The sequence below is a fragment of the Musa acuminata genome, chromosome BXJ2-6 (assembly GCF_036884655.1).
Source record: "Musa acuminata AAA Group cultivar baxijiao chromosome BXJ2-6, Cavendish_Baxijiao_AAA, whole genome shotgun sequence".
NCBI classification, from domain to species: Eukaryota; Viridiplantae; Streptophyta; class Magnoliopsida; order Zingiberales; family Musaceae; genus Musa; species Musa acuminata.
In genome coordinates, this window is record NC_088343.1 from 16,482,131 (window position 1) to 16,625,841 (window position 143,711).

Sequence of the window (143,711 nt, forward strand, 5' to 3'; positions counted from 1 at the left end):
GTGACCTACAATAATCATTAAATAATCCTGTATATTCACCAACATTATTTGATCTTATGCATTTCAATTATCTTTCTGTCTCCCTTTTAACTCTAGCATGAAACTCTTTGAAGACATTAATAACTTGATATTTGATTTTCATAGCATAGGCCTAAACTTTTCTGGAAAAGTCATCTATAAAAGTGACAAATAAAGTGTGTCATTGATACCAAGAACATTAATAGATCCACTAAGAGTTTTTATCCTTAAAGGACCACATACATATGTATAAACACGATTTAAGACATGTATTTTTCTAGACAAAGCAGGAATAGAAAATGAAACTTTATATTATTTATCAGTCAAATAATCAATATAAGGGTTCAAATGTATACCTTTGAGGTCCGGCAATACCTCTATCTTGGAAAGAACTTACAGTTCTTTCTCGCTCATATGTCTCGATCGCCTATGCCACAACTCGATGCTGAAGTCTTTCTCTATAACATTTAACTGCCCATTATAAGCTTTAGCTTACAATCTATACAAAGTATGATATTTCTTCCCACTAGCTACAATAAGAGAACCTTTATTGAGCTTCCATTGCCCTTTGTGAAATATATTGAATCTCGAATTTTGATGATGAAATCAATTGATGAATTTACGATCTAATCTGCATTTTGAGTAATGTAAGACTAACTTTGATCATAAAAGGAAAATTAATTAAAGCAAAAAGAATCGGACGTTGGGCTGGAGTGAACATGTTAGAAGATTGGACATTGGTCGGAGGATCAATCGACATGCCGACAGAAGGACTTCGTGCCATAAGTTCAGGTTTCGGGTCGAAGGATCGGACATTCCACCAAATAGATTGGATATTGTGGAGGTCAACATACCGATTAGGTAATACGTCAAAGAAGAGGATGATGCATTGAAGGGTTGAAAGAAGTGTCGAATAAATCAATGACATATTGGATAACATAGAATTCTAATCTTATAATCAGTTGTATCTTAATTAGTCGTAGTTAGGTCATAATTGAGTTATTTTTTTGTGTAACTATATTAACTCAATTAGGGGCCCATTGGGCTTGAGTTGGGATTGTTTTGGGTCAAGTGGAAAGCTCATTCAATGACTTAAGAGGATAGGCGGAACTGCCCATGACCTAGAAAAGTTAATAGCACACTTTTCCAAGCTATCAAGTAGTGGTACCGCTAGATCATATGGTGGTACAACCAGACTAAGTGGTGGTACCACCTAATGTTAGTATTGTAGGCGGTGGTACCACTAGGACCCGGAAAACCCGAGATGAGACCTTTTTTAGCTCTATTTTTGAAGTCATTTGGGGTCTATAAATACCCCAGCTATTCTTACTTGAAAGAGCACGAAATTAAGTAGAAAATGAGGGAAAGTATACTTGAATAAAAGGTATTGAAATCTCTCTAAAGTTAATGAGTCTCTTCTTCCTAGAGTTAGAAGGTTTCTAAAGGAGGAGTAAGGTCTAAAAGAGATATGCTTATAAAGGTTGTCTCCTAAACCTGTGAAAAGGAGAAAGAGTTGTAAGGGTAGTTAATCTTCACCCATTAGAAAGAAGATCGATAATGAAAATCAATGGCCTCGGGTGAAGAAGAATCAGGAGTGGATGTCAGTCACGATGACCGAACCACTATAAAATCGATTTACATTTCCTTCATGCTTTTCATTTATATTACTAATTAATTTACTTATTTACTTACTCACTACGTATACAATTTTTTTCAAGTTAAACATCTTTCTAATACAACTTTATTAAATGAAAGTTTTTTAAACTGATAATTTTATTGAAAGGACTAATTCAACCCCACCTCCCCCGCCCCCGCCCCCCTTTAGTATCGATTTCGGTCATAATAAAATCTACTATTAAAGTCTTCATCATCTAGTCTTTCAACTGAAATTAAATTTAGCTTCAAGTCAACCACATGTCTCACATCCTAAAGTACCAACTTGCAGTCAAGGTTGGTCTTTATATGGATATCACCCATGCCAATGATGTCTATCGTGCTATAGTTTCTCATCTTGACAACACTAAAATTTTCAAGCCTATAAGTAGTAAAAACCTCCCTTCATAGTGTAGCATGATAAGAAGCACTTATATGAATCACCCACTTGAGATCCTGATAAAAAAAAAAAAAATCATCAAAATGAGACAAAATCAAATAATCACCACCTTGTACTATAGTTGTGGTATTATCTTTCGACTCTGTAGACTCTATTTCTTTTTCTTTTTTCTTGTTCTTCTTAAGTTACTTGCATTGATTCTTATAATGCCCTTTCTCACCACAATTGTAGTAAACAATATCTTTTTTTTTTATCTTGACTTACTTCTACCCATGTGTGAATCGCTTCTATCTTTGGATTTTGACATTTCTCTGTTCTTTGAGATAAGTGCCTATGAATCAATCTGAGATATTACTAAATTCTTTCTTTTCAACTCCTCATTCAATAAATTACTTGTTACTGGACTCATGGTGTAACATCCCTCATTTCTGAATTTTCGTATAAGTTTCTAGTTGTAATGTAAGTATCTATTTTAAATTTAATAAAAGAGCCAAAGTATGAATCTGAGAACTTATTCATAAGATTTGGAGGATTTGTTAAAGAAAAAAATCCGAGGACCTATATGTAAACCCTGAGGACCTAATTGTAAATATAATAAATACAAGGACTAAACTGTAAAAGGCACAAAATTACAAATCCCACCGTTTAAGTCTCTCTGCCTTCATTCTTAAGGAACCATAGAAGGCAGCCACGTGGATGAACAGAAAGAAAGAAAGAAGAAGAGGAAGAAAAAAGGGGGAAGAAGAAGAAAAAAAAAATTTGGGGCTTTAAGGTTTTTCCTCAAATCTTCTCATTTAGGGTTATAATTCTCAAAGGCAAGTATTCTAACCCCACCCTACAGAAGTATTAGTCTATGTTCCTATATTGATTCTGAAAGATTTATGCTTAGAATCTGATATTTCTCTCTTTGGACATAAAACCAAGGATCTGAAATTTTTTTGGTAAACTAACCCCTATACATTGTTTCAGCTATAATTTTTAGCACCAATTTTGGATTCAGGCAAAACCTAACTCATTTGAAAGTAGACTCTTATATATTTCTTTTGATACTGATTTTGTAGATTTTAGACACCGAATACTTACCCAAACGTCTATTTCAAATGAGCCTATAGATGCTGCAGAACAGGGATCAAAATTTCTGACCTTTCAATACTAAAATACCTATAAGTCCCTATTGGAAATTTTGATTTGTACCAAACTGATTTTGTTCGAAAGTAGACTTGTAGACCTTTCTTTTGACATATTGATTGAAATATTTGGAATTCAAATGCCTACCCTATTATCTATTGAATTCGACCCTATGAATTATGCAAAACAGTAATTTTGTTTTTGACCTTGTGTTACCAAATCAAAGGTAACTCCTTGTTGGAAACCATGATTCGTACGAAACTTGTTTCAACAGAAAATAGATTGATATATATTTCGACAATAGCCTTCTTGAGAGTATTGGAGCATAATTGACAATCTGAAGTATTTATCCAATGAGCCTCTCGAATTCTGTCAGAAATCGAACTTTGATCGATTTCGTATCTTCTGTTTTTGTTCGTTTGGAAATAGATTTTGTTCAGTTCCCTTCACTCAATTATGGCTTATATTAATGTTTGAATTCTCATTTGCTCTTGTCTATAAATTATTATCATTTATGAACATATTGTGTAATGTTTATGCTATATCACATTGACTTATATAGGCACATGTATAACCCATTGTTTCGCATTTACTTTCGATGTGTGCCTATTCTAGTTTCATTCCTTTGGATATCGAATTCATCTAAACTTCTTATTTGAATTGAGTTGTATGTGATTGCTTGGATTCCATATGTGCCCTTGCTTTCAATTCCTTTCAAATCTGAATATAATTGTGAAAGATTATTGCTTACTTCGAATTGACTCGTAAAGGCACATGTATGTTTTGTTGTTACGCGTGTGCTTCCGATATGTGCTATTCATTGTTCATACTATCCTTTTATACTCTGGTGTTTGTAGGATATTGTGAACTTTCGCCAAAAATGGTGAAGGGAGTTATGCATAGAGCCTGAGATGCTCTGCTGGCCCCTATGACTTCACTCAGACGTGGGTGGATAGAGCTCCCAAACGTGGGAGACCTCCCAGACATGGGAGACTTATGTTTGGTGGTCATTCAGAAATGGATGTACCATATTATGTTATGGTCCCACTTCACCTTCTGTATATTTGATATGATATCCAGAGCTTTGGTTATGTGTTTCTATACATGCTTTGGATAAGAACGATATGAATGCAACGTCAAAGACGACGTTTGAGCTTCTGTTTGGTATTTGTTATTGATATGCTCTGAAATGTTCCATATGCCGTTGATATGCTCCGGAACATTTCATACGCCATTGATAAGCTCTGAAATGTTTCATTCATTATTGATATGCTTCGAAATGTTCCATACGCCGTTGATATGCTCCGGAACATTTCATACATCATTGATATGCTCTGAAATGTTCCATACGCTGTTGATATGCTCCGGAACATTTCATATGCCATTGATAAGCTCCCAAATGTTTCATTTATTATTGATATGCTCCAAAACGTTTCGTTCGTTGCTGATATGCTCCAATTATTCTATGCCCCATCTGTTATGAACCAAATATGTATGATTGAAATGACAATTGTGATTCTGCACCTAATGATATTACGTCTATGAATTCTTATATTCTGCCTTGCATTTTAAAACTTTATCTCTTTGGAAATTGTCCTCTTTTACCATGGATATGTTAGTCACTTGCTGAGCTTTATATGCTCACCTCGTTGCTGTATAGATTTTTCAAGATAGCTTGTTGCTCGCTTAAATGTTAAGATTGGGCTGAGGCAGTGGACGACTAAAGGATTTTGGGCAGATCTTTATTAGTATATATGTTTTTGTTGTATAAGTACACTCTGCATCTAATGAAATATTGACGATGAATCTAAACTTATGGATTTTGTATAAGTTTGAAGGACCTCTCATGTGTAGGATTCTGGAATGTTAAGTTTAATTCATGTAATGATATGAACTTATGGTATACGTTGGTTTTGTGACTGTATAGACTCCCATAATTGTGAATATATGTTGTGGTTATTATTTTGATGAGTTGGGTTCAGATTTTATGAATCATTGAACGATGTGTTGTATGTTTATGAACTGCATAGGGTTTATAAATTTGTATATTATAGAGGTGAAATTTTGATCTGAATGTTTTCTTAGTGACCTCAAATGTGTGTTTGGATCCTGGATGGATTTGTGTTGAAAAAATTTTTAATATCATGGATATTTGAGGGGCGTGACAGAGGTTGTATCAAAGCATGGTTCGAGGATCACTAAAATATTTGATATGTTGAATTGTAAAATATATTGAGATCTAGTGAATTTTAGTGATTGGTGGAAATTTTCTTTGATGCATTTTAGGAATCTAGGATGATAAGGTAATTTGGTCCTCCTATTTTAATTGTTTCTGATTAATTAAGTCGGATGAAAGGGTTGATCGGGGATATCAAATCAGAGTAGCACAGCAAAAGTGGGGTGAACCTAATTTCGTTGGTGGCAGAAAAATGGATGATGCGAATGGAAAAAATATTTGATGTACAAAATTGTTTCAATGATTAAAAGATTTCTTTTGCCACCTTATATTAGAAGTAGAGGCTGATCATTAATGGGAACAATGAAAAGAATTTTTGAAGATCAATGGCAAGAATGACAAGGACAAGTTTACCAATAAAAATATGATTGGAAATGAATCAGAAAGTAATAACAAGAGGGTCAAGACATTTGGATTTGAAATGGGAAGTCACCACAAAAGACTCAATCACGTGTGAATTGCAAGTTAAATTATGAAACAAGTTTGTGTTTTCGGGTGACTGGAGTCTATTTTGCTTGTGGAAAGTTGGATCATAAAATAAAAGACTGCCCTTTGAACAAGAAGAAAGAGTTACTGCCTCATAAATCATCAGCTCATGTTAGAGTGTATGCTATCACTGAATATGATTCTAAAACTTCTGAATCAGTGGTCAAAGGTATTATGCATGTTTATAAAAGAATGTAAATATTTGTTTGACCATGGGTCCTATCTACGATTTGATTCGTAATATTTTGCTTATCACTTGGGCATTCAACCTAGACCACTGCATTATGTGATATATGTAAAATACGATCATTGGAGGTTCTTTGATAACGAACTTGAATTTGGTCCTCTTGCCTGATTTTTATTGGAGAACATGAACTCCTTGTTGATTTGATTCTCCTAGAGATCTAGGGTTTTGATATTATACTTGGCATAGATTGGCTATCTTCTTGTCATGCTAGTATTGATTGCTACACAAAAATAATTACTTTCTGCATACCATATCAGCCTATATTTTACTTTGAGGGCATTAGGTATGATTTGCCTCCTTGCTTGATATCAGCACTTCAAGCTTATCATCTTATACAGAAGGGTTGTTTTTGTTATATGGTGTGTGTAAATGAGCATTCAAATCAGGAAACCCATCTAGATGAAATTTCAGTGGTCAAAGAGTTCCCTAACGTATTCCTAGATGACTTGTCTGGTTTACCTCTAGATAGAGAGGGTGAATTTGTTATTGATCTGGTCCCCAATACAACCCCAATATCTAAGCCTCCCTACAGAATGACACCACTCAAGCTAGAGGAATTAAAGAAGCAACTACAAGAATTATTAGATAAGGGCTTCATACGACCCAGCGTTTCACCGTGGGGTGCTCCGGTATTATTAGTGAAGAAGAAGGATGGAACATTAAGGCTTTGTATTGATTATAGACAGTTGAATCAGGTGACCATCAAAAATAAGTATCCCATACCCAGAATTGATGATTTGTTTGATCAACTGCAAGGTGCACAAGTATTCTCTAAGATTGATCTGAGATCAGGTTACTATCAGTTGAAGATCAAGGAGGAGGATATTCCAAAAATAGCTTTTAGAACTCGATATAGTCACTATGAATTCTTGGTGATGCCTTTTGGTTTGACTAATGCCCCTACAACTTTTATGGAACTAATGAATAGGATATTTCAACCGCTCTTGGATGAATGTGTAATTGTATTCATCGATGACATATTGGTGTATTCAAGGAGTAATCAGGAGCATGAGGAACACTTGAGAAATGTATTGTCCATACTAAGAGAAAAGAAGTTGTATGCAAAGTTCAGCAAATGTGAATTTTGGTTGAATGAAGTTGCTTTCTTAGGCCATGTGATTTCAGGGAAGGGTATATCTGTTGATCCAAAGAAAGTGCAAGCTATAGTTGAATGGGATGTACCAACAAATATAACAGAAGTTAGAAGCTTCTTGGGCATGGCAGGTTATTACAGGAGATTTGTGGAGGGATTTTCTCGAATTGCTCAACCTCTCACCAACCTCACTAAAAAGAATGTGAAATTTGTATGGAATGATGATTGTGAGCAAAGTTTTCAAGAGTTAAAAAGAAGATTGACTAGTGCCCCTATTCTCACTATTCCAAGTGGTAGTGAGGGATCTGTAGTTTATACTAATGCTTCAAGAAAGGGCCTTAGATGTGTTTTGATGTAGGAAGGGAGAGTAATTGCTTATGCTTCTAGGCAACTAAAAGGTTATGAATTGAATTATCCAACTCATGATTTGGAATTGGCAGCAATTATTTTTGCTCTAAAGATTTGGAGACATTATTTGTATGGTCAACAATTTAAAATCTTTACTGATCATAAGAGTTTAAAATATATTTTCACTCAGAAAGAGTTAAACATGAGGCAGCGAAGATGGATAGAACTTCTAAAGGATTATGATTGTGCCATTCGTGATCACCCGGGCAAAGCCAATATTGTAGCTGATGCACTTAGTAGAAAATCTACAAGTTTTATGGCTAGTATGGTCGTGAAGCAATGGAAGTTATTAGAAGAAAATTTTGATTTGAAAGTTTTGAGGAAAGAGCAAGACTCGATGATATTAATGGCCTCCATTCAAGTGCAATCTGATCTTATTCAATAAATTAAGGAAGGACAATTACAAGATCCACATTTAATCTACATGAGGAATAAAGTAGAAAAGGAATTGAAGCCAAAATTTCAAGTTTCAAAGGATGGCCTATTGAGATTTGGGGAGAGAGTATGTGTACCAAATGAACCAGATATCAAGAATCAAATCCTAAAGGAAAGTCATACTTCAAAGTACACCATGCATCCTTGGAGCACTAAGATGTATAGAGATCTTCAAAGTCATTATTGGTGGGAAGGTATGAAGAAGGAAATTGCCATGTATGTTTCAAAAAGTTTGACTTGTCAGCAAATCAAAGTAGTACACCAAAGACCTGGAGGGTTGTTGCAACCTTTAGATATTCCTGAATGGAAATGGGAATGTATTACTATGGATTTTGTTTCAGGACTACCCAGAACCTCTAAAAAGCATGATGCTATTTGGGTTATCATTGATAGGTTAACAAAATCTGCACATTTCCTACTGATTAATATGACTTATTCGCTTGATAGACTTGCAGATTTATATGCCAATGAAATAGTAAGACTTCATGGTATTCCAAAGGAGATTATCTCTGATAGAGACTCCAGATTTCTCTCTAAATTCTAAAGAAGATTACAGGAATCTATGGGCACTAAAGTCAAGTTTAATACTGCATATTATCCTCAGACTGATGGTCAGTCAGAAAGAACAATTCAAACACTTGAGGATTTGCTTAGAGCCTATGTTATGGATTGGAAAGGTGAATGGGATAAAGATATTTCACTTATTGAGTTTACTTATAATAATAATTATCATTCAAGTATTCAGATGGCTCCTTATGAAGCTCTATATGGGCGAAAGTGCATAACACCTATATGTTGGGAGGAAGTTGGTGACAGAAAGTTGTCAACACCGGACAAAGTACAAGAAACTACCAAGAAAATTCAAGTTATAAGGAAAAGGTTAAAAACTGCTCAGAGTCGTCAAAAGAGTTATGCTGACAATAGAAGACGAGATATTGAGTTTGAAATCGGAGATTTTGTATTCTTAAAGGTCTCCCCTTCCAAAGGCATTATAAGGTTTGGGAAGAAAGGAAAGTTAAGCCCAAGATTTATTGGACCTTTTGAGGTTCTTGAGAGGGTTGGTTCTGTCGCTTACAGGATTGCCTTGCCACTAACATTGTGCCATATCCATGATATATTTCATGTTTCGATGATTAGGAAGTATATACCTGATCCTTCTCATATCATTGAGTTTGAGCAGATGGAGATCAATAAAGATTTATCTTATGTGGAAGAGCCCACTCAAATTGTTGATAAGAAGGAAAAGATCCTAAGGAATCGGGTCATCACTCTGGTGCAAGTAATTTGGAGACATCATTCTGGAGAGGAGGAAATGAAAAAGGTCTATCCCCATCTTTTCATCGATAGAGGTATGATAAATTTAGAGGACTAAAATTTTCTTTTAAGGGGGGGAGAGTGTAACATCCCTCATTTCTAAATTTTCGTACAAGTTTCTAGTTGTAATGTAAGTATCTATTTTAAATTTGATAAAAGAGCCAAAGTATGAATCTGAGAACTTATTCATAAGATTTGGAGGATTTGTTAAAAAAAAAAATCTGAGGACATATATATAAACCCTGAGGACCTAATCATAAATATAATAAATATAAGGACTAAACTGCAAAATGTATAAAATTACAAAAGAAAAAAGGGGGAAGAAGAAGAAAAAAAAAATTTGGGGCTTTAAGGTTTCTTGCTCAAATCTTCTCATTTAGGGTTATAATTCTCAAAGGCAAGTGTTCTAACCCCATCCTACAGAAGTATTAGTCTATGTTCCTATATTGATTCTGAAAGATTTATACTTAGAATCTGATATTTCTCTCTTTGGACATAAAACCAAGGATTTGAAATTTTTTTGGGAAACTGACCCCTATACACTTTTTCAGCTATAGTTTTTAGCACCAATTTTGGATTTAGGCAAGACCTAACTCGTTTGAAATTAGACTCTTATATCTTTCTTTTGACACTAATTTTGTAGATTTTGGACACCGAATACTTACCCAAACGTCTGTTTCAAATGAGCCTATAGATGCTGTAGAACAGGGATCAAAATTTCTGACCTTTCGATACTAAAATACCTATAAGTCCCTGTTGAAAATTCTCATTTATACCAAGCTGATTTTGTTCGAAACTAGACTTGTAGACCTTTCTTTTGACATATTATTTGAAATATTTGGAATTCAAATGCCTACCCTATTATCTGTTGAATCCGACCCTATGAATTCTGCAAAACAGTAATTTTGTTTTTGACCTTGTGTTACCAAATCAAAGGTAACTCCTTGTTGGAAATCATGATTCATACAAAACTTGTTTCAATAGAAAATAGATTGATATATCTTTCAACAATAGCCTTCTTGAGAGTATTGGAGCATAATTGACAATCTGAAGTATTTATCCAATGAGCCTCTCGAATTCTGTTAGAAATCGAACTTTGATCGATTTCGTATCTTCTGTTTTCGTTCGTTTGGAAATAGATTTTGTTTAGTTCCCTTCACTCAATTGTGGCTTATATTAATGTTTGAATTCTCATTTGCTCTTGTCTATAAATTATTATCATTTCTGAACATATTGTGTAATGTTTATGCTATATCACATTGACTTATATAGGCACATGTATAACCCATTGTTCCGCATTTGCTTTTGATGTGTGCCTATTCTAGTTTCATTTCTTTGGATATTGAATTCATCTAACCTTCTTATTTGAATTGAGTTGTATATGATTGCTTGGATTCCATATGTGCCCTTGCTTTCAATTCCTTTCAAATCTGAATATAATTGTGAAAGATTATTGCTTACTTCGAATTGACTCGTAAAGGCACATGTATGTTTTGTTGTTCCGCGTGTGTTCTGCGTGTGCTTCCGATATGTGCTATTCATTGTTCATACTATCCTTTTGTACTCTGGTGTTTGTGGGATATTGTGAACCTTCGTCAGAAATGGTGAAGGGAGTTATGCATAGAGCCTGAGATGCTCTGCCGGCCCCTATGACTTCACTTAGACATGGGTGGATGGAGCTCCCAAACGTGGGAGACTTATGTTTGGTGGTCATTCAGAAATGGATGTACCATATTATGTTATGGTGCCACTTCACCTTCTGTATGTTTGATATGATATCCAGAGCTTTGGTTATGTGTTTCTGTACATGCTTTGGATAAGAACGATATGAATGCAACGTCAAAGACGACGTTTGAGCTTCTGTTTGGTATTTGTTATTGATATGCTCCGAAATGTTCCATATGCTGTTGATATGCTCCGGAACATTTCATACGCCATTGATAAGCTCCGAAATGTCTCATTCATTGTTGATATGCTTCGAAATGTTCCATACACCGTTGATATGCTCCGAAACATTTCATACGTCATTGATATGCTCCGAAATGTTCCATACGCCGTTGATATACTCCGAAACATTTCATATGCCATTGATAAGCTCCCAAATGTTTCATTTATTATTGATATGCTCCAAAACGTTTCGTTCGTTGCTGATATGCTCCAATTATTCTATGCCCCATCTGTTATGAACCAAATATGTGTGATTGAAATGACAATTGTGATTCTGCACCTAATGATATTACGTCTATGAATTCTTATATTCTGCCTTGCATTTTGAAACTTTATCTCTTTAGAAATTGTCCTCTTTTACTATGGATATGTTAGTCACTTGTTGAGCTTTATATGCTCACCCCGTTGCTGTATAAATTTTTCAGGATAGCTTGTTCTCGCTTAAATGTTAAGATTGGGCTGAGGCAGTGGAAGGCTAAAGGATTTTGGGCAGATCTTTATTAGTATATATGTTTTTGTTGTATAAGTACACTCTGCATCTAATGAAATGTTGACGATGAATCTAAACTTGTGGATTTTGTATAAGTTTGAAGGACCTCTCATGTATAGGATTCTGGAATGTTAAGTTTAATTCGTGTAATGATATGAACTTATAGTATACGTTGGTTTTGTGACTGTATAGACTCCCATAATTATGAATTTATATTGTGGTTATTATTTTGGTGTGTTGGGTTCAGATTTTATGAATCATTGAACGATGTGTTGTATGTTTATGAACTGCACAGGGTTTATAAATGTGTATATTATAGAGGTGAAATTTTGATCTGAATGTTTTCTTAGTGACCTCAAATGTGTGTTTGGATCCTGGATGGATTTGTGTTGAAAAAATTTTAATATCATGGATATTTGAGGGGCGTGACACATGGTAACAACACCATCTGGCATAGAATTATTGAGGGAAACCAATAGTATCTACTAACTTTCTAGCAATGAACTGAGAAGTAGTAATACCTGCAACTCATCATCAAGCGATATTTTTATAGAGGATAACTGGTTAGTGATACTATGCATTTCATTCAAATGCTCAGTAATAGAAGCACCATCTTTATATTTTAGGTCCATAAGTTTTCTGATTAAGAAAGCTTTGTTGTTAGTTGTTTTTCTTTCATGGATACTTTCCAACTTTTTCCAAAGAGAATATGTAGAACTTTCAATAAAAACATCGTGAAAGACACTGTCATTAAACCACCATCGAATAAACCTGACTATTTTTTTGTCTAACCTTTTTCACTCATTATCTGTCATAGTTGTGAGTTTTGCATTATCCCCTTGCAAAGATCTATACAAATCCTTGCAATATAAAGGCTCTTCCATTTTTTGTTTCCATATCATCCAATTATTTTCGTTCAAGCTAATCATGCGAGAAACACTACCGGCCTCTATGTTCGAACATAAAAAATTAAATGCCACCAAAACACTACTTTAATACAAATTGATGGGATAAAAAAAGAAACTTTGTATACGAATAAATATAAGTAGGCCATAACACAAAGCAGAACTAAATGAAAATCTTAATCAAATAGGATGCCAAGATTTATATGAAAAATTCCTCTAACATGAAGGGTAAAACTCACAGAGTAAGCCAGATAAAATTTACTATAAAAATAATGAATGTATAAATCTCAGAGTCTCTTACCCAAAACCTAAGCAACAATCACAAAAGAATACCTGGAATACAAGGATTATGTCACTATGCATAATATTCAAAATCTCCTCAAGTGATCACAATAAGAATTCACTACAAATCTAATCTAACCTGAGATGAGAACACTGCTTGTATGATTGAGAACATCCTCTGTGTTGTCATTCTCTACTTCCTTCTCCTTTTTCTCTTATTTTTCTACCCTCAACTACCACTATTGCTTCTCTCTTTTTCACAGCCACCGTTGCCTTTTTTTTCTTCCCTAGCCATCACATCTCTTGGTTAAAAGAGCTAAGGTTTAGGTTCAATGAGAGGAGCATTAAGACTAAAGTGGGCTAGGGTTGTTAAGTCTACTATGGGCTATGGGCTGAATAATGGGTCATCTGCCTAACATGCAATTAATACTTTGATCTCAATGAGCATGTTAATCACTATAAATGTTTTTTTTTCGAGTTGAATTATTGTGTTCAAATGAATGTTTTTATTATCCCAAATACTTTAATGCTTATGTCTTTAGTAGATTCATTATAAATAAGAAGAAAATGGAGATATTTTTCTATAACAACCTATGTCAATTTCACTCATACTCCATATATATGATTAAAGTAGGATATCACATTTCAATTTTCATTACTGTTATTGATATAAATACAATGAAAAATAGATAATTTTAAAATTAAAATATGTTAACTTATCAAGCAAAATGATAAGATTTCCTCTGTACATAGTATTTTTGACATTTGTATATAATTATAATATATAACCAAAGAAAAATATAAGTATAACATGTCCAAAATTTATACACACAAAATGCGTATAAGTTATCATCCATATCTGCAATGGCATGAGTTTGCACATGCTCACTTTCCTACTCAATCACCTGAGTGGGGTATTACTATCCTTACATGCAAAATAGAATTTGTAGTAAGTAATCACTCAATAAGTATAAGTCTTTATAGCTTTATTCAAGGGATCATGCATTATATCATGCATACGAAATTTCAAAATCATTAACGTAAGACATTTAATGGTAGATACCTTATCCTATGACTTCTTTAGTAAGTAGAGCCCCACAATATAACATATGCAAAATAAAGAGATAAAATTTTATGTTAAAATAATTTAAAATACTTATATGCACATGTAGGAAACATAATAAATTTATTGACTTATACACTTTATATCATAATATATATATATGTGCACTCTCATACTGCATATCATCATAATATATATATGTGAGCTTCCACATCACACGTCATTATATATATATATATATATATATATATATATATATGTATGTATGTATGTATGTATGTTTATGTGTGTGCGTGCATGCACTCACATTGCATGTCATAGTATATATGTGCATCACACATCATAACATATCCATGCACTCCCATACCGTACGTCATAGAAAATATGTGCACTCCTATACCGTACGTCATTATATATACGTGCACTCTCATACTACATGTTATCATATATGCTTCCATATAATATATTTTCATCATAATTTATATTTTTTTATACTTGTAAAATTTATACATTCATATTTAGCTCATGACGATCATATCATTCAAAACATATTTTTTAAAATATATTATCCATATGATAATTTATATGACAACTATTTTATAGTGAATTAAACCTATACTTATTTGATTGAACTCAAAAATAAAGATGTCAATGAAAGATTATGATCCTTAATGATCGAGTGTGCTAAAAAGTGATACACTTATCAAATTGGAAGCATAGGGTTATGAGATACTTTAATTAAGAATCATACTCTTAAATTGTTGATTTACAATAATTCATAGCAATTATTTATAGGAAAAGTTTGATAAAATTTCTTATAAAATAGTCTATAGTCAATCTAAAAATTCATGTAAATTCCATCATCAATTTTCCAATAATTCTTTCCATAAACAAATGAACTAGTTAATATCAATCAAACAATTATGTAATTCTGCAAAAAAAATTTACTTCACTTCTAGTTGGCTAAACAATTTTGAATGATCATAAAATTCTATAGAAAACTAGGAGACATATAAAACTAAATACACACCAAATTTTAGGTTAAAATGGAATCATTTAGAGGCTAAATTATCCTTATAATTTAATTATTAATACCTATTTTGTTCTACTAAAACTAGGTTGAGACTATTTGAATTTATAAACCTTATATTTTGATGCATAGATATGGTATTTACTCAATTCTAAATATCACAAAACCTTACAAATTATTTTTTAAATATATCAAAAGAACAAATCCTAATCATATCCCTAAGGGGATCAATTCAGCTTGTATAATACCTCTTCTCAAAAAATAGAGGATTCTAAGTACCTTATATTGGGACAATCACAACTTTATATATCAATTTTAGATTAATGTTATAGTAGAGATTTTAGAACCATAAGAGAATCATATATCCAAAAATTAAATATTAATTTAAAGTCTAAGTTACTCAAAATCAGTTGAAAAGAACAACTTATAATTTGTAAAATTAAAACCCTAAGTATAATGAGAATTGAGTTTTTTTTACCTCAATTTTTCTTAGAACTAGGGTTTTTCGGCCTCCATGAGAAAAGTTAAGAGAATGATTGAAGAAAAAAAGAAAGGGTTATGGATTATGAGATTGAAAAAGAGAATGAAGCTAAAATAAGATAAAGGTACTTAAGAGGTTACTTTAAGGTCTAGGGTTCAATCTCATCATGCCTCATTTCAATATTTTTCTTTTACTAATATAATTCTAATGTTATAACAACTTTAATTAAGTTTCTGTGGGGTTGACAAAGATAATATTTTTTGGTCTAAACTCATTCTTCAATCTCATTTATGTATCTCAATATTTAGTATAACACTCATCTTTCATTTGTATCTCTATTTAACTTTTTATTATTCCATCAATGTCTAAATAGCTTATGATCCTCCACATACATAATTAAAATTTAGACTTTCTTACGTTAATCATGGTCAAACTCATTCAAGCCTTGAGATTCACTTAAGGCCAATTAAAATTTCATTGGCACTTCTAGTTACTATATGTATACTAATTATTGTAGCTTAACCTAAGTCCGTTAGCACATTTTGTTTGTTGCACTATACTTAACGTAAATATTAATATTTATACGTGCTCAACCAACATTCTGTGAAACATTGAGAATGATATTTTTAGAAAGTATATATTCTTCAATATTAAAAGTTAAAAACATAACCAGTCATTTATCATATTTATGAAACATAGACATCATAAATTATATATTAAGAAGATAATATATATATATATATATATTATTTGTACTTCTATTGATATACTAATTATAGTTCAATATGTTTAAGACTTGGACACTATATTTTCTCTTCTTATGATACATTATGCTTTATGATATTCATGTCATAACCAAATTTATTATATGTAAAAATAACTTTATTGCTTGATTAATTAGTAAGTAACATACTCGTGCTCAAGCACAAAATATCAACTAATTCCGGAGGCAATCACACCTCCAAATAGTAGAAACCCTAATCCTATTAGCATATTGTGCCATGCATGTTGTAATTATTATTTTTAGTACCTTATGCTTTTGTTGTATACTTGAAGACAATTAACTTGAAGGCATAACCTGTTAGGACTGAAATCAACACTAAGAAGAGGGGGTAAATTAGTGCTTTCGTAAAAGTTATGTCGATTCAAAAATCTCATTCGATAAAATCGTATCAAAAATATGTTTAACTTGAAAGCATTCGTAAGAATATAATGAGCAAATAAAGCAGTTTACAATATGAGAATGAAAAGTAAAACATAAATGCAAATCGAGTACATCGGATTTATAGTGGTTCGGTCATCGTGACCTATGTCCACTCTCGATCCCTCTTCACTCGAGGCCACCGGCTTCCACTACCGATCTTCTTTCCAATGGGCGAAGATCAAATACCCTTACAACTCTTTTTTGCTTTTCATAGATTCATAAGTTAACCTTTACAAGCCACTCACCCCTCTCTGAATCTAAAATCAAAATTTACAGCTATGGGGGAATTCTCAATAATTTACTGCATAGTTTTTACACTATTTTTATTTCAGTTCTTGTCTTAACCGAGCAGGGATGAGTGGGGTATTTACAAGCCCCAATTGGATTCAAATTTGGAGCTAAAACAGTCTCATCTTGGTTTTCGAGATACTAGCGGTGGTACCACCCCTATCAGTCTGACACTAGGCATTACCATCTCCCAGTCTGGCAATACTACCGCCTGACAAAGCCTCAGAGCCTGGGCTCCAACAGTACCACTACTTGATAGCATTAACTATCGATGGTACTATTGCCCAGACCACCTGGGAGGTCGAGCCTCAAGCGATGCCACCGCCAGCCCTAGCAGTGCCATCGCTTGGGCCAGCTAAGGGTCATTGAATGAGCCTTTCTCTTAGTCCAAAACGACCCCAACTCTGGCCTAATGGGCTCCTAATTGAGTTAGCTTGATTACACTTGAAACTAACTCAAGTAGACCTAAACTATTTTGATCTAGATAAATTATTATAAGCATGAATCATATGTTGTCCGACATGTCATTAGTTCATTCAGTGCTTCGTTCGATCTTTCAGTACATCGTCCTCCCATTCGGTATATTGCTCAATCGACATGTTAACCTCCGTAACATCTGATCTCCCATTCCAATGCCTAAACTCATGGCATGAAGTCCTTCTGTTAGTACATCGATCGATCATCTGGCTTAACGTCTAATCTCCTTATATGTTTCACTCCGGCCCATCGTCTGATTCCTCCTACTTTAATCAATTTGCCTTTTCTGATCGAAGTTAGTCATGTGTTACTCAAAACGTAGATTAGATCATAAACTAATTAATTGATTTCATCATTAAAATTTGAGATTCAACAATCTCCCCATTTTTTATGATGATAACCAATTGATGATGGAGTTTAAACTAAACTCCCCCTATCAATGTCATATTGATATAAACTTTGAATTTAGAGTATCATGAGTATTTCATCATTGGATGCATCATGAATATTGAAAGAACTAATTAATCACATTATTGCATGCATCATTCCAAATCATAAATATTTCAAATCATCATGGTATCAAAATATCAAAGTACATTACATCCTACTATGTATTATCATCATAACTCTTCATTATATGCATTATCATAATATCATGAGTATTTCATACATAATTTCATATCATCATCATAACTTTTCTCCCTTTGTTATCAACAAAAAGGAGAAATGTAACTAGCAAGTTATTAAAACAGAATGCAAGCTAGTAAATTAGCAAGTTTTACATCATTTTAGAACATGCAAGCTAGCAAGTTTTTTGAGATGTGCAAGTTAATAATTCTTTACTTCTTAAGATGGGCAAGATATCACTTTTGCTTTTCTTGAGATTGCAAGCTAGCAATTCTTGCTTCTCTTTTGAGATAAGTTTGTAAGTTTTGATTCTTGAGATGTGTAAGCTAGCACTTATCTCTTTTCTTTGCGATGTGAAAGCTAGCAAGACTTTTCTCCCCTTTATTATTGTTAAAAAAAAGGAAAAAAATAATATTGTAATCCTTTTTCCTTTACATCAATTTTTAAATCATGACAAAAAGATAAATTTAAATCAAGAGTGATGAGGTATACAATTCATGAATACAAGGGAATACATAAAACTCAAGTTATAAATCTTAAGAAGTCAAGTGATATATCATAGTTAATTTGGATAAATGTCCTCTTTAATAAACAACCAAAGAATCATATAGAACAAATAATGAATGATCTCGATTCATATAAAAATCTCAAGTTATAATTCCGAGAAATCGAAAGACAAATCACAATTCATTTGGATAATTCTCTTTAATAAAAATGAAAGAATCACAGTGAATGATATAAAAATCTTAAGATCATGGTTTGTTTGCATAATTTTCCTCTTTAGTAAATGATAAAAATAAGAAATCATAGAAGATAAAAAAGATTTTGATTCTCATAAAGATACCTCAAGTCAAGAAATCAAGAGAAAGTTCATGATTCAGTTTGATAAATATCATTCAAATTCAAATCATCAAAATCATTTTAATAGTTTAAGAGATTCATAAAATGACATAAATAGATTCATTAATCTCTTATTGAAAACTCGATAAGATTTTAGGGATAGAGACATTTTCAAGAATAATGCATTCCCTTTTTTTATGTGTTTCAATTTATGTGATTTATTTTATACAAGCATGTTTTTATCTTTTATGCCAAACAAAAATATGTATCATCATTTAAAATCAAAAAATAAGATTTATCATAGGAGTCATCAAGATCAATAAATCATAAATCATAAAGATTATCATTACTTTAAATCATCATGCATCATCAAGCATTTTCAATCAAAATCATTTTATTTATTGTAGTAATACAGTTTTCTTCTTAAGTGAATCTAACTCTTTATACTTAGTGCTAGGAATTAACATGCAATTGTCATGCTTAATTTTTTTAAAAAAAATTCTAAAATCACTAGAAAGAGAAGTATGTTCCCCTTTTATATTTCTTACTAACTAATTTAAAAACAACTTATGAAATATATTTTATATTTCTTACTAACTAATTTAAAAATAACTTATGAAATGCATCAAGTAATTTCATAGTAAGGTAAAAGGGTTTCGATTGAGTCACTTACCTCATTATCGAAAGCCATCAAGGCACAGTTCGCCACCTCTTTTTTATCAATTTACTCCTCATCTTCGGATGCACTTGAATCGTCCCAAGTTACCTTGAGTGCTTTCTTCTTTTTTTATCGCTTATTCTTCACTTGCGGACATTCGTTTTTGAAGTACCTCGGTCGATTACATTCATAACAAGTTGTTTTATTATTTTTAAATTTATTTTTATTTTTAGATTCTTGTTTATGAGCTTCTTTAATTTTATCATGAGGAGTTTAAAGTTATCATCACTTGAGTTTTCGCTCGAGTGATCTTCTTTTATTCTAAATGTCAAATCCTTCTTGTTCTTTGGAAAATTATTCTCATGTTCATCATGTGCCTTGTTTGTCATTTCTATATCATCAATGAATCGATAATTTCTTCTAGTGGATAATTGTTTAAGTCCTTTACCTCTAGTATTGTAGTTACTTTCAGATCCCAACTCTTTCAAATGGATCTTAAAATCTTGTTTACAAGTTCAATATTAGAAAAACATTTGTTAAGAGCTTTTAAACCATTGACGACATCCATAAAATGGGTGTGCATGTCAACAATGGTTTCACTTGGCTTTATTCGAAATAATTCAAAATCATGCATCAAAAATTTTATTTTAGATTCTTTTACTATATTCGTGCCTTCATGTGTTACTTCTAGTGTGTGTCAAATCTCAAGTACAGTTTCACATAAATAAATACGATTAAACTTATTATTGTTCAAAGTATAAAATAAAAGCATTCATAACTATAGCATTCAAAGAAAAAGTCTTCTTCTCCAAATCATTCTTTTCATTCATTGGTTTGGAAGATTTTTGAAAACAACTTTTAATAATATTCCATAAATCAAAATTTATAGAAAGCAAGAAAACTCTCATTCGAGTTTTATAATATGCGTAATCTGTCCCATTGAACATAGGAGGATGAACGATAAAAAGACCCTCTTGATTGTCGGTAAAAATCATTTCTCTTGAGTGTTAAACTAAACAAAAAAAATCTTAGCTCTGATACCAATTGTTTGGACCGAAATCGACACTAAGAGGAGGGGGGGGGGGGGGGGGGGGGTGAATTATTGCTTTCGTAAAAGTTACGTCGATTCAAAAATCTTATTCGATAAAATTATATTGAAAATATGTTTAACTTGAAAACGTTCGTAAAAATGTAATGAGCAAGTAAAGAAGTTTACAATATAAGAATGAAAAACAGAATAGAAATGCAAATCGAGTATACTGGATTTATAGTGGTTCGATCGTTGTGACCTACGTCCACTCCTGATCCCTCTTCACTCGAGGCCACCGGCTTTCACTAATGATCTTCTTTCTAACGGGTGAAAATCAACCACCCTTACAACTTTTTTCTCTTTTTCATAAGTTCAGAAGTTAACTTTTACGAGTCACTCACCTATCTCTTAAACTAAAACCAAAACTTAGAGCTAAAGGGGAATTCTTATTGATTTACTATAGAGTTTTCATAAGTTCAGTTCTTGTCTTAATCGAGTAGAGATAAGTGGGGTATTTATATGCCCTAAATGGATTCAAATTTGAAACCAAAATGATCTCATCTTAGGTTTTTGGGGTGCTGGCGGTACCACCACTAGTGCTTGGCGGTACCACCACTTGTCAGTCTGACACTAGGTGGTACCACCGTCCAGTCTGGTGGTACTACCGCCTGACAAAGCCTTAGAGACTGGACTCTAGTGGTACCACCGCCCAGACCACCTAGGAGGCTGAGCCTCAGGAGGTGTCACCGCTAGCTCTGGCGGTGCTACCGCTTGGGCCAACTAAGGGTCACTGAAAGAGCCTTTCTCTTGGCCCAAAATAGCCCAAACTCCTACCCAATGATCCTCTAATTGAGTTAGCATAATTATACTCGAAACTAACTTAATTAAACCTAAACAACTTTGATCTAGACAAATTATTACAAGTATGAATCCTATGTTGTCTCACATGTCATTGGTTCATCTAGCGCTTCGTCCGATCTTTCGGCACATCGTTCTCTCTTTCGGCATATTACCCAATTGGCATGTTGACCTCCGCAACATTCGATCTCCTTGGCACAATGTCTGATCCTTCGGCCTGATGCCTAAACTCGTGGCATGAAATCCTTCTACTAGTACATTGACCGATCCTTCGGCTCGACGTCCAATCTCCTAACATGTTTCACTCTGACCCAACGTCTGATTCCTCCTGCTTTAATCGATTTACCTTTTCTGATCGAAGTTAGTCTTGCGTCACTCAAAAACGTAAATTAGATCGTAAACTCATCAATTAATTTCATCATCAAAATATGAGATTCAACATAACCAACTTAAATACGCAATTCACTTGAGGTTGATATCTTAAATAAGTTGTTTACTTTGACTTCTAAATATAATCAATTTACGATCGACTTCTAGACATAATCAATTTAAGAATATAAATATCTTAAAAGACAAAGTGACCAATGTGAGGATGTAATTCACTTTAATTGCTTTGAAAGCTGTGATTATTTTGAGGATAAAATTGACTTGAGGATATACTCATTTTGAAGGATATAGTTATTTTAAGGTTGTAACTAGTTTGAGAATATAATCAAAGGATGTGATCAGCTTAAGGGGATGACTATTTTAATGATTCGATGACTAGATAAGGGATAATTACTATTAAGGATAAAAAAAAATACATATATCATGTATCATCTGTTCTTACAAAATACTGTATCGAAAATACATTCCACAAAGCTCTCCGATAGTCAAGAGTTCAGAATTTGTTCAATGAGTTTAGGATGAAAAAACATATATAAATATTATCTTATAATGTTGATTTTCTAATCATCGTTGTTTGCTGAATATTAAGTAGGGTTAATTTTTATGATTTGATCATCTCGATCGATCGGTCCAATTCTCATTGTTTCATCTCCCCCCTCCCTCTCTTACTCCTCCTCAACGACTTATATAAGTATTTTAGCGGTGAAGTGATTAAATGCTTTAATTATTTCAGCCTTCGAAACGTATTAATTGATTTTTGTTTTTATTTTACTTCGTTCGTCGTGAGTATGTTTAGTGATCATTTTGTAGTGTACAGGTTTTAAAATGTGTTGAAAGAAAAAGAAAGGGAAGAAACATTTTGATGGAGTAGCAGTGGCTCCACTAGTCAACTTTATTCTCCTCATGTGAGTCCATTGTTTCCCAACTCAAAAAGATTTCTCCACTTCCAAGCAAAGTGAGTCTTTAACTGGATCACCAAACTTCATCTTTCCATCACATGTCTTTGGGGGCATCCTTTTAGCTGCCAGCCTTCTCTCTTTGCCAACATTTCCTCTTTAATCATGAATTAATTGGTCACATCACTAAGCATTAGACTTTTTCTAAATCAAATTGATAGGATTCATATATATGGGATTTATATTAATATATTTTTCCTTTAGAAAAACTTTATTATATTTGATATTTGATACTCATATCAAATTAAAACAGGAAATTAGATGATGCTTTAATCCTATGTCGAATGCAATTAAAATCAATGTTTACAAGATACTGTCCTAATTTGACGCTGACAATAAGAGGTTTAAGACAGGAGATTGTATAGCCAAAGTGCAGAGTAGTGCCTCACCACTCACCGCCACATCACACGTAGCTAAATTATTTTCTAGAAACACCCCTTGTCAAAATTCATTTTGGCATACACATATATCCCAAGTGCATAGTGGAATTAAAGAGGTAATGAAAGCGTGAGGAGGCAACAACATGTAAGGCCGTGCGCATATATAAAGCATTTATGAGGGGCCTAAATAAAAACTTTCGAGGGTATAAGTTGAAAACGAACTAAGAATGTGCCGAAAAGAATAAATTATTCCCTAAAGTTTCACTCCTCCCGCTCTCTTTCCTCTCGCCGTCGCCGTCTCCGTCTCGTTTCTTCTACTTGGGCAAAAGGCAGGCAACCCTTTTTCTGTGTCTCCCCTCCGTTTCCCACCCCGAAACCTGATCGCCGAGGACCACCGCGGGAGTTCCTCTCCACCCGTTCTCCTCGCGCTCCGTCGCACAAGGTTTGGTTCGAATCCCTCAGTGGTTGCCCCTTCTTCTTTCTTTGTCGATCGTGTTGACTTCGGAAAAGATGTTTGGGGTCAGTGGGATGATCGAATGTTGGTGGATGTTCTTACCGCTCGGCTGGTTAATTGAATTCGTGTTGGGTTGTGATTCTTTCTTTATGTTTTCCTTTTTCATCTTTCTGAAGATGCTGGGTGAGTTGGTTGAGGATTTCGATGTCTTCTTGTCTGTTGAGTTCCCGGAGTCCCTTTTGCTGCTCCTGAAGATTTCCTTTCTACGCTTAGCGGCTTGGTAGCGCTGGAATATTGGAGTTTAGGTTGGTGATTGGGAACACTGAAATAATTGATTTCTTGTCATTTCCGTCATTGGATTTGGTGGTTTATCTTAATAGGCCTTTTTGTTCTTATTACATTTATGGTATTAACATGTCAATGAATGATCCAGGTCGTTTTTTTTTTGGGAAATTTTACCGATTTAGCCTTGCCCCTTGTCCCTAGTCTTTGGATTCTTTCTGATAGCGCTGCTGCATGATCTACTTTCTTTTGTTATTACAGGAGTTTTGAATTTAGATCTACTTAGATATCTTAAAACGTTGATAGTCGTTGCAACGTGTAGTATCCATATGATTAAATTTTGGGTTGATGTGTGCATGATTGACACTCGGGGACCTTGATAGTGGTTTTATCGTATAGCACTGGGACATCTATATTGCATTGTTATGGGCCACGTGAATTTCCCTATCTGTTAAATATGACACTTGTTTTAATGTAATTTACAGCTTAGCAAATTTGATTATTTGGTATCGAGACGATAAAAATCTTGAAATGATATGTCTGCTGTCTTTTTTTCTCATACAGAATCTTTTTGCTGAATGCAAAGATTGGGTGCATGGCTTATTGTTACATGTGTGGATTCTCTCTATGCTAACTGCATAAGTTCATATTTTCTTGTCATCGATAGGATTGTATAAACCTTTTGTTTGTCTATGGCAGTACTCATGAAGAATCAAGAGGCCTTCAAGTCGGGAAATCTGATTTCAGACAATGATTCGTTATTATCAGATTGTAACATTGACGCAGGCAATAGCGTTGACAATGATACATCCTTGCGTGAGGAGCTTCTCCTTGAGGAGATGGAGTCTTATTGGGATGACCTCAACTCCCGTCTTACTGTCTCAAGAATGGTAAGTGACTCTGTCATCAAAGGGATAGTAAATGCAATAGAACTGGAGGCATCTGAGAAAGTTGATACAAAGGAAGCAGAGATATCAGCTTTGAAAAAGAGGTTGCAGTTTTATGAGTCTGTTATGGCTGATGAGAACAGGATAGATGCGACCTCAACAAAGATGTTAGAATCCCAAAGGGAAAAATCAGGCTTGTTTTTTCACTCTTTGGATCAAGATGTGGTGAGCAATTGTGTTCAACATCTCAGTCAATTAAAGGTGGCTGCACAAGATTATCTTAAAAGGCCTAAGAAAGAAACTAGTAATCTAAGGGGTGGCCATCCTTTATTAAAAGCTAAAGTGTGTCCTGTGGATAAGGAGTTCTGCAGCATTCTTGCTCAGAAGTTGAATGTTATAGATGGATCTGCTGATGAACTGGAAGCAGTACTCATGGCAACACAGCAGGAAATTTATGATACATGCTTCTCGTCCGAGTATTTAGTAAATGAGCAATTGTGGGAACACAGGTTTCAACAAGAAGTCATTAGCATTATGGTTCAGAATCTAGTAAGGGAAGATCAAGATGATATTGAAGCAAAGATAAGTAAACAAAAGATTCTTGTAGACACATTTACCAAGAACTGGCAGAAAAACATTAATGATCTCTCCACCATGCACCAAGAGCTTCATGATATTTCTGCATCATTACAGACCTCAGAGTCAGGGTTAGCATTCTCACGTCATAGCCCTGAAGATGCTGTGAAATTGACAACTACTGACACCTCACATTTAAATCATATGACAAAGGCTGAACTGATAACCAATTATATAACTCAAATGGCCAATATGAAGAGACAACATGACTTAGCTTTGCAAGAGAAGACAGAGGAATTGTACATCCTCAAGCGTGAATTCCTTAAGGAAAAGGGATGTAATGCTCTACAATATAGAAGAGACAAGGAAGGTGAACTGTTAAGGAAGAAAATTATTGGGTTTATCTCAATGCTGGATAACATTCTCTTAGAGAATGAAAAATTGTCTGTTGTCCAAAGTCAGCAGAACATGTTACATAATCTGAGTCAGAGGATCGGTGTCCTGCTACTTGAAAACCAGCAGCTAAAATATTTGTTAGTAGAAAAGCGAATGGAAGTCATTCATGTTGCTGCACTGGTTTCAAATGTCATAAACCGATCAGCAAATTGTTCAGAAGTAGAGGAAGACCTCTTGGAGCATCATAAGGAGTTCAAGTCGGATGCAGAAGATAGGATAACAGAAACCATGATCAGAGACAAAATAGAGAAGATTCTTCTAAGAGAATTAGTTGATGAACTTGAAATTGGCATCAAATACTTAGATTTGGAGTGCAAGATGTCACAGGATATCAGTTTCACTTTGTGTAGGGAATATTTAGAAGATGTCGTTTCTAGCATTAATTCCTTTGTCGAGAAACATTACAGAGAGAAGGATTCCTTTACAACATTAGTTGTGGAAAAGGAGATGGCACTATCTTTGCTGATGGAAGAAAACGAGAAGTTGAAGCAGGAAAAAGACTTGCTATTGACATTAATTAATGAAAAAGAGAAATTATTATTTGAGACTGAGGTTAAGGCAATGAAGCAAAAGGAGTACCATGACAATGTGTGCCATGAGCTTAATATGCTGAGAGAACAGCTGGGAAATCAATCACTTCATATTTCAGATTGTAAGAAAGACAATGATTCAATGAAAGAAAAATTGGCTGAGATGTTGAAGCAAGTTCCACAATATGAAGCTGAGTTACGAAAAATAAACCAAAAATATAAAGTTGCATTGGATTCTCTGGAGAAACTAGAAAAACAAAAGAACTTTCTTCATGAACTTGTCGAAGAAAAGCAAATGAAACTAGAATTAGCTGTTGCTAGAGAAGAGGAGCATTCAAAATTTATGACAACTGTACTTAGTTCCATCAAGGAGTTATCAGAAACCATTTTGCAATCTGAATGCAGTTTGACTAACAAGCTTGGAACTCATGAATCAAGGTTATTCCTCTTAATTTAAGATTTTTATTATCAAATTCTACTTAGTGTGAACCTTTTACTAGCTGTAGGTGACATGAAATCAAGTCCTTGTAATATTTGTGCGGTGCCAACTTATGGTTTTCGCTTGGTAGCTTGCGTATCTTTTATCCATTTTTTCAATCATAGAGCAGTGCTAGGCATTCAGACAAATTTTAATCAGTTAGTTAAGTATGTTTCTGAATTAGATTTTTTAACTCTTGGCCAAGATGTGGACAGTAATGGGTATTTCCTTTTTCTGGTGGATTAGTTTATAAATGAATTTAAAGCTTCCATTATACCTTCACTTTATTCATTGCTCAATAAATTTTTTTTTTCTTGCCCATGATACAATTTTGGAAGTTAATTTAACCAAGCTATTCATTGTTTATCATGCATGTATGCTGGATCAGTGACCATAGGACACCATAAATGTTAAAAATAAACATATATTAGGAACGCCCACTGGAACCGGGCATATTGACACCTTCTTAGTTCCCAATTTAACAGGGAGAGAAAGAGACACAGGTACATGTAGCAGAACAATATTTTTAATATATTATGATACATATAGTTTAATGTTGCAAGATGTGAAATTATAGAATGTGTGTTTACAAAACGCCAGTGGAACCAGAAAAAAAACCGCAATAGTATTCTCTTGTTCATTTATTTTGTTATGAGATAGTATTCTTATATGCAGGTAGATTTTTTAAAAAAATCCTACATCAAAGTTGCACATTGTAGAATATCATGTTGAGTTTTAAGATGTGACCTAATCTTGTAGGAAGTATATTTCCCAAGCTCTTGTAGTTTAAGCTTGCTTTTAGCTATTAGCCACTTCTGAAGTTCTATCTTTTCTTTTCTTATATAACTAAATGCAATTTCATGAGCTAAAAAATTAATCCTTCTACGTTTACAGGTTAGAATTTCTTGGCCATCAATTCATTGGCCTTTTTCAACAGGCTAACTACCTTAAGAGAGAGGTTTGTTGGTATAAGCAAGGATTTGAAAGAAGATGTGCTGACCTTCAGAAGGCTGAACATGAGGTATTAACTCAGAGAATTGTCTATATACGTACTTAAAAAATTTGCTTTTCAGTTGTTCATTCATTTTAAGATGATTTATATATGTTTGTATATGATCATTTTGCATCTAAATAATAACATGTTCCTCAATATGGAATTTACTATTTTTTACTGACTTTAAGATTTCTTCTTCTACTAGTTGATACTCTGATTTGAGAAAATATCTGGTGTTCTGAATAATCTTACGGAAATCAATAGTGATAAATCTTGCATTACTGCTTGTGATAAATCTTTTGCAATCTGTTATATTGTTTTGCTTCTATCACAGGTTGATCTGTTAGGTGATGAGGTTGATGTTCTCTTACATCTTCTTGAGAAGATACACGTAGCGCTTGAACATTACTCTCCAGTTTTACAACACTATCCTGGAGTAAGAGAAGTAACCTTACTAAATGTTGCTTTCATTAGTATGATATATCTTCTTGCTTTTTCTGAACAAAGAAAGCTTCAATGCTTAATAATTGACAAATTTTGCAATTTTTTGTAGTAAATACTTTGTTCATATTAGCATAAATGGGAAATGCATCATGTAAGATGGTAGAACATATAAAGCTTGTCTATGCCATGTGGTTGATGTCTTTTGTTTTGTTACTGTATAACAGATTTAGGATTTATATATTTGCACTGCAACCATGATTATATTTTATCAGTTAGTAAAGTTTTAAATATCCTGCTCAGTAATGATATACATATCTCTTTGGAATTGTTGTAATTACCCAGATCATTGGTTTGTTCTTAGACTGCTGCTTTAAGCCTACTTTTAGTTTGGATGCACATTCTTACTATCACTGTGTTTTAGTTTTCCCTTTCTTTCTAGCTAACTTAACTGCTAATCTTACATGTCATCCCATTAAACTAGGCTGTCCGGTCAAGTGTTGCCATTATCAAACTCTACTCTGAGTTGGAACTCAAACTAAAATCTGCTGATCTTATGCGTAATTCAGTTATATGAATGATTGGAAGATATAGATCTATTGTGTGTCGAGCATCTATATATTATTAGGTTGTAGAAGTCTACTGTCACAAAAGCAATTTTCTCTTGCACCAACTTCCCTTAGGAATATGATTAAACATTTATTAACTGTATTTAATGGTGGGTATAATTTTACATGACAAACTCTCTGAAAATGAGATGATGCTTCTACAAGACGTAGCGATGAAGTGGTAAACTTTCATGTGGTCAATGTGATCACCTCAGGGTTGAAGAAGATGACGTTGAGTTTTAACAGTGCAATATACATGTGGGAGGTGACAAATCCTTCAAACTACAGAAATGATCAAGGCAAGGATTGTAGGATAGGACTGTTGTCGTGGTTGCCCTTAGGACCTAGGATAAGGACTGTCAGACTAGTAGTGACCAAAAAATAAAAGGAAAAAGTTCAATAAGAATGAAAAAATCATGTATGTCTAAAATATCAATTCTCTTTAAATTTAAAACAGTAAAATCTTCTATATATTATTTTTGAAAGACCTTTGGCCATAGGATTCCAAAAAACCTTTGCCTCCTTGAACATGAATTCTCTATTGTCTGTCACTACCCACCTCTTCAGTGGCAGACGTCACTGACTCCTAGGGTAGGTGAGATGTGCAAGGCTTAAGCATATGCCTTTAAATTATACATATTTCTTTATACCTACTTGTATATATTATAATCATTGTGGCTTCAGTGCACAGAGGCATGTGACTGAAAGCAGACAGAAGTCAGCTCTACCGCTTGTATCTCCTCTTTTTGCTCCTTTCTCATTTCTCATCTCCTAATGACTATAAGCGGTGCTGTGGTTTAGTTGGTTTCAGCAATAACTAGCAGTGAACTTGTAGCAATATCACCATGCAATAAGTAGGTATGGCCAAAGATATTATCATTATTATTATATGTTGATTTCATTATCAATGGCACAAAGATATTTTTCTGCTTGCATATCAGCCACCCTAAATGCCTAGGATGCAAAAGCATTTAAACTAAGGGTTGTAGGTTTTTTTTTTCTGAAAGAGAGAAATCTATCTATTCATTCATCGAAAAGGGTTGAAGTGGTTGATAATAATTTGGATGCTCTTGAATTAATGTATGATGTATTGTAAAAGAAAAGGATCCAATTGCTAATAATTAGTTTTTATATTCTATGCTTGTAATTATAATCAAATTTAATGCCTACTGTTGGTTTCTATTTAAACAATGTCAATGTACCTATTGACATTTAAAGTCCCTCAAGCATTATATATTTCCTAATTAGTCCCACAGGATATACCCAGAGGATGGTTGTGATGATTTATAGGACTAGAGTCGACTATTAATACTTTGCTCATGTGGTTCTAGGCCTCCAAACTATTGAGTTAGTAAGTCTACTTGAGAGGGTCATGTCACTTGATATAAGAGTGAGCTTCCTAAAACATGTGATGAATGAGCCCAAATAAGAAAGAGGCCCCATAAATGGAGCAAGAGACTCGTGGAGTTATCACTGGATGGTTTACGGGCCTCACGTATCACCTCCAAAAAATTATTTTTGGTTTATGTATCGGACCTTAGTCGTTGAAGGGGATGTCAGCAAACCTTTTGAGTGAGTGTGAATGTGACACTCTAATAGCCCCACATTGAAGTGGGATGATCATTGTGGCGGTTTATAAGGTTAGCTAGGTCCACAATTAACTTGAGCTTGATACAAGAAACCCTTCTAGAACAGTAGATCTTGTTGTCACATCTACTTATATTTCTTAGAGTACAGTGACAAGATAACCGTGTCTTCTCATAGAAATCTCTGTAGGAAATAATTCATTTATGAAGAATAGGTGCTAACTTAAGCAAAGATCTTCTGAGCCAGAAAATGTGAACCCCGAAATGCTGTGTACATGCTACTAGTGTCACTCTTAAGCATCAAATATGACATTGTTATTGTGCAGAATAATGTTTCAGTTTTTGGTTTTTTCATCTGTCTTGTTGATTTGTCTTGCTTCCTATGTCTGCCTAATGTTCGTTTTTGTTGAAAGATTCTTACTTAAAAAAATGAATCTTCTCGAAGTTTTATGTTGCTCTATTCTTCAGGAGTGACTTTGTATAAGATGGCTAAGGTGTCACATCCAAGCTGTCCCAATGAAACATCTATGACATGGCTAACCTTGGTTTTCCATTAATAGAAATGCAGAATTGCTATTCTTCTACATTCAAGCAGTCCCAGTGAAACATTCATGACATGGCTAACCTTGGTTTTCATTAATAGAAACACAGAGTAGCTATTCTTCTCCAATTTGAGAACCATTTTTTCTTTTGTACTTAAAGTGCAATTGTTGGGTGGATCAGAAGATAATGTGACCGGACCAAGATCATTGATAAGTTGGTAACATTTGATGGAATAAGTAGTTCTACCAGGAATAAGTATAACTACCTAGTTTATCTTTGTTCCTAATGGGTGCAGCCTATGTATTCAACCCAGCTTATTCTGTTTCTGGACCGTATGCAGCCTCTAACATAAAACTATTTCTCTTCTATGAAGCACACTTTTGGCATGCATGATATTCCTGAAATTTCGCATCTCTCTAATGTTAACCTTTGACTAATGAGGATATCTTTCTCCTAACAGGTTGTGGAGATTTTGAGATTGATTAAAAGAGAAATTAAAAGCAATACTATTTGATTGACTTGACAATTACCTTACTTTTGTTGGTGAGTATATGATCCTCTTGTATTGTGAATGCATATATAAGATTCTCGTTCAGGGTTTGCAGAGTCAGAATCAGGTTCCTAATTGCTCCTAGGATTTAGAATTTTTCAAAACCTTATTGCTGCATTATCTGCTGCTTCCATGGTTTTAATTGAATTTGGTTATGTTGCTAGATGCTTGCGCCATATGGACTCCGAGCCATTGGAAAAGCTGTAGAAATTTTGACTATGAGTTCTGAAGCCAGTCTACAGTGACTCTTCAGATAAGTGTTTCTGTTTTTGTGACAGCCAGACTTGTTTGTGATGCCGGAATATTCAGAAAGTCCTCCCCGCACCCCCCCCCCCCCCCCCCTACATGTATGACTGATACAAGTTAGAGAGAAAAAAACATCCACACAATAGGAAATTGAGGTTTGGTGGATGATGGAAGAACATTTGATCTTATAGACTTGAAAGCAATAAGAATCTATAACCTGCCTTTTGGTTTGACTTTCGACATCGACTGGGATGTTCTCCTTACATTTTTTCACTCCAGGGAAGAGCCACCCAATTGTTTCACTCCAGGAGATGTTCTGGTGATATAGTGATTTATTAGTACTTGATGATTAAATGAGAGGACGCAAGAAAACACGGGAGCAGCTCGATACCGAGGACCAAAGGACAATGAACATACACAGCATCAGGTTAGTTGACCTTGCTCGATACTTCTAAAAATATCCTATTAAATAGCAGCTCTAGAGGTCACTGTTGTCTTCTTACAATCAATCTGCAGTCTCTCAAGATTAGTTAAACTTCTGCAGAATATTTGTTCTATTTATTTATCTTGTGCATCAAGGGACTTGTTGAACACTAATTAGTAGAAATAGGATAAACCATTTTTGTCTTGCTGAGACATGAAGCTGAATACTAGCCGATGGGTTTCAGGTTGGCTCATCTACCACACAATTGCTGCCTTATTTATTTGCCACATAACTCACCTGCTGTAATTGGGTCTGCTCAATCAGTGATTGACTGCAACTGCTCAATTGCCAAACTCACTCATCACTAAAATGAAGCTATTTTTTTTCTTTTTTTGTGAAAAGAAAAAAAAAGTGTACCGTTAGAAAATTAATCTTTCTGTGTTAGTGTCAAATTTGATGTTGAGTTTGATCTGAGCTGATCTACTTTTGTATAAACATGATATTATCAAATTTGAGAGGATTATGTCTGATGCGAAGGTTTTCTTTTCTATGACTAGGAAAATTTTATGGTACATATTTGATGAGTTGACCGACCGAAACGAGACTGAATTGACTTTCACCACCGAATCTTCTCTTCGATTTATCAATGGATGGATAGATATCAATGAGATTGAACCTTGAACGAGTAATCGCCACAAGGCTCAAGCAACCAATGCCCTATTAAAAGTCTGTGTGCAAGAAAGAGAGAGAGAGAGAGAGAGAGAGAGTAAATGAATGGAAGGAATCCTCCCAGAGAAATAATTTGGCTTTAAGAAGTAGAGGCTATTTGTTCCATAGCATACCCATGCTTTTGTTCCTTAGATGCCATTTGTTCCATCCATTCGAAGAACCTGACACATCTCAGCACTTAAGAATCTTATCAGAGACTTTCAAGTCAAGAAGAACTCACTGCAACTAAAAAGACCGATGGTAAAAGATAACATGGAACACAGTAGCAAGTGTTGTCTTTAGAGGTCCCAACCAAATCAATCTACCAAAACTACTACTAACATTTCCTATATTTCTGGTATAATACTACTCAGACGAGGATCCTGCAGTAGCATATCATCGTGATTGAGAATTATATATATATATATATATATATATATATATATATATATATATATATATATATATATATATATATATATATATATATATATATATATATATCGAAAAATATATGAAATCATGTTATTAGAAACAAGGTTCGTCATATTGTACCGTACCAGCATTTCGACCCGAGCTTGGTACGGTATGGTATTGGTGTACCAGGCGGTACAGTGCTATACTTTTTATACTGTAGTAGTGTAACAGTATAGTACTGTAGCACTGTAGTAATGTAACAGTATAATATTATAGTACTATAGTAGTATCGGGCAATCCACGTATCGATAATCTGTCGGATCGATACACTTCAGTATGACAGACTATGGTTAGAAATTAGTTCAGATAGTACCAGTTTCTCTCTGTATGTGAGTCATCGAGCTAGTTGCACAACAATGGTTGTACCAAGCAGACATAGTATTAACATGAGTGAGTGAGTGAGTGAGTGAGAGAGAGAGAGAGAAGAGAGAGAGAGAGAGATCATGCTTGGCTCCTCGCACGCCACCCACAAGATCCAATCTCCCCATGGACATCGGTCTATGCATGTGGCATACAGGGAGCCAGGCGCAACCCTTTCCACTTTTTCTTCTCTCAAGGGAACACACCACTCTCGTCGAAGAAGTGCAGCAGCCTAAGAAGCCAACCTGTCTTCCTCCTCCAAGAAGTCACAACTTAGAGGATGTAACAAAACCCAGAAAGCTTGTCTTCAGCACCAACACTTTTGAGTAGAGAGAGAAAGAAAAGGTGATAGGATGGTGGGGGTAGCTGATTGACAATTTGTAAGAGTTGTGTTCGCTTCATACAAAATAAACAAGATCTAAAGCATGACAAAGCCTCGAGACCAGCCATTTCCAGGGATATCAACAGGTTTTGCTGCTTAAACTGGTTCTTTCTGTAACTCACGAGAGAGAGAGAGAGAGAGAGAGAGCGTGCTATCATTTCAAGCTTGCAGGGCACATATATAAAGAGATGGCAGCAGTACTTTTGCCATCTCCTGCGAAGAATATATGTATATATATAATCTATATCTCCACATCTGAAAGATTGAACCGAGTTTGTCTTGAGTACCTGGATGAACACGGATTCTCGCAGCCAGAACCAGATCATACTATTAACTGACACACTTGTCACAAAACATAAAGAAGGAAAGAGAAGGTGCTGACACACACCTTATATCAATGTGAATTTGGTGTACCTATGATTCTTGCATACCACAATCGTTTACTGTCCATGCAGTAAGGTGTAGTGGCGGGATTAATCAAGGTGTTGAAACGTTGGATTCGTAGCTCAATAGTGGCAAGGAACTCCTTTTTCTCTCTCTCTCTCTCTCTCTCTCTCTCTCTCTCTCTCTATATATATATATATATATATATATAGTTTCAAATCGGATTTTATTTGCACTAAAAGCCTTTCAAATCGTTTGGTGTGCTTACGAGAGCCAATGTAGAGTATCAATTTGAATTAAAACAAATATTAAGTAGGATTCTTTACGTGGCCCCTTGACATTCAAATCAGATCCCAAAATGGAATAGGAAAAAAGTGAGAATAGAAAGAGTTCAACCTCTATAACCGTGTCCCAGTTCGTCTTTTATATCATATTTCCTTACAATAGGTGAACATTAACGGGGTTGGAGATTATGGGTTTGTCTTTTTTTTTCACTAACTTGAATATCACTCGTTAACTATTAATTGGAGGTGAATATTTCTTTTATCATTTGTCCTCCCACGAAGGTGTATTTAATTGGAGGTGAATATTTTTTTTATCATTTGTCCTCCCTCGAAGGTGTATTTTAGAGGCTCGGGTCTTAAAGCACAGTAGCTTTATTAGCTCAACACGTTGGCCACTAGTATGTTAATTGAGCAATCATGCTTAGTCCGTCAATAGGATTGTTGAGCTCTATCAAGAGGCTCATCAGGTGATTCTTGATGTTTAGCCCAAGCAAGATACGTCGGACGATCCTTGATACTTAGTTCAAGAAGGATGCATCGAATGATCTTCAATGTCCTAACCTAAGAAAAACGTATTGAGCAACCTTCAATGCTTAGCTTGAGGAGGATGCATTAAACAATCTTCGATAGTTAACTCGGAGAGAGCACATCAAACAACCTTCAATGGTTAGTCCGAGAAGGATGTATTGAGCAATCTTTGATGCTTAGCATCATATAATCTTCGATGCTTAGCCCTAGAAGAATGTATTAGACAATCTTCAATACTTAGTTGGAGAATGATGCATCTGACAATCTTCGATGCTTGTGCCGAGCAACCTTCATTGCTTAGCATAAGAAATTAAGTAACCTTTAATGTTTATTCAAAGAAAAAACACGTCAAGCAATCTTTGATATTTAGCTGACACATCAAATACTACTTGATGTTAACCAAGAAGAGAAGAGCACATCGGACAATTTTTATTACTTAGTCTAAGAAAAGTGCATCAAGCAATATTCGATGCTTAGTGCGAGAAGAACGTCAAACAATCTTTAATACTTGGTCAACACATCTAGAAACCTTCAATGCTTACTCCAACAAAAATGCATCCAATAGCTTTTAATGCTTAGTTGAAGAAGGATGTATCAAGCAAGCAATATTTGATGTTTAGTCTAAAAAGAGTGACTCAGAAATATCTTCCAAAGGCATGAAAATATATCCCATCATTTTCTAGGCAGATTTTGTGAGACAACGAGGCCGACATATAATGATGCCCATTAGGATTAATCCACCTCCATTTTCTCATGTAGCAGTTTCCATCTTCCAAAAGTTTTCCATGTGCGCACCATGTCATGTTTTAGGAACCATCTTTTCTTTTCCTATAGGAAAATTGTTCTTCGGCTTCCGGCAATCCAATGAAAACCTTCGACAATGAGTTCCATCCAATAGCATGAAGGTGGAGTGCCCCTCCACGCCTGTCAAAGAGAGCAGTCGTTGAGACATCTGCATAGCACATAAATAAATGCCATTTGGATCCATCAAACATGGCCCCATCTTGATTAGTATACAGATTGGCAGAACAAAGGGGCACAAAACTGTAGCTAAAAATAACTTCTGATAGCTGAGAAGTCAAAAGCATGTTAGCAGCTGTAGAATTGACTTCACTATGGTGGACACTAACCAAAATATATGCTGGTGGTGAGATAAGAAGTCAATACTCGTGTAAAGGCCTCTGCCTGCCTATGGACCTGCTTTCTCTGGTGTCATAGACAAAGACATCATCACATCTTTAGCAGAGAGAAAGACAAACCTTTGTGCATTGGGGGTGGAAAGTTGGTCATTTAGCACCATCGGAAAGCACATAACAGATAACCAAAATAGTATTCACAAGAAATTGGTGTCTTGAAGCAAAACATTGGACTTCAACATATCATTATTGCTACCTGAGAAAAATTGACACAAATGTGATAAAAATTCCATGCATGATACAACGGACGAGTAGATTATTAACGTGAACCAACCCTCCTACAATCATCATCAAGGGAGCTCAACTTGGGCGCAGGCATCAAACCGTACGTCCATATTCCGGCACTACCACTCAGCTCAGCACACAATCAAAAAGCCAAAGAAAAAAAAAACACACACACACAGAGAGTAACCACAAGTGAAAAATGATCTGCCAAAAGGATGACCGACTTCATCGTGAATTGCATCACTAGCAACTTCCAATTTTACTAGGAAAAAACAGATTCTAAATGCAAATTTGGGGAACAGAATTCTCCTCCACCATTGCTTAGAAACGAAAAAGGTAAAATGTACATTCTCATACATCATTTTTTTAGGTAAAAGGTCCCCTTCCATATATATAAATGCACTCCAAGATGGATGTAGAAACATGTAGAAGTGAGACGTGCACAATGCGCTTTACTGGGGGAATCTAATCCTGACCCAAGAGAAAACCCTCTCGAGCATCAGTCATCCAACTACTTGAATAGAAGTTCTTCGTACATCAGTTGGGATGAAACTTTTGAGCGAGCATTGGCAATGTGGCCTTATTAACAGGCCAGTGTAATAAAAGATGTTGCATGAAACTCCTTCAAAATTTCAGTTATCGACAACTTGAGAAGTGTGGGCTCACCCCAGAAGCTTCAACTCTTAGGTTTTTTTGGCAGAGGTGGACCCATGCTGCCTGTTTCAGGTTTCCGTTTAATTCCCAGAAAATGTTCAACCTGCACATAATTCAACATTAGACTTCTCCCCTGGACCTTTAAATTAGACCCAGAAATCTAAGGGCATCACATATGCTGCAGAAGTCAACCTAAGGCAGTGAGCATCAATCCGAATTTCAGAAAATAAAAAAAAGCAAGCAAATGAAGTTGAAAAAAAAAATTCTTGCAAAGTATACTGTTCGGCTAGGAAAGCTATTTAAATCAAATTCATTGAAACTGTACAAAAATACGCTTAAATGACAATGGCTAATGCTAAATGCCATTTTTTGGAAAATACCTTTTTGTCCCCAAGCATGGGTGTCAGGCTCCCCAAATGATCTTTCTCAACAGTAGCGAAACCACTTCTGGGATCACTAGTTTGCCTACATTTCCAGAAAAAAAAAGACATGACATCAGTGACAAGCAATGATCTTAGAAATAATTTTCTGAAAGAAGAAGATAACACCACAATCAAATTTTGACAGTTGTCTAAGCAAGGAAGTTGTTTTCAGGACTCGAACAATGGTCATCAAGATCGAAAAAGACCAACCTTATCATAACACCATGACCCAACCTCTTGTCCTGATATAATAAGCTTTTATTTCTATTGTCCATGCCACAGGGATTCTTAAAATAAAATAGCACAATTATAAATCATCTTCAAACATCAAAATGGAAAACTGCTGCTTCTCACACCACAAAAGCTTGATAAAAAACATATCGCAAAACAAAAACTAAATGAGCTAATGATAATTAAAGAATCAACCTCTCAGATATAGAGAAACATTAGTTAAATCACAAAACGAAAAAACTGCAGTCTGAACCATACTAATAAATTAGAAATTTATAAAATATGGTTGAAGCAATTTTCACCATTTATCTAAAAGTACATGTCAATCCCACATTATCGTAGTTAGACACAAAATTGTCGATATTTTGTCATGAAATTGAGCAAAAAAAAAAGAACCATAATCCATTAGGAAAAGTGAAAATAGATTTATCACTTCTATGTGATTGAACTTTCAAAAATCTTATCCAGATAGACAGGATTTGGTCATCATATGTCGCAATAAGATGGAGAAAACTCAAGATTCAACACACAGAGCAACCAAAAAAAATTTCTAGTGTTGATCTATTAATAAAAGAATAGGTTTTAAAACATAGTTGACATTGTTGTAGAGTCAGGGCAGTGAACATTGATAGTAATGTAGAATATTACACAAACTAAAGCAGTATACAACAGTCGACAGTAGTGCCAAGAGCATCTAAAAAATTTTGCAAAAACAGGTAGAAATTGTGGAAAGAAGGAAAAAGGTAGCAATAAGAGAAGACTGACAAGCATACCCTGGTTTAACATGCCCACTTAGCACCAGATAAGGCGTCTTAAGTTGAGCTTGAGCTTCCCTCATTTTTTCCACTGCTAGCAATGGGGTGTCAGAAGCTTTCATTTGCTTTGTCTTCAAATCCTCCTGATATTGCTTCATCCGCTTCTCCTGCTTCATTTTTCCTGGTCCTTTACCATGAAATTTATGTGACAGCATCCGAAATGCCTCCTTGGGTGTCATCTGCATAAAAATAGAAACAAACATACCTTTACTATCAAGTCATTAGAAAATGGATGTTGACAAAACTGGACATGAAAGGATTTAACAGATACCCATACGAACACTATACTGAAACATAACTGATATAAACAAAAGATTCTACTTGATACATTTGAAATAACTCTTCGCTAGTAACCTTCTACAACAGTGAGATGAATGACATATAAGCACATCAGAAACTAAGAAACTTCTTGCTATTTGCTTACATGTAACTAGCTGCTTATGATAGATGTTAATTTATAACAGAGAAATTAGAGACTCATAAGGATGATTAAAAAGCAAATAACTCTAGAAGTTGTGTAAGGATACACTTACAATGCGACCAAACTCATCAGTCCTCTCAATTCGTATTTCTTTTGTCCCTCCATCATCATAAAGACCAACAAGTTTGCTTTTCTTTTTGTCCATAGTTCTGCCACCCCAATCTACTGTCTCCTTAAGTGCACCACGTTCCTTAAGTAACTTAAGTGCACCTGATAATCCTTTTCCTACAGCAACCTCGTGGATGATCTCATCTGGAGAAACATCATCCTTTTTCTCACTGATGGGATCTTCAGATTTACTGGTTTCTTCCACCTCTGTCCATCCAGTGACATCAACTTTTATTTCTGGTTCAAGGGATTTAGGAGAATCCTCTTCATCCATAAAAACATCTTCTGATTCAGGTTTTTGGGCACCTAAAATATGTAAAACAACATGTGAAAAACAATTAAAAGAGAACATAGATAAACAGGAACAAAAAGATCAGTGGGGATTCAAGATACAGTCATAACTTTGTGGTTTACATTTTAGCAAAAGTGCAAATTCCTTCAACATGTTTACTTCTCCTACAAGTTGCCTTTTTAAGCTGATAAAAACCAAAAGATAAATTAGGATAGCTAATACCACCTTCATTAAGTTGAAGACCTAGTACAAACTCCTCAACTTCTGTAATGACAACTTTTTCTTCTTGTAGCTCTCCTGTAGACTGGCTCTGAGAATTTTCTTGTTCTTTAATAGATGTGGCTAAAAGGGCAACTGCCTGAGGACCAGTAGCACCTGCTTCATCATGTTTTCTATGAGCAAGTTTTCTTGCCTGCTCAAGGGACATCTGTAGATCTTCATAATCTTCACCGAAAACGATATCATCGTCCTCAAAAGATTTCAATCTTAAAGTTTGCTCCTGAAGCATAACTTTAGATGCTTCTTCTGCTTTTTCATATGCTGTTTGGTATGCTTTGCTTCTCCTTTCAGCCTCAATTTTCTCCTTTTCTTCTCTTTCAATCTGCCTTCTCATGTCATTCCTGGAACCAAGATCACTAGCTCCTAATCCAGCAGATCTGGCCTCTGCTTCCATGGCATCCAGATCCAACTTTTCTTTCTTTCTCAAAGATTTCTTTTTCTTTGGCTTCTTGAACCGAAGCATTTCCTCAGCAGTGTAATAATCTGATGAGTTTTTTGCTGAAGAAGTCAGATCTTCATAACTTTTTGGTACAAAACTACCCTCAATCCTTCTGCGCAGCTGAAAATATTAAATAGTTAATCACAAGAATGAAGCTTGTCATATAGGATAACCCACTAGAAAAATATAGCAGAATGGCAAGTGAGTCCATGTATTTTACACAAGACTAACTGTCTACGTAAACCTAAGGCTGGGTAAATACATGCCATACTAATAAAAGTTCGAAGAAAATTTTTGGAGAAAAGCAAGGGTGAAAAAGAAACTTCTGCTAAATTAACAATCTTAAAGGTAGCAACAAGATTAGGCAGAAGTTGCACACCTCTTCAAGTTTCTTCTCTGCTTCACCAGTAAAATGCCCACTTTCATCCAATGCTACTCCCTGAAAATAAAGGAAGGAAAACAATAATAACATAATAATCAATGAAACAGACCAACATATGGCATACATCAACTCTACAACAGATACCTCATCTTCAACAGGATCATCATATTGCGGAAGAATTGTCTTCTGAGATCCCGTTTCATCATTAAACCTACAAACACAAAGAACAAGATGAGAATCAGAGACTTGTGTTCCAAAATAAAAAGTGTTCCAAGAGATTTACTTATCGTCATATAATCCAGTTCTCTTTTTAGCGGCCTTGTAGGCCTCATCTCTCTGTTTCTGCTCCCCAATCTCCACATTTTCAAGCATATCAATCTCTATAGAATAAAAGGCTTAATTAGCTCCGAGTACAAGGTAAGAAAAAATAAAAAAGAGTTATGCCTGCCAACAAGTAATCATTTACCCTCATTGATATCACCATCCTTAAGAATATCTTGATCTTTGAGGGTCAGAACAACTGCCCCACCCTCAATTACTTTATCAAGTCCATGAAGAATTTTAACTCCTGCTAGATCCTCTATTTACACACAATAATTCAGTCAGTAAAAAAGCAATTCTGAACAAAAATTCGATCTGGTTAATTATTGTACTGTCATCTAGTTTATTAGAAAAAGATAGCTTGAATACAAAAGCAGCTAATGCTGTCAACTAAACAGCAAAATCTTGTCAGAGGTAGAAACAGTACTCTGTGTGTGTCCAACTGTTTCATCGTCACCATCTGCTAGCATATTATCCTGAGAGAGAGAGCAGTAAAGCAAAAATTTTATCACAAGTTTCCAAAAGGAGCATTGTGAGAATACTTGAGTATATAGATTTTAACCTGCTCCTCAAAAGCTTTTGAAAGACGCAAAGCTTCCTTTTCAGCATTTTTTCTCTCCTCAAGCCTCCTACTCTTATTAACCCATGATGATATCTCAAAAGCACCATCAGATTTTTTCTTCATTCTTTCTTCTTTTGTCCTGAATGGACAATACCGATATCAGAATATGTATATAAAATTTCAGAGGATAGTTCAGATCAAACAAGCATAAATATTGAACACAAACGGTTAGCAAGAAAAAGTTGTATTGCTTAGAAGTATGTAGGGCTGACAAAAATGAAATAATCAGAAATATAACTAAAAAGGCATATTTAAGAAATTATGACAATATCTAATCCCCAATAATATAGATATTGATTTTAACAACTAATTTTATAAAAAAAAATAAACTCAATGTTCACTTAGCCTAATCAATCTGTGATACAGGAATAATAGCTTGCCCAATTTTTGGATCAAGACACCAATGAGGAAGAGAGATATGTTAAATATGTTGGACTTGTATGCATAGCAGCATACCAACTGAATTCTCAGATGCTGAAACCAAGGAGTGCTGTATCATGTACCAGACCAGTACCAGTCAGTACCAGTGTACAGACACATGGTGCACCAGTACACACCAATGTTTCGCAGACGAATAAGGGAAGGAGAAAAGGACGGCATAGTGGAGAAGCAGGAAGAAAAAGGAAGATGAAGGAAGAAGATAAGGCTGTGGAGGAAGAGGAAGAAAGGAAGAAAGCGAGGCAGTAGAAGAAGAGGAGAAAGAAAAAGAAGAAGATAAAGCGGTGAAAGGGAAGAAAAGAAGAAGAGGAGTAGGAGAAGAAATGGGAGTGAACCATATCAGTCGATGACCTCGAATGATAGTCTTGACAGCAACGGCTTCTCGAGAAGAAGCCTCGCATTCACGAGCCCTCATTACTATTTTAGGTTTTTGTTTTCATTTTAATACCGGATTGAATGACCCCAGTGTTGTTTTAGGTTTCTTTTATATTTTTCACTTCAGATAAAACAAGCATAAATATTGAACATATAAAGGTAAGCAAAACAAATTGTATCATCTACCAGTATCTAGGGCTGACGAGAATGAAATAATTAGAAATTTGACATAAAAGATATATTTAAGAAATTATGATAATGTCTAATCACCAATATAATAGATATTGATTTAAAAAAACTAATTTTATAAACAAAAAACAAACTCAATGTTCATATAGTCCTAATTAATCTGTGACACAGGAATAATAGCTTGCCCAATTTTTGGATCAAGACACCGATGAGGACGAGCTATATATTAAACATGTTGGACCTGTATGCATGTCACCATACCTGAATTCTTAGATGCTGAAACCCAATAAAGAATTAAACAAGGCAAGAAACAAGAAGCTCGCAAGTCAGTCAAGCAGTTAGTGCTTGAATAATGCTACAAGTTTCTCCCCTTCATCTGCCTCAAATCCCGATGCTTGATTTATGCATCAAAATATGATTCGTTGAGTTCAGTCTTATGTTCCTTTCTTATCTCAGTATGTCATACCTCAGACATCACAAACCTCCCCCCATCCTAAGGGCCATGGGATGGTAGCAAGGAGTAACTGAAAGCAGCCGTAAGCTGAGACTGTTGTTTATTTCCCTGGTCAACAAAATATATCCTCCCTTGCTTGCTCGATGTCTGAGGGAAGGCACGCCCACAAGGAGTGACTTTCTGAGTCGGTGTTCCATCCCTTTAGTATGTAACTCCTTTCCTAAATGTTCCATAGTAGGGACTCTTTGGACTTCATTGTCTACAGATCATAGTTCACTCACGTCCTAGATCCTACTCTTGAGTTTTATTCATATCATACAGCCCGGACTTTCCGCATGAGCTAGGAGGGCATGGCTAAAATCTTGATCTTTATCTTTTTCCGGTAGATAGAGTTGATCTTAGGCTTTCACATATGAGCTAGGGCGATGTAGATTTCCTCGACCAAAGACTTGACTGAGGGAAATGGAATAAGCTACCCTGTAGTAGATAGATCGATTGAATGCTTTTGGTCAAGTTTTCAGTCTGGAGATAGAGTGATGCCTGGCATAAGTAATCTATTGGAGCAAAGGCAAGTCCGTCCCCTACATGACCTTCTTTCTCCTGTTGTATGAATGTCTCTTGTCCTCCCCAAATCCCTTCTTTTGATCTGATACAATAATTGACCCCTGAAATTGATAGGTCTAAAACCTCATGAAATTTATAATAGTAATTCCTTGCCCTATAAACTAACATAAATCTTCTCCCACATCTAATGTAGGACTACATAGGGGTGTCACATTTTCCTCACTTGCAGCTTGACCTCATCAAGGCTCATAGTTAATCCAGAATCAAACACAGATATGATGCATGTAAGGCCTAGTCCAGTGGTGACTCCATACCATGGTATGCCTCCGAACCCATCTATAGAGGATTTTGTCTACTATGTCTCTTCCAATACTAGGTTTGTTTTAATATCATTTATTACAATGTAATTCGATAAAACAACTGAGCTATTAACTTATAGGTATAAAACTACATTCCATAATACTTAAGTTCAAGTTAGCAGTAGACCCAACTAATCCTACAAATCCAACTTAAACCCGTTCACATCTAATGTACAACTAGGGTGAGGTGTCATATCGGAACCTCAAATCCAAACCTGGATAAATAGGTGATTCCTCCTTCCATTGTGGTGCTCAGCCAAGCAAGCCAAGTCAGCCCCTGTATCTAATATCTGTGACATGATGACCAAAATTGACATCATTAAAGGGGAGTTACCAGTTTGATCCCTCCAAAATTTTGCCTGATTATTAAGCAAGTATACATATGGATGTATACATACATATGAAGATACATATGTCATTTCCCATTATTAAGCAAGTATACATGTGAATGGGCACATATAGATGAATATACGCATGCCAAAAGTTTAACAAGCATGATACCATTATATGTACATCACACGTCTATAAAAAGACATACATATTAACCAACAAATCTTTGCAAAACCAAATGAATAGAAATGAGGCTTTAAAAACTAAAAGAGAGTTTGTTAGAATCACATATGAACAAAACTTGCAATAACAAGTTAACTATCCTTAATGAAGCTCGATGATGGGAAAGAATCAAGGTAACTACCAAAAAGGGCTTCCTTTTCAAAGAATTAGTAGTTGTGTAGATATATCATAGACATGTACTATCTATAGACGGAATGACATCGTTAAAAAATACTAAAGCAAGACAAAGCCTTATATCATGATTCTTGTTTTACAAATTTTTTAACCCAGAAACGACTAATAAACCGCATAATAAGACTAGGAGGACGTGTAGATAGTTTGAACATGAAACGTCATTTGTTTCATCAAAAAATATAAAAGAGCACAAAAAATGTTATAGTTACCTATACTCGTATGAACAAGCTCATCCAAAATAGAAGAAAAGGTTAAAACATGTACAATTATGGTTGTCTGTGCAAGACCATCTCAGAATTTGCAAACATACTCCTAATTATAAGAGCACTTCAAAATAAAAGAGTATACATCCAGGAAATTTAACAGTGAAATAACAGTCAAAGAAATCAAGAACAACATAGCCAAAATGAATGAACAGAATTCCTTACCTTGCTAACCGCTCCTCAAGCTCTGAGGCCAATAGAGAGTCAGTATGTTTTTCACTCTGCTGATTCTTCAAAGTAGATTTTTCATGACTGTCACTGCCATCTCGTGCTTCTTCTTCCCTTGAATCAAGTCTACCATCCTCGAAATCAGATAGTGTTCTCTCATCCTTTTCGCTTTCTTTAGCTCCAGCTGGCCCCTTCTCTCTGTCCCTTGTTCTTGATCTATCTCGATCAGCTTCCAAGCTTCTATCAATTTCCTTCTGCCTAAAATTCTCCTTAGTCTTCTCCCGTTCCTTATCCCTCACTCTATCCTTTTCTTTCTCCTTCTCTTTTTCTCGATCTTTAGTTTTCTCCCTTTCCCTCTCCCTGTCCTTCACCATGTCGCGGTCCTTCTCTCTTTCCCTATTCTTGTCAGTTCCCTTCTCATGATCTTTCTCCTTTCTTCTTTCTCTTTCTGATTCTCTCTGCACATCTTTCTCATGATCCCTCTCACGGATCTTACTCCTGTCACGATCCCGCTCCTTTCCCCGATCATGTTTTCGGGCCAAATCCCTATCCTTCTCAATCTCACTATCCTTGCCTCGTTCTTTCACTCTACTTATTCCATGATCACTACTTCTGTCATACTCCTGATCATTACTTCGCTCCCTCACCCTATCGTGCTCCCTTCCTCTATCCTTATCCCTGTACTTATCTCGGTCATGTTCCTCCTGACGAAGCCTATCCCTGCTCCTCTCTTTGTCCCGATCTCGGTCCTTGACATGCTCTCTGTCTTTCCCATGCTCCAGTCCTTCTTCTTTCCTTCTGTCCTTGCCACTCTCTGATCTATTCCGATTATCCTTCAAGTCATACCTATCAAAATCTCTCTCTGCGTGCTCCTCATTCTCTTTGTCTTTGGACCTTTCTCTCCCCCTAGACCCATGATCCTTGTCTTCTCGCTTTCCCTTACTTCTGTCCTTGCTTCTGTGCTTTCCTGACTCTCTGGACGTCTCCTTTGCAACATCGTCGATTACCATATCATCACCCAATTCATCTGCATCATCTCTGGATGTTGCTCCAGCGTCCTCATCCCGCTCCACTCCTATCTCGCCCACCTCCAAATCCATCCTTAAGCACTTGACACCTAAAAATAAGAACCCTGTCCGAGAATGCGAAATCGCACCAAAGATTAAATCCTGATGCTGCAAAATGAAACAGGAAGCGGCGTAATTATTATAACTGATCAAAACAGGCCAAACAAACTCATCTAAACCCCCAAAAAGATCCAGATTAAACACAAAATATCGAAAAATGAGTAATACGGAACGCATCAATAGGCGATGAAACAAAATCCTTCGGAAGTCGGGATATGACAAAAACCTAGCAAGGAGACAGGTGAGAGGTTGGAGAATCGCAAAGCTTACCTACCGAATCGGAGAACAAGATCGACCGACGAGAGAGTCGACGAGGCGACAGAGAGGGGAACAACAAAACCCTAAGATGGAACCCACGGAAGCGACGGGAAGAGAGGGCGATCGATCGAAAGCCAGATAAAGAGAAGCTGGAATCGAATCCACAAGCCGGTGGAAACCAGGCTCACGGATCCGAGTCTAAAATACCCGAACCCGATTCGAATTCGGCCCACGACTAAATCCGGCGGCTCCTGTCCAATACAGTACGAAGGAACGAAATCCAACCGTCCATATGCGACGAACGCGGACCTTCAAGGCTCCAATCAGGCCTTCGCACTAATCTCAAAGCGTGACCGGCGAGGTGCTATAAAGGATTGCTGCTGTAGCATTCCAATTCCACCGACTAATAATAATGGTAAATGGTAATAATAATACATATGTGCTGCCTAAATCACCCTAATTATATGTTTCTGGTTATTTGTCTGTTAAATTTTGGGTGTCTAAGCATAAAAAAGCTACATAATGGTATAAATAAATTTTAGTTAATCATTTTTTAAATAATCTTTTTTTTTAATAATCATTTTATAAAAATAAAATAAAGTTGTTTAATGTTTTATGGCTTTTAATAAATTTCAAATGTATCATATAGATATGGAAGGTAGCAAAATATAATACATATTGTAAAGAAGGACTTCATAGGCTTAGTGATGGACATAAATCAAACATCATGTATAAAAATGCCCAAAAAATGATAGTTAGAGGAATACTATTCATATTGTAAGAGTGGACTAATAATGAAAGCAATAGTAAATTGGGTACTGTCATTTGTTTCAGCTCACAATCACATGATTTGAGTGTATGACATCAGCTTTAGACTCATTTATTCTGATATAAAAATTACTTATAATATTTATTATATATGTTATTGGAAATATTTTTAAAAATTTAAAATTTTATAAATATATTCTTGGTAATTATATTAACTATATTTTCATTATGTCCCTTGAAATAATACCTTTTTAGGCTCTATAAATAGATTCCTAAGTAATTTTTATTGAGGTAAATAAAATATGCTTCATTTATTTTTTTCTAGTTATATATTTAATTTTTATTCGATTCATCAAAAGAGACTAGTCAAGTTATTTAATTTTTATACGTTGAGATGAGATTTTTGACTTAAAATAATATTTTTTATCGTCAGATTTTTTAAATTATTATTTTATTTTAATATGATATTTAATGTATTTATTATTTTCAATTAAAAAAATCCATAACCCTATTTTTATCCCAACATATTCGTCACCTTTACTTTCTTTCATATGCTTGTTCGTAGTTACAAAAGAAGATAATTCATATTATTCATCAATAATTTTTTATTTTTTATTTTTAGAAGAAAATTTCTATTGCTTAATGGGTTTGAAGCTGACTGTCATCAAAGGTTTTAAAACAAAAAAAAACTTAGTGCAAAGGACATGAATTCTTCCACAAACAAAAAAATTTACTAGTACTAATGTGAGTGTTCTGATAGCATATAAGAATTTTCCAATAGAATAGAGGATTTCCCTCAACAGAATAAAAAGATTTTCTCGTATAATTGAAGAAATCATATCTACTATTATGTTCAATCAATTAACTACATATTATATAATATCTTAACACATCGATTCAAATTCAAATGAAAGAGTATATATATATATATATATATATATATATATATATATATATATATATATATATATATATATATATATATATATATATATGAATGAATAATCCTCAAGTAAAATTTATTAAGAGAGGTCTCAATGCAATTGGTGTCAATTAAATTCGATGAATCAAAATTTCATGAAAATTACAAAATAATATTAGGTCAACATTCCTCAATAGACATATTAATTAATACATGATTCACAAGAATTTGGTAATAAGATAGAATTTCTAGATATCAGTAAAAGATTTTATGAGAAAGTCTCTATATGCACTAAGAATTATATATGATTCTTATCAATTTAATAGATTTATATTAAATAAATAGTCATAATCGAACAATAAAAATTATAAGAAAGGTTGGAAGCTAATCATAATGTGAAAATCACATTGCATTCATCTAACTAAGCTTTGGAAATTATAACCAAGTAGTTCTACATACCAAATCAATTTCATAAACAATAAAAAGAAGTAATTACACACAATGTTAAGAAAGCTTGGGCCGACAATTTAGCCTGGATCTGTTCCCTCTTATACAATTAACAGATCCTCAGACAAATTTGTAAGCTTTCTTAGAAATAATTAACCTGTTTATAGATTAGATGATAGGGGACAAAATCCTACTTGGATTTTTACTTTCCTTTCTTAGATCCTCTTCTTTCCTTCTTCTCTTTTATGAGGGTGTGTAAAAATGGATTTTTACAGTTTAGTCATTAAAGTTGTGTATTCTGCATAGATCTCTACAACATGACTAAGGCTATTAATGTGGTCATGTGTGGATTCTTTGGAAGTATTATCGATTCGTTGAGCAATCGGTATGAGAATGAAGATGATATATGATGAAAGGCAAGAGCAGGATTGAATGAGTAGCCCAGTTTGGTGTGATTTTAATTATAATATGACAAGTCAACGAAATCGGGCTTTGAATAATGTCGGTCGATGTTCACGCGATCAGATCGGGGAACGAGAAGCCATCATCTTGCTGTACTCGGAAGAGAAGACCGACAGGTATGCAGACCAGGGAAAGCTCGCAGACTCGCCGCCGCTAGAAGACGAATGGTTGCGACGAGGCTAAATCACATTACATCCACTAATTAAGGAGCCACATTTGGGATCTCCAGGTTGCAAGTGGCGTGCTGAGATCTCAGATATTGAAGCTCCGATTCTGATAGAAGATAAGATTTCTCCAACTAGAATATAAGATTTCCCCAACTATATGAGAAAATCTCTCTATTTTGTTGAGGAAAATCTTTCCTCCTATAAATAGGAGAGGAAATATGTTAATATATTCGAGCTAAAACTATTTAATTTCTCATCTTCAATTATTGTTCTTATCTTCTATTATTGTTTTTATCATGGTATCAGAGCAGTGAGAAAAGCGAAGTTTCGCTCTTGCCTTTGGCCAGCGTCGGTGAGAAAAGCGAAGCTTTGCTCTTGCCATTAAGTGTGAAGAAAAGTAAGTTGTCCTTCTCATTTCCATTCCTAACATCTCCATGTGAGCTCAGATGACCAAATTAAAATTAACTCGTGTAGTCAAGCTGAGTCAATTTTAATTTGCGGAGGCAATGTGTTGTTAGTCTTCTTCCAGATCCAAAGCCAGATCCATCGGAAAACAAGGTCGTCTGCCTCGCCTCGAGCAGATCTCCACCAGTTTCTACTGCCATATATACTTGCAAAACGAGCTAGTCTAAGCACCCCAAACCAAACCTACACTTGTTCTACTTGGATCTTGCTCTCCTCTCTTCTCTCTTCTCCAATGGCGGAACTAATAATAGCAGGATGGTTCGTGTCCTCCGTCGTTGCCAAAGTGACGGACATAATCAAATTCTACATCAAGAACCAGATCGAGTACCGGAAGGACAAGAAGTGGAAGCTACATGAGCTGGAGAAACACCTCCGAAAGATTCAGGCGGCCATCTTCGAAGTTGGCAAGAGACGGATCACGAACCCGAGCTTGGAAGCTTGGCTGTGGGACGTCAAGGATGCTGTTTACTCTGTGGAGGACATCATCGATGACTTCCACTACAAGTTGGAGGAGAAGGCCAGAAGCGAGGGCGAGGGCGAGGGCAAGGTCAGTAGAGTTTCATTACTCGCTCAAAAAGTAGGAGCTGAAACTAAAAAATTCTTGAAGGCATTTGCTTTTGCTTCTGAAACAACTTCAAAGTTAAACACCGCTGTCCAGACATCCGCTAAACTAGTTGAAGAAATCAGTATACTCGTTTCGGTAGCACAATTCAGTGTAGTCACTAACAAGCAACATGGAGTAGCCATCCCCGATTGGCGAAGAACAACTTCCCCAACCAAGTCGACCTGCCCGGCCAGGGGTCGGCAACACGACATAGACAGGCTACTGAACATGATAGGTGACGCATCAGGGGACGACAAGTACTCTGTTGTCGCTATTGTAGGACACGGTGGGGTGGGGAAGACACACCTCGCTAGGCTCGTCTATAACATTGTCAAAGAAGAGAAAAGATTTCATATCATGGTGTGGGTGTGTGCATGCAACAATTTTGATGTCAGAAGGCTTTCCATAGAGATGGTGGAATCTGCTGCAATTAAAAGGCCTAGCGATTTGCATACGATCAGTAATTTGGAAGAGATTCAGAACATTCTTGGGGAGGGGCTGATGGGCAAAAGGTTTTTGATTGTTTTGGACGATGCCTGGGAGGAATCCAATACTAACTGGGAGAACCTTTGCGTCCCATTTAATTCTGGAGAAAAGGGAAGCAAGATTGTGGTGACGACCACCAACCAAAACGTCGCAAAGATGATGCGGACCAAAGAAATCATACATCTCGATGGCGTAGAGGGAGAGGCGTGCTGGGAATTAGTCAGAGAACGCGCACTGGGTGATCGAAACCATATTGCCATACCTCACAAGTTGGAGTCCATAGGCAAGAAAATAGCTAAGAAGTTGGGGGGCTCGCCATTAGCAGCGGTGACCGTAGGGCGTGCTTTAGAGTCCAAGTTAGAGGAAGAACACTGGCGGCGAATCTTGCGTAAAAGAATTTGTGAGGTCAAACAAACCGAAGGTGACATTGTGGCGGTGCTGAGATTGAGTTATGAAGACCTACCTGCCCATCTAAAGCAGTGCTATCTTTCTTGCTCGTTGTTCCCAAGGAACCACTGCTTTGAGAAAGATGAGCTGATAAGATTTTGGACGGCCCTAGGCTTCGTTCGGAGGGATGACGAGACCACCATAATGGAGGACATAGGCGAGGAGTTGATCGAAGAGCTGTCGAGCAGATCCTTTTTCGTGAATGCAAAGAGAAGGCACAACAAGTTTGAGCTCCACCCTATCCTGCATGAGTTTGCAGAATGTGTTTGTGATGGTGAGTACTTTAGATTCGAGGGTATCAAATCCAGCAAGCCAATTAGAATCCCGAACAAGGCCAACCATGTTTATGTTGCTGCCGATGATCTCATCGCGGTTACCGAAACTTTTTGCGAGAAGAAAGAGATACGCAGTCTTGTGGTCGCTGGGAGGCTATCGGCCACTCGTAAGGATATCAAGTCAAAATATAATCTATCCCTTGAAATGGTTTTGAAGAGTTTGGAAAGCTTACGTTTGTTAGTGGTTTCTGAACTTGTAAGTGGTTTGCCTGAGGCTATCGGTGAATTGAAACACCTTCGGTACCTGGAGGTGCCTGGAAACGCCATCACGGAGTGGCCCAAGTCATTCTGCAAGCTCTACCATCTGCAGTGGTTGATTCTGAGGATGCATTCCAAGAGTGTTTCGCTGCCAGATGACATGAACAAGCTAAGCAACCTACGTTGTGTAGATGCAGATACCGAAGCAATTGCAGCCCTTCCGTGGATTGGAAATCTAATTTATCTTCAAGAATTAAGGGAGTATCGCATCCAACGCAAAAAGAAAGGATTCGATGTAGGGCAACTGAAGCACATGAATCAGCTCCGCAGACTCTGCATCAGAGGTCTCCAGCATGTAGAGAGCAGGGAACAGGCAGCAGAGGCTGTGTTAGAGGACAAAGAGCACCTTCGCTGGCTGGAACTGTGCTGGAACAATGAAGGGAAACCCATAGCTCCCACTGCATGCAAAGACTCTCTGGAAGGACTCCGACCGCACCCGGATCTTAGAGAGCTGAAGATTAATGGCTACAAGGGTCACCGACATCCGTGTTGGATGGAGAACAAATATTTGCTGGGATTAGAGAGGTTAGAGATGTGGTCTTGCCATCAACTGACATCCCTCCCCCCTCTCGGCGAGCTTCCTTTTCTCAGGGTTCTGCACCTAAGACGTATGGATTCGGTGGAAGAGGTGGGTGCTGAGTTTTATGGCAGCACAGATGCACCATTCCCATCGTTGGAGGAGCTTTGGTTCGATAACTTGAACCAGTGGAAGAAGTGGGACGTGGAGGCGAAGCAACGCCGTGAAGTATTCCCTCGTCTTCGCAACCTCGCCATCGGAAACTGCCGCAGTTTAACAGGACTGATAACCCTCCCTTCATCACTGGACGAGCTTGTTGTTCGATTCTTTGCAGGTGGTGACTCGTTGGATTTGCCCGAGGACGAGGCCTCGACATCAACGTTGATGCTTCACGTCGATAACCTCTCGCTTTTACAGAGATGCCTTCAGGAAGGACACCTTACTTCGCTTCGTCGACTGGAGATTCGCGGCAGCTTTGACCTCGAAGCGTTTGCTCGTGGGCTGGAGGAGCGGCTGGATCACATTTCCTCTCTCCACCACCTGCATCTCACCGGAGTATGCCGCCCACAACACCTTCCTCGTCAACTGGTCACCCTTCTAAGCCTCAAGAGCCTGCACATAGTGGATTGCCCTGAAATAAACATGCTCCCAGAGGGAAGCCTACCTAGCAATCTAGTGGATTTGCAAATCAACGGGTGTCCAAAGCTCGAGCATCGCTACGAGTGGACGACCGGCCCCGAAGGGTGCACAATCCATGCCAAAAAAATTAACGAAGCGTTGCAGTCGAAAACACCTGAAAAGAGCGAGAAGGTATGCAATACCAGATAAGCGCTTCTTCTACACTTGTGTCCTTCGCTTTCGTACGCTTGCTCTTAGTGGTGATAGGAAGATAACCCATGTTGTTTGTCACCAATTTGTGAGCAGGGGAAAAGAACACGATAGGTGCCGCAGGCAAGGTTCCAGGAGTCGAACCTGTCCCGAACAAAAGAAGAGACAAAAGACTTGGTTCTGATCTGTCCAATAATAAGTAAGGGCTTTCCTTTGCACAGGAAGGCTGCTGACATTGTGCTCGTTTCTTTCTTCCTTCCTCCCTTCTCAGTGCAATGTTCGCAAACCTGATAAATGCATGCAGAATTCTTCTTGCAAACACAGCGCAGTTACCGTAGCTCCAAATATTGCCCAGAAGGCTTCCTGGCCAAACTCCCCTCCTTCGTTCTAAGGCTCGATTCATCTCTCGCCGAAACCGGAGGAGTTCTTGATCACTGTGCTATGTTTTCTTTCGGTATACCGATCGATTATGATACTCTTCTCTGTTGAGAAAAATTCTTACTCCTAATCTGTATAAATATGAGAGAGACATGTTAATGTATTCAAACTTCTTCAATAAAACTTCTTCAATAATTATTCTTATATTCTATTCTTTCCAACATGGTATCATGTGAGATGAGCGAGGCTCCACGGTCATCGAAGCTTACCATTCACTACATCCCTTGCCTCTACAAAGCAGAGAAGGGGGGAACTCTTTCCCGTCGGACTCACTTCCCCATCGGACTCCCCTCTCTGTCCGTTGTACGCTGCTATAGCATTACTACTCCTCTGCTGTAACTTTCTTCTCTACTGTAGCTTTCTCCTTTACTGTCGCATCGCTGTAACTTCCTCCTCGGTTACACCTCTGTTGCAGCTTCCTCCTCTATTGCACCTCTACTACAGCTTTCTCTTATGCTGCACTTCTACTGTAGCTTTCTCCTATGTTGCAGCTTCCTCATCTGCTGTAGCTACCTCCTCTGTTGCATATCTACTATAGCTTTCTCTTCTACTATAGTATCGATGCAGCTTCCTCCTCTGCTATAGCATCACTGCAACATCGTTGCAACTTCCTTTTCTGCTATAGCATTGCTATAGCTTTCTTCATTGCTACAGCTTTCTCCTCTACTGTAGTTGTCGCCGTCGCAGCAATAGCAATAACAGCAATGATATGCTCTTGCCCTCCTCAGCTCATAAACTATTTCCTTTGCATCGATCCAAGATTGGTATCCTTGACAGGAGCACCATCTTGTGGGGGCATGAGAGCAGATAAGATTTTTTTAATTATATGAGAAAATTTTTTTACTCTGTTGAGGGAAATCCTCTATTATATTGAGGAAAATTTTCCCTCATAATTTGTATAAATAGGAGATAGACATGTTAATGTATTCAAGCTTCTTTAATAATTCTTCTTACCTTCCATTCTTTCCGATAGAAATTACTTTAAGAGATTCAAGTCGGATAAATCTATGATTATTAATTTAGATTTAAATATTCTCAATCGGTGATTTATTAATGAAATCATAATATGAGAGCTAAATATGATAACTAACACCAAAATGACTCTTTAAAATTAAAAGGTGGAACCAAAAAACTAAAATCAATCAATACAATCACAATTAACTATATCAAATAAAAAAAAAAATCAAATCATAGTCATTGATTAAGACTCTCTTTCTAAAAATGGTTTGAGCATTAAGAAAATGCCAGAAATTAGGAAGTCACCATCGATAATCCTGTAGCTAAAAAGAGAGAGATCCGCAAAATTAGGACCCGATGGAAAAGCACAGATGGAAAGATGAAAAGAGAATGCAACATTACCAGCCCAACAATCACATGCGGCAACATCAATAGTTGCTACTCTTTCCCGCAACAAAGCAAAAAAATAAAGCTGCATAAGTGCGTATTTTTAACGTATGTCATATTATGCCGATCATGCTAATCTAATTCTTCTTCTTCTTCTTCTTCTTCTCCAAGAAACTTCTTCCCATCTGTTCATTCATTCGTCGCTCGCAGAAATCGACCAAATAATCCTGCATTGAAGGCGCCGATTTGTGTCACATAATAATATCTAATCGGATCCGAACCCGTTTAATTCGTGGTCTAGTCGTTTTAAGACCGACCGCATCTCGCATTGGATCTACCACGTGGGACCCATCCCGTACGTGTAATCACGAGGCAGGTGGAAGAGGCTGGTCAGTCGCAGAGGGGACCGAAAAATATTTTTGTTACTTTTAAGGCGTTGTTCGCCTGCACTTTTATTTATTTCTTTTTTATTTTATCTTTTATTTTTATTTTTTACTGTGGGCGGGGAGTGCAAAGAAGAAGTTTCCTAAATCTGTGTACGGCGACCGCACATCATCCTGTACGCACGAATCTCGAGGGTCTCGGCTGCCCCGCCGCACGCATTAACATATGGGACACGGACTGATCCAACGACACGGCGTTGGATCCCGTCACCGAACGGTGGTTCTCGTTCGGTAGGCTGTAGCTTCGGCCGTGTTCATGGGAGGCCCAAGCTTCTAAAGAAGAATGATATAGTTATTGATGGCCAAATCACTCTTGTAATGATAAATATATTATTAAATTAATCCACATGTATGTGAAGAAGGTGGTTATTATAGTCAACATTAAAGTCATCGGTCAATCTCGTTCTTATTGTTACGTGTTGCATGGGGCCTTTGGAAGACCCAACATAAGGGTCAACACACCGGGCGGTGCGTGCAAAGCTCTGAGGGCGTAATGGAGAATCGATCACAAATGAGGGGTAAATAAGTCTTTTCATGATCATCTCCACATCCGTGGAGCATGTCAATCATCTCCCTCTTTGCTTTTGTTGGTTGGATTCGGATTTCGGTTAAAGCGTGTAGGTTGCAATCGATTGCGTTCATTGTGTTTGTGTTGACCTCCTTATCCTCCAATTCTTGTCGTCAGGGAGAAAGAAGAGAGGTTATAGATTTAGGAAATGGTAAGATCGTAAAGATTTGGATTAGATTCAGAGGAGGAAAAGGGACAGGTGGTGGTGATGAACGAGGAGGAGTCTCCTTTTTTTCTGTTGAATTCTTGTGCTGTCGTCAAGGAATCTTTTTGTGGGCTGTGATACTGTTGCTGTTGTCTTCCGTCATCGCACCTCCTCATCCCTGAAACCCTTGCAAGAAGGTATTTTGGTTCCCCTCTTCCACTTGTTTTGATTTCAGCTATCATCATCGGTCGTTCAATCAAATTTCCCATTCTCAAGAACTTGTTGGGATGCATCTCTGCATCTTTGGGTGGGTAATTTTATTGGTTATGATGTTGCTTGCTTAGGTTTGACAGATTTTTTTCTCGAAGGATGCGTGATTCTTCTGTGGATGGATCTCAATTGATTGATATATTGCTCTGATGGGCATTACATCTTGTGTGGATCTTAATAGAATTCTCGTTTAGTTCTGATTGGAGCTGATCTGTATTGCCGATTGGGCTTCTGGGATTTCTTGGAACGGGTTTGGTATCTTTTGGTTTCCAAAAGTGACATTGGTGTGCTCTTTTTGCAGATCGGTTCTAGGGTTTGTAATATCTCATGGTGGTCTATTACTGGAAGTGGCGGGGGATAGATATTCCAGATCCGTAGTGTATGGAGCAGTTGTAGTGAGGGTTAGGGTTTTTTCTTCTCTTTTTGTGCATCTACCTTGGTAGCTAGAATTTTGTTGTTGTCTCCGATTCTCTCTCCCACAATGATCACAGGACAAAAAAAGCGACTGCCTGGTTTCCTGGATTCAAGTTTGGATGACATAGATTTGGATCTCAATCCTTAATTTGATTGATCTGTATCAGGTTTTGCTGCTAATTCTTGTCAAATTACAGAGGTTGAAGCTCCACTGTAGAAGATTTAGATTTAACAAGAAATTGGGCTTGACAATGCTTCAGACCTGGTTTTTCTGTTTTTCTTTTCAAAGTACCCTTAGCAGAATGCATTTCTGTGGTGAATATATTATTTTTTTCAAGCAATTGAACTGGTTGTAGACTGCATGATTGTCATGAATTTTATTCAGGCATGTATAGGCTTCCAAGATGAATAATAAATGATATTGTGTTTTCCTAAAAGAGAACTTTTGCTCTTATTGACCTAATCTTCTGCCCTTTTTGGATCTCTTCTTGTTTTTCCTATTGCATCCTTCAAGATTTACTTGATCTGATATTTCAGGATCTTGTCACTTTGGATTCTGACTGTAGTACTATTATGAGTCAGTATGGATGCATCTGGGGGATAGTAGGATTGATAGCTGTAGTTCCTAAAACCTTACAAAATTTTGTAAGATCTATTGTATTGACTATCAGAGAAAGCTAATTATGTTAGTGGTGTCTTTTAGCTGAATTGTTGTCTAACATGAAAAATATAAATTTGAAGTGTACACAAGCAACAAAGTTTCTGGATCTATGTTACTATTTTTGAAGCAAATTGTTTGTTAAAAAAAGACTGTTATTAAGGACACCAGGTGTTGTAGATAAACAACATGTTGATCTTTACCAAGGCAAATAACAAGAAACAGAATTGCTAGGGCATTATAAAGTGAAAAGTACTACAGTAGTAGAAGAAATGGCATTTCAGATTATTGCATCTTCTGATAGGGCTTTTTGACGATGGTGTGACATAACTAAGATTCTAAGCACTTTATCGACATGATTAATATCTGCTTATTCATATTGGCAGAATTGGAGAACATCTATGATGTACACTTTTCGCTTTCAGGCCATGTTGGTACCAATACTGACATGCATATTTCATGTTGACAGTCAAAAATAGGAGAACATCTATGATGTACACTTTTCTGCTTATTCATATTGGCATATTTCATGTTGGTACCAATACTGACATGCATATTTCATGTTGACATAACTAAGATTCTAAGCACTTTATCGACATGATTAATATCTGCTTATTCATATTGGCAGAATTGGAGAACATCTATGATGTACACTTTTCGCTTTCAGGCCATGTTGGTACCAATACTGACATGCATATTTCATGTTGACAGTCAAAAATAGTGCAGTAAGAATATAGAGAAGACATGCATTGCAAAAAAGAAGAAAAAGTCTTAAGACTGTAGTCATGCTTACCTATTATTATTTTCTAGGGTGCAAAATAAAGGTAAGCAAAGAAGAAACTCCTTTTTTATTTCTAGAAGTGAAGATAATAAAAAGAAGGAAAAGACTAACCTGTACAAAATTATTTATTCAATTTTGTGATTGATGAAAGCATAGCTGATTCCATGATGTGGTTTCCTGACATATGCTGGTGATTATTTTGTTTTAGAAATAGATCAGCACAAACTGAATGAATTGTTATGTCTGTGCAATATATGGAGAGTGAAAAATAGAACACACATGCAAAATTGTCACTATTTCTATTATAGAAAGGTGAGAGTGAAGAAGCTCGCAGCAAATAGATAGGTGGTATTTGAATCCAGTTGTTATCAGGATTCAGTTGAGACTCACAAAAATAGGAAAATGAAAATATGAAATACAAATCTTGTGCATGATACACATTGGGTCAATCAAAATAAGGTTAAATAAGTTAAGATCGAGGAATGGTATTAAAAAGGATGAATGTACAAAAGTGTAATGGATTCCTCAAGACATGGTGATGTGCCATATTGATTGGAAGTAGCTGAATGTTCCATCATAGGCCAAAAGGAGTTAGGTTTTAAAGAACCCTACTAGGGGATTAAGCATTTATGAATCAAGGGTGGAACAATAGATGCAGACAACAAGGCTACAAATTTTGATTTGGGATCAATAACGGAAGGTGGATGGACTAATATGGTATTAGTGTTACCAGTGTACAGGGTCTTGGTATGATTTGATTCTGGTTGGACTACGATGACCTAAAGTACACAGAGAGCAAGCATTACACACTGGATGATATTGTTGTTGAACATCTCACTCTAGTGGTAATGGAGGGAGGCAAGGTTGTTGTCCGAGCATCATTGGCAGAGATGACACAACAGCTAAGGGAGCTAGGCTTTACCGATGTTGGCAGCAGCCTCATGCTCGATGGAGGCACCCGCTTGAGGACAAGGGCCTCATTGACTGTGGTGGAGGCATGAACAAGGCTGCGATGTATATGAAGAGAAAACAAAACAATAGTTTGGGTACTAACTACCAATGGATCGGTGAGTACTAGTCCATACCAATTGATATGATTGAAGCTTGATCCCTTCTTAGACACTCCATATCAAGCAATTATTTTGCCCTAGGAATGTCGATTATATGCTTTAGATTTAACTAAACATTCTACAGTATGCAGAAAACATTAGTTCATTAATGGAATTTAGCTAGAGAGGTCTTGGATTAAAGCCTTTTAAACATATGATCTATTGTGGAAGAAAGCTCCATTAATGGAATAGACTTACGTCAACCTTGAAAAGTTGAAGTCAATAGTCAATATCAAAAGATGAAAGATAACTAACAACTTATGCTATGGTGGAAGGGTTAAGTGAAGTAGGTTTAATATGACCATTAGGGCACATGTATGGATTAGCATCAGTGCTTCACCTATGTTAAGCATCTTGAATGTCAAAACTGGTTCAGGAGCATGGTCAAGAAGGACAAAGGGTCAAAAAGGCATATGTGGTTTAAATTTCAAGGGATAATATCAAGGTATCCAATAATTGAGTAGGCCTTTGGTCCAAAATTGTACATTTTTTATATCTATTAAAAGATCCCTATTAGGTGAATTAATGCAATTTTAATATAATTTAAAACTCTTACCGGCTACAGAAGATTGGTATGTTTCAAAGAATTCTATATGGCATGTGTGGATCTACCTTATAATTAAGTCATAGATGTTCCAGATTAAAACAATTAACCCAACTTATTATTGAAATATTGATCGATTGGGTAAATCATACCAAACCCTTTGATAATAATGCTCTTCAAAACATGGACATCTAAAATAGGCCCAATTGATCCGTGTGGTAATTCGTCCATATGAGTTATACACTTTGGTTTAATCAAACCAATTAAATTGGTCCTTGCAGACCGTTTGGATTTCTAATTTTGGGTTTCGGTTAAACTTTATAGGTATCACTTACAGCACTAGTGTAGTTACACTTTTGAAATGTTGTCATCACTCTAAATATGTTGAAATTCCAATATTAATATATACATGGATACATGTATGTATAACATGATGATATTTCTTAAATGGGCTGCTGAATTGAAATATCGTTGGCTGAGTCTGACTGATCTGGGCTTAGCCAGCTGCATCTGCTTTTAGGTTAATTGATTCCCCAGGTCTCTGGGGATTTTGGTATCAGTTTGGACCTATCCTGCTGCAAATATATGTTTGAGTTGAGAGATGTGGTTTTTTGACATCTAGCTCGAAATATATAGTATCTTGATATATAAGAAAATGCCCTAGAAACACATATAGTGTGACCTATAAAAACCTCCACATGGACATCCCAAACACTTCTGGGATTAAATTTTGTTTCTTCATTTGACTTCAAAGTTTTTCATGCATTTTCAATGTATTTATACTGCATCCATTTATTAATAATTGCTGGCCTTTTTTAGGTACATGGGGACAGCATGCACTACAAAGGATTTACATCTACCAAGACAAGAAACAATGTCAGACAACATGCCTATTGACTTGAGGGAGGATGCAGGCATTCCTGTGGCAAATTCAGGTTATGTCAATGAGGCTACTGTGTCTCCAAAGATGCAGATGGAGAGCGATAGTTGTGGTTGCGAGGAAGTGAAGGTCAAACGGTCGCTTCGGCGCCGAAGTGGGATTTACTATGGCGTATTTGATATTAGCTCTGAAGAGGAATCAGACTGTGAACAATCTATTAAGGTTTGTAAATAAATTCTCCACATCTGTCTTACATGTTCTCATTGTGCTAGGCTTATGCATCTACCAAATTTCAGACTATGGGCCATATGTTATAAATCCAAAATATTTTAAACCTATATGCAATATGTATATTACTGCCTAGGTTTCTGTGTATAGCAGTTATCATTGTTGAGATATAAATTAGATTATTTATTGTCAAGTGCTACATTATGGACCCAGCTGTTTCTAGATGTAAATTTAGCAGTGGACTTGCTCCATAAGTTCATAATGGGCCATAATAATAAGCATATGATTTTATAGCACATCTTCTTTTATAAATATACACTGATTTTTTACTGTGGACATGGATGTTTCTCTCTAAACCTTTTAATTGTATTGATTAAATAAAAAGCAAAAAAACCTTAATTTTTGAAATATCCATTGTGATCTATAATTGTGGCTCTGGTATAGGATCGGACTTTAAAACGTTCCCGACAAAAGAATGATGTATCGAGGAGCACTAACAAGTCCAGATATGAAAGGGTAAATTGCTCAAGTATGATTTTACACTTTCTCTCTCAAGGTAGCCACCAACTAATTGCAAATGTTAATAGCAGGAGTCTTCTAGATGGAATCCAAAAGAAGCACGTAGACCTGTCATTGATGAAGCTCCTGTGTTTTATCCAACTGAGGAGGTGCTTGTCAAAACTCCCTACTGGATATTGCTCTACTAGATGGTGTTCCTTTACATATCTTTGTCTTAACTAGATGATGTCTTTTCTTAGGATTTCAAAGATACACTTGGATACATTGCTAGCATAAGAGAGAAAGCAGAAAAATATGGTATATGTCGCATTATTCCACCTCACTCTTGGTCACCACCTTGTCCTCTAAAGGAAAATAACTTTTGGGGATGTACTAAGTTTACCACTCGTGTACAAGAAGTTGACAAGCTTCAGAATAGAGAGCCAATTAGAAAAAAGTTCAGGAATCGTTGCCATAAAAGAAGAAAGAGAAGAAAGCGGTTGAGATTTGGGATGACTCGAAGGCGGAATGCCTCTGCTGTTTCTGAAACAAATGAATCTGTTGGCTCAGACACAGATGAGAAGTTTGGTTTTCAGTCTGGTTCAGACTTTACACTTGAGACATTCAAGAAATATGCTGATGAGTTCAAAAAACAATATTTTGGAGTGAAGGGTACTAATGGAAGTATAGAGCATCAAGACGACAACCATGAGAAGAAGTGGCAACCCTCCCCGGAGGATATTGAAGGAGAATATTGGCGGATAGTTGAGGATCCAACTGATGAGATTGAGGTATTAGCTTGTTTATCTTTGTGCTAATTTGTCACAGTAATACTTAATAATCAATTTTATGTTATCATTGAAATGAAGGTGCATTATGGTGCTGATCTGGATACTGCAATGTTTGGTAGCGGGTTCCCTAAAGCTTCCTTGGGAAGCAAGGCCGAATTGGATCCTTATGTGAATTCAGGCTGGAACTTAAATAATTTACCTCGGCTTCCTGGTTCAGTTCTTTCATTTGAGCATGAGGATATCTCTGGTGTGTTAGTGCCTTGGTTATATGTGGGAATGTGCTTTTCTTCATTTTGTTGGGTAAGTGTATAGTTGTATTTTCACATTTCTTTTGTTTCCCATGATTTGCTATAAATAAATATCATTATTTTGTTATCTTTTTTTTAAAAGCTTTTCCATCACTGAATAAAAAATTAATTTTTCACATTTTTACAGATTAGAAAATATAGGCATCAAAAGTTTGTATTCAGCAAATGATATAAGCCTTCATGGAAATATATGATAATTAATTTATCAGGATAGATTGTTATCTTTCATGTTTATCCTAGTGATGTTACTCTTTTGTAGAGTTGAACGGTAGAAAAAATCCAAGTGGCTGGCCACAAATAGTTAGAATGACATCTGTTATATTTTTTAATAAATTATTGGTTTCCATCCTTTTTAGATCTATATGATCTTTATTTTATACTACTAAGCTTGTTCTTAGTTTCTTTTCTTTTGCCAATGTTCTTTATATGCCTTGGTTGATCAGTAATCTCTTTTTTTATTTTGTCATGGCAGCATGTGGAAGATCACCATCTTTATTCTTTGAACTACATGCACTTTGGTGATCCAAAAGTATGGTATGGGGTTCCAGGCAGTGATGCAGTGAAGCTGGAGGATGCCATGCGAAAACACCTTCCCGAGTTGTTCGAAGAGCAACCAGATTTGCTGCATGAATTGGCAAGTTTCAATATCTCTTGATTTTATATATTCAGTATTGCTTAGTTTTAGGAAAATTACATGCACACAACATTCTATAAGGTGTGGCTTAGATTGTGACACACACTATCATGTCTGTCATAGGATCCTTTATATGTATGTTAATTATTATGCCTGACACTTGATTTGGAATCCAAATTTTGGATGTCAAAGTTCCTTAAAGTTTGCTCATTGTAATTTTTATCCTTTATTTTCTGGGACTAGACTGATACTTATCTATTCTTTATGTAACTGATAGCACAAATTTTCATGTCATTGGGTTTATTATAAAAATAACCTTCCTCACATAGCCTTCCACATGTGAGGAGTGACTGTGTATGTTTGATCCTAACGGCCCAGACTTCACAATTTTGGCATTTCTGAACTAGCCTGCCCCATCATGTCCTCTCTGCCTAATTTATTTCTTTGAATTAATTACCCATCATGTATATTGTAAATTTTACTTGTAGTTACATTCTTTAAAACTTGTTTCTCTGTTAAAAATCTAAAATTTGGTTTTGAGATTTGATTTGAATTTTAGACTCAAAAGTACTTGTTTCTTATGCTTGATCTTTTCTAAATCACCAAGCATTTGATATCTAAGAAAATAGTTCCTGCCTGGATTATCAGGCTACAAGAACAATCTATAGTGTTTGTACATCAAGATACATGTGATGAAACTAATTGAAATTTCATTAGAAGAAATTAGTGCTTGTTTCTGACAAAGTAAATGGTGTACGCAATGCGGTGCCATATCATGATTATTGTAAGTGACATCAGACTTTGATATGTTGAATTCCTTCAAATGCCTTGTTAAGTTTGTCTCATTTTTTTATCTCCTAAAGAACAACTCTGCCATCCGATTTCTAGACTTTACTGGTATAATATATAATTTTTACTGCTCAAATTGGAGTTTACTGTATAATATATAACTTATATTGTATAGCTTATGTTATTTATCTCAGTCAGGTGAATTTCTTCTATTCTACTTATCATCCAATTTGAGCAGGTTACCCAATTGTCTCCGTCTGTCCTGAAATCTGAAGGAGTTCCTGTGTACCGTGCCATTCAGAACTCTGGAGAATTTGTTCTTACATTTCCAAGAGCATACCACTCTGGTTTCAACTGTGGCTTCAATTGTGCTGAGGCAGTAAACGTTGCTCCGGTAAACTGGCTTCCACATGGTCAATGTGCTGTTGAGTTGTATAGTGAACAACACCGCAAGACATCCTTGTCCCATGATAAGTTACTGCTAGGTGTTGCATGGGAAGCTGTTAAAGAGCAGTTGGAGCAATCTCACCTGCAGGGTAACAATCCAAGATCACTGAGGTGGCAAAATTTTTGTGGGAATGATGGAGTATTAACTGAGGCCATTAAGGTAACATTTCATTTTACTGAAGTCATTCTTATGATGCAATAAGTTTCTTATTCATCTGTGCTGGCTAATTCTGTTTTAGGCAAGAGTCATTATGGAGCATAAAAGAAGGGAGAATGTTTCTAGTATTTCAAATGTGAGAAAGATGGATAATAATTTTGATTTATCGACTGAAAGAGAATGCTTTTTGTGCTTCTATGATCTACATCTTTCTGCAGCTGGTTGTGAATGCTCTCCAAATCGTTATGCATGTCTATCCCATGCAAAACTTATATGCTCGTGTGACCCTAGTAAAATGATTTTACTTGTTCGACATAACTTGGATGAGCTAAATGCCCTTGTGCTGGCTCTGGGAGGGGATCTGGGTGCAGTGAAGCTCTGCAATTTACCTACACAGTCAAAATTTCTGGAAGAACCAAATGATTCCTTGAGTAAAAGCATCTCAGAACACGAGAGACCACTGAGTGATGTAAATGCTTTGAATATTGATAATGGAGTCCACAATCAGGAGATTGATAACCAACTATCCAGAGCTCTTTCTTTTGCAAATATAGAGCACAAGAGCCACAGTCTCTTTCAAGAACCAGAAAGAATCCATAATATCAACAAGCCATCTGTAGGAATGGTTAGTTTAAGTGACAAAGAAGGGAATAGTGCACATACATACTCTGATGCAGCACCTCTAGATGTGAAATCAGATGTAGTGCTGCATAATGATGTTGGATGTCAGGTGTCATCATCAGGAAAAGAAAATATCCTCTTATTCAGCAGTAATGAGGATGAAGGCCATCAATTTTGTCTCGATCTGAATGTAGAACAAATAACAGGGGAGCCTAAGGTTGAAACTGAAGGGTGTCATGTTGAGTGCACAGAACCAGTGATATGCACCATTAAGGAAGAGCAGATTTGGAACTCTGATATCTCTAGACAGGAGTGCTCCTCAAATTTCAAGGTTATGGGTGTAAATGGTTGTGGCATTGTCAGAATCCAAATGGAATCTGATATCATGAGAAAAAATAAAAACATAATTGGAACAGGCTCTGATTGTGGGTCTTCAATGTCCCTCGGTCCTTGGGCTGACTTGGGTTCTTCCCATGCTTCTTCCGAAAGAAATTTAAATCAAGCATCATGTTCAAGAGATACTGAACTCCCACGTAAATCTAGTCCTAGACTTTTTGGAGTTGACCTACAGCATGATCTGTATAGTTCATCACCTTCAGGCAGTCAACGAAGTCAATCTATGAGGGATAATTCAAACCATTCTAATGCTGTCAATCAAAGCGATCATGACTTGGGAACGATTCATCCAATGCCTAAATATTGTGTTGAACCTCTTAACTTTGGAAAGGTGATGCATGGGAAGCAGTGGTGCAGTAGGCAAGCCATCTTTCCAAATGGTATATTTCAGTCAGTTCAGTTATACAAGGTTTTTGCTGATTAATAATTTATTAACCAGGTTGGCTAATTGATTTTACAGGATTCAGAACCCGTGTCAAGTTCTTCAGTGTGCTCGATCCGACAAAATTATGCAATTATGTTTCAGAAGTACTAGATGCTGGACTTTTGGGACCTTTGTTCAAGGTTAGAATCTTTGGATTTGCATCAACTTTTGCTCTGCTGATATCCTGTTTTGGTGGTTGCATTTCATGTGTATTGTTCAAGTAACTTCCCTTGCAGGCTTATCCTATGGAAATGTCTCTTTATCCAAGCCCAATGCTGAAGCAGTGGCCGCTAGAATAACTTGTGATTGCCAAAGTAGTTGTATGCAAATTATTTGGTATATATAATAAAAAATGATATTAGCCAAATAGGTTTATATGATTAGATGCAGATAATAGCATGACTACTATAGGACAGCAAAAAGAGGTCCATCCTCATGGTAAAGAACTAGCATCATCACAAACTACAGCAATTATTTTCTTTCTCACACATACTCTTTCAAGATGCATTCATTTTCCATGTTTTTGTTTCCATTCCTTGTCGGACATGATTTTTTTCCTTTTTTATTTTCAATCTTCATAAAGCAAGCTAGTCTTTGGACTGTAATTCCGATGTACATAAAAAATGACTAACCTAGGTCAATTATTTTGTGCTTGTTACCTTATTTAGGTGACAGTGGAAAATAACCCAGAGATGTCCTTCACGGCCTCGTCTGCTTTCCAGTGTTGGGAAATGATTCGGGAAAGACTGAATCAAGAGATTGTTAGACAGCATAATCTTGGAAAGCAAGGCCTTCCTGAATTACAAAGCCCAGAATCCATGGATGGTCTTGAAATGTTTGGGTTCTTATCTACTTCAATTATTCGAGTAAGTCTGCCTCCTTTATGTTTAGTTTCTAGTAGCCCAAACTTTTGATTAAAATCTACCATCGTAAACTTGCTAGTAGCTTCTGATTTGTTGAATACCTGCTTATAAAAATATTGTAATATGAATGTCATAAAATATTGTAATACGAAAACAGTGCTTGTAGTAGTTAAAGTTTGCTAACCTAGTTAGTTGTATTATACCTGGTAGTTTGTCACATGCAAAACATTGAAAATCCAATTGCTAGGTTGTCGGTAGGTGAATTTTTCTTGCTAGTGATTATTGATCCTCTTGTTTAAATCTCTAGTACTGTTTTCTTTTATAAAAATATCTAAAGTACATTGCATTAAGCTGTTGTATCTCTACTCTATATCACTTTCCTGACTAGAACGTCAACAGGTTGTTGAAGCTCTCGATCCTTACTATCAGTGTCAAGAGTACTGGGAATGTAAGTTCACTTCACCTTCTTCTTTCTCGAAGAGGATGGATGTGAAAGATCTGCCTGCAGCAATTCCGACGACTTTCGAAGCTAATGTTGGCACAGGTAGTTCCCATCAGGATAAGACAAAATTATTTGGAGTAAATTTATCAACTAAGATGGAAGAGGATGCATCATATGACAACACTGGTGAATCAGTCAAAGAGGTTCAGAACATACTAGGAGGGTTCTTCAAGAAGGCAAGCCTCAAAGAATTAACGATGATGCAGAAAATATTCCGCAGCAAGTCAGGAAGCAGCACATGGAGAACAGCATACGGGGCCCTTTTAGATGAGATACAGAAGAATGTGCATAAATAAGAGTAGAGAAGCAACTTAAGATGATTTTTCAGATTTCTGTTACGTCTGCGATAAAACTGCTGGAATCTCTGGGATCTAGAAGAGACATTGCCATCCGGCCACTATTCTTTCCGGTATGAAGTTTGACTTATCAAATCCCCCTTACACCTCATCAAAGTTTTGGCGGGATCATTCTTTTTTGATTTCCATAAAGAATACGGTGGATTCTTGCATGGTTCGATTTGCCTGGGCAGCTGGGCTATGATCTTAGGGATTCTCTTCTTTTTCCTGGCCGTTGTGCATGGAGCAGCCAAATGTGAATAATTACTCATCGGACTGGGCCATTGTACAAAAGATAGTTGACTGATTTATAGATCCAAGAATTTTGAACATATGAAGATGTGATAATGTTTCACCACGTGAATCCAGCATCGTGGAAAGCAAGTCATTTGTGAAATATATCATATGGTCCATCAGTGGCGCAACCGTAGGCTGACGACTAAATGTTCTGTAATTATTTAAAACAATACACTACATTTGTATGCATGCGTAGGTTGAAGCAGAGCCCAAATCTGAGGTGAGCTAAGCTTCATGAACTAGGACTTAAAAATAACTCGTTGCATTTGCCACATGATTGTTCATTTGGATAATGGTAATTGTTTTAGGTGATTCCTGTACTTCAATCATATGCTGATTTAAATGATAGAATGAAGTATAATACTTGGGAGGGTTTGTTGAGCTCTCGGGTCTGCATCAGATGTCATGCACAGGTACAAAAGTCAAGCACTGGTTCTGGAGCTTGGATCCCCACAGAGAACAAGTAAGTGCATCAGGTGTCATGCATGTTTAAAAGACTCTTCCAGCTTCCTCCAACAAACCAAGCATTTTTTGTTTGTCGTCGTAATATTTACGACCACAGCAATTTCTACCAGATCAGTAGATAGAATCTCAATCCAAATATATTATCCAACTTAAATCGGAATCCATAAGCCAGCCAATCATGAGGAGAAGAAGATGAGAGCTGTTCTCGCAGCACTCGTAAATCCCAATCAGAATCATTATTGTTCCTTCCCCAGTAGAATGAATAGTTGAAACCAGATATGCCAAGAGTTATTTTACGACCCATCACATGGCTTGCATAAGATATTCTCTAACAATTTATATCCATGCACATGCCTAATGGGGGACATGGAAAAGCCTAACAAAGATTCTGCTGGGATAAGTGCATGTGAGAGTAGATCCGGGTGCTGAGTTCCATGGCCCCAAGAGCTTAGTAGGTTTGTCCCATCCTGGCTTAGAGGGTGGTCCAAATCCTCCTCCATTCTTTTTTTACCACACCCGCACATGAGTGTGCTCGGAATGGAGGTGACACCCCCCCACATCAGATGCTGTTTTTTCTCGCATAAGGAAAGAAGAGGATTCTTCATCACCTTTTCTCCTCGGCTACATTGAAGTGATGGGGTTCTTCACCGTCGGATCAGCTGGCCGTGAAAATGGACGGACGGGTTCCCTTTCACACGTTAATGACGGATCTGGATGAGGCAGTCAACCTCGATAGCCGCAAAGGTTGCGGGACCCGTTACCTGGGACCACTGTCACATCCAATCAGGACCAAGGGGCACGAAACGGGTTTCGGATCCGACGGCGTCAGGAAAATGGGTCGCACGTCTCCAATATGGGTGGAATCTCCCATCCGACCAAAGGTTACCGTTACAGAGGCGGAGCGTCGTTTTCCACATCAACACTCTTTCCAATTGCGTTTGTGGATGAAGGTAAAGGAAGCTACAGTAGTAGTACACTCGGAGGACGACATGCTTTGATGAAAGTACGCAGAATAGACGGTTTGCACTCATCGTTTCTACGGACCTCATGCCATGCTGTGTGCAGCATTGGCAAGGGACCCGCTTCGTGGCCATCGCTGCCTCCGATCACAGGGCAGGTGGAGAGTTGGGTAGGAATTAGTGGTAGGGAGAGGGCCATCCTGGCGATCGGTTTTCTATATAGAAGAAAGCCGTCATCGACGCATTTTGATCTCAACTGACCTCCTCTTCCTCGTCTCGTTCGTTCATGGCGTCCGCTATGGTCAACAACGTCGCCCTCCCGCCGCTGCCGGAGGCCTTCCCCTGGTTCAGCCCTCGGATCTCATTCAGCCACGACTCCGCCGACCCCACCCCCGTCGCCCCGCGGGAGGGCCGCCCCGACGGCCATGCGGAGGACTTCGAGTTCCGCCTCCACGATGACCCCGTCACGATGCTACCCGCCGACGAGCTCTTCTCCGGCGGCAAGCTGGTGCCCATGCAGCTGGCTGCGCCGAATCCGGCTCCGGAGTCGGAGATCGCCCGGTCGGAGCCCCCTGAGACGGCGCGGAAGGTGGACATCGCCGGTCCCGACTCCTACGCGTTCTCCCCCCGCGCGCCCAGGTGCACCACCCGGTGGCGCGAGCTCCTCGGCCTCAGGAGGGCCCTCGCGAAGCCGCCTGGTGTCCATGTAACCGCCCCCGTGCCCTCCGCTGCGGCCCCCGCCGCTTCCAAGAATCCTATCCCTCGGTCGTCTATCAAGCATCTGCTACACCGCCACCACAAGCCCGCTTCTCCGGTCGCGTCGCTGAGCCTCCCTCTCCTCCGCGACTCAGATCGCGAGTCCGTGGCGATCGCCTCCCGGATCTCCCTCTCCTCCTCCTCTTCCTCGTCCTCCTCCGGCCCCGACCACGAGGACCTCGGGAGGCTCTCTATCGACTCGGACAAACCCAGCCGCGTCCCTCCCCGGGTCCGCCTAGCCCGGCCGCGCCCCGCAACCCCAGCGTCATCGAGGGTCGGACTCCGGCCGGCAGAACCAGCAGCGCCGGCCCCGCCGCGGGGGGCATCGGTGGACAGCCCGCGGATGAGCTCGTCGGGGAAGATCGTGTTCCATGGCCTGGAGCGGAGTTCGAGCAGCCCTGGGAGCTTCACTGGCGGCCCGAGACCGCGGCCGCGCGGGGTGGAGCGGTCCTACTCCGCCAACGTCCGCGTCGCTCCGGTCCTCAACGTCGTCCCCGTCTGCTCCCTGCGCGGGTCGGGCAAGCCTGTCTCCGTCTTGGGTCTCGCCCACGTGTTGTCGCCGCAGCAGCAGAAGGACCGGATCGGCTCGGCCCGTAACCGGGCTGAATTGGCCCGGTCGGCCCGGCGTCGAGACCAAATCCGCACCCTTCCCCAAAAATATTTTTAGAAAACAGTAAATGAAAAAGAATTCCAATAATAGTTATTTTTAATCCAAAAAAATCCTCCTCATGTTGATTTGCTCTTTCGATCTCTCACTCTCTTTCCTGTAAATATATCAGGATATTTTTTATGCTATTCATCAGTTGTTTGTGTCTATATATTAGGAAATTAAAGAAATAAAGATAAAACCGGTTCGGATCAATTCGATTCCGGTTCGGTCCACGACCACTGCGCCCTTCGACCGATCCGTAATGAAATGCGTTTCCCTACAACAGTTCCGGCCAGCCTTTGTTTCTGAGAACGAGCAGCAGTAGAAGCAACTATAGCCATGGCGACCTGCGCACCTGCTCGCTTCCTTCGTTTACTCCGCCTCTGTTGTCTCATGGCGGACGACGGGGAAAGCCTCGTCCTGATGATGTGATCGGACGGCTCGTATTCTCTTGGTCTTCCTTTGTCCCTTCTCCCTCCCAGTAGCACGCGGGGTCGCCTACGCTGCTGCTGCTGCTGCTGCCGGAGTAGGAGGCAGAGATTCCAATCTCCATTGTCTAACATGCTTGTTTCAGATGCTTTTATCGCCTTCACCGCTTCAAAGATCTCCTTTGCAATTATATATATATATATACATATACATTGGAGTGAGGAGAAGCATGTGATTCTTGGTTGTACTTTGCTGATCTTTGTTGATGAAACTGTCTGCTGTTGTCTTCTGGACCGCGACATCTCTCACATTGCCCCATGGCAGCTAGTGTTGCCACCGTAGTAGGATCATGTGATCCGAATGCAGGCATTGCTAGTAGTAAAACGGGATCTCATACCCTACTATTCTTGAGCAATGAAATATTTTTAGTGTAGCTCATTCTTGTCATTATGTATGTATCATGCTCAAACTCAGCTGTTTAGGTCGTCCTCTTTTCGCTGCACCATTTATTTACTAATATATGTTGCTTTTGATTAATTATAAATTATTCTCTGTAATTAGTTATCTATAATATTTCGGTTTTTATACTTTCAAAAAAAATTACATTGAGATTCTTATATTTACGAATGTAAAACATTTAGTTCTGTTTTTCCTCACGTTGTTTATTTGACAATGATAAACGAAAGTAAGGTAGAATCAACATATGCTCAGTGATAAATACTATGATATTTTCAGAATAAAAAATGTATCACTTTCATAAATATAAGAATCCTAAAATAATTTTTGAAAATATAAAAATTAAAATACTAAAGATAACTAATTAATTAACCATGTTAGTTACCGTAATATAACTACTGCATGTCATGTTTGAATGATATTAATTGAGAAGAAACAGATGATTTTAACTTGGGTTGGCTTTGGTCTTCCATATCAAATCGATAATCACAAATTAAACTCAAGCCCACGTATTTTCTTTAGTAATATGGAAAGCATTTGAACCATAGTCATGCCAACTTATTTGTGACGTTTGCTAACGTGACATTCATGTCATCTCATCCCTTTTACACACGTGGGTTCGAACAACGTTAGGCTGACTTGGACATTACTATATATATTTTTTACTTTACTAATACACATGTGTAGGGTTTATAGAAGTTTTCAAGCATGAAAATATTTGTTGACATTTCTTTTATAAAACAAATGATAATGTAAATTTTTTTTCTTGATACTCTAAAACCAAAAACATATTGACCTTCAAATTTGTAACTTATTTTCAGAAAATAAAAGCAATCATTAAAAAGCATCTTTTAATTAAACAAACCATTTAATTTAAAAATATATAAAAATAAAAGGCTATAATATTAATTGAGTAAAAGTGAAACTAACAAAACCATGTCTGTAGAGAGAGTGAATCTAACAAAATGGAACCCTCTCCCTCTCCCTCTCCCTCTCCTCTGTGGCATATATTTTTAGAAAATTATGAGGTTGCTAGAAAATTTTGTTTTTTTGGCTGAATACACTCACTCTCTCTCTCTCTCCTTCGTATCTTTGGTGTGTAGCTAATTGGTTTGGCAATCTTGTCGGATCTAAACATTGGCAGTGGAATTTAGGTTGATGATGTCCTCGTCACCGGCCAAGAAGAGATCACGTTCCAGTCTGGCGCGCACCAGTCGAAGAGAGAGCACGTCCATCCACGAGAAAGTCCGCAAGCTCAACCACGCGACAAAGCTAAATAGCCTTCGTCGTCTCTGATTCCACGTTCTTCATTCCCTTAGATGACACGGAGTCAACGATTCCCAAGTCACAGTCGTTTGTTTTCATCTCGTTGACTCCGTACAGCCGCCGGTTTCCTCGCTAATCGCGCACTTCCCTGCGCACCGATGTCTCGAGCTGTCAACTTTTGGCCATTTGTATCGGGTTGAGTGCGGCCGCTCTCCCCCCTTTCCTCCTCCGCTGGTCAAAACTGCGGCGTGTCTTTGACTCTATCCTCATCGGTGTCCCACAGGTTTGCCAGTGCGTGGCTCGGAAGGCAATCTTCCCGCGTCACGATGGGATTGGTATTTTTTCTTGCTGTGAAAAAAATGCCGTTTTTGCTGCAAAACGTTAATTTTTCTGGAAAATTTTGACGCTTTTGCACGGTCGATTTTATGAAATCGGTGCAGATAGGCGTTGAGATGAGAAAAGATTGGATCTTGAAAGCCCGTGACTGCAAAAGGCGTTGCCTTTCTGATGATTCTCTGATTTATTTTCATTTTCAAATTGTTTAGGATGTCGGCTGGAGAATCAATTGGTTTCACATTACATGCTTACTCGAAGACGCGTGGTTGTCTGTAAGGTCATATTTCGTCCCCACCAGTTGTTCAGGTCATGTTTGATGATTTTTTCCACCAATGCTTGACGATTATGCATGTTTGTACGACAGATCGATGTAAATATGCGTTCAGATGAGAAAATATTGGATCTTCGAGGCTTTTCACAGCGCAAGGAGTTGCTTTTCTTGTCATTCATAATTTGTTTGGCATGTCGGCTTGAGAAGCGATTGGTTTCACATTACAGGATTGCTCCAAGACTTTGGCTGACTCCGAGGTCGTGTTCCTCACCACAAGTTGTTGAAAACCGCAGTTCTTATCAGCAAGTTGGAATCCAATTTAAGCTTTCGTCTTCCTCTCCCTGTCCCCTCATTTGTCTACCATCTTCGTGAGGAAATGGCGCTAAGACAGACTTTACCGCTGTTGCTGCTGCTCCTCTGCTCCCTAATGGCTGCAGAGGTGGCGACCTCAGGGAGGTCTATCTCCGATGTCCAAGTCGAGGCTTTGCTGGCCTTCAAGGCCTCCATCTCCGATGACCCTCTCGGCGCACTGGCCGATTGGAACACCACCATTCATCACTGCAACTGGAGCGGGCTGGCCTGTGACCCATCAACCGATGCCGTCATCTCCATCAGCCTTCCCCAGATGCATCTCAGGGGCAGGCTATCCCCGTATCTCGGAAACATCTCCACTCTCCAATTCCTTGATCTCACTGCCAACTACTTCTTCGGTCCGGTCCCTCCTGAACTCGGACTTCTGCCTCAACTCAGTGAGTTTGGTCTGAGTGAGAATCTTCTGTCAGGGCTGATACCTTCAGAATTTGGTAGCTTGGAAAGTCTTCAGTGGTTGGATGTAAGCAACAATTCCTTCAGTGGAAGCATCCCGGACAGCATCTGCAACTGCACATCTCTCTTAATTCTAATCCTCGGTTCGAATAATCTGACTGGTACTATCCCTTCATGCATCGGTAACTTGATAAATCTTCAGTTCTTCACGGCGTATTACAATTATCTCATCGGTCCCTTGCCTGATTCATTTGAAAGGCTAACAAATCTGCAGACGCTAGACCTTAGTGTGAATCAGTTGTCAGGAACTATACCTCCTGCGCTCGGTAACTTCTCGCATTTGGAAGTTGTTCAGCTTTACGAGAACAGTTTTGTTGGTGTCATCCCTCCTGAGCTAGGCCAGTGCTCAAACCTGACCTTGTTGAACATTTACAGCAATCAACTCAGTGGCAGCATTCCCCCTCAGCTCGGAGAATTACACAAGCTAAAAGCTTTACGTGTATATGACAACAAGTTGAATTCAACGATTCCTGCTTCCCTATCCCGTTGCAAGTCGTTAGTCTCTCTTGGTCTTTCTGAGAATGAGCTAACCGGTCGAATTCCATCTGAATTTGGGTCTCTTACTTCAGTTCAGTGGCTTTCTCTTCATGTCAACAGATTGACAGGAGAAATCCCTCCATCGTTGATGAACTTGACGAACCTCAGGTACCTGTCCTTGAGTGAGAATTCACTGTCAGGACCGATACCGCCGAACATAGGATCACTCCACAAGCTGGAGTTTTTGGTCATTCACCACAACTCTTTGGATGGCCCGATTCCAGTGAGCATCACCAATTGTTCTCATCTATTCAATGTAAGTGTTACTAACAACAAGTTCACAGGGGGATTACCTTTTGGGTTGGGTAAGTTGCAGAACTTCACGTTCTTCTCGGTTGGATCTAATTTGCTCTCTGGAAGCGTTCCTGAAGATCTGTTCAACTGTAGCAAGCTCAAAACTCTGGACTTGGCAGTCAACAAGTTAACCGGCTCACTCAGTCCAGAGATTGGAAAACTAACCAACTTAGGGATCTTACAGTTGCAGCATAATTCCTTGTCCGGATTGATTCCACCAGAGATTGGAAATCTTAGCATGTTGTTCAAATTACAGCTTCGTAGCAATAATTTTGTTGGTCAGGTTCCCACAGAGATCTCAAAGATGTCAAGTCTTCAGGGACTCTTCCTTGGAAAGAATTCTCTTGAAGGAGAGATTCCCAAGCAGGTGTTTCAACTGGAACGGCTTGTTCTGTTGGATCTGCAGTTCAACAGGTTTGTAGGGCCTATCCCAGAGGCCATGGGAAATCTCCAACAGCTCGCTTATCTGTACCTCAACGATAACATGATTAATGGCTCAATTCCACAAGCTATGAAGAATCTGCGGCGACTTCTCATGTTGGATCTTTCACATAATCGGCTAAGCGGATCGATTCCAGGTGCTGTGATGGCAAGCATGTCAAACATGCAGATGTACTTGAATCTATCAAATAATATGTTTGTAGGTTCTCTGCCAATGGAAATTGGTGGTCTAGAAATGGTTCAAGAAATTGATCTCTCAAACAACCAACTGTCAGGGAGTATTCCTGCTTCGCTGAAGGCCTGTAAGAACTTGGACTCGCTGGACATCTCTGCTAATAAATTTTCAGGTGAGCTACCTGCCAGTATTTTTCCTCAGCTTGACTTGCTTACTAGCTTGAATCTCTCAAACAATGAGTTATACGGACAACTTCCCAGCAGCATATCAGAGCTAAAGAGCCTTGTCTCCCTTGATGTTTCTCACAATCGGTTCAGCGGACAGATACCAGAGAGCTTGGCTAATCTTACAAGCTTACAAACACTCAACCTTTCTTTCAATCAGTTCGAAGGGTTCATTCCAAAAGGTGGGATATTTAGTAATTTGTCTTCATCGAATTTGGAAGGAAATCCTGCACTATGTGGCTCAACTTCTTCTTCTACCTGCAAGAAAGGAAGCCAGAAGTTGACAACAAAGGCATTGATCATTGTTATTACATTATGCTCTCTATTTGTTTTCCTGCTAGTGCTTTTTGTGGGACTGATCTGCTTCTGGAAACGTGATAAAAATCAATTCTCACATCACGCCATGGAGCTTAGTACTGAACTTCCCCTCATCCCAGACCTGAAAAGATTCACACGGAGTGAGCTAGAGGTTGCTACAGAGTCATTTAGTGAAGAAAATGTGATAGGTCGGAGCAATTTGAGCACTGTCTACAAAGGAAGGCTTGAAGGTGATGAGCACTTTGTAGCTGTGAAGAGGCTAAACTTGGAGCAGTTTCCTGTTGAGTCTGATAAATGCTTTTTCACTGAACTGAAGGTTTTGAGCAGATTGAAGCACAGGAATTTGGTTAAGGTGTTGGGCTATGCTTGGGAATCAGGGAAAATGAAAGCTCTAACTCTGGAGTTCATGGAGAATGGAAATCTGGAAAGCATCATACACAGTCCACAAATCAATCGTTCGAGGTGGACAATCTATGAAAGGTTGCAGGTCTGCATCTCTGTTGCAAACGGGCTTGCTTACCTGCACTCAGGCTATGACTTCCCTATAGTTCACTGTGATCTCAAGCCATCAAACATCCTTTTGGATAGAGATTGGGTTGCCCATGTGAGTGACTTTGGTACAGCTCGCATGTTGGGAGTTCATTTGCAGGATGGAAGCAACCAGACCTCATCTGCAGCCTTCCAAGGCACCATTGGCTACATGGCACCAGGTGATCCTTAAGGTTCCATTTTTCTTTGAACTAATAATAGTAATATTTCTTAAGTGTGTGTATATATATATGTATTGCTGCAAGTAATCAACCTCCTTAACTCATTTAATTGTGAAAATATAATGTCTTGGAAGTTGAAATATGCACTTTCATTCTGGATCAACCAAATTACATTGAATTACTCATCAGCGACCATCATTGTAGGTTGGACAAAGCATGCTAGATAATTTTCTTAATACAATTCTCATGCTAATTTGAGTTCTGTGTTGTTGCTAAAAAGTAGTTCTGCCCTGTATAAGTAGTTTTTGTGCTAAATAGTGTCTGTGTTATGAAGAGTTTGCATACATGAGGAGAGCGAGCACAAAAGTGGATGTGTTCAGCTTTGGAGTGGTTATGATGGAGCTATTCACCAAGAGAAGGCCTACGGGATTGATTGAAGAAAATGGTATTTCCCTTACATTGCAGCAGCTTGTGGAGAAGGCCATTGTCACTGGACTCGACAGTGTTCTCCAAATAATAGACGGCGACATGAACCTCGCGAGTGAGATAGAAGAAGAAAGAGTGACGGGGGTGTTGGAGTTAGCTTTGTCATGCACTAACTTTTCTGCAGAGGACCGGCCAGACATGAACGAAGTGCTCTTATCGTTGCTGAGACTGATCCGGGACAAGAATTAGCTGGTTGGAATTTTATCTATTTATATAACATCTTTCTGCTTGTTTTACGTTATGTTTCTTCATAGCACTCAGTAGAGTGCAAACTTGAGCAAATCAGGGGAGTTATGTCACTAAATGTATTCTGGACATGTAGTTTTTACTAGAAATAACATGCATTGTGGCTTCTTTTTCCTTTTAATTGCATACCTGTTGCTTCCCCCTTTGAGCAAAATGGAGTGGAATCTGAAACAACAGCATTCACTGCCAGTTGCATTTGCTTTTAGTTTCTTGTGACTTGTTGAACTGTAATCTTCTTAGACAGTTGGCTTTTAACCATGTATTACAAAAAGCTTATTGCAGCCAAGGATATTTGCTACATATACGATAAGGCGGTTTGTAGCTCTTATTGTATAGGTGGATCACATCAACCTACTTTGGCATCGAAATCCACAGCATTAAACATGTAAATTCAATGAAGGGGATGCAAGTTTAGACTGTCCTGCATAGCAATTTGCCAGCAAAACAAGATTTGTGCTTGAAGAATGTTTAAAGCTAATAGAGACTTGGGAGTGTTTGGACTGCTGCTGAGCATTACAATCTTAATATCTCAGTCTTTCACATCTTCTTTAGAATGAGAAGCTTTTTATAGAATGTCTCAAAGAACAAAAGCACAAGTAGAAACAACACTATCTTCCTTTAAATTCCCATGAAAATATTTTTGACTAATCGATACCCTTTGGCCGGAAAGAAAACAGAAAAAGTTGTGTTTTTTTCTTCTTTTTTTTGGTACTACTGCAGGTTAAGAGACCCTTTCAACACGAGTGCTGCATGAGTCCAGCAAAATCCATTTCTGAGTTCATGCTTGCAGATCTAGCTAGATTCATGACGGCAAGCATCAAAGACAACAATGACTCAGATTGTGACCAAAGAGGAGGAATATGTTTCTTTGTAAGAAGAATATTGGAATGCAGAGAATGTTGCTTCCCTCTGTGTTGGGAGATGCAGGAATCCAACCTTATTGATCCACACAGTTGATGCAAGTCAATTCATGTGGAATTTGTTGACCACATGTATCTTCACTTAAATAGGAAATCTTAATTATGATTTGGATGGCTTAGGAATGTTGTCATGCTACCATAAAATGCCATTAATATAGACACAGTTTTCAACCTCAGTTTTAGGAAGTTTGAAGAAAATGATACAAGATAGCAAAGAAAATATGGTAAGGGTGTCAAGAATGTATCATCATTATCTTCCATCACAATAAATTGAAGAAGGTATTATTTCGAAAACTCTTTAAGGTCAATTAGATTTCAGTGTAAGGTAATCTAAATTACATTTAAGGAGGCCCTTTTTGTTTGGTACTCTTCAAATTAGCATAAGGCTTTTCAAGTTTCTTTTTTACTTAAAGAAATTACGAATTGATGCATAAGGATGGATGTATTTGTTGAAATTGCTAAGATGAAACCTTAGTTCAAACATATAAATTAGAGAAGAAGAAATTATTCATCAATCCAAAATTCTTTTAGATACCTCATTAAGTTTTTTTTTTCTTTTTGAAGTGACTTGTGGAATGCAAGAGAATGATGAGATAAATATATTACTAGCAACTATGTAAATGCACTTTCACATGTAAATGTAGGATGACTGAAAAAAGGGATGTGGTTGTAATGATTGATTCGTGAATCGAGAAATTATGGTTGACAAAGGGAAATGTGTTCTAAATTGTTACAGATAGAAAACCATAAGGAATTAATCCAAAGAAATACTCATTGGATAGGGGATAACTTATTCCACTTCATGAGTTTAAACTTCTTTGATTAAACTTAACCGGACTTCTCAATTGGTGCGAACCTTTTTCTTCTCTCTCTCTCTCTCTGTGTCTCTGTCTCAATTGTTTTAGGGAATTGCTCTTTTGTCAATGACATGAGCAAAAAAGCAAATCCCAAAAGAGAAAGGTGCTGAACATCCTGCATCCTCAAAGGTAGCAAGTTTTGTAGGGGCATTCTCATACTCTCAATTGAAATTTTGTTGATTTCGCGATCATTTAATTCTTTTCCATAACAGTTAATGTAAATCTCGATCTTGTCCTTCCTAGGAATTATTTTCCGATGCCGTGTTCACTTCCTTGTCGAGAAATCTCCACAACTTATGCGTTGATGAAAATGTGGGAAGTCTGGGAACTGATGTATACATATGCATGTATATTGGGAAGAGAGTCTTCTTACACATGGTGTACACGATGGCTATGAATGAACTCGTTGAGATCGATTGGAATGAGCTCTTTTGATGAATTACTCCAAATCATATATAAAGATTATTTTTTTTTGGAGCAGAGAGAAGAGTTTTTGAAATGGTTGGCTGTTGGTGCAATATGTAATCTCACTGTGACTCAAAACTCTGTTTAATCTGATGATTGCAACAATGGCTATTATATTGTCAGCAGCTGTTTGGTTGGCCACTCTGTCTCTAAGATCATTTGCATTCTATTATGCAGAAATTAACCAAAGATTCGGTAACTTAACTTACCAGCAATGTGAAAAGATTAGGTTGCTTGGCTCCATAATAATCATAGATTTGTAAAAGTAACAGTGCTTATTGTTACGGTAAGTGACTTTTTAGCCGTGACCTCGGGGTCGACACGGCTGGTTCAAGGCTCCAAATGGCTGGGTTCAGACGTGGTTCCTCCTCGTGTTACTGAGATGGCGGACGCAGTGGGCCTGGCTGGGAAGCTCCGCCATGCTGAGAGGGCTCAGCTACGGTCGCGTGCCTGCACACAGGTCGGGTCGGTGGCTCGGCCCGACCCCTCCGACGATCGAGTTAGTGATGTGGAGTGGAGTGTTGGGTGAGAGAGTCCCCCCCTCTCCGTTAGGAATCAGGGGATATTTATAAGCGGGTTTGATGTTACCTGATGTGCCACACTGCTAGGGCAGGGGCTCGTACCTCTGATAGCGTCTGTCGCAGTTGCGATTGTTGCGTGGAGGGCCGAACCGCCGCATGGTATGGGGGGTGTCAGTCAACGCCTCCCCCTGTCTTGGCCGATGATGGGGGTTCCGTCGGGGGGATCGTTTGGGTACGTTCGATATGGGCGCGTGTCATGTCATTGTTAATGCTCGTTCTGGGGCAGTGCGCCGCACAAGACCTTCATCGCGGGGGGTGTGTTACGTCGAATCCGGGGTGTTATGTCAGATTAATTAACTACCCCTATCACATGCCCCCATCCGAAAGGAGCTATGCGTCAGTTTTGCATGTAGGGAGTCCGATGCATGGCTTCCTGCTTCAGGAGGACCGTTCGGACGGATCTGCGGGGTGCGCCACAGACGGGTTGGCAGCGCCAGGTCGAGGTGCGCAACTCAGTCGGGAGGCCAAGTAGGGTCGGATTCGGGGGCGATGGAGCCGACGAGGGCCGAGGAGCACAACGCAAGCGGGGTGACCGCGCAGATGTGTCTCGGAATGGCATAGAGCCGAGGACCGAAGAGCACAACGCAGGCGGGGTGACCGCGCAGGTGTGTCGGAAGGGCGTAAAGCCGAGGACCGAGGAGCACAACGCAGGTGGGGTGACCGCGCAGGTGTGTCTCGGAAGGGCGTAAAGCCGAGGACCGAGGAGCACAACGCAGGCGGGGTGACCGCGTAGGTGTGTCTCGGAATGGCATAGAGCCGAGGACCGAAGAGCACAACGCAGGCGGGGTGACTGCGCAGGTGTGTCTCGGAATGGCATAGAGCCGAGGTTGCGGGGCCCGACCGGAACGAAGCCGAGGCCTTCGCCGTATGAGGGCTGTGGCCGAGGAGGTGCTCGGCCTTTGGCCGGCAATCGGTTGCGGAGGGGATTGGCTCTCCGAACGCACGCGGGCGCGGGAGGCTGCCGGTTTTCTTCTGGGGAAAGTAAAGGGTTCCCCTTTTTGGGGCCGCCGTTTTTCGAGGCTGATATGATTGGGCGCCTTCGCACCGCGCTGCCGCTGGCAGCCATGTCATACTGCATTTATGGCGAGGTGATGCTCTTTGTTTTTCGAAGCGTTTTTTGGGAGACGAGGGGTCGCGTTTTGGCGGGGCGCGGCCTGCTTTATAGGTAGCCTGAGGTTGGCCTCTGAGGTTTCCTTCACCTGTTTTCATCGCGCTACTTCGTGCACCTTCACTTGTCTTGCACCTATCGTCCCTTCTTTCTTCGCTGAAGGTTAGTGAGAATGGCATCTTCCTCTTCCCTTTCGTCCTCTTCGAAGGCCGTGGAGACGGCGACTTCGTCGAATCCCGCATCGTCGTCCGATGAGAAGGCGACCCAGGCCCTTGAGGCCCTGATGTGGCCGCACGACCACGACTCCACCGTGGGCGAGTCGTCGCTGAGTCTCCTCCGGGATCGTTATGGAATCCCGGAGGAGTTCGTCCTTCATGCTCCCGAGCCCGGTCAATGGGCGTATGACCCAATTCCTGGGGGCTTTGCCCTTACCCTAGATGCTTTCAAGGCCGGGCTACGCCTCCCCTTACACCCCGTCATAGTTTCATGTATTTCCTGGTGGTGCATCTCCCTGTCTCAGATGGCGCTATCTGGTGGCGTTTTTGGGGGAGTGTCACTATGCCCATATAGCCCCGACCCGTGCCCTATTCCTTTCCTGTTTTCGTCTTACCAAGGGGTCGGGGGGCTACTATCTGTCCGCCCGAGCGGGTTTTCGGGTGAGCGGGGCTCCTTCCAGCAATAAGGGGTGGAAGGAGCGTTTCTTTTTCGTCAGTCGCCCGGGAGATTGAGGGTTTGGGACCCGCTGGGGGGGCGCCGAGAGCTCCAGAGGCTTAGAGAGATCCTCCCGGCCTCCCGAGCCATCCGGAATATGTCCGAGCGGTGGTTGGCGGAGGCAGGTCTCAGCCCGGTGCCTCTAGGTATGCTCCCCGGGGCGGTTTTCTAGGGGCTCTCATCTTGCTCACGGGCTGCCTGCTTAACTGATGGTTGTTTTGGCCTTCTCTCGCAGAGATGGTGCGTCTCGAGGCCCTTCGAGGGGGAAAAACTTCTTCGGCCACGTCGGGCCGTTCGCCTGTCGCCGTCAGGGCGGGAACGAGGGAGGCCCCCGTGGACGTCGAGGCCGGTCAGCCTCGGAAGAAGGCACGGGTGCTTCCGAGCGACGGTCCTGAGGTGGTCCCGGCCTCAGTGGAAGGAGTCGTGGCACCGACGGCGAGGGCTGCTGCAGCACCGGCGGTCGAGGGCGTCGTAGCGCCGGTGGACCAAGCCGCGGGGAGTCAGGAGGAGGGCACGGCTGGTCCGAGTGGTCGTGCGGTGATGGAGGCGCCTCGCCAGCCCTCCATCTGTGAGCTTCTTCGTCTTCCGCTCGGGAGAGAGGACGAGCCTTACTTGGCGCGGGAGGTGGGTGCCCTTCCGCGCGGCGCGGCCACTGACCCGTTAGTGGGCCGGTGGGACGGTCTCACCCGGGGCAGCCGGGTGTGGGCCGACGGCGATTGTGCAGCCCAGTTCGTCCGCGGAGGGCTGCATCCCGACATAGCTCGGGATTTGTACACTTTATCCTCTGAGGTTCTGCTTAGCAAATCTGCTAAGTCGCTGTTGTGGGTAAATTTGTATCGTCGCTCTGCTTGTGCGTCTTTAGGACATGCCTGATTTCGACCTTTCCCCTTCCCAGGGCAACCACTATGCCGCTGCGCTGATGGATCGCGTCCGTGACGCGGGACGTGTCATTGCTGCCCTGAGTAGTCGCAATGCCGAGCTCCGGCGGCAGGCGGACGAAGCGCGAGCTGGAGCGGGCCCTGAGGCAGTCGCGGCGGCCATGCAGCGTGCCTCGGACTTGGAGGCGGAGGTGGTGCACCTTCGATCTGAGCTCCAAGCATCCACGGAGCAGTCCGCGGAGTTCCAGGCGCGGCTGGAGACGTCGGAGGGGCGTAATACGGAGCTCCAGACGAAATTGAGAGCGTCGGTGGCCGAGGCTCGTTCGGCGAGGGCGGACTCCCTTGAGCTGCTTCGACGCCTCGAGGAGTCGCGAGCCGAGGCGCGGGGTGCCTCAGAGGCTCTTGACGCCGAAATCCGCCAGAGGCCGGGGAGGGAAAAGAAGCTGATCGAGGACTACAAAGACTCCCCAGGATTCCAGCTCGGCCTCGTCCGGACCGGGCGGGTTTCATACGAGTACGGGTATCGGGTTGCCCTTGCCCGTTTCAGGGTGCACAACCCTGGCTCGGAGGTTGTGGACGATCCCTTTGGTTCCTTCCCTGAGGACCTGGACGTCGGAATGCCAGCCGATGTCCCCTTCGATGACAGCCCGGATGCCCCCGAGGAATGATGATTTTTGTACTCTTTTGCTTTGTTTTGTAACCCGCTTTCTGAATAAACATGATCTTTCCCTTCTCTGGTAGACTGTCTGTGACTCGGCATGGCTCTATCTTCAGCCCAGTCTTTTTCTTACGGAAAGTATTTTTTGAGGTTTTGGGCGTTCCAAGTCCTTGGCAGGGGATGGCCCATCATTGTGGTGAGTCGGAATGTTCCAATTCTGATGACTTCGGCCACCCGGTATGGGCCTTCCCAGTTTGGAGCTAACTTGCCTCTTGCTCTGGTCGGGTCGCTGACTTTGGTCCTTCTCAGGACCAGGTCGTCTAGCCTGATGGGTCGGGGTCGCACCCTTCGGTTGTAAATCTTTGCGACCACCCTTTTGTACACGAGGGCCCTTACATGTGCGTTGGCGCGCCGTTCTTCCAGCAGATCGAGGGCTGCTCGGAGTCCTTCGTCCGAAGCCTTCTCGTCGTAGCTTCGTGTCCGGAGGGTGGTGATGGCTACCTCGGGTGGCAGGACAGCCTCAGTTCCGAACGCGAGGCTGTATGGGGATTCTCCGGTTGTGGTTTTGGGAGTGGTGCGCAACGACTATAGCACGCTGGGGAGCTCATCTGTCCAGGTCGATCGGGCTGCGGACACTCTTCTTTTGAGTCCATCGAGGATAGACCGGTTGGTTACCTCCGCTAGCCCGTTGGTCTGAGGATGGGCCACCGAACTGAACCTCAGCTGGATGCCATGATCGGCACAGAACTCCCGGAATCTTCTGCCGGCAAACTGAGGTCCGTTGTCTGTGATGATGACCTTGGGCAACCCGAACCGAGTTACTAGGTTCTTCCACACGAACTTCTCTACTTGATGTTCCGTGATCGTCGCCAGTGGTTCGGCCTCGACCCACTTCGTGAAATAGTCCACCCCCACAATTATGTACTTCCGCTATCCAGAGGCTGGTGGGAAGGGTCCGAGCAGGTCCAAACCCCACTGCGCGAATGGCCACGCGCAGTCGATGGGACTGAGCGGAACCGCGGGCTGTCTGGGTGCGCGGGCGTGTTGCTGGCACGAACTGCACCATCGAATGTAGGCTTTGGCGTCCTGGCACATGGTCGGCCAATAGTAGCCCTGACGGAGTATCTTGTGCGCCAAGGTTCGCCCGTCGATATGCTCACCGCATACCCCCTTGTGGGTTTCGGTTAGAACCGCCTGGGCTTCGTCAGGCTCTAAACATCGCAAGAGGGGAAAGGTGAAGGACCGTTTGTAGAGGCGGCCACACTCCACGGTGTACCATGCGTGCGTGCGCTGCAGGCGCCGAGCCGCGACTTCGTCGAGGGGGAGGGTTCCATCTCACTTGAAGCGCAGCAACTCTTGTACCCATGTGGTCGGCGCGCCGCCTGGGGCTGTAGTTGCTATTTCGACGGCGCGGGTGGGGAGCTCCTCGACCTCTGGCCATGCTTCGGAGATCGGTTTCAACGCCAGCTTAGCTAGTGCATCGGCTCGCTCGTTCTCCTCCCTCGGAACGTTAGATAGTGTAAAATAGCGAAACCTGGCGGTTAGGTCCCTTACCCGTGCCAGGTATTTTGCCATGGTCGCGTCCCGAGCTTCGTATCCTCCGTTGAGCTGCTCGGCCACAAGTTGCGAGTCGGTGAGGACGTGTATTGCAGCCACCTGCATCTCGAGGGCCAGCTCCAGCCCTGCTAGGAGCGCCTCGTACTCCGCCTCGTTGTTGGTGGCTTTGAATCCGAAGCGAAGGGGTCGCTCGAACGAGCGTCCATCGGGGGCGAGGAGGACTAGTCCTGCGCCGGCGCCCTTTGGGTTGGCCGAGCCATCGACGTGTAGGGTCCAAGCTTCGGGAGCCTGCTCGAGATCTACGTCCTCCAACTGCGTTAGCTCCGCAATGAAGTCGGCTACCGCCTGGGCCTTGATGGCGGTCCTGGGCGAGTAGCTTATGTTATGTTCGCCGAGCTCCACCGCCCATTTGAGGAGCCGTCCTGCAACATCAAATTTTGTTAAGACCTGCCGAAGGGGTTGGTCGGTGATGACCTCCACCGGGTGTGCCTGGAAGTAGGGGCGCAGCTTCCGAGCTGAGAGCACTAGGGCGAGCGCGAGTTTCTCTATTGGCGGGTAACGCTCCTCAGGTTCACTTAGGACGTCGCTGACGTAGTAGATCGGGAGTTGTTGGCCGGAGCTTTCTTTGACCAGGACGGAGCTAACTGCATGCTGGGAGGCCGCCAGGTAGAGGCCCAGCTTCTCGCCCGGAGTGACGGAAGCGAGCCGGGGGAGGCTGGCCATGTGCTGTTTTATTTGTTTGAAAGTTTCCTCGCATTCTGATGTCCACTGGAAGTTCTTCGGGCTTTTGAGCGCCTTGAAGAATGGGAGGCAGCGATCGCCCGATCGAGCGAGGAAGCGAGACAGAGCGACAAGTCTTCTGTTGAGTCGCTGCAGGTCTTTAACCGTCCGGGGAGACTGCATATTGATTATAGCTTGGACCTTCTCTGGGTTAGCGTCGATTCCTCTCTCGTGCACGATGAACCCGAGGAACTTCCCGGAGGTGACGCCGAAAGCGCACTTTGTGGGGTTGAGCCGCATGCCGAACTTGCGTAGCGTGGCGAAGGCCTCGGCTAGGTCGGCAAGGTGTGTTCTGGCCTCTTGGCTTTTTACGATCATGTCGTCTACGTAGACTTCCATGTTTCTTCCTATTTGATGGGCGAACATCTTGTTTACCGTTCTCTGGTACGTGGCCCCAGCATTTTTCAGCCCGAACGGCATAACTTTGTAGAAGTACACGCCTTGATTGGTAAGGAAGGCCGTGTGCTCTCTGTCTCTGGGCGCCATCCTGATCTGGTTGTACCCTGAGTAGGCGTCCATAAAAGAGAGTCGCGCGTGACCGGCCGTTGCGTCGACCAACTGGTCGATCTTCGGGAGGGGGTAGCAGTCTTTAGGGCACGCATCGTTGAGATTGGTGTAGTCAACACACATCCTCCAGCTTCCATTGTGTTTCTTCACGAGGACTACATTGGACAGCCACCGAGGATATTTGGTTTCTTCTATGAAGCCCGCGGCTAGGAGCCGGTCCACCTCTTCTTGTATTGCACGTTGTCGGTCAGGGGCCTGGCGCCGGGCCTTTTGTTTCACGGGGCGAGCGTTAGGTGGGATGTTGAGGTGGTGCTCCGCGATCTCGGGGTTGACACCCGTCATGTCCGATGGGGACCAGGCGAAGACGTCGGCATTTTCCCGTAGGAGACCGACGAGCTGCTCCCGTTCCTGCTCTGGTAGCTCCGATCCGATCTTCACGGTCTGGTCTGGTCGGGCTTCCATCAAAGGAATGTCAACGGTGGACCCCCTCGGCTCGGGATGAGGAGTCAGTTTTTTCGTTTCCCGCGGATCTGTCAGGGGTGACTCGGTCCTGGCTTTCTTGCCCAATGATTCGACGGTAAGGTAGCACTGCCTGGACTCTCGGGGGCTTCCCGTGGCTTCCCCGACCCCATCGTGAGTCGGGAATTTAATGGTCTGGTAGTAGGTCGAGACGACCGCTCTGACCTTGTTGAGGGTCGGCCGGCCGAGTATGGCGTTGTAGGTGGTAGGGAGGTCGACCACCAGGAAAGTGGTCATCACCATTTTCGACTTCGGCGGGGTCCCTAGAGTCAAGGGCAAAGTAATGGCCCCCAGGGGGGATATTGAGTCTCCCGTGAAACCGGTGAGCGCCGAGCGCATCGGGCTCAAGTTCTCCGCGGCCAAGCCCAGCTTCTGAAAGGCGTCGAAGTAGAGTATGTCGGCTGAGCTCCCTGTGTCGGCCATGATCCTCCTCATTTGCGCGTTGGCTACCCTGGCGAATATTACCAAGGCGTCGTCGTGGTCGGGTCGCTCGGCCGCTCCGGTTGGGAAGGTAATCTCGGGCTCCGGCTCGTGCCCCGAGGCTTCGTCAGGGGCAGCTCGACCGTACGCCATCCTGCCTGATGTGGAGCCTCCTCCTGATGCGAGGCCCCCGGCTATCACATCGATGTGCCGCTCGACGGGGCCCTCTAGGCGAGGCGACTGCTCTTTGTTTGGCCGGAGGTACTGGCCGAGGTGTCCTCTGAGGATGAGCTCTTCGATTTGCCTCTTCAACTCGTAGCATTACTCAGTGTCGTGCCCGTGCTGCCGATGAAATCAGCAATATCTTGATCGGTCTGTGAGCTCCCGCGGGTTCCTCATCGGGCGAGAGTCCTTGAGCAGCCCCTTCCCCTTCTCGTGCAGGAATATTTCAGTCCGGGACGAATTCAAGGCGGGAAGAGGAGGCCTCGGGTCAGGTCTGTCCAACCTTCGTCGGGAGGCGGCGGGTTGTTGCTGTCGGGGCGGTTCTGTCTTGACCTTTTTGTGTTCCTCCCGTCTTCCAGCCATCCAAGTTTCCGCGGTAATAAACTGACTGGCACGCTGGAGCATCTCGGGGACCGTGACGGGGGGTCGCTCCACGAGCGACCAGAAGAACCTGGAGGGTCGTAGGCCTGTCATGAATGCCTGCATCAAGAAAGAGGGGTGAGCGTCCGACAATCCACGGATTTGGGTCGTGAATCGGTTCACAAAATGGGAGAGGGGCTCGTCCTCCTTCTGGTTGAGCCCGAGGAGCAATGCCATGGACGGCTTGGGCCGGGCATACGCTAGGAAGTTAAGCTCAAAATCCTTGGCGAGCTGGTCGAAGGAGGCGACGGTCCCTGGTTTCAGGCCGCTGTACCACGTGCGGGCCGGTCCCCGCAGAGTTGTGGGGAACGCTCTGCACATCAGAGCGTCAGAAGTCCCGAATAGCGCCATCTGGGCGCGAAAAGCGGCTACGTGGTCTGTCGGGTCGGCGGTGCCGTCATAGGCATCCAGAGTGGGAAGGCGGAAGTGTGACGGGATCGCCTGATCTTGTATCTCGGGAGTGAACGGAGATCCCTGGCGTCCGTCCACCCCGAGCTCTCCCTTTGACTTGCGGACTTCCTGTTGTACCTCGTCAAGCCTTTGACTGACGAGGCGTAGCTGAGCTCGTAGGGCATTAGTCGAGTCGGCGATCGGAGCCTCGGGCTCGGGTCGGCTCACCGTGTCTTCTGCTTCTCGGCTCCCCGGCCGAGCTGCGGGGTTTTGAGGTGAGACGGGGGGCTCAGGGAGTGGTGCGTGAGTCTGGACAGGGGTCTCCCGTTGCGGCGAAGGCCGGGTCACGTGCGGAGGGGTCCACTGGGAGACGAGCGGGATGATGGTCTGGACCATGCTGGTCAGGGTCCGGACTTGGTGGGCGAGGTCGTGAAAAGCTTCGGGCGATGCCGACGACGGGCCGGCGGGTGCGCCGTCGGGAGGTGACAAGCCTGGGTCATTGAACAGTTGCCAGTAGCGCTCCGATACCGCTGCGGGGCGTTCGTCGCGAGCTTCATCCCGTGGGGGGTGTTCCCCCGAGGCGGGGAGCCCAGCGGTTGAGGACTCGCCGAGGTGGATTCGCTGGTCACCCGACATTTGGGGGCCCTCCTTCTAGCGCCAATCTGTTATGGTAAGTGACTTTTTAGCCGTGACCTCGGGGTCGACGCGGCTGGTTCAAGGCTCCAAATGGCTGGGTTCAGACGTGGTTCCTCCTCGTGTTACTGAGATGGCGAACGCAGTGGGCCTGGCTGGGAAGCTCCGCCATGCTGAGAGGGCTCAGCTACGGTCGCGTGCCTGCACACAGGTCGGGTCGGTGGCTCGGCCCGACCCCTCCGACGATTGAGTTAGTGATGTGGAGTGGAGTGTTGGGTGAGAGAGTCCCCCCCCCCTCTCCGTTAGGAATCAGGGGATATTTATAAGCGGGTTTGATGTTACCTGATGTGCCACACTGCCAGGGCAGGGGCTCGTACCTCTGATAGCGTCTGTCGCAGTTGCGGTTGTTGCATGGAGGGCCGAACCGCCGCAGGGTATGGGGGGTGTCAGTCAACGCCTCCCCCTGTCTTGGCCGATGATGGGGGTTCCGCCGGGGGGATCGTTTGGGTACGTTCAATATGGGCGCGTGTCATGTCGTTGTTAATGCTCGTTCTGGGGCAGTGCGCCGCACGAGACCTTCATCGCGGGGGGTGTGTTACGTCGAATCCGGGTGTTATGTCAAATTAATTAACTACCCCTATCACTTATTATAATTAACTAGCTAGAGAAGGAATTAGCTTCAAGGATTCAAACAACTGGCTTAAATAGTTGTATGATCGTATATACAAAATGATAATAATACTATTGTAGATGAATGTTTAAAATGATTAAAAAAATTTCATATGTGAATTGAGAACTTGGAAGGGGGAATTATTTGTGATTTCTCTTTGTAGAATTTTTATGCTAATCTGAGTTTCCATGTCGCCGAAGAGAGAGAAAAAAAAGTTGTGCATTCTTGTGCTGAATGTTGTGATTGTGTTGTTCAATAGTTTTCACATATGTAGTGGATATCAATCAATTGATATCGTCAGTGCCGAAACTGAAGAAGGATGAGAATTAGATGGAGTCTTCTACATATGGTGTAATGCCATTCTGCAAACTATGATGAACTCCATATGATGTAACACCTTTCTGCAAACTATGATGAACTCCATATGGTGTAATAATGCCTTTCTGCAAACTATGATGAACTCCATATGGTGGAATGCCTATCAGGAAACTATGATGAACTCCACATGGTGGAATGCCTTTCAGCAAACTATGATGAACTCCACATGGTGTAATGCCTTTCTGCAAACTATGATGAACTCCATATGGTGTAATGCCTTTCTGCAAACTATGATGAACTCCACATGGTGTAATGCCTTTCTGCAAATTATGATGAACTCCATATGGTGTAATGCCTTTCTGCAAACTATGGTTATAAGAGTGTTGGCAGAATAGATGAACTCCATATGGTGTAATGGCTTTCTGTAAATTATGAGCAAACTACTTGACTCATGTTGCCAATGATTCTACCCTTTCTTTACTGTATTATGGCATCTTTTAGTTTGCTTTTAGTTTCTTGTGACTTATTAAATCCACTTTTCACCATCAACCAAGTGTAATTAGAGAGAAAAAATAAAGCTCGACTCAATTTTACTTCATAAATACATTGATTTAGTAAAGCTCATAAATGTATTACTATTAACTTGCATCGGAGTATTTTCGCTCGATCATTCAGGTTCAGCAAAGTCGATGTACTAATTATCCCATCAAATCAAGTCATAATAAATAATATTAGAATCGACGCGAATGAACTTGGCCTAATATAGCAAGCACCATGCTACGATAAACTTATCATCTCAAACGCATATGCTATAACATTCATATTAGCTTTGATATGCATTTGCTTCAGATTAATAGAATTTTTCGAGACATGAATATCGATCGGTATGCATATGCTCCCGGTTGCATGAATCTAGCAAGTTCCATCTCTCAATAACACAATTCATGTTTGCAAATCATCCTAGATTCATGACAGGAAGCATCTAACCGACTTTCTATTTGCATAAGGCAATAGTGACTTGGATTGTGTATTAGAAAATAGGATGACCATCAAAATAGAATTTGTCTGAGAATTTTACATCTATTCATGTTGGGAGATGCAGATCAAGTAATATGGTATATTCAAAATGACATAACACTGATTTAAAATGGCTGTTTAATATGTCTGGAATTTCTATATGTGAATTGTGAATTGGGCCTTCAAAACCTACCTTCTCATCCTTGGTGCCAATTGAGAGGATGAATTACTTGTGTATTCTCTTAGTAGAATCCTATGCTAATCTGAGTTTTCTGTGTTGCTGAACCAGAAAAAAGCTCTGGATTTGTGTGCTGAAAATTGTGATTGTGTTGTTGAGAGTATGCATATATTAGTTGATGTCTTCTAAACCAAGTGTTGACCTAATGATAGATATAGTTAAGGACTCGAGTAGGAAAGTACTCTCCGTAGACGATGAGATTAGAGGGTCGATCACACTATACTATACATTGTTAAAATCAAACCTTTAAGTGAGTAAGATTGTAATGTCCTCTAAATCTAGTCTAGGAATTTAAAAATTAATTAAGGGTATTTTTTTGATTAGATATGTATGTTATTCCTCTAATGTATATCTTTGAGTAAAAGGTGGAGGTGAAGATCTAATGAAAATCGTAATTGGATTAGAATCACAAATCAAACTAAGTTAATTAAATTAGGATTTCTAAATATATATTAGTGTTAGGATTCTTAGAGAGATAAGATATTCATCCTATAAATACAACTCCTCCTCCTCCTCCCCCCCTCTTTTCTCCCAAGCCATCATCAAAGGAGGAGCGAGGCCAAAATGCAAACAGTGGGAGAGAGGAGTAGACGACGTATGGATCCCTCCTCTTTTTCTCGTTAATATGTTTCGTCGATGCATTTTTCTCATCATCATCTGTTTAGGATGATATGGATCTCTCTCTTAAATCTTTTATAAACATACTTTTTTATTTACTGAGGAGAAAGATGAATGAGTGGTACAATCTGCCTGTAGGGAGGGATCCTTAATTCTTATTATTTCTTATTCCTTTTACGATGTTTATTGAGTTTAGTCTTAAAATCATTCGATCTTCCATGATACAATCTTGTTTGCTTTTCAAGTCAACGTCTCCTTAGCATATCCACAAGAAGATTATGATTGACTTGATGAATGGATTCTTTAGATCTCTGTAGTTTATGCTAACGTAATCAAAAGATCATCATATCCTAGAACATGTATACTGCAATTTTCTAAAGGATCGACTTGCGGCAAACAATAGACAGACTGCAATCATGGATCAAAACCATATATGCTAACTCAATTAAGCCTCATCCAGTCGAAGAAGCCATACTTACCAACATAAACCTGCAACTACGAGTCGACCCTAATCGTTTCCGTCGGTTTCCCTTCTTGCAAGGCAGTAGGTGCCGATCCTGGCGGCGATCTGCGGAGGCCAGCACGAGGCACGGTCCTCCTTCCTGTCGGAGATAGCTAACCCGATGTGCAGGCACAGGTTATGCAACAACGTAGTGTGCCTGCTTGGCACACTGCACCAACGCTTGGGACCGACGATGCTTGCATGGTCCTTCGCTGGACTGGACGTGTAGCCTGTCACCTTGTTGCCAGTCATGCGACTCCGCAGGTTCTTCTTTCTTTTGGTCTCCAATATGCATCACTTGGGTTCCAATGAGCTATATGCAGTTATGCAGCAGCATCATGGCCAACTCTTACAGCACGTAAGGACTATTAGAGCGCATGGCTGCTGCTATGCCACCATCCTTTTTTTTCTTGTTTTCTTTTTTTTCTTTTCTCCTCGATAGTTTTACCCTTTAAAAAATTGAGAATTTTGAACTTGATACGAGGAAAGTCATATTTTTTATTTTAATGTATTTTAATCTTTTAATTGGGTTAATGTTTAACTCAATTCTTAGCTTGTCCAATTAAGTAGGATTGATTCGTCTAATTTAGGGTTTTATATAGAATTAAAAAATAAATTATAATTTTTTATAGTTTTCTCATATATGACATATTGATAAAATTTTACATGTGATAAGTAAAAATTTAATTATTGTTCTTGAATATTTATTTAATTGTTCACATACATATATTTAAAATTATAAAATAATATTTATTTTTCACATAAAAATATGATTTATCATGATTATAGTTATTATATGAGTTTTTTCTCTTGTTGATTAATATTTAATAATTATTATGAATATTATTTTATTATTAATAAATTATTTTGTACATATATTAGATTAAAATAGACTTAGTGAATATTATTTATAATTTATTTTTCTAAATTTTATCTAATTGATAGCTATCAAAGTGGCATAGGATGACAGACTTATGAGATATAAATTATAAAAAAATATTTTATCATTTATAAGATATTTATATTTTATATTACTTTATTGGTCTTATAGTCACTAAAATGATTTAGATCAATAACTTATAAAATTATATTAAAAATTAATATTAAATGATATTAAAGAAATAATATTTATAATGACACATATAATTAAAAAAAAGATAATTTCAAAGAAAAATATACTTAAAATAATTTTATAATGAGGTACCATGATACTATTTTGGGTAATCCATATAGTTTAGAATTGTATACAACACTATTCCATATGGATATCAGTCTTTCAAAAATAATTTTTAATAAATATTAGATATGTCAATATTTCAATAGGTGATATTAATAGTTCATCATATCTTGAAAATTTAAAGCATTAATGTTGTTTTATTTTTTACAATGATATTTTCTTTCATACACCCTCATGTTTCTAGTGTCTTTATACTCTCTGATTCAAAATGGTTAGAGCATGTGCAGTTTATATTGAGCATATTAGATCTTGACTCAGCATTATTTGTTGAAAGATCTATAGACTTGACTGACGAAAGTACCATGGAACAAATTAGTGAAATAAATATTTGGGAAAGATCTAATAGGCTTAGTTTAATGTTTATAAGAATGACGATTGCAAATAATATAAAGTCTTCATTACCGACTACAATTAGCGCACAAAAATATTTAAGGGCTATTGAAGACAGATTTAAATCTATTGATAAGTCATTGATCTATGTATTAATGAAGGAATTAACTATGACTTAGTATGATGACACTCGAGGAATTTAAGATCACATCCTCAATATGGTTGATACAGTAATGAAACTTAAAGCATTAGGCATGAATGTTGATGATTTTTTTCTTATACAATTGATTCTTAATTCTCTTTCTTCTCAGTTTGGCTCATTCAAAGATAAATGAGACTTGAATGAGCTGATTAGTATGTGTGTTCAGGAAGAATTAAGATTAAGGCAAGAAATATCTTATAATATTCTGACTACTACTCAAGGGGCTGATAACAAGAAAAGAAGGTTGAAGTGCTATACATCAAATAAGCTTGTTGAGTTTAGAAATATTAAATACCCTACAAAAGAGAAAGTCGTCATAGTAAAGTACTTCTTTTGTGGCAAGAAATGACATGTGAAAAGAGACTACATTAAATACAAGACTTGGTTCAAAAAGAAAGGTAAAAACTTAACTTTTGTATGTTTTGAATTAAATATTATACAACTTCCTTCTAATATTTGAAGGATTAATTTTAGTACTTCAACTTATATTACTAATAATATACAGAAATTTCTTTCAATTTGGAAACTAAAAGAACATGATAAATTCGTCATTATGGAAAATCAATTCAAAGCAAGTAATGTTGAATCTTGTATTTTAATGATAAAACAAATTGATAATTGTGTTGATGTTTTAATTTACAACAATTAAAGCAGGAAAAATCAAGTTGTGTTGGAGGAACATGTAAGAAGATTGAACGTCGGGCCGGTGGATCGGTCGACGTATCGATAGAAGGCTTCGGGCCGTGAATTTGGATATCGAGCCAAGAAGAGCGGGTATTGCACTAAGGATATCGAAGTTACGGAGTCAACTAGCTAATTGGACAATAGGCCACAGGAGAGGATGATGCGCCGAAGAATCGGATGAAGCGTCGAGGGACCAATGACATACCAAACAACTTGATTAATGCTTATTATTAATTGTCTAGATCGAAATTTGTTTTATATGTGTAGGATTAATTACGATGGCAATAAGACATACAGCAGGTGTTACGCCGGAGTCAAGACCATAATCACGTTGGAGGTTCAAGAGTTCGACGGAAGTCCGGATGGTCGTTGGAGGTTCTGCGGGAACAAATCCGAGAAGTCCAGGAGCTTGCCAAAGAAGCTCGTCGGAACTCACCAAGTGGATCGTCGTAAGTCCAGGAGTTTGTCGGAAGTCCACCAGAATATCGCTGAGGGTTCGTTGGATGTTCGCCGGAAGTTCACCGGAAGCTCGCCGGAAGAAGCGATTGACACACTGGTATAAGTTGCAGTATTAATGTCTTAAATATCGTAGTTAACATGTCTTAAATATGATAGATTCGTCATTATAGAAAATCAATTCAAAGCGAAAGTAATATCAATGAGAATTTATCGCCTATGCCTCAAGACAAGTCATCTGATGGATAATCTTGTTGACACATATTATGTTACTATTATTCTTAGAAATTTAGTTTTTTATCTAGAATTGATGTGTTAGGATATTATTTTTCTTTTATAACTATAAATCGTTATATTTTATGATTTAATAAAAGTTGATTCTAAAATTTTATGTGATGATTTATATAGAATTAGTTTAAATCTTGACACTGTAATCAAATGTTTAATTGAAATATAGTTTTAATAATAAAGTATCTTTGATATTATGACATAGACGTTTAGGACATATCTTAAAGGAAAAAATTAAAAGATTAGTGAAGAATAAGATTTTTTAGGATATAGACTTTATTGATTTTGATGTTTGCATAGATTATATTATGAGAAAGTAAATTAAGCATATAAAGAAAAATATCATAAGAAGTAAAGAACTCCTTAAGATTATTCATATTGATATTTATGGTCTACTCCATATATTTTTTTGAATAGAGAAAGATATTTTATCATATTTATAGATGATATGACCATGTATATCTAATACATAAAAAGTCTAAAAAATTATTAACACTTTTGAAATATACATAAATGAGGTCGAGAGATAATTAGATAAAAAAAAGTCAAGATTGTTAGATTTGATAGAGATGTAAATTTTATGATAGATATGTTGAATCCAATTAGAATATTAGTCTTTTTACTATATTACTAAAAAATGAGGTATTTATGCTTAGTATGTCTTAACAAATACTCTACGATAGAATGACATTGTTAAAAAGTGAAATTATATCTTAAACAGGGTTCATAGTAAGTTGATTGCATTAACTCTGAAACCTAATTTAAGACATCTATATATTTGAGGGTGTCTTATAGGGAGTATTTAATCCATATGAAAAAAAAAATAGATCCAAAAATTATTTTTAATATTTTATTTATTATCCAAAAAAATCCAATGGATATAAATTTTATTGTCCTAATCATAGTATGCGGATAGTAGAATTAGTCAATGTAAGATTCTCAAAAAAGGATAAAACTAGTGAGAGTAAAAAAAGTTTGAATGATCAATTTTGATATTGAGGAGATACAAGTTAATACTTCTTTTCATCTCCTATTTGAGATATTACTATTTCTCAAATCATTGAGAGAACTAATGAGGATGAATAATAAAATAACATTGATAAACTCTCATATAATATTAATATCATCGCTAATGATCTTATAGAACAACTATAATCAATAGTTTTGAGAAGATCTCAAAGAAAAAAATGACACGATATTTCTGATGATTATGTGGTATATTTATAAGAATCAGATTATGACATAGAAATAAAAAGGAACCCCTTATCATTTTTACAATTCATAAAATGTAGCAATCTCGAAAACTATATGATGCAATGAATGAATAGTTAAAATTGATAAATTAGAATGGTGTTTAAAAATTTATTGAATTATCTCATAATTGTAAAAGAGTTAGTTACAAATGAGGTTTTAAGACAAAACGTGACTCAATATCGAATGATATAAAGTCAGACTTGTGACTAAAGACTTTTTTTAGAAAGAATACATTGATTATAATGAGATTTTTTTTAATTTATATAAAGTACTTATTAAGGATTGTCATAATAATAGTAGCTCATTATAATCTTGATTACATCATATATATATATATATATATATATATATAATATTTTTAAATAGAGATTTGGATGAAAATATCTATATAATAATCTGAATGATTCATAGAAAAGAAAAAGGAAAGTTGGGCTTGCAAACTTTATAAATTTATTTATGACCTTAAATAAGTTTTCATGATATTATTATTTCATTCAAACTTTAGAAAAATACTATTAATTAGTATATATATTTGAACATTAGTAGGAGTAAGTTTATTATATTTATCTTATATATAAATATATTTTGCTTACTAGTAGTGATCTTGGTTTATTGCACGAAATTAAAATATTTTTTACTAAAAATTTTAATATGGTTGATATAAATGTGGTAACCTATATTATTAGTATTGAGATATTCAGGGATAGTTTTCAAGGATTGTTAGGATTGTCTCAGAAAGGATATATTGACTAACTCTTGGAGAGATTTAGTATGCATCTTTGTGTAGCTAATGATATACGTGAAAGATTTAATCAAAGTTAGTATCCGAAAAATGACTTAAAAAAGAATCAAATGAAGAATATTCCTCATGCATGTATAGTTAAAAGTCTATTATATACTCAAACCTGCACAAGACTAAATATTAATTTTATAGTTACAATACTTAGTAGATATCAAAACAACCCAAGAATAAAATATTAGAAAGTTGTAAAGAAATTAATGATATATATATAAGGGATAAAAGATTATATATTCATATATAAGAGATCAGATTGACTTGTAGTGATAGGATATTCAAATATTAATTTTATAAATTATTTTAATAGTAGAAAGTCCACTTTAGGATTTATATTCATGTTAGTTGGAGGGATAATTTTTTTAAAAATATAAAGTAATTATTTATTATATCATCAATAATGGAATCTAAATTTATAACATGCTTTGAGGTCACAAATTAAGTTTTATGATTGCGAAATTTTATTTTAGGACTTGGTGTGATCGATTCAATTACCAAGCTATTAAAGATGTTTTATAATAATATTATACTATTTTTTTCTCTAGAATAGCAAGTACTCTATTATCTTTAGATAGATCAAAATAAAGTACTTGGTGATTAGAGAAAGAGTTTAGAAACAACGTGTCATTTGATAACCTAAATACTATCTTAATAATTATTTATTAATTTACTAAAGTTTTAAAATTTAAAATATTTAACGAATATGTTCGTAGAATAGAGCTTGTGAGTAAACTATCAAGGATATATTGATGTATATTTAGATGGATGATATTATTAATTTTTTTTATTTAAATAAAGTTATTTATTTCTGTTATCTTATTTATATTTATGCATATTATAATTGAATGTAATACTATGATTATCTTAATAAAATAAATTATGAGGGTTATTATGGACTATGTTAGGAAACATTGATAGTTTTATGGTCTATAGAAGAGTATGACATTAATGACATACAATCACTCTAACTCGTAATGATAGTTAGACTTAATATAGTATTATAGTGGTTATTAGATTTATTGACATATTTTAAAATTCTTAGCCATGTATAAAATAATTTTTAAATTTTTTTAGAATCCAATTGGATAAAATTATTTTCAAATAAATTTTATTTTTATTTTGATTTTAATTTTTTTTATATCTTATGAATTAATGATTCAAATGGAAGATTATTAGATTATGTGGTTCTATCTAATTAGATAAAATATATTATAGATATAATTGAATTCTAATGATGTTTATTAGCCAATTGAAATGAAGTCTAATTATGATAGGTTTTTTCAGGAGATGAACTTGATGGGAGGAACTTTCCTAATTATTTATCTTAGACCTTTCCTCTACTCTCGCTTGTAAATAGATATGATCTCTTAAAAACTTAACATGGATATGTGACATTATCGAGTGATTATGGATTTGTTTTCTTATCTTCTCTTAGTCACGTGAGTAGTTATTGAAATATTACATATTTTTTTTATTTCCCCTATCCCTAATTTATTATTCATAGTGATTTTATGAAAAATAGAATGAGAGGAGAAGTGAGTCTAATTCTTGTAAATCGACATCACTGAGACTAAGAGAAGATAAGATGGCATTGAAATGTATGTATTATAAATTTAATCTATTATTATTTGATTTTAATTATGACATTAAAGTTTTTTACATAATAATAACATATTATGAATTTTTAGGTTTACAATGTCATTTGGGTAAGGGGACCTTATAAAGCTTGGCTCCCACTTTTCAATATGATCCAATTATTATATAATGCATTAGTAAAACCTTGTTGGCGAGAAGTTATCATATATAAGATCAGAATGCATGACTAATTATAGAACATGTTTAAGGGTTATAGAACATTGACAACCTAACTACCTTGAAATTAGTCGAGTTCATGCTACCGCAATTTGCTTTGTGCTTAAGTGTCACATGACCCAACATGTGACACTTAAGCACAAAGCAAATTGTGGCCTACACTTGTATAATGATAATACAACTATAGTCAAGTGTCACATGACCCAACATTTATGCACAGGCTTAAGTCAAAATGCAAGCCAAGACAAGCCAAATCTAAGAGTATGCGTTCCATTTACAGCTGTCTTACTTGACTAAACCTAAGAGTGCATGAGTGATACTATCTGACTTCGCACAATAATGTGCAAGTCAACATTACATAATCTAGTATAGTGTGCATTATACAATGCATATAGAATAAGTGGCCGACGTGGGCTATCAACCCGAGCACTTACCCATCTTTGTCATCAGCCACCTTAACCATCATTACCCTCCTTGACGATCGAAGCTGCCACCCTGTGTAGTTGGCATAGATGTGGAGCTCGAAGGTTCCACATCAGCTTCCCAGATCATCGGTGAATTGAGTTCAGCTTAAGAGTTTGCATTGTGTTGTAGAAGAATTTGCATCGAGCATTATCATGAGTGCTGAAGCTGATAAGGATGAGGATTAAAAAGAGTCTTCAACCCAGGAGTTAGGAGAATTGATGGACACCATATCATATGTGTAATGGCTGTCGAGTTTTGAGCACGGTATGTGTAATGCCTCAAACTTAGTAAAGTGGTAAAGATTTGAACTGATCATATATTATCAGAGTCAATGATCATGATGAAAAGATACCTGTAGATGGAGCCAGAGTGTATATCACGCTAAGATTTGATTTTTAGTTTATATTGTTTCTTGACGAGAACTTCAAACTTTAAGTAGGGAAGATCGATTCAGACGTCACATGCATCATTTTTAGATTTGATGGATGATTTCTTTTAAAAGTAATATTTTCTGATGAATTATCTGATCCGATCATATAAGGAATGCTGTGCACAACACAAGGAAAAGAGCGAAGCGAGAGTAGAAACTATCCAACTAAAGACAGCAGCAAATCGATCCCACCACCTGTTTTGAGAGATTGTCAGAATTCTCTTTTGAGAGCTGTGTTTCTACCTTCAACCTTCCACCCTAAATGTTGATGGTGGTAACTCGACGCTTTGATATAGGAACTGATGTATAATATATATACATTGGGATGAGAATTTTGCACATGATATAACATGGATTTAACTTGGTTGTGAATGAACTTGTTCTCTTCTTCATCATTATCAAGTGCTCTAACCAATGTAACTTGTGAAGCAAACACTTGAAGAAACTACAGCAGGATAGACGTACATGACATCTAATGGTTCTCCATGCTTTTACATCTCCTTAGACTCGTCACAGCTGACATCCATGTCATTCTTCCATAGTAAGGTTCCAGATCTAATGATCTTTCAGACAGTAACCTGAGAGAAATAGCTTCTTTGTTTTTCTTTTCCTTGTACCAAGTTGAAACATACTGTGTGCTCTGTGACTCATTTTGCCCCTGAATCTGTCATGAGTGTTTTTTTCCGAAGAAAATGGAAGATTGTTCCCCTTTTACTTTTTCTTTTGTCTTCAAGATGGAATTTATTGGTGCGCTAGCACTATATCCTTTTCCAACTTGACAAGAAACCGCAATGGATCTCAGACATATTTGGCATCTACCTCGTAAACAATCTACGCATGAACAGCGCACTTTATATAGATATGATTTCAGGGAAGCTACCCGGAAGGTGCTACTAAATGGGTTGATTGACTACTCAACTTCACAGAAAGCACATTCCAGCCAACTATAATTTCTCAGATTAAGACTTGAACGTGTTTTTAGCTGGTGAAGTGGTTGTCCATTTGATGGACATGCTCAGAATACTAAATTCCAAGGAGCTGAGAACATTGCTTCTTCTTTATCTTGTACCGGAAGCAAGCGACTTTGTCTATAAGGTCGATGTTACGCTATCTAGCATGAGTGGTTCTTTGTTGAAGAACGTGATAACAGTTAACAGTCATGAACATGTTCTAGTCCGATCATAAAGCTGGTGCGGTTTTGGATGGCATGAGGAGGATGAAGAGATGGGTCGACTTGAAAAGCTTCGAGTTGCTCTGTGTCGCAGATTCCGTCCGGGGGAGAAGAGGCCGTGAGGTCGTCGCAATGGCCATGTCTGCTTCATGCTTCTCTCTCATCGGTGCATTCATGCTCCAGCAATGAACATCCGCACAAGGCGAAGAAGAGCGGATTCGTCGTGCCCACACGCTCGAGGCATGAGCATCCACGAGGCGAGAGGGAGACGGCCATCCTGCTGCGTGTTGAACTCCGTCTTCTCCCGGACATGACCCCAAAGAGCCGATACCCACTTCCAACACACACAGTAATTAGACCGCTGTCATGGCCTACATAAACATGTGGGGGCCACTTTTATCCGTGGGCCCACATAAAAATCCGGTTCCTTAAATGAACCAGTCCTGCCCGACCACTCCGTCACACGACCACACACCTACCTCTTAGACGACCGGTGGAGAGACCGGGTCCCACTGAGAATCGATCCTTTTTCTTTTCTTTTGGGCAGACGAACAATTTTCGGGTAAGTTGTCTTTCCCAAATTCGACGCAGGAGGTGGAGGGAAGTACGGATCGGAACTAACCAAAACGAAACTACTCCCAACCCAAATCTAAATCCAACTCCTCATCCATTAAGAACAGTTCGAATCCAATCATCATTAGTCTCTTCTTCCTCTATTTATCCATCTCCACGTAATTAATCTGATCCATTAATTACTTAATGACCTGTCCCTCGCCGTTAATTACTTCTTGGATGACCCACCACGCCATAACAAACAACAAGAGATCGATCTCCCGTTCCTTCTTCGACAACTCCACCATCGCCTTCTCCTCCATGGAGCGTTTCCCGGCCGGGGCCGATGTCAACGGCGACTCCCCCGCCGGCAGTCCCAGCAAAGACCCCCCCTTCCTCTACCGCGCCCGCGCCCTGGACTCCTTGGACGCCGTCAAGCAGCGCGCCTACCGATTCGACGGCCTCGGCAACTACGTCGACAAGGCCTGGGACCTCTCCGAGGCCGCCGCCTGCCCGAAGGAGTTCCACTGGTACCACGTTGAGCTCCCTCGCGGCAATGTCAAGGGCTTCCGCAACCCGCGGCTCGCCGTCTCCACCCAGTGCCTCATCGACGCCCTCTGCCCGCCCCTCAAGTTGCAGGACATCCTCGCCCTCTCCAGCAATGGGCCCTTCTGCGCCCACGTCGACGGCGCGCTCATCTTCCGCATCAACTCCCCCGGCCCCGCCGCCTCCGACTTCACCCTCCGCCTCGCCGCCCGCGTCACCGAGTCCTCCGTCATCACCGTCTCCCTCGGCCGCGTGCCCCGCCTCGGATTCTCCCCCACCGGCCAGTCCTTGCTCTCCGAGATTCCCAAGGTCGAGCGTTGCAGCGGAGACGACGATGGCGCCTCGGACAAGGCGGACGGCGGGTCCGGCAGGGTCGTCATTCCGGTGCACGTCCTCGAGTTCTTGCTCACCATGAACCATTCGGAGGAGGCCGACAACCCGGTGCCCCGGAGCGTGTCCAATCTGCTGGTGCATATAGTCGACACTCATGTGGATCATTTGCAGGACATTGTCACCAGGCTTGAGATGGAATTGGATTCGGTCGAGCTTGAATTGGATAGAGGTATTTGCTGCAACTTATTTCATCTTAGTTGAACTGTAGCTGGTTGTTCTGCAATGAGCTTGATTTTTCTTGCAATTTCTATATTGTTGACCTATTATTATACATTTTAATTGGGAACGCACTGTTGAACACTAAGGCATTAATTCTTTAAGAGCTAAGTAATGTAAAATTTTAGACATAGGTGAAGAAATAGGTTGGGTTCTTCGCACAGAAGCTAGCTGAGACTTGTTCATTATGTATGGGGCAAATCATAATGTATGGTTGACCAAACTTGACAGACATTGTTCCCATGCCAAAGAAAATATTAGTTCTAGTGATTTTAGAATAACTGTTCTGCTTTATGAATCTTAAAATGATGTGACAAATGAAATTCATATAGCTTAGGAAAAAGAAAAAATCCCTATGGAAAGTTGGGAGAATTTACAAATTAAGATTATAATTTGTATCAAGCGTATTATCATCATTCTCTCTCTCTCTCTCTCTCTCTGTAGTTATGGTGCATCTTGGATAGAATTTTGGTGCCTAATACATGGTGAAGATAGCAAATTCATGGTACGTTTGCAGTTTGGGTACTGAAGATGTACATCAAGACATGTATATTCATCTGGTTTGTGGGGTTCATATATGTTGATTTTCAATCATAATGATGATTAGTATATATTATATCATGTAGTCTCACATGATCCGGTTGGTCGAACTAATTCACCTGAAGAGAAGGCTCTTTCAATAATTTGTGACAGTTATAATAGGTTAAGACAATTTAAGATGGTATATCAGATGAAAAATGAGTCCAAGCTTCAAAACCTACTTACCTACAATGGATGCAAGAACTTGTTTTGTCCTTAAATCAGATAATTGCAACATTTAGCTCATCTTAGAGATGTCACAACTTGAATTGATATCAGGCAGTGTCATTTATTTGATATCATTCTGTTCAGGAGCCCCTTTTATTATGCCTGTCTTCTCATATCATGACATTAATTTGACTTCATAGTTTGTTAATGGAATCTGAGTTATTATCTTAAGGATTATAACCTTCTTCGAGGTCTTGGTTTTCAATTGAGATGCTGAATTTTGCAAAGAAAAACAAGTGAACATTACTAGGAAGTATATGCGTTATGTGAAACCCTATTCTCTTGCACCCTCTGGAGGCCTTTCATGGCTGAATTTTCATGGTCGACTGGTTTGGAATCTCCTAAGTTTCACAACTTTGTGCAGCTCTTACTTTATTGGATGGCTTCTAAATGGTAGATTACAATCAATTTTGTAATACTTTGTCTTCGTTGCCATTTTTATTAGCATGCTTTCAACTAAGTATATCTCTTTCTAGTCACAAAAGCGAGAACATTAGCTCGAAAATTCTCCCTTCTTTTTCACAATTTTTTTTCAGTTACTATTGACCTATGTGAAAAATTCAACACTTTCATGGGAAAAAAAGATGTAATTTCTGACCTCAGATAGATAATAGTTTGTTAAATTCCTGAATCCTAGCTGTTGGCTACTCCATCATGCTGTCAAAGCATGGTGCAATTGCAAACCATGATAGTGAATTCAGAAAGATATTGCTTAGATTGTATGTATACCAAGCAAATTATTTTTTTCTGCACAATGAAGATATTATCAAGAATAATGAGTTTACTAAGTTATGAAATTGGCTACTATTTTCAAGTGATTGTGGGTAACAAGATCTCCTTGTTTATGGTTTAGGCCATATTATGCCTATTTGACCTTTATCTGCTTTATAACAAACATTATCAAATTCTGAAATTGGTTAACTTTTTAAGTGATTGTTTGCAGCACTCCTTGTTTGTGGTTAAGTAGGCCATAGTATTCCTGTCTGACCTTTATCTACATTATTCAACAAACACGCTTTCATTATAATATAAATAATTAAATATAAACAATAATTACTGTACTTTCATGTTGTCTTCTAGTGGACATCATATTATTACTTCTCATACGTTTTAATAGTATTATCTCTTTTAGTTGGAAGCTGTAGCTTCTGCTCAACTTGGTTTGAAATTGTCATACTTCATTTCTCAATGTAGTTGGCCACTTCTCTTTTAAAGTTGACATTTTCAAAACCCTGACATGCATAGCAACCAACAACTACCTTTGTGGTATTAAACTTGTATGATTTGATGAGGAACTATGATTACAAATTGGTGGTCAAATTTCTTTGAACAAGTTATTCATACATGCTTATATACAATACTTGAACATGATTATATATGTCTTAGTTTGTTAAGCTGATTTAAATAAACTGTTTCATCTTAGTTATCAATAGTCTGTTGTTTGAAGACAGAATCCTGAGGTGTATGTGAAAAATATGACCCCAGTTATATAATTCTTCAAGTCTCTTTTATGCCATCAACAAATAATTTGCACAATTTACATTAATATACAACATCTGTACTTGCATGTTACGGTGTCCTTTCTTTTAGATTTAGAAAGTAATTTTTCTTTTGCTAAAAGAAAATTAATATCGGGTTAATTTTCTATTGTTGTCTCAATGTGTTGCTTATGCACGGTTTGCTTAAGTGCTATGCTGTCACTTCAATTGTAGGGGGTTCCTTACTAAAGAAACAAATGCTGGACGACCGAAGATTTCCAAAGATGCATCTGAACTTGCAACGTCTTCTACAGGTTCCTTAATTTTATTTATGATGAATAATAGAGAATTCGTGATGTCATCAAAAATACTACTTAATTTGCTATAGTGATTGTAGTATTTTGTTTGTGATCCATCCGCATTGGTCAAAATTAAATCCTGAAGTTACTATTATTTCAGGTAGTGTCTCATGGGGAGCAAGTGTTCCCACGTGTTAAAGAGAAGTGTGCAACCAAGAGTTGGTTTGCAAATGAAGATATCATTGCTCTTGAAGAGCTAATTAGTCGTCTTAGGAGGCTAAAAGAGAACTTGGGATTTATTGTAAATCGTGTCACAGCAGTTCAGGCAGGTCTCGATAGTTGGCAGTCAGAGCAAATAAACAGAAAGCTGTACTATCTTTCTTTTCTCTCAATCATCTTTCTTCCATTGTCTATAGTCACTGGAAGTAAGTATATTTTTCCTTTTGTTTAGTAATTCACTTTGGTCTTTCAATTTTAACAAGACATTATTTGAAGTGGTACAGTAACTTTTTTTGCATTTCCTGTTGCAGTTTTTGGAATGAATGTAGGAGGTGTACCATGGACTGGACAAAGAGATCCTGAATTACAGGATGGGTTTATTAATGTCATGATCCTATGTGCCATGGTAGTGTTTCTTCTTCTGTTATGCTTCATCTTCCCATCTCTTTATGCACATATATCTGCTTGGCAAAGAAAACATTCCTTGAAATGGAGTTGGTCTATCAATGGAAAATCATTCTTGCGAAGAAATCCTCCAAATGGCATTCGAAGGATTTCGGCAAATGGATGTTGGAGAAGTGATTACTTGCCCATCTAGAAAGATATTTGAGCCCTTGAGGTACTCTATCTCTATATTAATTATTCTTGCCAGTAAAAAATAATCAAATTATGCTTCGAATTTGAGATTCTAAAAATACCTTGTATGCTGACTAATGCATATTTGATCTTTTTGCAGTGAATTTTCCATCTCCAGCCTCTTGGAGGTGCTCTCTTAGCACTTGTTCGGCATGAATAACTAGAGAAAGATTCCTTGAATTTATTTGTAAAAATAAAACTGTTCGAGAAGCATAATTCTCAAATCGGAAGCATGGAAAGGGTTCGCGGCTGATGTACAGTTATCAATGGAAACAAAGATCATTATGCTGTAGTCCTTGAGAATTAGTTATTCATTATTGTTCGAGGATCATAGAACACCATCTCCTTCTAATAAAGGTGATCTCAGTTCCATCATGGAATGTTTTTGAATTCCCAAAACCATATTCTTTTTAACAAGGAGATGAATTACACATGCAAGAATGGTGGTGTTTATAAAGATGTGTTTCGTGTCTCCCCTGAGAAAACAGATGCTGGAAAGAATATGTATAGGATGTCATAATGCTCGCTCTCCATATGCCAACTTATTCCACTTCATACATCAGAAATTGTTGTCATCCTCTATATGGGTACCTTTTATGAGCCATTACAGGTTAGCTCGATCTGAAACTGAACTGAACCCCATCCAACATGGGAATATTCTTAGGCTTAGTAGAGAGCTGATTAGAGAAGCAGTGTCGATTAAAATTCCATGATAAGTTTTGTTTGTTTTCTGAAATTTGAGACTCGAAACATCTTAAGGAGATGGTCAGTGTGAACAACAAACAACAATTGGGCATGCCTCCATGTCAAGAACAGCAGGCACCCATTTCAATGTTCTATACAGAAACACCTTTTTTGTTCCCCTCCGATGTGTATTCGGTCCAAACTAAAATCAACACTCGCTCCACACACACAGAGAGGGCTTCAACTCGAGCTGCATGTATTGTTATAATCATTATCACACTGGACATTTCAAATTGATCTCCTCGACATAATTTATCTAAAAGATTAAAGACTTCAAACTTCATCCGATAAATCAACAAAAATATTTGTTTACCTTGTGAATATCTTGGGATTGAAGCTCGAATTTATCTCCTATCTTTGCAATAAATATATATATATATATATATATATATATATATATAATATAAAAATAAAATAATAAATGAGGAATTATTAATATTTCTTCAGGGATATCTATGAAACAACATTCTAATTTCTTTTAGCCAAAATAATTTGGATCATTATTGATATGATGACCTCTTATGTGATAACAAAGCTTTAAGAATAATTTAATCATCAAATCACGTCCGTCCACTCTTTTTCCTATAATGACGAATTTACCCAGCGGCTTCGGCTCCTTTTATCGCGTCCAAACCCTAGCCCTATAAATCCAAGAAGATAACCTCCGCTGCACACCTCGAGACCCGGCGCCGCACGGCAGGAAGAGAGATCGCGAGGGGAGTTGTCACACACTTGGCTGCTCCAACGAGATGAGGGCGAAGGTGAAAATCTTTGATCTGAGTTGTATCTTCTTATCGTCTTCTATATTTCGTTTCGTGGTTACTGTTTTAGGATCCAAACTATTTCTCCTACCCTTCTCTTTTCTTTCGCTTTGTGGTGTCTATGGAGCAGCAATGTTTTCGGAGCTGGTATCAGGTTTTCTTTATGTTTCGTTGTCGCTCAGGATCTTGATCATCGAAGTGGTCCGATTTTCTGATGTTTCTGATCCCGCACTCGGTCTTTTTGAAAGATTTTCTTCGTAAAGATGGCTTCTTTGCATGTTCTTTGAACTCGTACCGATTAGGATTTATTCGGAGTCCTTGTGAACTACATGGCCTCTTATTTGTATTCGTGACGGTTGCTGTCGACATGCGGTAGTGGTATTTGGGGGTATTTCGGATACGATGTGGGCTCTTTTATAATTTGGTCGAAAGTATAATTTGTGTTCGAAAACAAACACCGGAATATAGAATCTTGATCGTAGGATTTGGCAGTGTTCTTGGATTGCTTTTGCCTTGATCATATCCCTGTCGCAACGCATCTTTTTGTTTCTCATAGGGTTTTATTAGGGAAACAACATAGGGTAGAAAGTTATCCTTGAGAAGCATTGTTTGTGTTTTTCCTTTGTCTTGCGATACCTGATGTAATATGGGGGTTCATTTACCCATGGTTATCAGAAGTCAATCAGACCGGGCGGTCCAACTGAAAGGAATCGATACTTGATGTAATATGGGGGTTCATTTACCCATGGTTATTAGGGAAACAACATAGGATAGAAAGTTATCCTTGCGAAGCATTGTTTGTGTTTTTCCTCTGTCTTGCGATACTTGCTGTAATATAGGGGTTCATTTACCCATGGTTATCAGAAGTCAATCGAACCAGGCGGTTGGACTAAAAGAAATTGATACTTGTTGAAATATGGGAGTTCATTTACCCATGGTTATTAGGGAAACAACATAGGTTAGAAAGTTATCCTTGTGAAGCATTGTTTGTGTTTTTCCTGTCTTGCGATACTTGATGTAATATAGGGGTTCATTTACCCATGGTTATCAGAAGTCAATCGAACGGGGCGGTCGGACTAAAAGAAATCGATTAACTAGTCCGATTGGATGTGATGTGCTGAAAAATTAGAATAACTCGATCGGCCGAATCAAATCATGATAGTTCCATAAAACTGGTCTCGTTTTGTAATTTAAATTTTTCTTAATCGTTTGTGTAAGAGGATGTTTATGTCGATCATAAATTATGATCGAGTTAAAAATAAATTAAAACTGATTCTGTTTAGTATATTTATCACCGACGTTTATGTTTATAATGTTGATTGGTATTATTTGTTTATACAACTTTTCCTTTTAATTTGTTTGATATTTTTATTATATATAATTTTAAATCATTTAATATATTTTAAAATACTTTTTAATTAACCAAGTGACCCAAGGCTTCTGGATTAGGTTCTGATAACTATGCATTTACCTATTGTGCAAGGGTTTTTATCTACTCTGAAGAAACAAATAAATAAATTCCACGGTCGAAGTACTAGAATGGTCTAGAAATTCGAGTCCAAAGTAATTTTTTTATTGTAATTCCATCACGGAAGAATTATAAATCTCCAAAATAACAGAGGAAATATTGCAAATAGGGCCATTGCGATCACGGTTAGTGTAGTCCCCCAGCCCGGAGCTGCTTAAACTTTTGTACAAGTTTCTGAGTTCATCAATAACTTGAGTATGGGATCTGGTGTTTCTTGAACTACTGATGCTACTTAAATGTTCTCGGTGAAAGTTTGTGATTAGTCCAGATTGACGATTCCATTCTGCTGTGTTTTTGTTTGTTCACATAGCTGAGCTACCTTTCGTGACCGCAGTGGAAGAAGAAGCGAATGAGGAGACTCAAGAGGAAGCGACGAAAGATGAGGCAGAGATCCAAGTAAGGTGGCTGTCTCTGGGATAGTCTTCACCTGCCCATTATTGACCAGAGATCCAAGGCCTAGTATTTCCCTAATTGCTAATGTTGGCTTAGAAACCATATGTTATGCTTAGCAGGTGAGCCAATTTGTGGTTTATTCACTGTTGGGGATGATTAAACATTTCCAGTATGTTATCAGTATCTATGGATGTTCTGTTTTTTCTTATGCTGTGTGTGAAATTGTTAGTCATGTCTACTTTCCTGTTATCGATTATAATCTTTTCACCGAGGTGTTATTGGTACTAAGATTACATTGGTTATATGTATGTGAGCGACAAGCGTGACATGAAGAGAGAGTTCAAAAACCAAAAAGAATTATATCTTGAAATAAAGTTTGAGTAGTGTCGACAACGGTGAAGCTATTTGATGACATCGAGTAGTTTTTCCTTCCATCATCAGTGGGTTCATCGTCGAGAGTTATTTATCTAAAGCTTTCGAGAGTGACACACATATCTTGGCAGAGAGTCTTATGTCTTGCTAATCCAAAGGACATTATAGATCCCTTTGCTGAATTTTTGGAAAGCAATCTTGTATCTAACTTTGGTAAGAAAGAGTGCATTCGGTTCAAGAAAATTTCTCTTGTGAAATGAACTTTGGCCAGTTTATTACCATATCTACAAGATATGTGAAAATGCATTCGGTTCCTATATACGTAAATTCCAACATACTACTACGTTATGGATAACACTGTACATAAAAACAACACTGCATTCATCATCCATGCTAAAATAAAATATACATGTTCCATGCAATGCTACAAAATAATTGATTAATAAACAGGGATAATAACCAACATTAATTTTTGTACATTGCATGGCAAATCCTTCGAGGTAATACCGAGCAGCTTGCCTACGTAACAATGTATAATTTCGACGATAAGAAAACAAAAACCCACAAAGGATCTCTGATCCCACGTCGCCATTCTATTCCAATAATTAATTATATAGAGTAAAGAAGGCAAAGACTGAAGTATGGCCAAGGAAAGGGTACACTGTCAAAAGATAAAAGAAGAATTTTCCAGCCATAATTATTACTGTAAATGAAACATGCCTCCGAGTTGTAATTAGATGACCAACCTGTTCTTCTACATCGAATCATCTAGTAGTTGAGTTATTCGATGGATTTAAAACGTACTCATTTATAGCTGAAGCTATTCTAGCATGTCATCTAAACTAGCAAAATGATGATGGATACAACAACAGAATGTCCATAACTCATGGCCTCAAAACAAATAAAATCACAACACCAATGTGCAATGTTTAGCGACAGACGTATATAATCCATCCATGACAATAGAAAAGAAATAATTAAAAAATCGGTCCTCACTTCAGAAGTTATCTTGATTCATCTGTCTCATTGTACTCGGGTGCCGCTCACCATGTATCACTAGCGAAATGATGATGGATAGAACAACAGAATTCGTCCATGACAATAAAATAGAACTACTTATTAATTCGGTCCTCACTTCAGAAATTATCTTGATTCATCTGTCTCATTGTACTCGGGTGCCGCTCACCATGTATCACTAGCAAAATGATGATGGATAGAACAACAGAATTCGTCCATGACAATAAAATAGAACCACTTATTAATTCGGTCCTCAGTTCAGAAATTATCTTGATTCGTCTGTCTCATTGTACTAGGGTGCCCCTCACCATGTATCACTAGCAAAATGATGATGGATAGAACAGAATGTATCAGTGCAGAGCAGCCACCTGTTTCCCAGCTTCGACAGATCTAAGCACTTCTTCTCCCATCTGCTTGCAGCCGACCAACGTCTGCAAAACAAAGGAACACATAATGCACTGTCAGATGGAACATCAAGTTTTCCATCATAACATACCAGGCTCAAATTTGATTGTAGAAATCAATGAGGCCACTTTTAGTACTTCACTAAAGAACACTTTGACCAGCTTCCAAGACTTGGTTCAACTAAATGAGTATTTAGCTGAGTAACGCGTGCTCAGGATTTTGCAGTCACGCCTGTCTTGAAGATATTAATTGCTGGCTAACATATAATGACTAATTGTCCAAGGCAGAAGCCAATCCACATGTATAGGATAAGCTTGCAGGTTGTATTTCTTGTAAATCAATCGTTTAAAAACTCAATCCCAAGTGTTAAAAGAAGCTGTTTTCAGGTTATAGAAAATGAAACTTAAATTAATTGCAAATTCAAATAGATCCATTTACCGTTCCGCCAGAAAAAATATCACCAGTTCGGAACCCTCTGTTCAAGGTATTTATAACTGCAGCTTCGATACTCTTTGCAGCTTCCTCTTCACCTAGTCCATATCGCAATAGCATCGCAGCGCTCAGTACCGTCGCTAATGGATTCGCTTTGTCCTAAAATTAAGGTAAGGAAGATTCTGTATTAAGATGCACTAAATCTAGAGAGTAGAATATAGAGCGAGATGAGATGGGTTATGAATCTAACCTGGCCAGCGATATCTGGAGCAGAGCCATGGATGGGCTCAAAAAGCCCAGGACCCTAAGAAGAATTGGGGAACAAAAATAATGAAATAAACATTGATCTACATGAATCCATGTAAGCGTATTAACTTGGAAAACTAAGGAAACCGCAGATTTACGCATACCAAATCACCAATGCTGGCAGATGGAAGCATACCGATGCTTCCAGTAAGCATGGATGCTTCATCGGACAATATGTCACCAAATATGTTATTTGTCACAATAGTATCAAACTGCAAATTATGTTTAAAAATATTAACTGATGGTAAATATCATGTAGCATCATGTGCACTATGAGCTCAAATACCCAAGTTTCATGAAGAAAAGAAAATACCTGTTTTGGGTTTCGAATAAGTTGCATTGCTGCATTGTCCACATACATGTGGGACAACTCAACATCAGGGAACTCAGAAGCCAGCCCATTCACCCTTTTCCTCCATAGCATCGAAGCCTAAAATTCAATAGCATACTAGATTGGAATATAATTCTAATCCAACAAAAACAAAAATTATTCTAATCCAAAACAACCAAATACTGCAACTCTTTATTGAAGTTGTACTTGACTTGAACAGTAATTAAGAATATCATGAACTGGTAAATATCATGAAGTGCTCAAAAAATGTGGTATGAATATGAATGATGTTCCAATGGCTGTTCCAAAATGCACATTTGAGGTATTACTTACAAACTTAAACTGGAAAAACAAAAACAAAAAAAAACTTTTATAAATCTTCAATATTAGTAGCAGTCGTTTAGGTGTAAGGTTAGAGTGGCAATTACAAAATTATTTTGGAACAGATATTATGATTCTTATCGTTAGTATGCAAGTCTCACTTGGAAGTTAACCTATCTATGTATCATGAGTTCCTGCAAGAGTACCTCCAAAACGTTGGCTTTGTCAACAGAGCACAACTTGCCATGTCGTTTTCGAGCAACCTCAAATGCTACTCGTGCAATTCGGTCAATCTGCGGGGGAATTGCTAGAAATAGTCAAAAATATTTGCAAGAAACAAAATGCATATAAACTTAAGAAAAGGCAATCTAAAGATGACACGAGCACATGTTTCCTATTAATTATCAAAAGATACACTTTCATGTTGTTTCTACTTATTATCACCTCCTAATTATAGACTTGTTATTAGTGCCTTGGTACTTGCAAAGCATAGTTTTATAACCTACTGTATTCAAGAGGCTGTGACTTAAAATTACAAATATGAAGAAAGCATAAGTAGCCTTTTTGAAAAGAACATACTATATTGTGAATTAACAAATTCTACAGTTCAATCATTAGTCATATGTTTGTTGAAAGAAGATAACTAAATACAAGAAAAAAGTTGAGATACAGACAACTGAAATCCATCTTGCACAATGTGCACAAGAAAGAAAATGCAAGTCCAGGCACAGACACCAAGTGTCATAACTAAAGGTTCTTTTAAGACAGTTTCTAGAATCAATAGATATTCTAGGCTAAGCTAACTGCAGCATGTTGATAGAACTCTCTGTCATTTAGTAGCTCTTGGTGCATAAACATTCATTTTCTTGCTTCACAATTATCATATATCCAGTTGTATAAGCTTAAATGAGCTTGTACTGGAGAAATTTCAAAATCCTCAAACTTCAATACTGTTTTATTTCAAAGTTCAGATTTCTTTTTTTTTTTTGCCAGTTTCAGGTCCAGCCAGTAGTCTAACTCACATGCTTTTCAATGGTCAATAACAAGTATAATTTTATCATGTTTAAAAGTTAAAACATGTAAGTTCTTTATGCCCATTTTGTAAAATTTTCATAGCAACCGACCATCAAGCAGATCTTTGCATTTACATCCTTTGTCCATGTGGAATCTGGAAAATTACAGTTTTGGAAAGAAAATAAAGAAAGCAGGAAATGAGTTTTGTCAGGATGGGAGTAAGTCCCGGGTAAATGAGGACCATGAGGAGTATATTATGTTAACGCTCACCTTCAATAACTGACATAGAGCCTGTATCAGGCCCCACTTGAGACTAAATCAACTGCAACTTTTGAGTTTATTAAGATGGCCGAAAGTATATCTAAAACGAATCAGTTTAAGCAGGTCTCCTCGAGACCGATAACTATCTTTTTAAAATAGGTTTCAACTGCTGTAACCAGAGTTCAAACCAGGTTTCTGCCTTGTTTCTCAATAAATTAATGGAGAACTTGCATATCATATAATTTTCATATGGTTAACATATCAAACAATTATTTACATAGTATTTTATCTGGTCTTAATCAGCCTGACTAGAATGTGAATGAGCCTTTCATTTTGATCTATGTATCTGTTTCCATAGTACAATTTGGTGTCTGAAACTGATATTGCCAAAGCTTTATTCAGAATCATACATGCAAAATAAGTTGTCCACAATAACACTAAATTCTCTATTACATTTGATGCTGCTTTTGCAAAGTGCTGAAAACCTTGATCTTTCTTTGGTTCATTTAACTAAATAGCCATAAAGGAAACTGTATAATAGAAGAGATTTTTTAATCTTCAATGTTTAGAAGCACGGTAAGGCACAAGAGGCAGCAAGACAATTTTACCCTCACTTCAACTGAGGCCCATAGGCTTTGTGAGGCATATGCTTTAGACACATTTAGTAAGCTTTTCCAAGAAGCCCACACAATGAAAAGGCATGCCCTATGTAATTCCTTATAAAAACTTCATCATTTTTAAGTATTCTCATTTTTGAACATTGAGCTTACGAGTTGTTTTGATTTAATGTTTATGTTCAGATCCCATTATCTTTATAATGCTGGATTTTCAATGATTTCATTTGAGACAAATTTCTTTTATATAATTATACAACTATAATCCTAAATGATGTCCTGAGTTAGTTATTATTATTGTCACTTATCCATAAAATCTGCTTCTCTTAATTAATGAAGATTTTTACCTATCTTTCTGCTACTTAAATTTGCAATTAATAAGCAAAAGCAAAGTTTTGATTAAACTCTCCGTAAATGGTACATGCATCTATTTTTTGTTAATCCTTAAGATCAGTTTTTATATATTTTCATGCTAAAAGAACCATGAGTTTACAAAGTTGTGTGTTCAATGATTCTAATCGCCAAGAAACCTTCGCATATTAAGCCTTAAGCTTTAACAAGGTGTTTGTCATGAGCATTTATTCTTATGTCACAGCATCCAACCCTTTTTTTCTCTTATCATTCTTCCTTAGTAACTTGCAATGAGAGTGGCCACAGGATATACCTTATTTCGTTATAACTTTTTTCATTTCTTTCTTTCAGGGGTGGGAAAGGGTTACAAGTGAGAAAAAGCACTCAAAAAGCAACATTAACCGTCGCAATCTTTGTTAAATTTGCTCAAGTGTACCAGCAAAGTATCATTACTTTATGAGCAACTAAAATGTTGATGGGATCATGGGACCTTTAAGTACTTTGTCTTTGGTGGGCATATATAATCTTTATGAAAGACATATTTCAAAGAACCTGAACACAAATAATGAAAGTCTTCTTTACAGAGAACAACAAAAGCACATGTAAAAACAGAACAGAGAAATTAATGATGCAAGCTCAAAAAAATCTAGAATAAGACTAGAATAAATAAAAATGAATCAGTTTGATTTTTAGCACCTCAGAAGCAGAATAGACTTCAGTGTTGAATCCAATGTCCTCACCCCTGTCATTGGATCCAAAACCTCTTGGTTTTCCAAAATAAATTCCTAAGAGTGACCAACTTGTTATGGTTTATCTCACATTCTCTAAAATCATGGCACCAAGCCAGTTTTACAATTAAAATTAAAAATAAACCACATTAAACATTCACCTCCAGTAAGCTCTCTCACAACCATTATGTCGACTCCCTCTGCCACCTCTTTCTTCAAAGTCGATGAGTCTACTAGCTGATGAAAAGAACACAATACTGTATGATAAGGGAAGATGAACATCAATAATTCACTATGCTTATTATAAGATCAGATACTTTTAGGACAAGGTAGAAGTGCAAAAATGAATCAGTGCATCTAAGTTAAACAATATATAATCAAGAATACTATCAGAAAAAAAGCAAATAGGAAAAACACAAGCATTTAATTTACTAACAAAGCTGCAAGTTATCCACAAGTTTGTCTCAATGTAAGGCAACACAAAGATTGAATTAAATAAATTCAGAAGTGATGCAGTGATAGGAAACAAATAAAAGAATGATTTAATTTACTAACAAAGCTGCAAGATATCCACAAGTATGTATGAAAGCCAACACAAGATTGAATTAAATAAATTCAGAAGTGATGCGATGATAGGAAACATATAAAGGGGTAGTATATCAGAAAATATTTAAATAGAAGGTTGAAATACAAAGAAATATCGCCTGATCAAACCTAAAATATAATAAACACTCGATAACATTATAAACACTAATAAGAATGTTATCTGCTCTTTGAGAAACATGCAATGCAAGTCGCCCACAAAGTGTAATGATTCAGGAGCAATTTAATTGGTTTATTAATAAAATTAATTTGATTAGTTTATGGATATTTTGCATATGTAATAAGTTGTCACATGATAACATATGCTCAACGAGAAGAAAAACGAAACAAATGCAAAAAAAAAAAAAATATCAGATTAGAACTTTATTTCTTTATTGAAAATTGTAAATCTTGACTGAGATTAATCTCTATAAAGATGAAAGCTTATCAATCAAGAATATCATGAAGAGAGAGTCAATATTATTACTTTTTTAAAGAAAATATATTACATATTTAATTTGATACAATTGTAATCTTTCTTACGTCTATATTTTCCTTTTTATTCTTGTATTTGGACCTATAAAAAAGGACTAAATTATTATAATGGGAATAATTAGAAGATGAATCAATAAATTGAGTTCTTTCCCACTAAGCGATGTGAGGCTACAATTATCTTTTTGATGGTATGAATTCATCATCCACGTGTGAGACATGTGAAGGTACAAGACATTCATCCTGGAAGTATTTTTCTTGAGTCAAAGTGAGTCTAGCAGTTGTCCCTTTATTTTTCTCTTATCTTTCGACTATTATCTTTCTCTTCCCATTTTTGTAGTCCTCTATCATAAAAATAAAAAAACCACCATTATTCGTCATATATTAGATTTGGTATAAAAAATCTTAGTTTAGCCAAGATAATTTATAATCAAGGTTGATTTATATCTCCACTATATGAACTTGAGACGAGTTTTTATGCAACAAAAGCATATGATATTGGAGCAATTTAGTTGGTTTATTAATAAAACAAATTTGATTGATTTAGATATATTTTGCATATGGAATAAATTATCACATGACAACATCCACTCAACAAGGAGAAAAATGAAGCAAATGCAAAAAAAAAAAACAAAAGATTAGATCTTAATTGAAAATTAAAATCTTAACTGAAGATTTGACTCCATAAAGATGAAAGTTTATCAGTCAAGAATATCATCAAGAGAAGGAGATTATTTTTCAAATAAAGTCTGAATTATTATCTTCTTCGAAGGGAACATATTATATATTTAATTTGATACGATTGTAATTTTTTATTTCTGTATTTTCCTTTTTATTCTTATACTTGAACCTACAAAAGGGGTTAGAACATTGATAAGACCTTGAAGTCTTATCATAAAAAAAGGAAGATAAAAGGGGATGATTACTTCGAGGGGATCGACCTCCTAGGGTTTGTCCACGGACTGGAATAATATTTCATTGATTACCGAAAAAAAAGAGTTACATCACTATTTATAGAGTTCCACCTAGAGTCCATCAGGACTTGGACTCTTAATAATAAATAAACATTAAATAAACCTCTATACGACTCTAACTGAACTAAACAGACTCAATAAGAATTATTCAAAAGCTCAAAAAATAAAGGGATCCTAACAATTCCTCCCCCTTCAAAACAACCTTGTCCTCAAGGTTGAGCAACATCAAACTCGGGGAGCTTCTCTTTCAGCACTTTAGTCATAGGCTATCTGCAACGCATCACAACCTGTTGATTAAGTAAGTATGGTCTCCATTTTTTTATAGTGTAAGCAATAGGTCGGTCTTTCAGTGTAGTAATCATTGCAAGAAACTCCTGACCCTGTATAATCAATTTTATCTTTGAACATTTGATATCACAAGTTAAAATCCGTCCATCAGCGATCTTTACTTCGAATCTGTCATAGCCTTCAATGTGGTGAATCAATCGGTCAACAGTCTCACTGTCCATAAAATTGTTAGTGCTACCAGTATCAATCAAAACTATAATATGTTAATGTTCTAGAGTTCCGCCAACTTTCATAGTTTACGGGTTAGAGTAGCCGATTAATGCATACATTGTATGTATGGTAGGTCCAACATCTTCATTAGAATCTATACCTTTATGATCGGAGTCCACGTTCTTAGCTTTCGGTTCCTCTCTAATTGGTTCCATCATCAGAAGTTGCCCTTGTTTACATCAATGCTTCATACTCCACTTTTCATCATAGTACAAACCCCTTTCTAATCTTTCCTTGAGTTCTTCTTGGGTTAGTCTTCGAGTGTCAGGGTTTCGGTTGGGAATATAGATAGGGCGGGTGGCTTGCTGATCATCTGATTGTTGTCACTTCTGTTTCCATTATTTTTCTTGCTAATTTTTTTCTCATGTAGATGTGCGAATGAGATCGCAGCTATCATAGTGCGGGGTTGATGAGCCTTAACTTCACATCGGATATCTGGATTAAGTCCTTCGATAAATGGACACACGAGTTGTCGTTCAGACCAATCTCTAGCTTGATTTGATAATCTTTCAAACCTACTCTGCGTTAGGATCCCTTTATTTTCTAAGCTTTTGAATAATATTTATTGAGTGTGTTTAGTTCAGTTAGAGTCGGATAGAGGTTTATTTAATGTTTATTTATTATTAAGAATCCAAGTCCTGGTGGACTCTAGGTGGAACTCTATAAATAGTTATATAACCCTTTCTTTTCGGCAATCAATGAAATATTATTCCAGTCTGTGGACAAACCTTAGGAGGCCGATCTCCTCGAAGTGATCATCCCCTTTTATCTTCCTTCTTGTACGATAAGACTTTAGGGTCTTATCATTTGGTATCAGAGCAGCGATCCTCAGCCTTCTCGCTGTAGTTATCTTCATCTTAAAAAAAAAAAGAAGAGAGAAGAAGAAGAAGTCGTAGCCACGCACCCCTACTTCCGGCCAGCCCACTCGCCGCCGCTGCTCTTCGGCCAGCGACCTACTCTACCCCGCTTCCCGGCCAGAGTCCATCACCGCCCGTCGCCTCCCACCCGAGACACCACCGCTGCCAAGAGACGACGCTGACAACGTCCATCCCAACCCTACTGCCGCAACCCCCTTGTCGATCCCAGCCCTCGGTGATCGTTGGTGATGCTGCTCCAAGCCGCGCCACCACCGCTGCCTCCTTCTCCACCGCCGCCAGCCTCCCCTTAGGTCGCAGCCGCTCGACCTCCCCTCCTCGCAGCGACCAAAACAGGGCAAACCGAGAAAGGGACGCCGCCGCTATTCCCGGCCAGCGGACCACCCCCTGGCAGCACCTAGCCTTGGCGACCCTTTGCTGCTCCTCGCCCTCGACGACCTTGCTCCCAGCCGCATCGCCACTGCTGCCTCTCAACCCCGGCAACAACCTTTCCTTCTGCGGTGCGACAAAAACAGAGCTCCCTCTGTTGTCGCAGCCCCCCGTCGATCCTAGTCGCGACCCTCGCTGCCTCCTTCTCCACCGCCACCACTGCTCCCCGGCCACCAACCTCCCTGATAAGACCCTAAAGTCTTATCGTCGCTCTGATACCAATTGATAAGACCCAACGGTCTTATCGTGGAAGTAAGGGGAGAAAAGGGAATGATAATGATCGCTTCGAGGGGATCGGCCCTCTTTGATCACTTCGAGGGGATCGGCCCTCCTTGATCACTTCGAGGAGATCGACCTCCTAGGGTTTGTACACAGAGTGGAATAACATTTCATTGATTTTCAAAAGAAAGGGTTGCATCACTATTTATAGAGTTCCACCTAGAGTCCACAGGGACTTGGACTCTTAATAATAAATAAATATTAAATAAACCTTTACCTGACTCTAACTGAACTCAATAAACAATTGAACTAAACAGACTCAACAAACATTATTCAAAAGCTCAGAAAAAGGGTCCTAACAGTTCCTCCCTCTTCAAATCAACCTTGTCCTCAAGGCTGAGCAGCATCAATCTCGAGGAACTTCTCTTTCAGCACTTTAGTCATAGACTATCTGCAATGCATCACAATTCGTTGATCAAGTATGGTATCCACTTTTTGATAGTGTAAGTAACAGGTCGGTCTTTCAGTATAGTAATCGTTGCAAGAAACTTCTGGCCTTGTATAATCAATTTTATCTTTGAACCTTTGTTATCACAAGTGAAAATCCATCCATCAACGATCTTTACTTCGAATCTGTCATAGTCTTCAATGTGGTGGGCCAATCGGTCAACAGTCTCACTGTCCATAAAATTGTTAGTGCTACCAGTATCAATCAAAACTATAATAGGCTGATGCTCCAGAGTTCCGCCAACTTCCATAGTTTGCGTGTTAGAGTAATCGGCTAATGTATGCATTGTATGTACGGTAGGTTCAACATCTTCATTAGAATTTATACTTTCATAATCGGAGTCCACATTCTTAGCTTTCGGCTCCTCTCCAATTGGTTCAATCATCAAAAGTTGCCCTTGTTTACATCGGTGCTCCATATTCCATTTTTCATCATAGTGCAAACCCCTTGCTGATCTTTCTTTGTTAATTTTTTTCTCATGTAGATTTGTAAATGAGATATCGGCTATGATAGTGCGGGGTTGACAAGCCTTAGCTTCACACCGGATCTCTGGAATAAGCCCTTCAATAAATGTATCCAGAAGTTGTTGGTCTGACCAATCTCTAGCTTGATTTGACAATCTTTCAAACCTACTATGATATTCTAACACTGTAGAAGTCTGACGAATTTTGGCGAGCTAGCAATCAACATTCTCATATTCAAATGGGCCAAAGCGAACAAGAAGTCCTCTTTTGAACTGCTCCCACGAAGGAACTCCGTAGAAAGTTTCATACCAATCGTACCACTGGATTGCATCTCCATTGAGCTGGATTGAGGCCACTTCTACCTTAGATTCTTCTGGGGTTCTGTTAAAACGGAAAAAAATTTCTGCCCTAGAGATCCAACTGGTCGGATCTCTATCTTTCCATCTCGGAAATTCCACCTTCATGTGTGAGTAGTTTGTGTCACAATCTTGGGGCCCTTTTCCAGTATTTTCTGATCTATGCAATGTAGAACTTGAGCCCTTATCTTGTTGAAATTTGCTGAGACTCTCCAGTAGGCTCTTTTTGAAATCATTAAATGTTTCTTGCAGTCGAGTTATCGGTGGCCATTGCGTAAGACTGCAAATCTGGGTTCTCAACTCCTTTTTTTTATGTCAGTCAACGGCATCAGCATTGTCAATGCGAAGTTGCTGAGGAGGTGGACACGGAGGGCAGTGCTGTGGTCACTGCTTTGGAGGAAGAGTTGCTGCCCTGTTTCTGTCGCTGCGTGGGGTGAGAGCGCCGAGGCCGGAAGGCGACTGTGTCGATGTGGCTGCAGCTGTTGGACCCAAGGGGCAATCGTTGAGCAACGGGGTTGAGGCTGCGGTGATGGTAACCTACAGTGATGGTGCGGCTGGGGTAGTGCCGCCAAGGGCTCGCCGCTGCGGTGGCTACGACGGCGCGGATAGAAGGCAGCGTTGCTTTGTCTCTGTCGCACTGCGGAAGGAGGTGCTGGTGACGCCGAGGGATCGCGTTCGATTGAGGAAACGGTGGTGACTGCGACGGTCGTGGTTGCCTTAGTTTAATCACCACGAGGAGGGATGGTCAAGCGACTACAGTTGCGACCCAAGGGGAGGCAACGATGGTGGCGCGGTTGGAGCAGTGTCGTCGACGGTAGAAGCGACGAGGGGGTTGGTCCGCTGGCCGGGAAACAGCAGCAGCGGCCCTTCTCGCTCAAGCAGGGTGGAGCATCAAGGAGGGAAGGCTGTTGGCCGGGGAGCAGCGACGACGGTGGTCACTGGCCAGAATGCAGCGGCTGCGGTGGGGCTGGCCGAAAGCAGGGGAGGCAGGGGCCCCTTTCGACCAGATGGGCAACTGGTGTCAGCAGCCACAGCAGCGGCGGCGGTGGAGAAGGAGGAGTCGGCAGTGTCACAGTGAGTTGCCCTGTTTCTGTCACTACGGATGCAGAGCAAGGGGGATCGACGGTTGGGAAGCGAGCGGCGGTCGTCGCACGATGGCTGGCAGCGGTGGTGGGTCGGCTGGGCGACGACGACCCTCGAGGGGAAGAGGAGTGCTGGAGGAGGCGCGGCTACGATCGACGAGGGGTTGCGACAACAGAGGAACTCTGTTTCTGCAACCGCTACATAAAGGGGCTGCGGCAACCGGCGGCTGCGACTCGGGGGGGGTTGGGTGCGACGGTGCTTAGTTAGGGTTGCAGCTGGGAGGCGAGCGGCGGTGATGGAGCGGCCGGGAAGCAGCAGCGACGGTGGGGAAGAAGTTGCCTTGCAGCGGCGGTTGAGAAGGGGAGCGAGGCTGCGACAGGATGAGACGCTAGCAGCATCGTCTCCTAGCAGCAGTGGTGACTCGAGTGGGAGGCGACAGCCACGGTGGACTCTGGCCGGAAGCGAGGCAGGGTCGGTCGCTGGCCGGAGAGCAGCGACGGTCGATAGTGGGCTGGCCGCAAGCAAGGGAAGCAAGGGTGCGTGGCTACGCCTTCTTCTTCTTCTCTCTCTTCTTTCTCTTCTTTCTTTCTTTCTTCTTCTTTTTTTTTTTTAATGATGAACTGCAACGAGAACGCCGAGGATCGCGACTCTGATACCAATTGATAAGACCCTAAAGTCTTATCGTCGCTCTGATACTAATTGATAAGACCCAACGGTCTTATCGTGGAAGCAAAGGGAGAAAAGGGAATGATAATGATCGCTTCGAGAGGATCGGCCTCCTTAATCGCTTCGAGAGGATCGACCCTCCTTGATCACTTCGAGGGGATCGACTCTCCTTGATCACTTCGAGGGGATCGACCTCCTAGGGTTTGTCCACAGAGTGGAATAACATTTCATTGATTGATTGATTGATTCATTGATTTTCAAAAGAAAGGGTTACATCACTATTTATAGAGTTCCACCTAGAGTCCACCAAGACTTGAACTCTTAATAATAAATAAATATTAAATAAACCTCTACCTGACTATAACTGAACTCAATAAACAATTGAACTAAACAGACTCAATAAACATTATTCAAAAGCTCAGAAAAAGGGTCCTAACACTCCCCCACTCCAGCACCGCCGCCCCTGCTTCCCGGCAGCCCGCACCCCTGCTTCCTTTCTTCCCCACCGTCACTGCAAGGCAACTCCTTCTCCACTGCCACTACTGCTTCCCGGCCGCTCGACCACCGCCGCCACTGGTCCCCAGCCAGCGACCTTCGCCTCCTCACTGCCCTATCTCGCTTGAGCGAGAAGGGCCACGGTCGCTACTTCGTAGCCAGCGGACCACCCCCTCGTCGCTTCTACTGTCGATGACGCTGCCCCCAACCGCGCCACCATCGTTGCCTCCCCTTGGGTCGCAGCCGCAGTCGCTCGACGATCCCTCCTTGCGATGATCAAAACCATGGTATGCAATTTCGAATGGTACCGCCCGGTACCGGTACGTGGACTGCCCGCTACCAGACGGAACGTGCTACAGTACACATTGTAGCAGAGCTACAATGCTACAGTAAGAGGAAGAAATATATAAAACCGCTTGGTACGCCCTGGTGTACCGCTCGATATGCCCTGGTGTACCGCTCGATACACGGTACCGTACCGTACCGAGTCAACCTCGAAACATCGGTACGGTATTGCATACCTTGATCAAAACAAGGCAACCACGACCGCCGCAGCCACCGTCGTTTCCTCAACCGCTCGCGATCTCTCAGCGTCACCAGCGCCTCCTTTCGCAGTGCGACAAAGACAGAGCAACGTTGCCTTCCATCCGCGTCGTTGCAACCACCGTAGCGGCGAGCCCTCGGTGGCACTGCCCCCAGCCGCACCACTATCGTTGCCTCCCAGCCCTCAGCAGCAACGATCCCTCCACGTAGCAACCGCAACAAGCATCACTGCCTCCCACGCAGCGACCGCAGCTACATCCTCGCATCCTCGCAGCAACTCTTCATTCTCACAGTGCTGCCACCGACCGCATCACAACAGTAGCATCGAATAGGGCAGTGATTGATGCCCTAGTCCCGACACCAGAAACATAAGTTGAGATTACAAATTTGCAATATTACGTAATGGCCACCAATAACTCAGTGAAAGCACAAATGGAAGCATTGGAAATCAAAATCGAGAATCGGCTACAAGAAACACTTAATGATTTCAAAAAAAGCCTACTAGAGAACCTCAACAAATTTCAACAAAATGGGGGCTCAAGTTCTACGTTGCACAGATATGGAAATACAGGAAAAGGACCCCAAGATTGTGACACAAACTACTCACACATGAAGGTGAAATTTCCGAGATGGGAAGATGGTGATCCGACCAGTTGGATCTCTAAGGCAAAATTTTTTTTCTGTTTTCATATAACTCCAGAAGAATCCAAGGTGGAAATAACCTCAATCCAACTAGAGGGAGATGCAATCCAGTGGTATGATTAGTATGAAACTTGCTACGGAGTTCCATCATGGGAGCAGTTCAAGAGAGGCTTCTTGTTCGCTTTGGCCCATCAGAATATGAGAACGTTGATGGACAGCTCGCCAAAATTCGTCAGACTTCTACAGTGTTAAAATATCAGAGTGATAAGACCCTAAGGTATTATTGTAAAATAAAGAAAAGAAAGGGGATGATCACTTCGAGGGGATCGACTTCCTTAATCACTTCGAGGGGATCAACCTCCTAGGGTTTGTCCATAGATTGGAATAATATTTCATTGATTGTCAAAAAGAAACGATTATTTCACTATTTATAGAGTTCCACATAGAGTCCACCAAGACTTGGACTCTTAATAATAAATAAACATCTATCCGACTCTAACTGAACTAAACAGACTCAATAAACATTATTCAAAAGCTTAGAAAATAAAGGGATCCTCAGGGATCCTAACAAATGATACCAAATGATAAGACCCTAAAGTCTTATCGTAAAAGAAGGAAGATAAAAAGGGATGATCACTTCGAGGGGATCGACCTCCTTGATCACTTCAAGGGGATCGGCTTCCTTAATCACTTCGAGGGGATCGACCTCCTAGGGTTTGTCCACGGACTGGAATAATATTTCATTGATTGCCGAAAAAAAAAAGATTACATTACTATTTGTAGAGTTTCACCTAAAGTCCACCAGGACTTGGACTCTTAATAATAAATAAACATTAAATAAACATCTATCCGACTTTAACTGAACTAAAAAGACTCAATAAACATTATTCAAAAGCTCAGAAAATAAAGGGATCCTCAGGGATCCTAACAAATGATACCAAATGATAAGATCCTAAAGTCTTATCGTAAAAGAAGGAAGATAAAAGGGGATGATCACTTCGAGGGAATCAGCCTCCTAGGGTTTGTCCACAGACTGAAATAATATTTCATTGATTGCCGAAAAAAAAAAGATTACATTACTATTTGTAGAGTTCCACCTAAAGTCCACCAGGACTTGGACTCTTAATAATAAATAAATATTAAATAAACATCTATCCGACTTTAACTGAACTAAAAAGACTCAATAAACATTATTCAAAAGCTCAGAAAATAAAGGGATCCTCAGGGATCCTAACAAATGATACCAAATGATAAGATCCTAAAGTCTTATCGTAAAAGAAGGAAGATAAAAGGGGATGATCACTTCGAGGGAATCGGCCTCCTAGGGTTTGTCCACAGACTGAAATAATATTTCATTGATTGCCGAAAAGAAAGGATTACATTACTATTTGTAGAGTTCCACCTAGAGTCCACCAGGACTTGGACTCTTAATAATAAATAAACATTAAATAAACCTCTATCCGACTCTAACTGAACTAAAAAGACTCAATAAACATTATTCAAAAGCTTATAAAATAAAGGGATCCTAACAAACATTATAATGAGAATAATTAAAAGATTAATGAATTGAATTTTTTTCCCACCTTGTGTATGAGTGGTATGAGGTCACAATTATATTTCTAATGGTATAATTTTATCGTCCGCGTGCAAGACGTGCGGAGATACGATGCCTTTATCCTAGGAGTATTCCACTTGAACTAGAACAAGTGTAGTAGTTATCTCTTTATTTTTTTATTATCTTTCTCTTCCCATCTTTCTAGCCCTCTATCATCAAAAAAAAAAAACCTGCCATTATTCGTCCTACATCAGATAACCTGACCAAGTTGAGAAGACATGCAATAGAAAATATTCTCTAAAATAATTCAGACCAAATTAGGCAAGCCTGGTCTTCTCAAAATTGTATGTAGAAAAGATCTTCAAGGCATATTAGACTCATTTGTGCAATCCACCATTGAAGTGCCATTTGGATGAAAAGACAATTGACATAGAATACTGGAACCAATTAAACACACCACCTAATTGAACTTCACAAAGAAAAATTCAGTGCAATCATCAGAAATTTAACATAATGGACAGTTGATTCACATTCATATCCTAAACAGTCAAATACGTAAAAGACACATGATAATATGTGCTCTTTTTTTATGGCCGACAACCAGAGTTAACTGTGTTCCATCCCATGGATCCGCTTGGTCCTTATTTTTGAACAGAAGTAGCAGTAGGACTTATTCTCATAAACCTTGTTAATTACCAGACAGCATATAGACCTTGCAAAAACAGAAGATAAACTATAGGAATTGCTCTTTCCAAGTCAGGCCACCTTAAGATGAAAATGGAACATGATGAACCAAAAATTCCACTTTTACTCTTAGAAAATTTAATTACAACGTCATCTAAACGTGTATAAAGCCACGGTACCTGTGGCAACACAGTAGCTGGCCTCAAGTTTGCAAACACGCCGAGACCCGCGCGAAGCTGAAGTAACCCAGTTTCGGGCTTCAGATGCTTCTCGTTAGCATCCCATTTATACCTAGAAGGAACCCCCATAAAAAGGTGTTAACCCCCGTAACCGAAGTCCAAGCCTAAAAAAATTCGGCCCATCAGCAAATACCCTCCGATGGCTCCCAAAAGGACCGCGTCCGACTCCTTGGCGGCCGCGAGGGTCTCATCCGGTAAAGGGACCCCCGTAGAATCCAGCGCCGCACCGCCGACCGGCACCTCCCGGAACCGGAACTCAATACCTGCAGAGAAAAAGCACAAGGAAGCCAACCTTCTGAGCCCTTAGATCGCAAAAACCCTAAACCCTAGGAAAAGGAAGGATCTTTTGTCAGGGTCCAATGCCTTGGAGAGAGCCAACGAGGGAAAGGACGTCCTTGGCGACGGAGACGACCTCAGGGCCGATGCCGTCCCCGGGGAGGAGGGTAATGCTGTAGCTCCGTCGGGGCGAGGCGGCGGCTGAGCAGCGGATTCTCGCCGACCGCCAAGGATGGACCAGTCTCCGCGAGCCTAGGATTAGGGTCTCGAAGGGCCGGGAAAGGTTCGCCTGCACAGCCGCCGCCATACTCAGTGCCTGTGGACTTCGAGACCCGATGAATGATAACTAAAATTAATGATAACTAAAAAGATCTTATCATTATAACTAAATTTATATCGCATCTAATGTACACTAATTGATATCTTGTTTGTTTTTCGTTCTCTAATAAGAAATTATGTACAACAATTACTAATATCCAGTACTATTTTATTCCATAATAGTAATTTTAATAATAATGGCTTTAAAAAGAAATAATCCAAGTTTCAGCTAATCAATCATATTTTTCCCATTCGGCTCGGGACAGATAATAATGCGGCCTATTCCCTTGCAAAGCATGCTAAACTTACAAGTAGGGTGTGGAAGTCTCCACGGCCTCATTCCCATCTTCTATACTTGGGTACATTCCAAATCTAGAACACTTTCCAAACTCTCAGCAACTTTACTAACGACTGATCTCAACGCACCCCAGCCATTATCTTTGCAAGTAACATTCAAATTAATTGTAAGAACATCTAAAGGAGAGAGTCTTGATTCTAAAGATACAACAGATTTTCAAAAAATATATATATATGTTGGATAAATTCCTATATGTGAATCTGACTATCAATTTCGGTACTACTAATAACATTCTAATACCTTTGTGGATGAGAAGAGCACTATGCCTGAGATAGATATGGATTCTAACAGTGAAGAAACCAATCATATAAATATAAGAAGCTCGCTAAATTATCTGTCTCGCACCTTAATGAGGATAGGATGATGATGGCAACCAAGGCAAGGCGGAGCACTGAAATTAAAAGACAATTCTTCTCTTCTTTTTCGGTGAAGGAAGCAAGACAGACGAGCAAATTGATAATCTATTTGGACATTTAGGTAACCTCAGAAATCAGCATAAACTGCACACAAGTAATTTCCAAAGAGGCCAACAGCAAATTGCCATGAAATTAACAGACCAATGTCAACGACTGAAATTTTTATCCTGCTTCAATCGAAGAAATTACCGTCCAAACTAAAACAGTCATTAGACTTCATATCAGCAAACAGCAACTGTGTCATTACAGGCGCATTTGCCACCGAAGCCGTGGACAAGGATTTAAACAGTCGATGATGCAGAGTCAAGGTACTTGACTGCTATCTTAACTCATTTGATGTTTCCGTTGCACAGGTGAACCGTTCCGTTGCTGTAGATCTCCTTGCGTTTCAGATTCACCCTGTTTAATCCCCAAATACGGATCGTGTGGTCGTCACTGGCGGATGCAAGCATGTGAGGATTCGATGGGTTCCAGCTGACACAGTTGACGGTGCCAGAATGACCAGGAAGAGTTTGAATAAGATCTCCTGAACTTCGATGCCATATGTACACCTGATAATAGGGATCTCACCAAAATCAATAAGACAAGTTATCGAGGTTCAACACTAAAAATATCTGTATTTCTTGAGGAAAGAGGACCAATACCTTGCGATGACATGTACTTGTAGCAAGTTGAAATTTGTTGTGTATAGTTTAAGAATTTCAAACATATTTTCCTAACCCAGATTGAGGTTTTTTGCAAGCATAGAAGAGTAAACTATAAGTTGACTAGCGGAAAATATAACTGTTCCTAAAAGAAACAAATTTGATTTATTCATGTTCTTGCATATCTGGTCCCTTAGGTTTAGCTGAAAAATGAATAGTTATTCATAAAGAGGATGATCTACTTTTATAAAATATTGCTGAAGATATCGATGTTCAATATTATGAATTCAAAAGCACATATGAAAAGGAGAAACAACAGACATTATTGCTTGAATTGTCCAAATCATTAATATTTCATGATGGCCTAAATTAGACAGTAGAGATGATTATTATTTTTCTAAGCAGTCATTTACCAAGCTATCGACTAAAAAATAGTTAACAGACAATTTGCACAAAAAGTTGGTGCAGCTAAGATACAAATGTTTAGATAGACATATGGAAATATTGGGAAAAACAGCAAAAATACTAAACTTTCCATTTGTGAACAGTTGTGTTAACCTGATAAGTGATATAATTATTGAGAATCATCTAAGACAATATGAGAATATTTAAAGAAAACTTATAACTGTGACTAAATGAGGTAAATCTATTAATTCTAGTGCTGCAAGAAAAGTTAGCAAATTTATAAAGCTTAACTAAAAAAAATAAAAGGCTAAATGCTCTTTGATTTAAATAGAGGTATTACTTTATATAAAGGACATTATGGTTTGTCGTTGTACAAAACATGCAGCTTAAAAGTCACCTGTTATAACTACTTCTGTATTTTCCATTGGTAAACAGAAAAAGAAAAAACATCAAGAACAATCTCAAGCAAATAACAGGTATTTAGAATATCAAGACAGGAACATGTTTAAATCCCTTGCGCCCAGGAATGCAGATCATCTGGCCAGGTGATAAGAGGCATTAGCATTGGTCCAAAGCCTCACATGAAATACAAGGTCAAACATGAGAGGCAGACATCGAAGAAACGACATCGATATGAAGTCTCAAATGAATTGCATGGTAATAATATGACAGGCTAGTACATACAATTATTTCTCAGCCTATGCAGCATGAGCTGATAGATCATATGCCTTGCCAGCTCCGCACAACCCAAAAGACTGTTATCAATAGAACATCAATTTCCAGATTCCTTAATTGTTTGATCATAGATTTTTGTATCAATACATACTAAACAATAGTGACACTAGTCATTTATCAGACATTTTAAGACATGCCAGCATCAAGACAACAGCAACTTTTTCTGACTGCATTACACATAACATGATCACAAATCTCCTAGGTTCAGAACTTCCTCTAATTGTCACATTGGACAATAGCAGCCAAAAAGAACTGGTCACAAGTCATCAAAGCCTGTGGATTTTCTTTTCCAAAACTCTCATGCGGTGCGTCCACAAAGTGAAAATTTAATTTACAAAATCGAAGTATTGTGTATATTTAACTTCCTAAGGAACAAATTGAGCAGAGCAAAAAGCATCAATAAAGATTCTCAAGCAATTAAGCAATTTTGAAACTTATTAAAGCATACAGTAAGAGTAGGAAGAATGTATTTGCAAAGCAACTCTATCAACATCCACAGCTGCAAGTTCAAGGTAATAGATGTATACAGTTCATAATGTCTTTAGTGGCAGTTGCATACCTGTGAATCTTCACTTCCACTGGCAATGAAAGCCTGCTCAGTTCCTCCAAAACAAGACCTTATTAAAAACCGACTGCGCTTGTGACCTTTATATCTGGTAACTAGTTTTGGATCATCCTTTATGTTCCACAAATGAATCTCCTGGTTTATCAGATTTATAAGCAAAAACTTATCATCCTTTGATAGTGAGAATGAAGTAATTGTCTGTTCCTCTTCTATCAGCCTCTCAGTCTTTGTTTCCCTATCTAGCAACAAAATCACAGTTTCTCGGCACAAACTTATCATATGTCTACCATCTTTTGTGACAGCAACATCAGAAGTTTTACTTGTTCGCTGCCCTTTCCAAGAATCCAGCTCCTTTCCATCCAAATCCCAGAAGCAAATAGTCCTATCTGTAACACCAGAAAATAGTTCTTTTCCATCCGGAAACCAGCCACAGGATATCAATCCAACACCATTTTTTTCATATACATGGAGGCATTCACCAGAGTGAACGTCCCAGCGCCTAACAACTTCTTCCATTCCACAAGTTAGAAGCTGGCTGTCATCAGGGCTCCAAGCAACCATTAGAACAGGCTTCAGATGACCAGATAGCTTGTGCTTCAGTGTTAGTTCTCCATCTTCACGAACCTAATGCAATATATAACATGTACTTCAGAAAAGAAAAGTTAACGTCTACTACAGCAAAACCAATATTACTCTTACCGCGTTAAACAGATAGTGTTTACCTTTATCACATTACATAGTTGCATTACATTGATCAGGAAATATTGTAATGTTGCAAAGCATGAAAATACATTTTAGACATTAGTGGGTCACTAGGATACAATCAAAACAAATGCAAGTCATGACAAATAATATCTATCAGACCATCTATAAAGACAAGTAAATACTGCAATGTGTAAATAAAGATTTCCCAAGATGCCTCAACTTTTCTACGTCGTGGTCTCATGTTCCCTGCAACAGCTAAAAACAAATCAAGCTCGTTTACAATTTTACTAGATGCTCTATCGAGTATAACATGATATGATACCAACAGCACCAATAATGATATGCCAATTGTACCTTGTAATGGCCATCTTAATGTATTATCTAACAAATGAGGGAAAATTATCTTGAATCATTTTCCATACTCAAGGAAAATAAGACTTGGAAGGTCCAGTTATCACAGAGACAAAAAGATATTTCTCCAATAAAAGATTCATTCATTATTCATTCAACATGATGATTCCCACTTTGGATATATCTGTGTGTATATTAAAACAAAAGATCAATCAGTTAAATGCAAAATGTCATATTCACTGCTGAGCATATGAAGCATCCAAAAAAGTAAACCTCAACTGTCATTGATGTCAAACAAGCGTGCTAAAATGGAGGAACTAAACCAATTAAATCAAATTACAAGAAACTTTACCTCCCATATAATTGCAGATCTATCAATTGACGATGATGCCAAATATTTTCCTTGGTTTGAGAACTGCAAAAACCATACTTCATCATGGTGTTCTCGCAATACCTGTAAAAATTCAGTAAGAATAGTTCAGAAGTACACAAAACAGTTACATTCACTTATTAATTGTCTATCAAAAACACATTACTAGAAATGCTTCAATGATTTGGAACCCCACTACAAACCCATCCCAAACCAAAGGCCAAAAATGTAAAATAATTAGGGCCTGATCAAGTATTTAGAAAGTTCATATTGACTAGGACCTCCTTTACAAATATCATATATCTAGTATCAAGGAATGTTGTTTTGGGTACTAGATCCATATCAGTCCCTTGTTGGACCAAAATATGCATCAACGTGTAACGACACACGAAACACCAATTGCTATTTCGAATGCGAAAAAAAGAGGAAAGAACATATGGCGATGGAGAAAGAGAAGGAAGGAAGAGGAAAGAAGAGGCAACGGGGGGAAAGGAGAGAAGGCAGTAGGGAAGAGGAGGAAGGTGTTAGACGAAGGAAGAAGAGGAGACAACAGAGGAGGAGGAGGAAGGATGAAGAGGAAGAGGAGGAAGCATACTGCATGCAATGGGTGGCAATGAGATAAGGTAATGATGAACGGTCACGGCAGGGAGGTATGCGATGTCGATCAGTAGCGACAATTCCACACTCCTTGCGCACAAAGAAGAGGGGTCGTGTTCACGAGCCCTAATCGGCGAGAATATTTATTTTTTATTATTTTTTATTTTCTAATGAGTTGGACCATACTATCCGAAACGGGGGCAGTCCATGTACCCATTCACATCCTGATTGGTATGTACCGCCTTTTCATATCAATCCGATGAAACATCACTCCTTGTCCGATATCCATATTTAATGATAGTTGACAAATTCTGCTTGCTTTGGATATATTAAAATTGTGAAAATAACTGGATGCATAGATTACAAACCTAACTTGATGCATTGCGGTGGTAAATCCATGTAGAGCACTATATAAAAAAGTTCAAAATGAATAGTCACATAATTCTAAGTTCCAAGTAGTATCAGATGGAATCCTACAAGATTTGATTCAAGACATCCCTGCAATTCAAGATATTCAATATATATGCTTTGACGGGCGCCCAGCGTTAGGCAAGATTTATCATACAACAAAAAAATGGTCACAAATCATTACAATTTTATAATGGCTGGAGAATCATATTGAATCTAAGTATGCTTTCAATATAATTAAATTTCACAAACATATTTTAGTTCCTCCTCTCTGGCTCATCTCTCTTTTAGTCATATTCCTTTGGTTGTTACCCTTACTTTATGATAATGTTAACCTAAAATGGAAACAATATCTTCAACTCCTTACAAGTGAGAAGAGAAGAGAGCAGAGTGATGAAAAGCAAAAGAAATCTTGTCTCTAACAATGCAATAGCTTATTGTAATTACATGAAGTTTCCAAGCAGCCAAAGTTCTTTCCTCATTAGAGGATAAAAAAGGATTCCCTTGGTGAGATACAATGAGGTTGGAACCTAGATGACAGAAAAAACAGCATCGAAGAACAGATAATCAAGTAAACTAATTACCTAGCTTCTCTATTGCTAAAATATCTTAAACTATTTTCCTGCAGATGCCTCAGAAAACAGAAAAACAATACAAATGAGGAATAGTTCTCCTATTGTATGCTTTAAAAATGAAACTTACAACACCTCTAATGGGAAATGCCGAGTTTTACAATGTTTTAGTAATAGCACAGTTCACTGTTATCATGTAAAGTGTTAAGAAGTTAAAGACGTTGTAAGAATTAGAAACTATGATGGGAACAGATAACATAGCTCGCAAGCTGCAAATCTATCGACCATAAAGTCATTCACTGCAGAGGAGATAAGCTTAAGCAAGAAAGAAAGCATTTCTATTTTGAGGATATAGCACATTAGGTATCATTTTCATGTCAGCTCTTTCAATATATGATGGTTTACTATGAATCGTTGGAATCTTGCAGTATTCATGTCAACCTTTCAGAAACAAAAATTGAAAAGGCCAAACTTCATTCTTCTGAAATTTTAATGCTAGTAATATGTATGAAAACTATGTTGATCACTCCAACACATATTGCAACTGTATATGCATGTACAACTACAAATGTTCTTCCAGAAATCCTTGTGGTAGATAAGTTCACACCCTCCAAGATATTTGACCTTGGCAGGCTTTTCTGAAAAATGAATGGATTTTCTACTTTGCATGAATCATGACCATGACCAAGGGTTTAAATGTCCGCCTACTTATGGTTTTGGCAACCAGTTGGAAAGGTGCAGTACTGGTACACCAATCTGCACCACTTGGTATCACAAAAAAATAATAAAAATTAAGCACTGGCCTATATTATTTGATACCCAACTTTGGTTGGACCAGTAACTGCCGATCGGTATTGGTCCAACCAGAATTTATAACCTTGATCATGATGCTATTGTTACTACTGATTTCCACTCTTGGATCAAACTCTAAATATTGCACCTTTTTCACAAGTTACATCATCTCATTCTCCACCTATCTTTGACTATCCTCCATGCTCTGTGTTCCCATTTAACAAAAATCAGTATTCTGTTGTAGCATACTTGTGTTAGTCAAAGAAAACATCCAATTGGAATCATTCAATATTCTCTTCTTGAAAATGATTCAAAGTACCAACACCCACACTCATTTCCAGGAATCATCTTATTTGCCATCCAAAAGTGAGTGTATAGATTGTGCATTAAAATTTTCAGTACATGAATGCAAACATAACTTTCTCAAAGAAGTTTCAAACAACTATATCTGTTGAAAATGGCATTTGAACAAATGTGCAAGAAGAAACAAGTGGACATGGAGATTAGCATGCTTATGTGCGAGAGAGTTTAAGAAAAATCACTAAAAAATTATTTCCAACCTGTGTTGTATGAGAAGGTAGCTGGTCCTTTCCACACTGATGATCAGTGTACAATGAAAAACAGCTTTCATGGGAGTTGTGAAAGTAGCAAGCTTCTCTTTGGACTCTAAGTGCCTGTTCAACCAAGTGCTCCAGTCTCCTTTCAGGTATCATGATCGATGGAGGAAGCAGTTTCTGTAATTCCTCTAAAAGCCTCATTCGTGCATTTGAAGTTTCTATTTCCAAACTAGCAAACCCAAGTAACATATGCTGTGAAGGAGATATGACACAACAGGAAAGCTCATGCACTCGCTTTTTGTTAATGCTAAGTGGAGTGATATCACTTCTCAATGTGTCCAATGCTTCCATTACCCTATTCTTTCCCAAAAGTTCTAAGAACTTTTGCTCCAAAATTAAAAAGGATGCAGACTTCAGAATATTTTCATCATCAAGACCTATTTTTTGCAGTGCAATCACACTTTCATCCCAATTCCCTTCAAGAACTTGCTTCCGGAAGATATCGACTGCAGAAGAGTGCAAGGGTATTCCTGACTCTTCCTCCAGAACTGCTCCACTTCTCTCATAACCAAGAGAATAAAGAGCCTTGGTAATAATTCGCACAAATTCTACTTTCTTAATAACTCCTTTAGAACCGACCATGTCTTCTCTCCCTTGGGATGGTAAAGGCCTGGCCATTAGGCCTCCCAAAGGATTGATGAACTCAGAAAGAGACGAAGTATTTGAGAGGTTCTCCAATTCTAGTGAGGATGTTTTGACACGTTTTGAGGGTGGTTCATTGTCTTCTACACCTCCCATGAAATGCCAGAATCAGCCCATATATATCTAAGTGAACAAGATATAAGCTGCAAACAACATAGATTCCAATGTTCTGGAAAGCTAGAGAAACTGATATGAAAAAGAATTCCTGCATCGAAAATAAGAAAGAAAGGTTATCCCGAAACTTACGCAACTAGTTCATCAAAATCATTACCAAATGCATAAACCTAAAAATTAACAAAGTAAGAGAAAAGGAAAAGAAGTTATATAAAAATCAGGAAGCCCTAGATAAACAAATTTATAAAATTTCACAAAGACAGCAAATGCACAACAGCAATTGAGGGTATTCTTATCCTTAGGGTCACCAACATGACAACAGAAAAGGATCAAGCTTGGGATTATTCCATGTTGTGGTCCAGTCAGATTATTTATTTCTCTCATTAGCAAGTTCTCTAAGAAGCTAGAACCTTTTTGGTTGTGTTTGAGTATATACAATGAATGAAAGCTTTTTTGTCATTAACCCCATTAAAGAGACAGAACAAGCAACTATAGAACTACAGAGATGGAGCACACAGCAGTGAACTGGAGATCAAGCAGAGCTTTAAAGTATGTTCTATTTACCTCTTTTTCATGCAGGAGCAGAAGACAGGGACGAAGTGACTAACTTTTTTGCTCCGTTTTACAGTTTGAATGAGATAAACATGTAGAATTACAGAATGTAGGTTCCACATAGTATTAGACAATGACTGAAGCTATAGAGAGACAGGTCAAAAACAGAAGAGCAATCCTTTACAATCTCCAGATCCACTAGAATAATTATGCAGCAAGAAGTTCAACTGACCACACACATTGAACAGATGAGGATAGCAGTGATCAGATGATCCATTTATGGTTCAGAAAATTACATTTGAGTTATCTAGAAGTCGTCTTTTTTGCATCAGAACAAAGAACACACAATCATCCAAAGAAACAAAGGGAATCTAAAGATGTTCCCAAAAAATGAGCAGCTTAGCCACAATCTCTCAGATAAAACGATCATTTTGCTTCTAAGATTTACCACGGCAAGAAATAGGCACCTTCTCCTCCCAAAAACATCATCTACACAACAAAGCAGAAACGAATCCACAGTTGCCAGGGCATATTCCATACCTACAGCTAGGGAACTCCCCCAAGGCATCAACTTTCCTTCCTCCGTCGGAATTCCAACAATCAACAGGAAAGGTTTCAAGAACTACGACAATCTAAGCATCCAGAATCAAGAAAAAACACCCGGTGCATCAAAACACCAGCACAACAATACAACAAAGGGAAAAATAATAGATCAATAGGAGAATCGCACCCTTCAACTCTACTACGAAATCAAGTGCTCGAGGATCTAGGACCTAATCAGGAACAGCAGAAATCGGTGGAGAAACCCTCAATCAAGCACCACTTAGAGGCCCAAACAGGGGAAATCCCTCGATCCCAAGCGGCGATCGGGGTATGAAACTCGATTCCAGCCCCAAATCCTCAAATCCCAACGATAAACCCCTCACACCAAGCGATTGGGTTGGATTCTGCCACCACCCGCAGGGCAACCGCAAGGAATTGGTTCCAAATGGGTCAGCGGTTAAACCACAGAAGCAAGCAAGGAGAGAGAGAGAGATTAGAGAAAAGGAAACGAGATATAGGAGCAGACAATAACGGTATTTATAGGGTAGGAGGAAGGAAGGGGATGAGGAAGAGGAAGGGGGAAGAGGAGGTGTGTTAGGCTTTGGTGAGCAAAATATTTTCTTATAGGTGATGAAGTGTTTGTTTTGATCAAAATGCAAATAAATACTACATCACATTGTAAAATTTATCAAAATATCTTAAAATTTTATGGGTATCTTTGAATTTGATCAGTGCCTTTCCATTTTTATAAATTTATTCCATATTTTTTTAAAAAATTATTCCATTTTCTTTTTTTAATTTTTTATAAAAATATCATGCACTCATGGTTTTTTTTTTTTTTTTGACATTTGACCTTCTAGTTAGATCTCACACACCTAGAATAAATTTGGCCATAAAAAATGTTTTACTAATATACAATGTATTATTTTTGTTATCAAAATTCATAAATAATTCATCAAATAGTAAAACTTGTCAAAATAATCTAAAAGTTTTTCGATATCTTTTAATGAGATCCGAATGAACATATATTAGTGTTTTGCTATTTTAAAGTTTTTTATATTTTTTTAAAAAAAATTAGTTCATGTATAGTGTGACATTTTCTAATTTTTTAAAGCTTTTTAATTTTTTCCCAAAATATCATGCACTCATGTAATGATTTTTGATGATTAATCTTCTAATAAGGTCATAGAATTTGTTCGATATTTTTTAGAATTATTCGGCTCATGCATATTGCCATTTTCTTTTTTTAATTTTTTTTTCAAATGTTTGTAAAAATATCGTGCACTCATGCGAGTTTTTTACATTCGACCTTCTAATTGGATCCCACATGTCTAGTAAAAATTTGGCCATTAAAAAAGTTTTCTTAATATACAATACACTATTTTTGACCAAACTCTAGAATCAATGCATCACATAATAGGACTTGTCAAAATGCCCCGAAAGTTTTTGTATATATTTTAAAGGGATTAGATGGACATATGTTAATATTTTTCTATTTTAAGAAATTTATTCTATATTTTTTCAGAGTTTCTTAGTTCTTGCATAGTGTCATTTTTTAAATTTTTAAAAGTTTTTTAAAAATTTTCATAAAAATATCATGTACTAATGCAATGATTTTTTACATTTAAGATTCTAATAAGATCATAATCACCTACTTAAAATTTAGCCTTTTCAAAATATTTTCTTATATGCGATGTACTACAACTTATCAAAAATGTCTTTAAATTTTGGAGATATCTTTAAATTTGTTTCATATGGACATATGTCAATGTCTTTTTATTTTTAGAAAATTTATTCAATATTTTTTAAAGTTATTCGGCTCATGCATATTATGTCATTTTATGTTTTTCAAATTTTTATAAAAATATCATGCACTCATGTAATTTTTTTTTTTTACCTTTTAATCTTCTAATCGTTGAATCTTATATTTTGATGATAAAACTAATTGATAATGCTTATTTGATCTACATTTTGAGTGACGTAGAAAACTTCGATCATGGTGGGTAAGACATTAAGAATCATGTTGGGCCGGAATGGAACATATCATAAGATTGGACGTTTAGTCGGAGGATTGGTCGACGTATCAACAGAATGCTTTAGGTCATGGGTTCGGACATCGGGCCAAGAAGAGCAAAAATTGTACAAAGGAAATCAGAGTTGCGGAGGTCAATTGGCCAATTGGGTAATAGGCTGCAAGAGAGGACGATGCGCTGAAGAATCAGATGAAACGTCGATGAACAAATGACATGCCGAACAACATTTGATTTAAGCCATATAATAATTCTCTAGATCGAAGTAGGTTTTAAGTGTGCAGGATTAATTATGAAAGCGATCAAGGCATAAAGCAAAATGAAGTCCCGGAGTCAAGAATGAGATTTCGTTGGGAGTTCGAGAGTTCATCAGAAGTTCTATCGGAATTGACCGAGAAGTCTAAGAATTTGCCAAAGAAGCTTATCGGAACTCGCCAAGAAGATTGTCGTGAAGTTCAGGAGCTTGCCAATAGTCCACTGGAACATTACCGAGAGATCATAGGAAGTTCGCTAGAAGATCACCGGAAGAAACCTAGACTTACGAACTTATTTAGCTTATTAAATGTCTTAAAATTCGTAGTTAGCACATAATTGAGTTGGAATTGGCCAACTCAATTAGGGGTCAATTGGGCCCAAGTTTGGGCTGTGTTAAGCCAAGTGCAAGGCTCAAACAGTGAGTCAATATGTGGCACAGTCTCCGAGACTATGTCAAGCAATGGTACCGCCCAATGGCAGTGTCAGGTGGTGGTATCGCCCAATATCAATGCTACAGGCGATGGTACCATCAAGACCCGGGAAACCCGGGATGAGATCTTTTTAGACTCTAAGTTTGAATCCACTTAAGGCCTATAAATACTCCTCTCATCCTTGGTTAACATACACAAGCACAGAGAATTTAAAAGTGAGAAAATGCTATAGTAATTACTTAAGAGATTCCCTCCTCTCAAGTTCTAAATTTAGAATTCTATATATGGAGGAGTGAGGGATTGTAAAAGGTTGTCTCCTAAACATGTGAAAAGGGAAAGAGGGGTGTAAGAAGGTGGTTAGTCTTCGCCTATTGAAGGAAGATCGTTAGTGGATACTGGTGGCCTCGACTAAAGTAAAATCGGTGGAGTGGATATAGGTCACGATGATTGAACCACTATAAAAATCTGGTCATTTCTTTTAAGCAATTTTACCTTTACTACAAATTACTTTACTTTCACTACGCTTCCATATGCTTTCAAGTTAAACTCACTTTTTCGAAATCATTTTTTATTATATGAAGTTTTTCAAACCGATGTGTTTTATCCGCTGTGCTAATTCACCCCCTCTCTTAATATTGACTCATTTCTAACAGTTGGTATCAGAGCCACATTATTTCTCACTTAGTTTAACACCCAAGAGAAATGGCTCTTTTCGGCTTTCAAGAGGGTCACTCTCTCATTCGTCCTCCCATGTTTAATGGGATGGACTACACATATTGAAAAACTCGAATGAGAGTTTTCTTACTTTTTATGGATTTGAATTTATGAAATCTTGTTGAAAACGGTTTTAAAAAGTCTTCTACTCCTATGAAAGAATGGAATGATTTGGAGATGAAAACTTTTTCTTTAAATGCTAGAGCTATAAATGCTCTATTTTACGTCTTAGACAAAAATGAATTCAATCGAGTTTCTACTTGTGAAATGGCTTTTGACATTTGGTATACACACAAAATCACACACGAAGGCACAAGTAGGGTAAAAGATTCTAAAGTTAATCTTTTGATGCATGATTTTGAGTTATTTTGTATGAAGTGAAGCGAGACTATTGGAGATATATACACTCATTTACGAATATCGTCAATAGTCTAAAAGCTATTGGTAAATATTTTTTAAATTTTGAACTTGTTAATAAAATTTTATGATCTCTTTCTAAAATTTGGGATTCGAAAGTAACGACAATACAAGTATTAAAAAATTTGAACCATTTTCCTATTGAAGAACTGATTGGGTCGTTGATGACCTACAAAATGAGTTGAATGAAACTTGATGAACATGAGAACAACCTTTCAAAGAATAGGAAAGATTTGACACTTAGAACAAAACTATCGTAGTTAATCCTGCACACTTAAAGCCTACTTCAATCTAGACAATTATTACAAAGCTTGAATCAAATGTTGTCCGGCATGTCATTGGTTCATCGACGCTTTGTCCGATTCTTCAGCGCATTGTCCTCTCTTGCGGCCTATTGCCCAATCGGCCAATTGATCTCTGTAACTTCAATTTCCTTAGTGCAATTTTCGTTCTTCTTGGCCCAATGCCCGAACCCATGGCCCAAAGCCTTCTATCGTACGTCGATCAGTCTTCCGGCTCAACGTCTAATCTTTTAACATATTCCACTCCGGCCTAACATGATTCTTCCTACTACTTTAATTGTCTCTTCCTGATCGAAACTTCCTGCGTCACTCAAAACGTAGATTAGATAAACAGTATCAATTGGTTTCATCATCAATATACGATATACTAATTTTGGTCAAAATCTAAAACAGTGCATCGTATATTAAGACTCATCAAAATATTTTGAAAGTTTTTTATACCTATTAATGGGATCTGAATGGATATATGTCAGTATATTTTTATTTTAAAAATTATATTTTAAAAATTTTCAATTCTTACATATTATGTTAATTTTTTTAATAGAAATATCATGCACTCATGTAATGATTTTTGACATTTAAGCTTCTAATAAGATCACAATCACCTAATAAAAATATAGCCCTCTGCAAATATTTCCTTATATGTCATATACACAATTGATTATTGAAATCCAAAAATAATGCACCACATAACAAGATTTATCAAAATATCTTATAATTTTGGAGATATCTTTGAATTTGATCGAGATGGACATATGTTAGTGCCTTTTCATTTTAGGAAATTTTTTCGATATTTTTTTAGAATTATTCAGCTTATGCACATTGTGTGATTTTCTACTTTTTATTTTTTTTAATTTTTTTACAAAAATATCATGCACTAATGTAAGTTTTTTTGATATTTGACTTTCTAACTAGATCTCACACGCTTGGTAAAAATTTGGCTGTCAAAAAAGTTTTACTAATATGCAATGCACTATTCTTGACTAAAATTCAAGAAAAATACATTACATGGTAGGACTTGCCAAAATAACGTAAAATG

At 38.6% G+C, this 143,711-nt stretch overlaps 9 protein-coding genes and 2 long non-coding RNA genes across 22 annotated transcripts; 8 read left to right on the forward strand and 3 right to left on the reverse strand.

Moving 5' to 3' along the window:
- Positions 1-23,578: 23,578 nt before the first annotated feature.
- LOC103988532 (WPP domain-associated protein-like) lies at positions 23,579-32,028 on the forward strand. The gene is made up of 6 exons (XM_009407081.3): positions 23,579-23,763; positions 24,757-26,944; positions 27,879-28,005; positions 28,313-28,414; positions 31,617-31,699; positions 31,871-32,028. Exons 2-5 carry the CDS (start codon positions 24,762-24,764, stop codon positions 31,668-31,670), a joined length of 2,466 nt encoding a protein of 821 aa, XP_009405356.2. The 5' UTR covers positions 23,579-23,763; positions 24,757-24,761; the 3' UTR covers positions 31,671-31,699; positions 31,871-32,028.
- Positions 32,029-37,125: 5,097 nt separating this feature from the next.
- LOC135584513 (SART-1 family protein DOT2-like) lies at positions 37,126-47,062 on the reverse strand. Of its 4 annotated transcripts, none has more exons than XM_065113192.1 (13): positions 46,925-47,062; positions 45,521-46,698; positions 41,907-42,045; positions 41,772-41,820; positions 41,490-41,603; positions 41,307-41,403; positions 41,168-41,234; positions 41,021-41,080; positions 40,149-40,761; positions 39,576-39,937; positions 39,001-39,221; positions 37,955-38,039; positions 37,126-37,677 (listed from the first exon to the last, which is right to left on the reverse strand). In XM_065113192.1, exons 2-13 carry the CDS (start codon positions 46,621-46,623, stop codon positions 37,597-37,599), a joined length of 2,991 nt encoding a protein of 996 aa, XP_064969264.1. In that variant the 5' UTR covers positions 46,624-46,698; positions 46,925-47,062; the 3' UTR covers positions 37,126-37,596. The 4 variants fall into 4 exon arrangements, with proteins under 4 accessions (XP_064969264.1, XP_064969263.1, XP_064969265.1 ...); XM_065113191.1 differs by having other exon boundaries at positions 46,921-47,062; XM_065113193.1 differs by having other exon boundaries at positions 45,521-46,655; positions 46,921-47,059.
- A 3,062-nt stretch (positions 47,063-50,124) lies between these two features.
- LOC103988538 (disease resistance protein RGA2-like) lies at positions 50,125-53,933 on the forward strand. The gene is made up of 2 exons (XM_065113196.1): positions 50,125-53,596; positions 53,711-53,933. Exons 1-2 carry the CDS (start codon positions 50,372-50,374, stop codon positions 53,726-53,728), a joined length of 3,243 nt encoding a protein of 1,080 aa, XP_064969268.1. The 5' UTR covers positions 50,125-50,371; the 3' UTR covers positions 53,729-53,933.
- A 2,496-nt stretch (positions 53,934-56,429) lies between these two features.
- On the forward strand, positions 56,430-68,879 carry LOC135584532 (lysine-specific demethylase JMJ14-like). 3 transcript variants are annotated; one of them, XM_009407091.3, is made up of 13 exons: positions 56,430-56,749; positions 57,124-57,223; positions 61,148-61,430; positions 61,881-61,952; positions 62,024-62,104; positions 62,195-62,725; positions 62,804-63,025; positions 63,506-63,667; positions 64,695-65,063; positions 65,143-66,457; positions 66,538-66,641; positions 67,170-67,367; positions 67,764-68,879. In XM_009407091.3, the coding sequence occupies exons 3-13, from the start codon at positions 61,152-61,154 to the stop codon at positions 68,160-68,162; spliced, it is 3,732 nt and encodes a 1,243-aa protein (XP_009405366.2). In that variant the 5' UTR covers positions 56,430-56,749; positions 57,124-57,223; positions 61,148-61,151; the 3' UTR covers positions 68,163-68,879. The 3 variants fall into 3 exon arrangements, with proteins under 3 accessions (XP_009405366.2, XP_009405367.2, XP_064969269.1); XM_009407092.3 differs by lacking the exon at positions 57,124-57,223 and having other exon boundaries at positions 56,431-56,749; XM_065113197.1 differs by lacking the exon at positions 57,124-57,223 and having other exon boundaries at positions 56,431-56,749; positions 62,027-62,104.
- A 1,309-nt stretch (positions 68,880-70,188) lies between these two features.
- LOC103988542 (uncharacterized) lies at positions 70,189-71,791 on the forward strand. The gene has a single exon (XM_009407096.3). It carries the CDS (start codon positions 70,209-70,211, stop codon positions 71,343-71,345), a length of 1,137 nt encoding a protein of 378 aa, XP_009405371.2. The 5' UTR covers positions 70,189-70,208; the 3' UTR covers positions 71,346-71,791.
- Positions 71,792-73,704: 1,913 nt separating this feature from the next.
- LOC135585689 (LRR receptor-like serine/threonine-protein kinase FLS2) lies at positions 73,705-78,462 on the forward strand. 2 transcript variants are annotated; one of them, XM_065113198.1, is made up of 4 exons: positions 73,705-73,813; positions 74,024-74,091; positions 74,179-77,609; positions 77,944-78,462. In XM_065113198.1, exons 3-4 carry the CDS (start codon positions 74,462-74,464, stop codon positions 78,282-78,284), a joined length of 3,489 nt encoding a protein of 1,162 aa, XP_064969270.1. In that variant the 5' UTR covers positions 73,705-73,813; positions 74,024-74,091; positions 74,179-74,461; the 3' UTR covers positions 78,285-78,462. The 2 variants fall into 2 exon arrangements, with proteins under 2 accessions (XP_064969270.1, XP_064969271.1); XM_065113199.1 differs by lacking the exon at positions 73,705-73,813 and having other exon boundaries at positions 73,930-74,091.
- Positions 78,463-92,746: 14,284 nt separating this feature from the next.
- On the forward strand, positions 92,747-101,917 carry LOC135615114 (uncharacterized). 2 transcript variants are annotated; one of them, XR_010487849.1, is made up of 4 exons: positions 92,747-92,805; positions 93,374-93,594; positions 95,754-96,339; positions 101,396-101,909. It is a non-coding gene; the product is annotated as an uncharacterized LOC135615114 (long non-coding RNA). The 2 variants fall into 2 exon arrangements; XR_010487848.1 differs by having other exon boundaries at positions 95,754-101,917.
- A 1,299-nt stretch (positions 101,918-103,216) lies between these two features.
- LOC135615115 (uncharacterized) lies at positions 103,217-107,893 on the forward strand. The gene is made up of 5 exons (XM_065113200.1): positions 103,217-104,115; positions 106,682-106,761; positions 106,907-107,171; positions 107,277-107,584; positions 107,702-107,893. The coding sequence occupies exons 1-4, from the start codon at positions 103,248-103,250 to the stop codon at positions 107,561-107,563; spliced, it is 1,500 nt and encodes a 499-aa protein (XP_064969272.1). The 5' UTR covers positions 103,217-103,247; the 3' UTR covers positions 107,564-107,584; positions 107,702-107,893.
- Positions 107,894-108,926: 1,033 nt separating this feature from the next.
- LOC135615116 (uncharacterized) lies at positions 108,927-111,235 on the forward strand. Its single transcript, XR_010487850.1, has 2 exons — positions 108,927-109,106; positions 110,969-111,235. It is a non-coding gene; the product is annotated as an uncharacterized LOC135615116 (long non-coding RNA).
- A 1,021-nt stretch (positions 111,236-112,256) lies between these two features.
- LOC135615118 (3-isopropylmalate dehydrogenase 2, chloroplastic-like) lies at positions 112,257-129,173 on the reverse strand. Its single transcript, XM_065113207.1, has 11 exons — positions 128,907-129,173; positions 128,677-128,806; positions 128,484-128,595; positions 117,341-117,416; positions 117,148-117,236; positions 114,418-114,504; positions 113,873-113,989; positions 113,664-113,771; positions 113,504-113,557; positions 113,260-113,412; positions 112,257-112,847 (listed from the first exon to the last, which is right to left on the reverse strand). Exons 1-11 carry the CDS (start codon positions 129,124-129,126, stop codon positions 112,767-112,769), a joined length of 1,227 nt encoding a protein of 408 aa, XP_064969279.1. The 5' UTR covers positions 129,127-129,173; the 3' UTR covers positions 112,257-112,766.
- An 836-nt stretch (positions 129,174-130,009) lies between these two features.
- Positions 130,010-139,151, reverse strand: LOC135615117 (WD repeat-containing protein 26 homolog). 5 transcript variants are annotated; one of them, XM_065113202.1, is made up of 6 exons: positions 138,711-139,151; positions 138,521-138,612; positions 136,616-137,519; positions 133,669-133,770; positions 132,255-132,884; positions 130,010-130,462 (listed from the first exon to the last, which is right to left on the reverse strand). In XM_065113202.1, exons 3-6 carry the CDS (start codon positions 137,408-137,410, stop codon positions 130,241-130,243), a joined length of 1,749 nt encoding a protein of 582 aa, XP_064969274.1. In that variant the 5' UTR covers positions 137,411-137,519; positions 138,521-138,612; positions 138,711-139,151; the 3' UTR covers positions 130,010-130,240. The 5 variants fall into 5 exon arrangements, with proteins under 5 accessions (XP_064969274.1, XP_064969275.1, XP_064969273.1 ...); XM_065113203.1 differs by lacking the exon at positions 138,521-138,612; XM_065113201.1 differs by having other exon boundaries at positions 138,521-139,151.
- Positions 139,152-143,711: the final 4,560 nt, after the last annotated feature.

Bases quoted from the DNA above. Each gene is read 5' to 3' on its own strand.
- LOC103988532 (XM_009407081.3), top strand. From the start codon at position 24,762: ATGAAGAATCAAGAGGCCTTCAAGTCGGGAAATCTGATTTCAGACAAT. The intron at 28,006-28,312 runs GTATTAACTCAG...CTTCTATCACAG, and splicing joins TTCAGAAGGCTGAACATGAG to GTTGATCTGTTAGGTGATGA. The intron at 28,415-31,616 runs GTAAGAGAAGTA...TTCTCCTAACAG, and splicing joins TTTTACAACACTATCCTGGA to GTTGTGGAGATTTTGAGATT.
- LOC135584513 (XM_065113192.1), bottom strand. From the start codon at position 46,623: ATGGATTTGGAGGTGGGCGAGATAGGAGTGGAGCGGGATGAGGACGCT. The intron at 40,762-41,020 runs GTGTGCAACTTC...TAATATTTTCAG, and splicing joins CAGAGAAGAAACTTGAAGAG to CTGCGCAGAAGGATTGAGGG. The intron at 39,938-40,148 runs GTGGTATTAGCT...TACATATTTTAG, and splicing joins AGGTCTTCAACTTAATGAAG to GTGCCCAAAAACCTGAATCA.
- LOC103988538 (XM_065113196.1), top strand. From the start codon at position 50,372: ATGGCGGAACTAATAATAGCAGGATGGTTCGTGTCCTCCGTCGTTGCC.
- LOC135584532 (XM_009407091.3), top strand. From the start codon at position 61,152: ATGGGGACAGCATGCACTACAAAGGATTTACATCTACCAAGACAAGAA. The intron at 61,431-61,880 runs GTTTGTAAATAA...GCTCTGGTATAG, and splicing joins ACTGTGAACAATCTATTAAG to GATCGGACTTTAAAACGTTC. The intron at 61,953-62,023 runs GTAAATTGCTCA...AAATGTTAATAG, and splicing joins ACAAGTCCAGATATGAAAGG to CAGGAGTCTTCTAGATGGAA.
- LOC103988542 (XM_009407096.3), top strand. From the start codon at position 70,209: ATGGCGTCCGCTATGGTCAACAACGTCGCCCTCCCGCCGCTGCCGGAG.
- LOC135585689 (XM_065113198.1), top strand. From the start codon at position 74,462: ATGGCGCTAAGACAGACTTTACCGCTGTTGCTGCTGCTCCTCTGCTCC. The intron at 77,610-77,943 runs GTGATCCTTAAG...TGTGTTATGAAG, and splicing joins CATTGGCTACATGGCACCAG to AGTTTGCATACATGAGGAGA.
- LOC135615115 (XM_065113200.1), top strand. From the start codon at position 103,248: ATGACCCACCACGCCATAACAAACAACAAGAGATCGATCTCCCGTTCC. The intron at 104,116-106,681 runs GTATTTGCTGCA...CTTCAATTGTAG, and splicing joins CGAGCTTGAATTGGATAGAG to GGGGTTCCTTACTAAAGAAA. The intron at 106,762-106,906 runs GTTCCTTAATTT...CTATTATTTCAG, and splicing joins ACTTGCAACGTCTTCTACAG to GTAGTGTCTCATGGGGAGCA.
- LOC135615118 (XM_065113207.1), bottom strand. From the start codon at position 129,126: ATGGCGGCGGCTGTGCAGGCGAACCTTTCCCGGCCCTTCGAGACCCTA. The intron at 114,505-117,147 runs GTGCTAAAAATC...ATTCCCCCGCAG, and splicing joins AAGTCTATTCTGCTTCTGAG to ATTGACCGAATTGCACGAGT. The intron at 113,772-113,872 runs GTATTTTCTTTT...CATAATTTGCAG, and splicing joins TTATTCGAAACCCAAAACAG to TTTGATACTATTGTGACAAA.
- LOC135615117 (XM_065113203.1), bottom strand. From the start codon at position 137,410: ATGGGAGGTGTAGAAGACAATGAACCACCCTCAAAACGTGTCAAAACA. The intron at 133,771-136,615 runs GTTGGAAATAAT...GAATTTTTACAG, and splicing joins TACCTTCTCATACAACACAG to GTATTGCGAGAACACCATGA. The intron at 130,463-132,254 runs GTATGCAACTGC...CCCTATTATCAG, and splicing joins GTGGAAGTGAAGATTCACAG to GTGTACATATGGCATCGAAG.